General features: G+C 36.5%; 12 protein-coding genes and 1 long non-coding RNA gene across 21 annotated transcripts; 6 read left to right on the top strand and 7 right to left on the bottom strand.

Annotated features, from left to right (window-relative positions):
• Positions 1-5,850: 5,850 nt before the first annotated feature.
• LOC123866901 (zinc finger protein 354A-like) lies at positions 5,851-12,494 on the top strand. Its single transcript, XM_045908672.1, has 9 exons — positions 5,851-6,135; positions 6,688-6,779; positions 7,906-8,182; positions 8,803-9,037; positions 9,455-9,706; positions 10,024-10,171; positions 10,666-10,732; positions 11,302-11,445; positions 11,773-12,494. Exons 1-9 carry the CDS (start codon positions 5,992-5,994, stop codon positions 12,007-12,009), a joined length of 1,596 nt encoding a protein of 531 aa, XP_045764628.1. The 5' UTR covers positions 5,851-5,991; the 3' UTR covers positions 12,010-12,494.
• A 3,412-nt stretch (positions 12,495-15,906) lies between these two features.
• LOC123866911 (prothoracicotropic hormone-like) lies at positions 15,907-40,993 on the bottom strand. 2 transcript variants are annotated; one of them, XM_045908692.1, is made up of 5 exons: positions 40,793-40,993; positions 17,196-17,558; positions 16,730-16,777; positions 16,378-16,488; positions 15,907-16,160 (listed from the first exon to the last, which is right to left on the bottom strand). In XM_045908692.1, exons 2-5 carry the CDS (start codon positions 17,505-17,507, stop codon positions 16,008-16,010), a joined length of 624 nt encoding a protein of 207 aa, XP_045764648.1. In that variant the 5' UTR covers positions 17,508-17,558; positions 40,793-40,993; the 3' UTR covers positions 15,907-16,007. The 2 variants fall into 2 exon arrangements, with proteins under 2 accessions (XP_045764648.1, XP_045764647.1); XM_045908691.1 differs by lacking the exon at positions 40,793-40,993 and adding an exon at positions 19,245-19,458.
• LOC123866740 lies at positions 22,969-30,319 on the top strand. The gene is made up of 4 exons (XM_045908420.1): positions 22,969-23,026; positions 23,159-23,731; positions 29,449-29,532; positions 29,845-30,319. Exons 1-4 carry the CDS (start codon positions 22,969-22,971, stop codon positions 29,850-29,852), a joined length of 723 nt encoding a protein of 240 aa, XP_045764376.1. The 3' UTR covers positions 29,853-30,319.
• LOC123866918 lies at positions 32,479-45,100 on the top strand. Its single transcript, XR_006796278.1, has 3 exons — positions 32,479-32,690; positions 36,639-36,645; positions 45,091-45,100. It is a non-coding gene; the product is annotated as an uncharacterized LOC123866918 (long non-coding RNA).
• Positions 37,046-42,878, top strand: LOC123866904 (putative ATPase N2B). Of its 2 annotated transcripts, XM_045908675.1 has the most exons (7): positions 37,046-37,656; positions 37,734-37,928; positions 38,364-38,605; positions 39,196-39,370; positions 40,091-40,240; positions 40,668-40,784; positions 41,530-42,878. In XM_045908675.1, the coding sequence occupies exons 1-7, from the start codon at positions 37,264-37,266 to the stop codon at positions 41,653-41,655; spliced, it is 1,398 nt and encodes a 465-aa protein (XP_045764631.1). In that variant the 5' UTR covers positions 37,046-37,263; the 3' UTR covers positions 41,656-42,878. The 2 variants fall into 2 exon arrangements, with proteins under 2 accessions (XP_045764631.1, XP_045764632.1); XM_045908676.1 differs by lacking the exon at positions 37,046-37,656 and having other exon boundaries at positions 37,789-37,928; positions 38,371-38,605.
• A 448-nt stretch (positions 45,101-45,548) lies between the features above and the next one.
• Positions 45,549-57,457, bottom strand: LOC123866906 (general transcription factor IIE subunit 1). Of its 2 annotated transcripts, none has more exons than XM_045908680.1 (9): positions 57,320-57,457; positions 51,080-51,209; positions 50,719-50,835; positions 49,518-49,696; positions 48,744-48,970; positions 48,166-48,364; positions 47,335-47,467; positions 46,400-46,507; positions 45,549-45,769 (listed from the first exon to the last, which is right to left on the bottom strand). In XM_045908680.1, exons 2-9 carry the CDS (start codon positions 51,201-51,203, stop codon positions 45,594-45,596), a joined length of 1,263 nt encoding a protein of 420 aa, XP_045764636.1. In that variant the 5' UTR covers positions 51,204-51,209; positions 57,320-57,457; the 3' UTR covers positions 45,549-45,593. The 2 variants fall into 2 exon arrangements, with proteins under 2 accessions (XP_045764636.1, XP_045764637.1); XM_045908681.1 differs by lacking the exon at positions 57,320-57,457 and adding an exon at positions 56,360-56,381.
• Positions 53,187-56,412, bottom strand: LOC123866900 (tyrosine-protein kinase transmembrane receptor Ror2). The gene has a single exon (XM_045908670.1). It carries the CDS (start codon positions 56,205-56,207, stop codon positions 54,291-54,293), a length of 1,917 nt encoding a protein of 638 aa, XP_045764626.1. The 5' UTR covers positions 56,208-56,412; the 3' UTR covers positions 53,187-54,290.
• LOC123866912 (rab-like protein 3) lies at positions 57,243-61,059 on the top strand. Its single transcript, XM_045908693.1, has 6 exons — positions 57,243-57,371; positions 58,158-58,367; positions 58,777-58,922; positions 59,463-59,599; positions 60,038-60,092; positions 60,357-61,059. The coding sequence occupies exons 1-6, from the start codon at positions 57,326-57,328 to the stop codon at positions 60,498-60,500; spliced, it is 738 nt and encodes a 245-aa protein (XP_045764649.1). The 5' UTR covers positions 57,243-57,325; the 3' UTR covers positions 60,501-61,059.
• Positions 61,060-62,644: 1,585 nt separating this feature from the next.
• On the bottom strand, positions 62,645-68,153 carry LOC123866907 (beta-1,3-glucan-binding protein-like). Of its 4 annotated transcripts, none has more exons than XM_045908682.1 (8): positions 67,853-68,153; positions 66,956-67,194; positions 66,708-66,862; positions 65,219-65,382; positions 64,453-64,704; positions 63,504-63,652; positions 63,284-63,385; positions 62,645-62,943 (listed from the first exon to the last, which is right to left on the bottom strand). In XM_045908682.1, exons 1-8 carry the CDS (start codon positions 67,905-67,907, stop codon positions 62,827-62,829), a joined length of 1,233 nt encoding a protein of 410 aa, XP_045764638.1. In that variant the 5' UTR covers positions 67,908-68,153; the 3' UTR covers positions 62,645-62,826. The 4 variants fall into 4 exon arrangements, with proteins under 4 accessions (XP_045764638.1, XP_045764639.1, XP_045764640.1 ...); XM_045908683.1 differs by lacking the exon at positions 67,853-68,153 and adding an exon at positions 67,340-67,444; XM_045908684.1 differs by having other exon boundaries at positions 62,646-62,943; positions 66,956-67,234; positions 67,853-68,152.
• Positions 68,154-69,753: 1,600 nt separating this feature from the next.
• Positions 69,754-74,940, bottom strand: LOC123866908 (beta-1,3-glucan-binding protein-like). Its single transcript, XM_045908686.1, has 8 exons — positions 74,291-74,940; positions 73,422-73,614; positions 72,877-73,031; positions 71,891-72,054; positions 71,266-71,517; positions 70,787-70,935; positions 70,365-70,466; positions 69,754-69,920 (listed from the first exon to the last, which is right to left on the bottom strand). Exons 2-8 carry the CDS (start codon positions 73,608-73,610, stop codon positions 69,804-69,806), a joined length of 1,128 nt encoding a protein of 375 aa, XP_045764642.1. The 5' UTR covers positions 73,611-73,614; positions 74,291-74,940; the 3' UTR covers positions 69,754-69,803.
• Positions 74,941-75,135: 195 nt separating this feature from the next.
• Positions 75,136-77,857, top strand: LOC123866910 (m-AAA protease-interacting protein 1, mitochondrial). Of its 2 annotated transcripts, none has more exons than XM_045908689.1 (4): positions 75,136-75,331; positions 75,834-76,289; positions 76,486-76,684; positions 77,634-77,857. In XM_045908689.1, exons 1-4 carry the CDS (start codon positions 75,329-75,331, stop codon positions 77,816-77,818), a joined length of 843 nt encoding a protein of 280 aa, XP_045764645.1. In that variant the 5' UTR covers positions 75,136-75,328; the 3' UTR covers positions 77,819-77,857. The 2 variants fall into 2 exon arrangements, with proteins under 2 accessions (XP_045764645.1, XP_045764646.1); XM_045908690.1 differs by lacking the exon at positions 75,136-75,331 and adding an exon at positions 75,339-75,456.
• Positions 77,858-77,867: 10 nt separating this feature from the next.
• LOC123866903 (lipoamide acyltransferase component of branched-chain alpha-keto acid dehydrogenase complex, mitochondrial) lies at positions 77,868-83,708 on the bottom strand. The gene is made up of 9 exons (XM_045908674.1): positions 83,403-83,708; positions 81,876-82,039; positions 81,226-81,413; positions 80,609-80,733; positions 80,099-80,338; positions 79,675-79,941; positions 79,187-79,315; positions 79,015-79,086; positions 77,868-78,113 (listed from the first exon to the last, which is right to left on the bottom strand). The coding sequence occupies exons 1-9, from the start codon at positions 83,493-83,495 to the stop codon at positions 77,949-77,951; spliced, it is 1,443 nt and encodes a 480-aa protein (XP_045764630.1). The 5' UTR covers positions 83,496-83,708; the 3' UTR covers positions 77,868-77,948.
• A 4,516-nt stretch (positions 83,709-88,224) lies between these two features.
• Positions 88,225-113,914, bottom strand: LOC123866905 (blood vessel epicardial substance-like). 2 transcript variants are annotated; one of them, XM_045908677.1, is made up of 8 exons: positions 113,740-113,914; positions 98,785-99,154; positions 97,837-98,039; positions 97,155-97,349; positions 94,909-95,017; positions 93,218-93,329; positions 90,526-90,708; positions 88,225-90,300 (listed from the first exon to the last, which is right to left on the bottom strand). In XM_045908677.1, the coding sequence occupies exons 2-8, from the start codon at positions 99,097-99,099 to the stop codon at positions 90,080-90,082; spliced, it is 1,338 nt and encodes a 445-aa protein (XP_045764633.1). In that variant the 5' UTR covers positions 99,100-99,154; positions 113,740-113,914; the 3' UTR covers positions 88,225-90,079. The 2 variants fall into 2 exon arrangements, with proteins under 2 accessions (XP_045764633.1, XP_045764634.1); XM_045908678.1 differs by lacking the exon at positions 97,155-97,349.
• Positions 113,915-115,720: the final 1,806 nt, after the last annotated feature.

Raw genomic sequence — 115,720 nt, forward strand, 5'->3', positions numbered from 1 at the left:
AATTGCACTCATGAATTTCAGAGATATATGCATTTGAAGTTTTCAGTTACTGAAGGTAATGAGTTCTAGTGTGCTGGTAATGATTTTGGTAGAGAAGGCGTTGATGTTTATGCGATGGTAATGAAGCAATATTTCATTTTCAAAAAAGAACGTATTTCTTCATCTCATTAATCAAGTAAACAGAATTAATAACGGAAATATTGCAAACTTTAACAAAAATATTATTCCAGACATATCATCACCTATAAATTTTACTTGAAATGTATAAAATCATCGTGCTGCGAGAGCATATTATCACGAAAACAATTAATGTTTGGTGATAGAACAGTATGAGCGAAAACATGATTATTTTAATTTGCATAGAAATGGCAGACCTGCGAAGAGTGTCGTATATAAACAGTTTAGTTGATGATAAAGTTAAACCAATTTTGGACACTGAAGTCAAAAAGAATTTGTAAAACTATATATACAAAACAATATGTTCGCAGACACATGTCAAGGAATCATTGCAACATCTTGGGAATGTTAAGAAATGCAATGAATACCGCACTATCAGCCTCATGAGTCATGTTCCAAAGATGTTTCTACTTATCAGCTCTTAAGAGATTAGAAATAAATGTGACAACTACTTCAATGAGAGTCAGTTTGGATTTAGATTTGGTGTTGGAACATGAGAAGCATTATTTGCTATAAACGTACTAGTCCAAAAATATAGAGACATGCAAACTGATGTATGAATTTCCTTCATTGATTATGAGAAAGTCTTTGACCGTGTGCAACAAGTGGTACTTATTCGTCGTTTGCAGGATGTTGAACTCGTTTGCACAAAAGGGTTCTTTATATAATCCCATCCTCGTTGCCACTGAAATATACAAGAAGTAAATAACCATGGCCATTTCGATACGCCATTTTATTCGAAGACACGTCAAACCGTCGAAACAAAAGCCTAATATAATTATTGACATACACCATCGACAATTTATATTATACAAAGCTAGCCCTTGACGTCAATTGTTGAGGTTTTGACGAATACATAACATCTTTTATTACTATAGGAGTAGTAAGTTCACAAGGAGCACATTATTTTTCCTGTGGATGATTTTCTTCTAAATTCCTTGTTATCTTAAACAGTATTTCTCAATCAGCTTACTTCTTTTTATTTATTCTATATGTTTTTTTTTTAATTCACATAACTTTTTTCGCTGTACTCTTTGTTGTCTTGGAGTCAAAAATAATCCGTAGAGTTAAGCAAGGATGTCTTCCTCACCACTGTTATTTATCTTGCTTATCGACGAAGTTATGCGTCGTTTCACGAATAGTCCGAGAGGGATATATCATGGAGCAGTAGGCAACTTGAAGACCTTGACTATGTGGATGACCTGGTTCTCATATCAGATCGACTTGAATACATTAAGGGGCATGAGACGGGTCTGCCCGCGAAATTCAAATTTAATTTGGTTTTTCCGCAATTTGTAAACTAATACGACAACGTAGGCTTATGATATTTTAATTGTGACAATAGCAGTAACATCCTCACAAGTTTATATAAAAATCTTTACTTGAAAGGGTCCAGTTTAAGAAATTAATTCTAAATAGTATCGACTATTCTCACAAATTAGTGAGAATAGTCGATACTAGAATTAATTTCTAGTCTGCCGATTACCACAAAGAAAACAGTGGAGATGAGGATAAGTTCTACTGCTTCAGAACCATTTTATTTAGAATACAAACCAATTAACCGAGTGGAGGAGTTCTGTAACCTCAGTAGCATCATTTCTCCTAGCGGCGGTGCCGAGGCTGATGTCGATAACTGGATTATAAAAGCTAAAGCTCTCTCCGTTTGAATAGTTTGTAAATTCAGTCTTCTTATACAGGTGTGAAACGTGAAAATAGCTATATCGCTAATCCACAGAATTCAGGTTTTCCACAATAAGTGTTTCAGTGTTATTCCCCGCATTTTCTGGCCTAACACGATCAGAAATGAGGACTTGTGGTACAAATGCCAGCAACTCAAAGAAATAGCTTTGAATGCGATTGCGATTGGCCGGGCATATTTTGCGAAGAGAAGAAGAAAACGCTGCTCAAGCGGCGTTTATTGAAACCTGTCTGCCTGACAGCCTGGCGGTCAAATAAGACCTGGTCGACCAACCAACTCCTAGGAGTTGGTTGGTCTAGAGGTCTGCTTCAATGGGCCTCCTCTAGAGGAGGCCCATTGAAGCAGACCTTAAAAGAGTGGAATTCTCGTGGAACCATGTCAAAGCAGCAACCAAAGGTAGGGATACATAGAAAATAACTGCTGCAGCCCTAATATCCAAGAAGGAATGAAAGGACTCCATCATTCTTCTTTACGTTTCGCATATTTTTCTGGATCTTTCTTTAGTTCTTCGTTTTTTGTGTTTTTAGCCTGCGCTAAATTTTTTTCGCGCGTTTTTGACTATTTCTTTTCACTATGGTAGTTTCTAAAATCGATATATGATGGTTATTTTTAATATTGAAATACCACGAGGTGCAATAATTTTGAGTAGTTATTTCTAAATTGCTTGGAACAATATGGGCTACTAATTCAACTGATTAGTTAAAGAATTACTGAAGATTAATATTTTGTCACGTGATTTAATGTCAAAGGATATGAAGAAAATTACACAATTTTGGTATAACAATATTTCCTGAAAAAATCATCACCTCCTTCAATTCAACATCATTACCTTCAATCTTAAAACGGAAGGTAAATTACGGTAATGATAGTAACGGTAGGGAGGTTTTGGCAGTTTTAATTTTCTAACGTCGTATCTTAAAATGCAATATATATGAACATCAAACTACATACTTATGTTGTTATTAGTACATGAAAGAAAATAAAATTATCAAGAAAAACTAATTATTTGTCCTAAAATGATGTTGAAGGTAAAGAGTGAAAAGTCGTGCCAAACACCAGTTTTGGCACCAAAAGCGTAAATATTTTTTTTTCTACAAGTGCACGGCCACTTTCCGCAACATGCCAAGATAGACTGATTATGGCTTAGTACGGGGCAGGGGAGAACGGAAGGCAATATGTATACTAGAAGGATATTTTGGAGGTGCCATCTCAGTTGCAGGTAATGACTTTTTTTCTGTGCCAAACATTTGTTATTTTTTTATGACGTAATTAAATGATTCGTACGTGTAAAAATGCATTTTAATTGCTTCTCAGGATGTATATAATAATATGTGAAAAACTCGAGCTCGTTTAAAACCGTCTTCTTTGAAAATCATAGCGATTTTTCCTGAGACTCCTGTTTTACCCGCAGAAGGAGGTGAGTTTTTAATATCAAAAATATTATTTCTGAAGTAACCTTTGTAGTTACAATTTTGAATTTTGGGGCACCCGTAGCTGAATATACAAGAGTTCTTTTGTAATGCAATTCTCATCTGTAACTTCATTCGTTATTTTTTTATTTGATCTGATATGTGATTTGCGCCAAATTTGAGAATCACCCACCCCCTTAGAGCGCTTTCCAGTCAGTTTTAACAAAAAAAAAACACTCCAAAAAGTGCCAAAAAGTCACAACACGCGCGCCAGCAAACGCCACCACAGACGAAGTCTGCGAATCTTTCATAGAGACCTACTTTTGTATGGGAGGATGACTGATATAGAGCACAGTAGCATCCACAGAAGTACAAACTCACAAATCACAGTAAAGGTGAACACACACTTATCCGAGCCGAATAAGTTGAACGAAACGAATTTTAGAATTCGACGAAACGCATTTGCACACTTCCCTGCGTCGAATCGTTCAAATCTTCAACGCGTTGAAGTGTGCGAGGTTTCATGAGATTTCATATACAGAATTCTAAAATTCGTTTCGTCCGACTCGTTCGGCTCGAATAAGCGTGCGTTCATATTAAAATTAGGTTATTCTCTTTGACTCCACGTAGTGATTATATTCTCTTTGTTTGACTCTATCATAACTCTTTGGAAACGTCGGTCATAACTTGAAATTTTCTAAATTATTTTTATAAATTTGGTAAATAAAAGTAGTTTGAGCATTAAATTGTTAATCTATAATGGGAATGTGTAATTAGCGACATAAATCGAGCAAATTAGGCACCAGGAAAAGTATGTTTAAGAGAAAACTTTCTAAAAATAAAAATAGGTAACTAACTAATTAGGTAACTAGGTGAGTAGCAGGTAAGTAGTTAGTTATTTATTTTTTACAAGACGCCTTTTTATTTTCATTTTTAGGGTCCTTAACCTTAATATTGAGAAACAGAACCCTTAAAGGGTCACTTTGTTTTTATACGCGTGTCAGGACCTTTTTACCCGACTACGGCAAAGCCGAAAGGAAGGGTTATGATTTTAGCAGTCTATTTGAAACACCTTGAGGTAGTTATTAGGTATTTAAAATATGAAGTACAATTGGTAAATATTTAAGTCTATACCAACTGATTTCTGCAATAAGTTTGACTTTTTGCCTACCTAGTTTTACACAATCTAAAGATAGGACCATCAAAGCTTCAAAAGAGCCAGTAAAAGTCGTATTCATATAGTTACTGATCATCAAAACTGTATTATTAATAACTCCAGTACTTCCCAGTGAACTACAATCTTGAGAGTTGTACAGGTACCTACCTAGGTTTGGTGGCACAATTTTATTGAAGAAATAAATCTAACTATCACTGATTTTCAGATACCAACTGTATGTAGTTAACTACACACAATTTGTTTAACATGTTATATGAGCATAAAGTAAAATGTGGTAAAATGTTTAACATATTGTAATAGTATAAGACATGCTTGTACCTTGACCACTTTGTTTTGTATACTAACATATTTTATTGTTGAACTGAATATTTATTAATCACTTAATTAGTAATGTTTACAGTATAGTAAATTAAATTATACCATTTTAACTTTACAGTTGTAAACAGTGAATAAGAGTAAAAAGTAACGAGGATGGAAGATTATATATGATGATAAGGAGACTGGAGATTTTTTTCACTGAATCCCGGTGTAACAACATGAATTGTGCTTAAAGCTCAGATATGCCAGTTTGTTGTATTTGGAGCTCTTTAAATTAAATAATTTCATTTGAATTGATGTAGTTTACTTTATGATACTCACATGATACTACATTAATTATTCAAATTATATTTATTTGAAGTTTGTGTTTATACCTTAGGTGATAAATACCTATTGTCTTTAGTTACTGAATGAAGACTTATAATAATTATAAAATTAAACCGTTTTCTGTGTTTCTATTCTTTTTTTTTTCTTTCTCTCGTCTAGCTTTGCACTGATTAGCCAATGTCAAGTTTGTAGTTATTTACAAGTTAGGAAAACTATATGTGTAAGTATGGACTTCGTCTGTGCCGGCGCCCGTCGACATACGCGCCGCGCCCCTTTAGAGCGCTTCCCAGTCAGTTCCACCACCAATAAACACCAGCAGAACACAAAAACCGGCCACTTCTAACAAAAAATACTCCAAAAAGGCATCGCACACGCGCCATCAAACGCCAACACAGACGAAGTTCTCGTTTCTATTCTTTTATTAATTTAAAAAAAAAGGAAGAACTCCAGCAGAGCTGCTTGTTTGTTATGTTGGCAGTACTGTCATTCTGTCAGTGTTAGTGATATAATGTTGGTATTGAAGCATGCAATCCATTCTCATACATTTTCATATTTTTTTAGTTTTTGTACGGAATTTCTGCCTCTTATAACGTTGTGACTACATACTCTTTGACGCATTGCATTTGACGGATTTTATTGACACTTGACTAGTCAGTGTGACCATTATGAAAATAAAGAATCTACCATACAACGCCACCTACTAATCATACTAACATAATATAATAGTTATATCTGTGATATACTCTTTGACTGTAATAGTGGTGTCCATTGTTGAAATCGGTGGTTGATAAGTAATTTCTTTTCTATATTCGACATCAATAATATCCGATGCTCTCCGATCAACTCACGGATTTTATCATCACTAAAGTTTTTAGTTTGTAATAATGTTAGAACCTAGCAGAGGTATCAATAATATTATGTCGACCTGTCGTATATGTTTGTCCAGCAAGAGACCACTGTGCCCGCTTTTTAGATACGAATTATCTGGGAACTATGCAGAAATGCTTACAGCAATTGCAGACGTTAAGGTTAGTAATTTGAATACAAATAAATGGTTTAGGTATACATTTATAGGTATTATAGTTTCCTAATAAGCAAGAGTTAAATTCTAACATTTAGATGTAGTGGTAGTTGCATCAGTTCTGTTGATACTTTTGTACTATAGTCAAGTGTATAGTTAGTATTTAGTTATTAAATAAAAATTAAGCCACCCATACTACTTTAATATTATAAATGCGAAAATGTGTCTGTCTGTTTACTACCTATTCACAGCCCATCCATTTAACCAATTGGACAAAATAGGCAGATATGGAATAGGCTACTTTTGTCCCGGAATACCCACCATCAGAATTGGAAATTAATTAGTGGAATTTAAAAAAAACCCAAATCTATGTGGATTGTGGACAAAATTGTGGGCATCTTCTTGTACAAAATAAATTCATAATAATGTGTAGGTATATAATATTGTTTGTAGGCATACAACAAATGGCAGGGATTACATGAATATATGGTAACTGTACTGTAACTGGTACATGTAACTACGACTGTTCATTTAGTTAAATTTCACATCCTATCCCCAGGTGGCGGCCAATGATGGACTACCAGAAAAGATTTGCAACAAATGTTGTACATCATTAGAGAAAGCATATCTTCTTAAAACCATTGCAGAAAGGTAAGCACTTAATGAACACACACATGAAATAAACATACACTATTTAATTAAAATTCTTAAAAAAAACCAATCAAGTGGGAATCAGGCCTCGCTGTTTCAGGGTTCCATACATAATTTGTTTCAGCAACGTACCTCTCCAACTGATAGTTTCCGAGGTATCCTAGTTCGTTTTCCACATGCAGCTCTCTCTATATTTTTTTCAATCTAGAATTATTGATTTTTGGCAAAAAAGTCTCATACAAAATTGTTCATGAGGACAGATCAGTCCATTAACTCAAGTCGCTTTATTATAATGTAGAAAAAATAGATGCCAGAAGGATGCCACACCTTAGAGGGTTGTATCAAAAATGTTAAGCAAGCACAGATTGGATATCGACCACATAAAAGTGCCAACATTCTTGGTTTCTCATCACAGTTTCGCACTGTTGTGTGGTAGATTGGTGACGTGGTAATATTTCCTAGTGTAAGGAATATATAATATGACCACAGAATACTAATAATTAAGTGTCAGAATAATTACTGTGAAGGGCCTAGTGGTTAAGAAGTTTAGGTCCATGGTTTGATCCATGGTTGGGGAGGGGAAGGAGGTATCGGTTTGTCTATTGATCAGTCAGGATTTAGGGTGGGGTCATGAGCTTATGACATTGGTAAATTGTAAGTTGTGAGATAGAAGATGTTTCAATGAAGCATGATATGATCACATAAAAACCTTTACAGACTGTTTCTTAGATTTTTTATTGAATCATCTAAGGAAATTCCTCTTTTGCCCTGGCTTAAACTCATCAAAACGACAACTAAGGATATTTTTGCATTTTGTACTACAGCTCATATCACAATTAATGAAAACTAGGCAAACATTGTGTGTGTTGATATGAGCGACTGATTTTTATATGGACAAATGCTCATATTATGTGCCGCATGTCGTCCTCACCTTCTTTCTCATTCTAACTTCTAGTAGTTTTAATAGTTCTATGCAATAGATGACAGATTGGGATTAGACTATACATTTTGGTTTATAGCCTCTCACCTAAATCATTTAACTTATTAAATCTTGTTTTATTTTTAAGAAGATTTAAATTGTAAGTAATAATATTAGTAATTCATTAGCTGTGTCCTTTCAATATAGATCAGATCGTGAGCTAAGAAAATTTTGTGCGAGAAACAGTAAAAATGTGGCAACTAAAAAGATTGCCTTTGATTCATTCACTGATATTAAAAGTGAGATTGCTCCATTGGCTATCAAAGATGAACCAAAATGGGAAATGGAAATAGATACGTCGAGGATCAATATGCCACCAGCAAATGTTGATGTTGTAGATCTTAAGGATATAGTTATTGCTGATACTGTTATAAGGAAAGTGGGCTCTGCTGATTCCAAATCAAATATTAGTATTGATGTTGATGTAAGTAAAAGTATATTATGGTTATTTTTAAAGTTAAACTTTGAATTGGCACAGCTGAAGTGGCAATGTACATGGTACATAGTTCGAAAATCTGATAGCCGTTTAGGTCCCAAGGTGACCTATGGTGACTTCCCACCATAAAGCGCAGCTTTGCCAGAGACTTTGGCGCGTGGAAGTCCCTACAGTTCAGTTCAGCAGTGGCCATCTATCGGTTAGCGATTAGCTCATCATCATGATAACCTAGGTCGTGCTGGTGATAATATTGGTACATGTTTAGCCAGTCTTTGATGTTATCCATACTAACAGTAAGATTGATGGAATGTATGGACTTCTATTATACTTTCAAATGCCAATTATTAATAGCGTCATGTAATATAAACTAGCGCCATCTAGTATATAATAATTTAAAAGCTGAACTGGTTAGTAAGGTGGTCATTAGTCACTGATTAAAAAAAATGAATGGAAATATTGAATACATTTTAATAGGTAAAAATGTTATGATTGCTGATGATTAATTCATTATTTATTTTAATACACAAGATGATTTGAAACCAATAAATTTTTTTTATCCTCAATGATATCTCAATAATTAAATGAAAATGTATTTATTTTCATTTCAGAATGACTTTTTCGATGATGACGTGTATCATGACGACGATGACGATGACTATGTACCCCCAACAGAGAAACCGAAGAATAAGTTCAAGAAACCAAAACTGTCAGATATTAAGGTTTTTAAGGGGAAAAAACCGATTGTTAAAAAAGTTAAAGTTATAAAACAATATAAGCAAAATCCATATGGAGAGTCGAGTACTATAGTCATTGATGACAAAAAATCAACAACTATAACTTGTTGTAAGTATTTGCATTGTAATTACAAAAAAAAAACTGACTGACCTCTTAATTAAAAATGTGAAATTTTGTATGCTGAATGTGTTTAGGGTTCCGTACCTCAAAAGGAAAAACAGAATCCTTATTCTTTGTTATCTGTCTGTCTGTCTGTCCATCCGTCGTGTCTGTCGAGGAGACCTATAGAGTACTTCCCGTTGACCTATAATCATGAAATTTGGTAGGTAGGTAGGTCTTATAGCACAAGTACAGGAATAAATCTGAAAACTGCGAATTTTTGGTCACATCATTAAAAAAAATTAAAATGTGTTTCAATTTTTAAAGTAAGATAACTATACCAAGTGGGGTATCATAAGAAAGGGCTTTGCCTGTACTTACTGTAACTTTGTTTATAAATATATATATTTTTATATACTTTTCTAGATCCGATTATGAAGAATGGTGCAAAGGGCCCTGCTATTCTGCTAAGGAGACCAAAAGATGCAACAATATTAAAGATTCATCCAAATTACAAAAATAGAAATGGCTCAAAATCTGAATATAGAGGTATAAAACGCGAAAATATACGAAGAGTGAAAAATGCAAAACCTGTATCAAAGGAAAGAGAGAAGCTTGTGTGTCCTGTCTGTGGTATACTGACTTTTGCTCTTGGAAATCATATGGCTACTCATGAAGGTACTATATTTACAAGTTACAGATATTATTTACTTGTAAGTTTTAATAAAATACTACACAGAGTTTAAGCTACCAAAAAAAAAATCGGCCAAGGGTTCCGTACTCGGTATTTTTTCCGACATTTAGTACGATAAATTAAAAACTATTAGTGTCCTAGAGAACACCAAAACAATTTCTGAATACAGTATTAGTTAGTTGTAAAAAAAGGTATAAATATTCAGTATTGAGAAAAATTGTAATAGATATAACAATCTAACCTCAAACTTGTATACCTACTATCTCTTTTCCGCCATTGTTAACTTGTTGTTATTTTGCAGAAAAGAAGAAATACACCTGTACTGAATGCCCAAGGTCTTTTGTGCAAAAAAGCAATTTGTTAATTCACCTCAAACAACACTCAGGAATAAAGGATCATATTTGTGAAATTTGTGGTGCAGGATTTTATACGCAGAAGTCTTTGGTCAGGTAATTAATGATTTGAATCAAACTTGAATAACTTTATTTATACAATCCCAGATCATTAGATGATGTCAGCGACTTCGTCCGTGTAGATTTAGGTTTTTTTAAAATCCCATAGGAACTGTGGTTTCCACTATTGAAATAGACTATATCCATTTCCGTGATGCAAGTACCAAAAAGATGATGACCACCAATACAACCACTAGGATTTAGGTTTTTAAAAATTCCTTAAGAAGTCTTTGATTTCCTGGGATTCAAGCTATTTTTATACTAAACTACAAAATCAGTTAAACGGAAAAGTTAATAGACACAAACAGGCACTCTTTCGTATTTATAATGTTTAGTATGGATTATAAGAATATATTATGTAGAATCTTATGTGGAATATTAGTATAGAAGTTATAGGATCTGGGTTTTCTTGTTTGATATTGTTAAAAAAGTGTCAAGTAATTTTTTTTTTTTGTAAATTTGTATTATAATACTTTTAAATATTCTTGCAGGCATAACCTCATTCACAAAGGAGAAAGACCATTTCAATGCAATTTATGCTCGAAGAAATTCATCGCAGTAAGTAAATATTCTATTATTTAAAAGTCAATAATGGCAACTGTGGGTATATTGTAATACCCATAGTTGTTTTTAACCCCCAACCCAAAAAGAGGGGTGTTATAAGTTTGACGTGTGTATCTGTGTATCTGTCTGTGGCATCGTAGCTCCTACACTAATGAACCGATTTTAATTTAGTTTTTTTTTGTTTGAAAGGTTGATCGAGAGTGTTTTTAGCTATAATCGAAGAAAATCGGTTCAGCCGTTTGAAAGTTATCAGTTTTTCTCTCGTTACTGTAACCTTCACTTGTCGGGGGTGTTATAAATTTTTGTAGTTTGTTTTCGCCTTTACTGTAACAATCATTATGTGCTGTTGTAAACGCCTGATTTACGGTAAAGTGGAATGTTGCAATAATACTTTGGATTTACCAAGTCTTAGTGGTAAAAGAACAACCTGTTTATAAATACCCCAAATTCCATGTCATCAATTATAATATTTTTATCCATGAATTGATAGCCGTTTATTTTAATACGTTTTATTTAGAAGGAGATTATGTAGAAGGTTAATTAAAATGTACGTTATATTTCAGCGGTGTGATCTGAACCGCCACCTGCGCATCCACGCCGGGTACAAGCCGTACAAGTGCGCCACTTGCGCGATGTCCTTCAACGCCAAGCACCAGCTGCAAAACCACGAGCGAATGCACACCGGTGAACGCCCCTATTCCTGTGAAGTAAGTTAACCTCAGTGTCATATAGCTAACAACTTGCGCGATGTCCTTCAACGCCAAGCACCAGCTGCAGAACCACTAGCGAATACACACCGGTGAACGCCCCTATTTCTGTGAAGTAAGTTAACCTCAGTGTCATATAGCTAACAACTTGCGCGATGTCCTTCAACGCCAAGCACCAGCTGCAGAATCACTAGCGAATACACACCGGTGAACGCCCGCTATACATGTGGAGTGAGTCAACCTCAGTGTCATATAGTTAACCACTTGTGCGATGTCCTTCAACGCCAAGCAAGAGAGTTCCACGACATCGGTTTTTTTTTGTTTCAGGTGTGTAGCGTGGCCTTCAGTTACAAAGTGAACCTTAACAACCACGTATTTAAGGTTCACGGCATAAACTTGAAGTTCAAGTCCATCCACACGGTGACCGAGGATATCCTACGTAAGGAACTGGGCATGCTCTCTGAGGCGAGCGAGGCCATCGCACACATTCTGCCGCAGCTCAGCGAAGCGCCCGCGCCCGCCGCGCACGAGACCGTGCACCACACTTCCGACTACAACGCTTAACACGTGACCAGGCGCCCGGCACCTCCAGCTGCCGCCTACTACCGATTTGTTATTTCAACTTAAAAACAAGGTTCTTTAAGTCCATTTTACTCTGACTATAGTGTAACATTGTATATATAGTGTATCATTTGGTGGTGATTTTTTTATTCACTGTGATTTCACAGTTGATTTTTCACACAAAGTGATATTTCACACTTAAAATTGTTTGCTACATAGTAGTAATGTGGTCAAGATCATTAGCGCTGATATTTCACACTTGTGATTTTCCAATTTTCGCACTTGCATCAAATTAACTCGATGTTTTTCTCTTCCTTATATCCGGCGATGCAAGTGTTCACTCACATACTTTGAGCGTCTTAGCTCGGATCGATGATGGAACGCGCATGGGCGTGTGAAATAAAAAAAGATTTCTTCCTAATTTTTCACATTTTATTAGGGTTCTGTACCTCAAAAGAAAAAAGGAACCCTTATAGGATAACTTTGTTGTCTGTCTATCCGTCTGTTTGTCTGTAATGTCTGTCAAGAAAACCTATAGGGTACTTCCCGTTGACCTAGAATCGTGAAATTTGGCAGGTAGCACAAGTAAAGAAAACCGTGAATTTGTGGTTACAACACAAAAAAAAATTATAATGTGTTCATGTACAAATAATTAGCATTTTCAATTTTCAACGTAAGATTACTATTACCAAGCGGGGTGTCATATGAAAGGGCTTTACCTGTACATTCTAAAACAGATTTTTTTTTTAGTTTTATGCATAATCGTTTTTGATTTATAGTGCAAAATGTTGGAAAAAATACCTGAGTGGGGAACCCTCGGTACGCGAGTCTGACTCGTACTTGGCCGGTTTTTTAAGTAAGGTTGCAAGTTTATAAAAATTAGGGGTGTAGTTGAAAAGGGTTTTTTCACGTGATTTTTTTCACATGCTTCCTGTGAAATTGTCCATCTCTCGTTACAATACCGGAAGTCGATCAACGTTGCTCAGGTGTAAAAATTCCTACAAAAGGTACTAATTTAAACACTATATTCAGTATACCGTTAGGTGTACACTCCAAGAAGTTAATTCATACGAGTACGCTAGCCCGAGCTCTTATCGTGTTCTTGATGCATAAGCACGGTCTCGGCGTGCGTCTCGTATCTTTTTATATCTGGTTCACTTGTTTTCCAACTTCGTGGCTGTAAGTGTGATAGAAGCGTGTTTAAAAATTATATTATGGATATAAGTGAAGTTTGCTAAAAAAAACATGATAGCAAAGTGCACATTGTATTATTTATGGATAGTTTCAATACATACTGTACAGGGTGAATGTTCGTAAGACCATAATATGATATAGGCTGACAGAGGCCCAATTAGTTCGGCGGAAAATATTTATGTTTATTTAGTTCATTATATGTATTATGACCATGTCAAAAAAGCGTTTATGTACCACTGACATCTACATCAAGCTTATGTGCATGTTGTAGGATGATCGTAAAATTAAGTACCCACATCATGAAGCCGCCGGCACATTTCATGAACTGGTGGCATTTCAAGAAGTATTTTACACTGCTTGTTGTTAACAAGTTGGTGTAAAGGTTGAAATTGAAGTTCTTAAAGTATACAATTTTTAGGGTTCTGTACCAAAATTTTAAAAAAGAAGTTGTGCACTTTACAGTGAAACTTTGTCCGTCACAGCTGCTTATTTCAGTAACTACTAATGCTATCGACTTGTTTGGAATAGTTTCAAATGATGCTTGTCCAAACTCATACTAATATTATAAATATTTTATCTATCCATCTGTAACTTTTTTTACGGCCTTACATGTCTCATGCTGCACGTTGTACCATACAGATATTTTGAGCGATTTAAGCTGTTCCTTGTGTAGATACCACTGAGTTGAGCTTGGGTGCTCAGATTTCATTTTGGGCCACATTCGAAACATATCTTATGCATGATTTACAATTTTTGCGGGCACCCTGTATTTTTTAATGGACAATCGTGGGTGGGCAAATCGTTAACGATTTAACGATATGGCCAGTAAAACAGCAACGCGCTTCATTATGTGATGCCGATTTTACGATTTTGCTCCGACATGCGTATTGCATACTGAAGAGTTTTATTTAACAGATAAATGTATTTACATATTTGGTTTTATTTTTTACTTATTGAAAAGTTATATTACAGTTATGGATGTAGGCTATTTTAAATACTTAGTGTGTATTTATTTTAATTTTTTTAGATACAGCGAAATGCATGTTTTAATTTAAATACTTATTGTACATTGAGTACATAGTTTTATCGTTAAAAGTAAATAAATGATTTGCTTAAATAATTCTTTGTGCGTTTCTATTTGTTAAAGTTACTTATTGCAGTCTTGTTTATAGAGCTCTATGCGAATGCTTATTAAAAGTGTTTATATAATCAATTAGAGAATCGTTAAACATGTACATTAAACAGCTCAAGGCATAATGTTGCAGGGAGTCGAGTGAAGGATTCTTTTTTCTAAAATATCAGAAAGTAAGCTAAACTTTATTTCCAAATGGTCGGCCCGTGAACCGCAAGCTAGAGAGTTCAAATTTTCACAGAATGTGTATTTCTTTTTACGCTAGGACAACAAAATAATAGTAAAAATCAAAATAACCGTCATAAAAATTTTAAAAAAAATTAAAGTGTATATCTATATCTTGTAGGATGGTGTAAGTCCGACTCGCACTTGACCGATTTTTCCAGGAATTCTAATCTCATCAAAAAAAATCAATGAAATGATATATTTAAAAATAAAGCGGGATTAATGTAAATCCAAATTATGTGAGATTTTTGTTTTGTGGTTTTTCACACGCTACTATAACGTATATAACGTGTTTAATTCATCCAAGGGTACATATACTACGATTAATTTAATGATTTTGACTTGTCCTAATTCCCACCCGGTTAATGAGTCCAATATCCATGGTCAGGTCCTTGTCATCGTGTTTCTCCTGCATCAATGGTAGATACTAAACTAAGCAATACGACTGTCATACGGTACACCATAGAGAGTTCCAATGTCCATTCGAACTCACGTCCACCTCCGTCAACATAGACGCTGAATAGTAGATACCTTTTAATTCTTTATAGAACCTAACCACATATCTTATTAAATCACAACTCAATCGAACAATAAAATTGGAAGTAGCCAAACCAATATCGATGGAATGACAACATACGAACAAGTCAACCTAATTAAAAGCTTTAAAAAAAATCAAGCTTTGTATTGGTAAGTTTTTATTTTACTTGATTACGTAGGTACATCATACCTACTACTTATTTCCAGTTCGTTCGTAAAAAATCGGACTCGTTTTGCTCGCGCTTGTATTCTATGATAAAACTTAATATTTCTTTAACGGATTCCTCCGCGGGTCAAATAAACAAAAAAAAAACATATTAGAGGACGGAGCCATTACCTAAATGGAACTTTATAAAAAAACCGGCCTTAGTCCGCTGTTGGAGGATCAGGAGCCCCAAGGTCTGCATGATCTAAATGGTTTAATCCGGTCCTTTAGGTAGCAAATAAAAGTTTGTACACCTAAGATTCAAACATTTTTTTAATATTCTTAGTGAGCTAAAAGTCCTTTCCTCTCAGGAGCTGATCGCATGCTGTGAGACATGCAGGTGCCGCACGTAACACAACGTTAGCTTAGGCCAATTTAATCTGCTGATGACGATAACGATTTTAGTAAATAAATTATGCGCTATATGCAGCTCTAGCGCTTTTTGCGGAATTACTTTTTTAGGATGTAAGCAGTAGGTAAGCCGATTTAATCCTTATAATAGGTATTATTTCATCAATCTGATGTTTGTTATAAATTAGAAATAGTATGCCTTAGTAAATACAAGACAAAATAGGTAGGCAGGAAGTTAGGTGTAGCAATAAATGTGTTCTTTAAATCAAAAATTTATTAAACTAGAGAGGTAAGTACTTAGGTATCTGATAAGGTTTAAAATATTTTTCCTGCCGTATAAAGTTATTTCTGTCTTTATTAGCTTCTACCATCATAATTCCTTAGGCATAAACAACCAACTATAACGGGTTTCTTAATCGCCACCCAGTGCTTTGGAAAGTCTTCTGGTAACTCCTCTTCAAATAATTCATCGGTTTGCCTTAACTTCCTATTTCTTTTCAATACAGTTATCTGTAAAGAGTTAGATACTATTATTATGATATCGACACTTTCGAATCTCATTTACATAACTGTGAGCCCAAAATCGTCATTAATTTATGTACATGCCATAAACGTTTTATCATTCATCAACACTGAAACTGCACTGAAACAATAAGGTACTTATAAGTTTTATAGTTAGGTCTTAACTCAAATTCAATTTTGGACTCTGCTTGTTCGACTTACGTACATTATGTAATCGCGGATGGCATTTGTATGGATTAGGACAAAGGCTAGTATCGCACACTCTGGTTTCCACAGAGCTCGGGAAATGGTCAGCGTCCAAATACATAGGGTCTTTCTAAAAATGTAGAGACACTAATTAATAAAATCGATTGAAATCCATGGCACTGTTATTACGTGAAGGTGAACCATAAAAAGTTCTTACAACCGCACACTAGGCCGTAGGCAGGGGGGATTTGGGAGTTCAAACCACACCCGCGCCCTCTCTCCTAAGAAGGGTTTCGAGCAGCGGAATCTTAAAAAAATTTAATCCACGTGGGACTAGGCTTATTTATTAAATAACATTCCAGTCTACTAACCGTTTCTAGTTCACATCTGCACGGTACTTCTTTTATGGGACCAACTTGCTGTAATAAATTAGTAAGCATTATTCGTTTAGGTAACATGGACGATTACTTTTAACTGCAATGGAACAGTATTAGGCCGCGCTCACGCATGCGTTTGCGTACGTGTTTGCACGACCGAATTTCGTTCGAAAAATGTAAAGTGCATGTGAAGTGAGCGCAGCCCTACGGTAGGTGCTAGTATACCGTATAATAAGTATATTTAATTGTCTTAGTTAAGTACTTATTACTCGTTTGAAGAAAGAGGTTCTTTCATCTTTCTCCATTTTCGTAAAAACGGATGGACCGATTTTGATGCAATTTCACGTTACGTAGGTAGAGGTACCAAAAGAAAGTTCTTAGACATTGTACGGTTAAACAAGGGGAACGGCAGTCGTCGGTTCTTTAATTTTTTAATTTTTCACTTGTATTCTAAACTCACATCGTATTTTTCCACTTTGATATTTCCTCTTTTCCTAGTGCGTGTTTCAACAGAATTGTCCAGCAGTATAATATCATTTCTAATCATATTGGCATAGTCCACTATAAGTGCGGGCAGTTCTTCAGGGTTTGTGTTAGGATTGAGCGGGTCGTTTACATACGTCATTCGCATTTTATCCGTGTCCATGTCGTTATTCAGAGCTTCCTGTAGAACGTAGTTTTGTCTCATGCGCGTCCGTTGATCCTCGACCATGAACTCGCCCACATTAGAGGATTTCTTGAAAGCCAAGATTGGAGCCAACAGTAATTGCATGGTAAGCAGTGCCGCTGTACATGTTGGTAGTAGAACAAGAGATAACTTAATCTGTAAAAAACCAGTTTAATATAAGTTATTATATTTTATTAATAGGATGTCTACATAGAACTTCTATACTAGGTTACACAATATGCATACGTTGAAGTCGCCGGCGCACCTACGTAACGTATTTATACCACAACGCCACGTGTCCACCGCTTGTCACTTTTCCTTATACCGTGTCCTAAAGTTTGCGGTCGTAGATATAAAAGAGCGCTTTTGTCGCGAAAAGCGCACGTTTGACTTTCGTCTCTCATGGTAACTGCGAGTAGGCACCGAAACGGACATCAATAACTGGTAGTTATCATTGCTTCAAAGTGCAGCAAATGCTATCCCTCTTTATCCTGCGAGATCATAATTATTTTTAAACGACTCTGTTCCATCATTTGAATTGATTTGCAAATTCGTTCGTCGGACGGCGCGTTCGGTGGCGCGTACAGTGCGCTTCAATTTGAAGATCGCAATATTAGGCGTACCTACCATAGTTATGTCAAGTCTCCTCTCAGAATGAGAAGGGCTTAGGCCATAATCTGCCACGATATTGTAGTCATGTTCGTTTGCTGTTTTTGTGCGCGATTCGTGCATGCGCTGTTGCCGCGCCAATTCCAAAATTTTAAACTTGTCCGAGATAAGGACGCACGCGCAAAACTAACTTTACTAAAAAGCAAACAAACACGACGTATAGCAATTATATAAATTAATTTATATTTATTTATGTAGTCTGTCACCTGTTTCACAAACTTCGAACATTGATTTATAGGTCACAAACAAGTGTAGGCACATAATATTACATAGGTATATAACTAAGTCCTCACTTTTTAAATAAAATACAATATACAATTTTTTAGGTAAAGTACCCGATTCGTAAAAATTAACTTGATGATGCAGTGTAAATTCCTCGAAATATTTCGAATAACCGCAAAATGAAACCGGATGGTGTTTTCTAAGAATATCAGATAATACCTATTATGTTGTTATTACAGGCGCGATATGGCCGTGCACACAAGATGCTGTTTTTAACCGACTTCCAAAAAAGGAGGAGGTTCTCAATGCGTCGGAATCTTTTGTTATTATATATTCACGAATCGATTGATACTTCATTACAATCGGTTCAGTACTTTAGGTGCTACGGTTAAAAACAGAAAAATACAAACATACGTACCTACATATATACATAAACTGCTAAAATCATAACCCTTTCTTTTGGTTTTGCCGTAGTCGGGTAAAAATGTAACAGGCATCGCTACGCCTCCTACTAACCCCATACATATCCCTATCCGGGACTCAACCCAGGTACACTTACGAAACTCTAACTTTTCGGATTATGTGCGTTTTAAGCAAAATATCACTTGCTGTATCGGTGAAGGAAAACATCACGATGCATGCCTGAAAGTTCTCCATAATGTTCTCAAATGTCTGCCAACCCGCACTTGACCAGCGTGGTAGACTTCCACGCCAAACCCATCTCATTCTGAGAGGGAACCCGTGCTCAGTAGTGAGCCAGTGATGAGTTGATCATTAATAAATATTATAAGGTAGAGGTACTACTGTACTTACACGTACTATGTAGATATGGACACACGATAAAGCGGTACAGTAACAAAAAAGAAAAGAAAATCAAAGCAAAGTCAAATACTTAGCTATTAGTAGATAATAATAATTGAAGGATGTCCTCACGGGTCGAAAATCACCTACCATGATGTAATATTTTCTCAGCTTCCAAACTGATAATGACCATGGGTTTCTTTCCCCGCCTTTTATATATGTATTAGGAGTAGGTTTGATTGAAAGGCGCATGAATAGTTCCATTAGCGTAAAAGAAAATTGTGTCCCTAAGATTGTAACCGATCCGGATTATTTTATCAGGTGTTAGATAAGGCTTGAGAAGCCGAGGAAATCAGGAGGAGGTGCTTGAAGAAAAAAATACTTATGAAGAAATCTCTGTATATCTGAGAGTTTTTTAGGTATAATGTTCTTAAACATTGTGAAGTCTGCCAATCTGCATTTGGCTAGCGTGGCAAACTATGGCCTAAAACCCTTCACATTCCGAGTGCAGAATGGAGACCCATGCTCAATACCTAATAGGCTGGCGATGGATTGAGATTGTGATGATGATGCTTGATAAACACTGATGTAATTTAGGCAAAATTTAATAAATGGTTCTCAACCATCGTTGGTGTATCGAAGCGTGAGTGGACTGGCTTGCGCGGGAGAAACGCTCGCACGTCTCGTCAACAGCGAACCCTTATAGTTTCGCCATGTCCGTCCAGCCGTCCGCGGCTAAGCTCAGAATCTCTTAGGACTAGAAAGCTGCAATTTGGTGTGATTTTGGCAATTTCTTTTCTTGTCTAATATCTCAGGTGTGAGGTGTCGTTGGATAAGTTTTCAAAAATATTGCGGGTGTATATTTTCGTTGAAAATTACTTACTTGTGTAGAACTTAGTTGTTGACTAGTTCTGACGGGTAACTACAGAACCCTAGATATACTGAGCGTGGCCCGACAGGTACTTGACCGGTTTTTTTTTTTGTAAATTGTATGTGAACCTTATTAACTTCAATTCGAAATTAATTTGTGAATTTGCTAGGCTAGTTACTTACAACTGGCGCCTGGCATTAGTTTGCCATTCCTAGACAGGTACTCAGGCATCGGAAAAGGACCATCTTGGAAATTTTCAACTTTTATCAAGCACCACCTCATTATTTCCCACAGACTCTCGGGTTATCTAACGTAGACAATGAGTAAAACGTTATTGTTTGTAACCCACGTGTATAATACAACAAGGGATGAATAGATTTAGAAATACGACACCCAGTAGGTACGTAGGTTTAGCCTTCTCACCTTATCTTTTCCAGTCCAGTTTATGACGTTCCATCAGTCATCAAAATATCTTATTATCAAATATTCTGAAACAGTTGAGAAAATCTGTATGTAGATATAAAGAGTATGAAAGTCATAGAATAGACACATTTTTTTAGTAGGTACTTATACTCGTATTATTTTCCGTACCTACATAATACGTTACATTCTCCATACTCGGCCAATCTCCGTAGACTATAGAGATTAGCCTACGCGGGAGATTATAGTGCACAAATGTCTACACAAGCATAGGTTCACTGTAGGTATATTCCCTGAATTTAATAGCCCAATGGGACGGAAATTCTACATGACAGGAGAGAGATCAGACACAGGACCAACGGCTTTACGTGCTCTCCGAGACACGGGGGTGACACAGTGCCAACTTTCTAACTACGGGCTAGTACCGATATATAAATTCAATACCCGAATATATTGACCCGACCCTGGAATCGAATATGTACCTGCATTCCGAACCGGGTGGTAGAGTCGTGCAACTCACAGATGTACCATAAGATACCTACACTATAGTTGTCCTACATGAAGTTTTGATTTGAATTTGAACCCGGAGCTCGCCAATCGTCATGCGCAATCGAACATTCTAACCACTAGACCAACGAGTCACTCAAGGCAGGCAATGGTTTTTAGTTAATGTTCTTATTAGTTTTTTTTAACAATAAAATAGCGAGCGATCTGGAACAACGGTCGGTCCAAGTGCACCAGGCACCCAGGGTGGTGAGGGTAAAATTGCTTGCGGTGGCGTGCGGTGCGGTTGTAGAAAAAGGAGGATGGAATCAGATCAATCAGCTCTTCAGAACAATCAAAGGCGATAAAACACGCAAAGATAGCTTCCTACTCTTCTTCGATGAGGGTTCACGGGGTCAAGTTAGTCAAACGCGCACTAGAGGCGCCTAGCAAGCACTCAGTACTCGTAGCCTCGGCGAGTGTGTGCTTTAACGGTGAAGAAAAACATAGTGAGGAAACCTGTATACCTGAGCGTTCTCCATAATGTTCTCAAAAGTGTGTCAAGTCCGCACTTGTTCAGCGTGGTAGACTAAGACCAAACCCTTCTTATTCTGAGAGGAGACCTGCGTTCAGTAGTGAGCCGGCGATGAGTCGATAATGATGATGATATTATATCTTTAGCGAAGAAGATTCCTACCTAGGTTTGAGAATCTTTGGATTCCCTAATAGGTCTGCATTCGCAGGGTGCTTGCATCGCATCTGCATACCATCTCCAAGATTTGATCGGTCTTCTTTCAAGGACAGAAAGCAAACCACTATAGGTACCTATTGAAGGAATTGACTAGTCTTCTCAAGCTGTTGCTGTCAGGTCAGGAGGCACAACTAAGTACTTGTGCCGGCTTTATAAGGAGAATAACCAAGCCCCGACTATTTTACGCCATCATCCTATTTCTGAGAGCATACAGTAAATCGTGTAATGTACCTACATTATTTTCAGGGTTCCGTATCTCCAGAGAAAAAAGGAACCCTTATAGGATTTATTCGTTGTCTATATTATTCTGACTGTCGTGTTTCTCAAGACCCGCCAAGGGAATCAAAACCTATAGGGTACCTACTTCTCGTTGACTTAGAATCATGTTTGGCACTTGGCAGGTAGCAATGTTTTATAGCACAAGTAAAGAGAAAAATCTGAAAACCGTGTTTTTGTGCATACATCACAAAAAAGTTCAAAAGTGTTGTTTCTTAAGTACGATAGTACCGAACCTAACGTGCGCGAGCTAGATTCGCACTTGGCCGGTTTTATTTATTACAGTTCACCTCCATTTAAATAAGTTTATTTTAACAGCGGCCAGGTGCATTTTGTTCCAGGTACACGAAGAAATAAATATTTGAACGTCTTAATTTAAACGGTAGATACCTACCTCCCTGCCTATCTACAAAATTTTGCAAGCACGCTGTTTCATCTCAGTTAGCTATTAACTCGCTTAGAAGATTGAACGAGCATTGGATGAAATAAAACTTATTATTTCTACAATGCTTTTTCAAAAAGTAAACGAACTTCGCAAGCCTTTTTTGTTTATTAGAAAATTTAGAGGTGCGTGTCCGGGATCGAGGCCCGGATCCCAGCAATAGAAAGTAAAACTAACTAAACCACTACGCTGTTGCTGCTTATTACTTACTTTATAATCACCACACGCCACCTATCCATCTTATAACTACGCGAACCATCTTATACCTACGCGAACCTACTCTAAATTACGACATTTTATATTTGATTAGGTAAAGCCACTGATGGGTAGACTAGAGTTCAATCCGCACTTAGCCAGCGCGGCGATGGGTTGATCGTGATGAAAATTCAATTCAAGCTAAAAATCGATCAGAAGTCAGGACAAGAGTAAGTTTTTCCTATACAATAAATAAGTGTCCCATTTCAAAAACAAAACCTGTTCATGTAAGTATTACAAAGATTATATAATATATTTGCGGTTTACTTTTCAAACTACCTAGAAATCGGATGTGAATTCTATACAAAAACAGTGTTATGTGCTGCGCCAACAAATGATTTTGAATGCAAAATGTCCTGTTCAAGAGCTATGCACTATGCATAGCAACCAAACGGCAACAGATTGGGGCGGGCGGGCGGGCGGCGCCGGCGCGGGTGTAACGACGAGCGACGTTGGGCGCGCATTTTCCTATTTTCCGGAGTGAGTCAGTGAGCAGTGCGCACGCCGTGCAGTGCAGCGCTTTGGGAATTCGCTCACGCGGCGGTGGCAGTGAATCACGCCGGGAGTCGCGGGTGGGCGGCGTGGGGGCTGCGGGCGGCTGCCGCGCTCGGTCCCAGCGTCGGGCGCGGGCTCGGGCCGCGGCCGGCGCGCTCGGCGCAGTGTCGCACGCGCCGCCTGTGGTCGCGCACCGTCCGTCGCTCCGCCGAGCCCCCGCGCCGCCTCCCCGCCCTGCCGCACCACGCGTGCGCTGGGCGCGTCGCGCGGGCCGCGGGCCAGGCCCGCGAGCCTGCTGCTGCTCGCCGCGTGGCTGGCGGCCGTCGCCGCCGACGTCGCCTGTCCGCAGGAGCTGCCGCCGGCGCACGTCGTCTGCACCTCCTGCCGCTCGTACGAGAACGCGCGCGAGCACAGCCTGCGGGTGATCCGGGAGAGCTTGCTGGCCAAGCTCGGCTTCGCGCAGGCGCCCAACACGACCGGCCGGCAGCTGCCGCGGGTGCCGGCAGATCTCATGGAGCGCTTCGAGCGCCGACCGCCGCCGGCGGGCGTGCAGGCCGACGCGCCGGCACTCTCGCGCACCTTCGTCACTCACACCGAGCAGGACGACTTCCTCGCCCGCACAGATAATGTCCTCGTATTTGCCCGTTAGTACACTGATCGATTATTATTGTCAATTCCCGATTTGATTTAATTCGCTACGAATTATAATTACTTAACTAGCCTAAGCAGCCAAGTTCGATGCACCTTCAAATACGCACAGCTACCTAGTTAGAAACTAGTACACATCTATTAATTAGTAAGTGTCTCTGTTTAAGTAGGTTGTAAGATTTGTCAGCATAGCGATAGCTCTATAAGCTCTAAGAGTCTCACTAGTCACAGTGCATTTAAATTAATGATCAGCAAAATTATTATTAAAAGTTTAGAGCAGTAGGTAGATAAGGTACCGGGAGCTGGCCTGTAGCGACGCGATGGTGGCTGAAGCGCTCGCGCCACCCCGCGCCAGGAAGTTGTTGGGCCACATGAGTAGGTTGGGTTACACGTGCGAATAACTATTCGCGTGACAATAATAATAATTTATTATGGCATACAAAGTTCATTGACAGGCACGTGTGCAGCTTATAAGTGAGTAAAGCACTCCATGATCGTCTTACGCACTGCCAATTTTAATTAGCAAGATCGTATTGAATCAGGCATGCCTTTAGGTCATTGTCTCTTCTTTGAGATTTCCATCGCGGTTGCCTAGAGCAGCTTTAGAATATTAATATGGAAGTTTGCTAATGGACACACCGATTCGCGTGACAAATAGCTTCATGCTATTAATGATAAGTAGTAGGTATAAATTAGTATGAAACTTCCTATTTTTTTTTAACACTTTGACATAGAAGCGGTTAAGGTAAACTGCAATCATTGTAATACAATAGGGGGTTATCTAAGAGCATGTAAATATGTGATCTAGTGAAGCAACCGGGGCTACGACCGCTATTGATAACGACGTTTTAACGTCTCCGACATTGCGAATGGTAGTTACTAGTTAGGTACCTACATCCACTAATTAGATAACTTATTATACAAAGTAACAGCAACTCTGTTAACAATAAGTAGTATTATCAATCATAAATAATATTTCAAATTAATTTATCTTATAAAAACATCGTTTATTATACTTACCTAAGTAATTTATTACATACTAGCTGACCCGACAGACTTCGTCCTGTCAAAAAGATTTGTAAGGGCTATTTTTAGGGTTTTTCCAGCAATAATTCTAATTTTTCTCGCCGTAAAAACCATCCTTGAACTTCAACGAACATTTAAAAAAAAGATTTGGCCAAATTGGTCCAGGCGTTGTTGAGTTATGCGCTTACCAACACATTTTGCGATTCATTTTTATATTATAGATATAGTTTATTAAAATGTACCTACCTAACATATCTGCGACTAGGTAGCTGCTAATTACCTACCTATCCTTCTAATTATATTATTATTTATTTTTAGTTTCATGGTAGTATCTAATTAATTAGATAATTGTCGTTTCATCTTCAGTAGTAGGTACCTACCCGCTTTTTGAGCGATGGTAGAGCCTTGTCTCGTCATAAGCGCCATTAATTGGTCTACACGGTCTTAAGATTCCGCTAATTTCGATGACTTTCACCCATCTGATAACCAGATGAAACGTATAAGTAATTTATGTTTAGTAGATAAATCATCATGCATCTCATGGATTGCCTAATGGTATCATTTCAAGGCTACATTTTTAGTAAGATTAATCACCAAATACAATTTGATAACCAAACAGATTATAGTTACACCAATTGAAAACAGGAATCATAAGGAAAACGAACATGTAGAGACGCCTAAGGAAAACTGTTCTAGGATCAGCGTTGTGAAAATTCGAGCATGTTAAAACGCTCTGACGATGAATCCGATACCAATCGAGAAGAAAAAGCATAAGGAACAAGAAAATGTAAAGTTACCTGAGGAAAATCTGTAAAGAGAGACGGTTGCCTCGCTTTAAAGTTTGAGCATGTTATATTAACTTCCATCTGATAACCGAACGAAATCTACACCAATCGAAAGCAGGAAGCATTTGGAAAGTCACACATCATATTTCGCTGATCGAAACCCTTTTCACTGACTGCCGAACTTCAATTTGAAGAGGGCATCCGATGATGATGGACCTAAATAACACGTTAAATACAAAAAGCGGGACATAATAATATATTATTTTTAGAATACTTATCAATGTCGATAATGTAGTTGGTATTCTCGAGTTCTTTTGATAGGTCATCCGTACCGAATGACAGGCCTCAATGCAGATATCGCTCTCCAGTCCGGCTTCATTGTTTATAGTCGCTTACATTAGATAGATTATGGCTTTGTGAGCCAATACATACAACGTACCTACAAAAAGATTTGTGTTTAAGATGTAGTACCTACCATGCTTTAATTTAGCATAATTATAATATTTTTATAAGTACCTGTAAAGTAGTAGGGAATCAAAATCCATAGCTGCTTAAAAGTAATGTTACAGATGTTAGTTGGGTGGATGAACAAATTGTGAATGTGGAAGCATGTTTGTGAAAGGTTTACCTATCCATAATTTTATCGAATGGGCTAAAAGGTGCGTGGCCGCCAACACAAAACCTTTTGCTGCTTCGAATAAAATTATCGGTTTAAAGGACTGCGACAACGTAATAACTAATACATTTTTTTTACTTTTAAACTTCTATGGAATATTTAGTAAGGTATATTATTACATTGTGCCATGTAACGTTCAAGATATTTTTAAGATACTATTATTGTATACCTACTAGTAGTGTAATTTGTGTATAAAGTGTATTTGTCTAACTTAAAATGTAGGTATAGATGAATAGATGTAAATAATAATAACTTAATAAGCAATAAATAGAATAGATATAGAAGTGTGTCTAGTAAAACATCAATTGATTCTTCCATGTAAAATCATTTTGCAAGAAATGCCTATCTAACATTACCTTCGTATATTATAATAAGGGGATTTTCGTTTCAATTCTGTTATCTCAATAAGAAAAAAGACTAAAATTTCAAAAGCAAATCATTGGTAGGTATTTGATATATCTTTACTCATGATATTAATATAGAGAATTATAATATATTAGGAACGCTAGAGTTATGAGATACCTAGTCAGTAAAGTTTATAAAGAATTAACAAAACGTAGCAGTTAGCACCCAATGCAAAATGGTTTGAATTTCGTTGCCGGCACAACGGGTGTGTAGGCGTTGTGTGCCGTCTCTTTGTCTCCCAGTCCCAGTTCGCCAAGAACTACTGCCCTCGACTCATACTCGTAGGTAATCGACGTGCAAACGCACCGCCTCCGTACCGGGTGACACAATTCCTGACACATTACCTAATTATCTACGTACGTTCCCTCGATTTTGGCCATATCCGACTTTTCATGGACACGATTATTCTAGCTAAATTCCATCTAAATTCTTGCCCAAGAGTATCCATTCTGTGGCCAAGAGGAATAGGCCTATTGGGGATACCTCTATAAAAAAAGCGCGCCAGTGATTCTTACCTCATTGGTGGTGTGGAAAAAGAATCGAATGTTCTCATAAAAGATGCATACTTAGATATTTCTTTTTGCAGACTAGGTAGGTACCTACTACCTACTTACACATGGTTATGAATTGTAATTTCTACAGCATAATATTTTGTGGTGAAGCATAAGGATCTGAGATCTCACAATCCTATTAACTATTAGCCACATTAGAAGTGAAATTATACTTATATTATTAAAGGCGAAAGTTTGTACATATTGTGTGTGAAAAAAAAATATCCACGCGGATGAAGTCGCGGGTATAATCTAGTAGAGCCATAAAATCGCATCGACGCTATAAATGACTAAGCCATAAACTACTTCGGTTGAAGACCATCTCTTTATAAAAAACCGGCCAAGTGCGAGTCAGACTCACGCACCGAGTAACCGATAAATCAAAAACTATTATGCTTAAAAATAAATAAAATTCTGTTTTAAAATGTACAAGTAAAGCCCTTTCATATGATACCCCACTTAGTATAGTTATCTTATTTAGAAAAACACATTTTTTTTCTGTGATGTAACCACAAATCCACGGTTTTCAGATTTATTCCTTTACTTGTGCTATAAGAACTACCTACCTGCCAAGTTTCATAATTCTAGGTCAACGGGAAGTACACTATAGGTTTTCTTGACAGACACGACAGACGGACAGACAGACAACAAAGTGATCCTATAAGGGTTCCGTTTTCTTTTGAGATACGGTACCCTAAAAATAACAAAAGTCTTTGATTGCAGATTTCCTCGTATAAATACTTAATCATAATAGTATTATATGGAAGGAATACCAGATTGACTTGTACACGAATTACACATTTTCATAAATAACTTCTCTTATCATCTGAACCAAGGACGTGACATTATGCGGTGTTGTTATTTTTACTCAGCTACGAAATGATAGCACTAAAATTGCTGCCGCTACATCTGGTGATATGATTCATGAATAATTGGTTTATATGAAAAATTAAAATAGACAGAAAATGACAAATTATTATTTACTAGCTGATGCCCGCAGCTTCGCCCGCGTGGATTGGTCAGATCCCCTGCAGCATCAGGATTGAAGAGTTGGACTCCAAATTTTTTATGAAACAATGTCGCAAAGTTCCTCTATCGATTAAAAAAGATATGACGCAAATCGGTTCAAAAATCTCGGAGATTTCGGTGTACATAGGTAGAAAAACACAACTCCCTTTTTGAAAGTCGGTTAAAAAAGTAGCCTATGTTACACCCTGGTCAATTCTCTACTTGTCTGTGAAAATCCCGTCAAAATCGGTTCAGCCGTTCCAAAGATTAGCCTTTTCAAACAGACAGACAGACAAAAATTTTAAAAACGTGTGATTCAGTGTTGGTATCGTTCAAATAACCATATGAGCTTAATATGAGGTAGTTATTTCGAAATTACAGACAGACACTCCAATTTTATTTATTAGTATAGATTATTTTCAGATTCGTTGCGTAAGTATATTATCCTAGGTAACTAAAAATAGGTAAGTAGGTTCTTAAGTATTTATGTTTTATGAAGATCGCAATGAAAATCATTAGTAGGTAGTATGAATTAGGTACCTAGTAGGTACCTAATTCATTGTTTAAATCCGTTTACAATAGAAAATAATTTATTATGAACCTACTAGGTACTTAAAAGTCTAGATTTTAAACTAAACTATTCCTTGCTTGAATCGAGGAAGATAAAAATATACATGAACAGGGTATGTAATGTAGGTATATACCTATACAGAGTAAAATCTTCGTAGTACACAGCATTACATACACATACATGTATAAGTTCACTTGCGTGTGCGCAATGAGTATCGAGACAGCCGCCATTTGGAGCGATCGATTGTTTTGGCTGCTCGAAGTCGCCTTAATTGCTAGGAATCAAGCCGTCTAGGACTTTTATATGGAGAATTTAGTAAGAACATACTGAATTAAAGTAACAACTTTTACTTATTTACAAGAGAAAATCATTTTATCTTGCTTAACTGCCTACAGTAGTACAGTAGTACGACCGACGGACGAATGGACGGACGGACGGACAGACAGACAGACAAATCTACAAGGTTGACCTAAAAGGTTGACTGGTATAATTAAATAGCATTCACTAATCTTAGATCGAGGTAGAATATTTTATTAAATATGTAGGTAATAATAATAATATGTATCTTCCTAAGTACCTACTTAATCTATACATCAGATATCTCAAGTGCACGTTTAAGCGCATCCGCCTATCATAAAGGATGATCTATAAAACAAAATTAATGCCTACGTATTATTATTATCTCTTGCAGCTGAATGCAGAACCCGCATGCTTCGACCACCCTCGATCTTACTCGTAGCAAAAAAATCTGTACACCAGTGCAATAGGTATCTAGGTAGGTAGGTACCTATGCTTTTTAACCGACATCCAAAAAAGAGGTAGTTCTCAATTCGGCCCGCATATTTTTTTATAACAATAATATAGCCAGGTGCGTGCCTAGTCTAGATAAAAATATTTTTAAGAGTTTAAGAGTTCAAAATCTTTATTTTACTTCATCTTAATTTAATAAAATTGTCGTAAGTAGTAATGAAGGATTTATTTTATTTTAGTGCCGAGTGAGTGACCTCTCTTTGTTAAAGAAACCAGAAATGAGTTGGATGAAAAAAGTGTTAAACGCAGGACACGAAAATGAATTTTTTGTTCACAGGTTTTTGAGTCCGTTTAAATGGAGTCCTTTCAATTAAATTGTGAAGACTGCCACAAAAGACTGCAAACAACAACAGGCACCTTGGCAGCGGAGGTTGTTAACCGGGACATTAGATGGGGCGCAATTGAGGCCAGTGTGCGAGCGAGTTCAAGAGCAATTTGGGTTCCGTAGGTCAGTTCAGCGAAGGTAACCTTGACATTGACGACAATAACACCACCTGTTTGCTCTGTTACAATCCACAATTAATAAGAAAATATTCAAAAAGTGGAACTGATCTTCCTATTGCGCGTTCCAGACCGGTCACAGACATTAAATCATTATCTTTGTGGCATCTAGGTAGGTGTAAGGTAAATAGAAAAAGATTTGCCTTTATATCGTACCTACGAGTTCGTTTTTGTAACTAATGAATAATGACTATTTCGATTTACCTAAAGCTCAGGGCAGACAGAGGTCAGTTTTAGCGACACACCTTGAAATCTACACCTATATAAATATACGAGTACTAAGAAATAAAATTGAAGTGTCTGTCTGTTATTTTGAAATAACTACCTCATATTAAGGTGGATGTGACGGGTCTGCCCGCGAAATTCAAATTTAATTTAAAATTTTAATACTAGAGCTAATTTCTTAAACTGGAACTTTTCAAGTAAAGCTTTTTACATAAACCTTTGAGGATGATACTGCCATTGGCGCAATTAAAGTGCCATACGCCTATAAGTTGTATTAGTTTGCAAATCGCGAAAAACCAAATTAAATTTGAATTTCGCGGGCAGACCCGTCGCTTGCCCCTAGAGCTCATATGCTCATATTAAGGTTATTTGAACGGTATCATAACTGAATCAAAGTTTTTTAAAATTTTGTCCGTCTGTCTGTTTGAATGGGCTAATTTTCGGAATGCTGAAGCCATTTTAATGGGACTTTCACAGACAAGTAGAGGATTAACCAAGGAGTAACAGGCTACAGTTTTTAACGGAATTATAAAAAAAGGAAGAGTTTTGTTTTTCTACCTATATAGGTACACCGAAATCTCCGAGATTTCTGAACCGATTCGGGTAATTTTTTTTAATCGATAAAGAAACTTTACGACATTGTCCCATAAAAAATTTGGATTCCAACACCTCAATCCTGATGCTGCAGGGGACCTGAGTCAGGTCACCCGACCACCAAAGCTGATGGGGATATTATAGAAACTATCGGTTATAAATTGATATTGAAGGTATCTATACCAAGTAATAAATAAATTTGAAGTGACTGTCTGTAATTTCGAAATAACTACCAACGGTACCATAACTGAATCACATGTTTCAAAACTTTTGTGTCTGTCGGTTTGAACGGGCTAATCTTCGGGGTGGCTGAAGCTAATTGAAATTATGAATTTTTACTCCATTTTAGCACAGTTTTAGGTCGTTACGCTTGGAAACGAAGTTGGTTTCAATGATCGAAATCTTTGGACTCAGTTGCAGTACAGTTTTAGGGCGTTTTGCTAGAAATGAGTTCAGATTTGTGATCAATAAGCTAGAAACATCCAGACTAAAGAAAAAAGTAACTAAGTAATATTTTATTTCATAAGCGTAAATATTAATAGAAAGCGAAGTTAACTTTTTCAAACGCCTATTTTAAAAGCTTTCTATTACAAGTGTAAATTAAAAATTTATAACACCCCCGACAAGTGAAGGTTACAGTAACTAAGTAGAGCTGATAACTTTCAAACGGCTGAACCGATTTTCTTTGATTATAGCTAAGAACACTCTCGATCAAGTCAAGGTGGCTTGATCGAATGTGTTCTTAGCGACAACAAGACTCTTCAAACGAAAAAAACTAAATTAAAATCGGTTCATTAGTTTAGGAGCTACGATGCCACAGACAGATACACACGTCAAACTTATAGCACCCCTCTTTTTGGGTCGGGGGTTAAAAATACATTAGTATAATATTATAAGTAATTGAGCAATATTGAATGCATGCTGACAGCCAGCCGCACGTAAATTTAACAGGCCTGTTTATGGTTAAAAGCGGATTTAATGGGCAATTATCGTTGAAAATAGCACGTCTGCAAGACTGTCGCGACGAATTTCCAGGAGACAGGACAGGGGGTCAGACAGAAAAAAAGAAACTGTGTTTTATAAAATTAAGTGGACAGAGACGCAAGAGTGACGGCTCTTTCTGTTCATCCTGCTGCCATTTAGGGCAGATTTCAATGCTAAGTATATCAAAGAATTTCACGTGATTGTACGAGAGTAGTTTGAGATGATTGAAAAATCGTCTTTAGCACTAATTTTTTTTTCTATTATACTTTCTTACTACTTACTAAGTATTAAACCTACCTAGTATTAAATATCACATGCTTCAACGGTGAAGGAAAAACATCGTGAGGAAGCCAGCATGCCTGATAATACAATATGGTCTCAAAGGTATGTGATGTCTGCCAATCCGCATTGGGCCAGCTTGGCAGACTATGGCCTAAACCCTTCTCACTCGAAGAAGAGACCCGTGCTCAGTAGTGGGCCGACAATGGGTTGACCATATATTAATAATCAATATTTTCAAAGAACCGAAGCCAAATTAGTAAATTATTAGAATTATTAGTAGATTGTTCAACGCGGGGGCAATGTAATGTCTTACGTTATTGGCGCCGGGATAAATCCGAAGCACGGTAATATTATGTCTAAATATTACCGTGTCCGAAGTGTAACAAAGGATCTTCGAGTAACTCTCGAGCGTAGCCGATATAGAATCCTGAGTGAAGCGCGGGGTTGAGGGGCGGCCAAGACAAAGACAGCATTACCCCGCATTCAATACTCTACTTTTCACACCTCGCGAGACAATAAAATCAAAATTTTCGAGATGTTATTCTAAATAAAATGAAACAAAGCGCAATTTTGGTTTGAATTAAATAATAAATATAATTGAGATAACCAAAAATTTTATTTTAATAAGGATTTTTAATTTTTTAATAAGGATTTTTATTATTAAACTCGAAAGGCAAGCTTTGTTTTAGCTTACATTTGAAAATCATAAAAATTGTCAGTGTGAGTTTACCTTAAAAGATAGATTATATGTATGTATCTATTGATTTTAGAAGAGAGCCACTGAGGATATTTATGCTATCGCGGACTTAAAACTTTTTAAGAGATACAATTCCACCATATATTGTTTTCAGGATTTCAGGTAACTTTAATTTTATTTACCTTCTCAGCGCACCTCACAGAGGCTCTCAGATGAGACGACAATTCCCGACTTAACAGATATAGGTAACGTAGTGATTACATACTTGTTGATAACAGAAACAAAATACAAAAAAAAAAAAACTGACTGGAAAGCGCTCTAAGGGGGTGCCGTGCGTATGTCGGCGAGCGCCGGCACAGACGGTGTCCATACTTGTAATTTGTATGGTTTAACTAACTTGTTACAAATAACTACAAACTTGACATTGGCTAATCTTTGTAAAGCCAAACGAGAGAGAAAAAAAAAGAGAGGCCCTGCCTCTTGATGAAGTGAAAACTGTGTTTCAGGAACTGTACTGAAGTCGGGTTTGATTTTTTTTATGTTATTTAAATACAGTTTAAGGTAGAGGGGGTACCCACCTAAAATATAATATAACAGAATTTCATATTGCTAACTAGTTTAATTTTTGGGATAGACGCCGTCACAGAAATGGTCTAAAACTGAGAAATTTTATGCTGTCCCATTTCTTTATTTTTGAATATAAAAAAAGAATGAAAAATATAATTCTTTGGGCTGAATTTTCAATCGTTAAATAACTTTTATCTGAGGAATAAATTCTAGGTTTTGACAGGCGCAATGCCGGGTTTTAACGCAACGCTTTTGCGAATTAGGGCTTACTCTACTTATTGAGCTCTAGACCTACCTAGCAGGTGCGGTATGTAGATGATACCGCACCTGCTAGGGTAAGAAATAAATAATTTCCGGCTCCTTTTTCACGTATGACCAACCCCCCCCCCCCCCCCCCCCCGGTTTTTTTTGTTGAATATCTAATTAATATTCAATATCCGGTTTTTGACACCTAATACCCAAAATAGACCTGTGAACGCGGACAAACAGACAGACAGGAGAGCGACATTAATAGGGCTCCGTTTTTAACCTTGGGTACGAAATCCTAAAAACGGGTTGAATTGAGAACCACCTCAATTTTGGAAGTCGGTTAGAAAGAGATCTTGTTTTCCCAGTCCGAGTTTCAGTTCGAAGCTACGGGTAGGTAGGTACTATAGCTATACATAGTTTGACTAGTGAGTGACACGTTTTGAGGCTTAGCAAAGCTTATGTAGGTAGTGCACATTTTATGATTTTTTCATCTAAGTATTGTACCTACCATTGTACCCACTCTCAGCATGCCTGAGGATTGCCTAAGCTATTTATGTCATTTTTTGGCTTTGGACTAGATATAATATTTCATAATATTTACATAGTAAATCTACTTAAATTAAAAGATGCAACTTTAGTTTTTGGGTTTTGTTATGCAAGTACGAGTACCTAAGTAGGTACCATCCCTGCCAAAGCAAAATAAAAAAGAGGATGTGTGTGATTGTTGATTGCAATATATTATGCACTTACCACATGAATGCATTCAGGATGTCGATTTCAATTTGACTGCATCCTCTTTTCTCAAGATAGTCTTGTTATTGTCCCAAAGTGGGGTAGGTAGTTTTGTTATAATACCACTTTGCAATATTAAATTTGAATTTATAACCCTCACTTTATGGTAATCGAAATCGGAAATCGCCACTTTCGTTAATCGAGTGACATTTTGTTTTTATTACCTATCCATCGAAATGAAATCCACCATACAGTGACGGATCGCAACTGTTTGAGGTCCGAGGCGCAACTTGGTCAGGACTCTGGAGGCTCTATTTAATTGAATGACAATGCTAAAAACGTGATGGTTTACTCGTTCGGGTAGGATCTTTCATACGAGATGTCTATTTATAGGTAGTGTCTCAAAAGTAACATAAGTAGGTATCCTACCTATACCTACCTACTTAGTGTTGTCTTTTTTGAAATCTTTCCTAAACGGTTTGAGTCCAGATTTCTGAAGAAGACGACCATCACTAACTACCTATACCATTTCTTTATAATATTTTCATTTAACCATACAAAAAAATAACTAGTCAGGTAGTGCATTCGAATATAAGATCGAGAGTTTTGACACTTTAGTTTCCAGCAATAATCAAGATGTATAAAAATAATACAGTTATTCTAGGTATTATTTCGGCTACCTATTATTATTAGCGGTAAAACAAGATACGGGTTTTATTTAATTTGGTATTCATAATGGATATTTCATTGTTGTAGCTGTATCCATTGTGCATTGTTTGATATCATCGGCCCAAACTCCGATAATAATAATTTTTTTGGGTGTTTTGCAAATTATAATTTTTGGTAGGCAGGTAGGTATCTAGCTACGTGCCTACTTATGAGTATATCGCGATGTTATACCTACCTATTAAATACAGTATGACATCCGTTAATGTTGGTTAGATTTTAAAGGAATTACGTACTTGCCTCTCTTTATTGAGTGCATTTGTCCTTTTCTATAAAACTTATTATCCTGAATCACTGAATAGACTCATTTTCAGTGTTGATGATAAGATAACTAAGTAGGTATATCAAGTGGAGTATTATATGAAAGGGCTTTACCTGTACCTTCTAAAACCAATTTTTATTTATTTTTATGCATACTTAATAGTTTTTGATTCATCGTGCAAAATGTCGGAAAAAATACCCGAGTATGGAACCCTCGGTGCGCGAGTGACTCACACTTGGTTGGTTTTTATACGTAACCACACGCACTACACGACAGACCACATCGGTTTTAGCGCCTACATTAAACGAATAGACATTGCAATTTGGGTCTCATTCTTAAATCTCAAATTACTTCTCGAATTTAAAATGACTTCAATATTCTACCTTCCTTCTTCCAATTATCCAATTCTCATAAACTTGAATGACCAATAGGTAGGTAATTTGCGAAATAGGTTGTTTGAACAGATAGATAGGTTGGTAAATAATACCTATACCTACGTACTCTCTTGATCTTAACTACCTAGCTCCTAATTTTCATAAAATGGCAATGTTGTTGTTGTAAAACTATTAAGGCTTATTGCTTGATCTAATTTAAAATTAACAGTCAATAGATAATATTTTATTACTGTTTCATGCAATAATTACCTAAATTTAAAGATTTTTATAATTTGAGAAGCCATAGAATATTAATTCCTAAGTTGCACTTGTACGGCTACCTCTCTAGGTAGTTAATACAAAAAAAATTGTGAAAAAAAAACAAAGGAAAAATAAAACCGACTTCAAAAACCACAAACACTTAAAAGTAAAAAATAATTTTAGTTTAGCTACACGTGTAATGTACCTAATTATGAAGGCGAGCGAGCATATTAAAACAAAATTAGAAATCCAAGAGTGAAGCTCGCCCGACTTCATACCTAGGTAGGTACATTACACGTGTAGCTAAACAAAAATTAATTATTTTTATAAAGCTCTATGGTGACGTCATAGTTATTAAGAAAACAGAGGTTCTAAAACTTTCGGTGCTCTTCATGCTTAGACATTACTGATTCGTCAAAAAGAGACAGCAATGTTTTCCATGTCACTTATTAAGTATGTCAAAGTTAAACAGAACTTGTTGATTCTTGACTACGTGCCGAATGCACCGTAGGCTACCCTGTCTACGTGAGGTCTGCGGAGTTCACTACAGTCTACACTGCAAGCCCAATGCGAGTCCCAGTTTTTGTGCCCTACATGTGCATCTGGAGCGTTGCCAGGCTTTAAGTAACTCCCAATACTTAGGCATTTTTATTAGTTCATATTTTAAAGAGCTAATATTATATTATTGGTTTTTGCTATCAACTTCGTAGTATCGTATGTGGACTGTGAGAAAGTCTTCAATTCAGCGGAAACTTGGGCTGTATTAGGGTCGCTGGATATATGCTGAATCGACTAGATACCTTTTATAAGTATTCAAGTGGTGTAATCCAAATTTTTGGTTTAAAAAAAATGGTTTCTATGATATGAAATAGGAGACAGAAAGTAGACGACGCGATGGTAAGTACTAAGTACAACCCAACCTAAGTAACTAGACGATACAATTTAAAGGATTTATTATTGCTGTGTAGGCAGATCTTGAGTTCGAAATTGGCAGCCCACACCTTGACAGCTGACAATGACGTTTGTCTTGACAGTGACAGTTGTTCTTCACAACTTTATAAAACAGCTGTGTTTAAAATAAAATGTTCTTTTAGTGGTTTTAAACTTTTACTTGCAACATCAAATTATTTATTAGTACGGAAAATGATAATTAGACATAGTTATTTATAAACCAGCGAGTAAAATTTTAGTATTCACTTATGTAATGTTAAAAATATACGTACGTACGTAACTTGAATAAAAATGTTTTCGCGGAATTCTTGTATTCGAGTGTTATTTTTGGCGAAGCGATCTTGGCGGTGCTGTTATCGTTGTGCTAAGTCGTTATCATCCCAGGCGAAGGAAAAACCCCTCGCAAATGAAGGTCCTTGGAGTTTGTACTCGCAGAGAGTGTCTGAAGGTCTACTCAGCAAGGATCCTCACCAACAGATGGTAGTACAACATTTGCAAGATCTATACCAAGAAGTTTCGTTATTCCGACGACCTATTATCCAACCCAGGATTGGTGAATCATTTTTCAGCATATTTAGAAGGAAAGAGCCAGAGAAAATAATAGCACCAAAAGGCTTGTATATCTATGGGAGTGTTGGTGGTGGGAAAACAATGTTAATGGATTTGTTTTATGAAACAGCCCCTGTAAGTTTAATATAAACCGTTAAAGTTAAAATTATATGCCCACTGCCATCTAACCAATGTTATTCTTTGCATTCCAGATTAAAGAAAAACTCAGGGTTCATTTCAACTCCTTCATGTTAAATATTCATGCAAGAATACATGAACTTAAAATTAAATCAGGAAAAGGCGCAAGTTCTTTCAGAGATGAAGGCTCAAAGCCATTTGACCCCATCCCTCCTGTGGCAGCTGACATAACTCAGGAATCATGGCTTATTTGCTTTGATGAATTTCAAGTAAGAAAACAGTATAATATAATGTAGTTATAATTTTTTTTTATTAAACTTGCTTGTTTGAGGATTCATCTCAAAATCCTTAATTTTCCTGCTACATCCCTGTATTTTTGAAATAAACCAAAGTTTAATAAGTTTTTGAATTAAAGTAAAAAATCAACAGTTCCTGTATTCACCCTTATTTTTTAAAGGTTTTGTACCCAAATTCCTCATAGCCTCCAATGTTTGTCCTTTCGCTGTCGGTCTGTCAGAGGACTGTATCTCATGAACCATAACAGGTGGAGAGTTGTAATTTTAAGAGAAGATGTATTTCTATTGTTTCTATAACTACAAATAACAAAATTTCAAAATGGCTGCATTTAAAATTTAAAAATTTTAACTTTATTTATTTGTATTATACTAGAACTATTATTATAAGATATGAAAAATTATTAATAGGTTACAGATATTGGGGATGCAATGATTCTAAAGAGGCTGTTTACACAATTGTTTGATAATGGTTGTGTGGTAGTAGCTACAAGTAATAGGAAGCCAGATGACTTGTACAAAAATGGCTTGCAGCGGTCCAACTTCTTGCCTTTTATACCAATTCTTAAAGCTCATTGCAATATCATCCAACTGGATTCCGGAATTGATTATAGGATACGTGGATCTGGTAGCAAATATGGAAAATATTTTATGTAAGTACCTATATAAAAAGCACAATAATGAACAATGACTCTATGCCATATCGTCAGTCAAGTTCTAACAGTGTCAACTTTACAGGAGAGTAATAAAACTGTATAAAATATTCATTTTCACACCACTTGCTTGACAATGCCTTATTACTGACTTGTTATCTAAAGGTAAAGTACGGGAGTTACTCTTACATCCTTGTTTACGCTTGGGGTATATCCCAGTGCCCGTGACGTAAGACATTACATTACCCCCATGCTGAATAATCTACTATTGCAACCCTTGATGTATAATATTATATCGAAAAAGGATTTAAAACGAAAAGTCTGATAGGTTGAATAAAGGGGGGTGAACTCATTTGAATGGCATTATAATGTTGAAACCCACCAAAAATGACTTACACACTGTTAGAACTTCACTGATAAGTGATAATATAGATGTAATAAATGTGTACACTGCAGAATGTAACCAGAAGAGTGAAAGTAGTTTTAAGTCTCTAATGGGCCTGTGTCCTATCTATACTTATAATAATGCCAAATACTTATTTTATAACTAAGTAGGTAATAATAATATAACTTTATATTTATCATTTTAGAAACAGTGAACTTACACCAGGGAATAATGCTGTAGACAATTGTTTTAAGCACCTTGCTTCAAAGGAGACTGACACAGTGAGAGTTCGAGTAATAAACATTCTTGGAAGGAATGTCAAGTTTGCCAAAACTTGCGGACGTGTTTTAGATTCCACCTTTGAAGAATTATGTGATAGAGTAAGTTTGGTTTATTTTATATTGATTATTAGCTTTTGCCCGTGACTTCGTCCGCGTCATATAATTCATAACACCCAGGGGATGATGAGGCTATCTATCAGTGAAAGAATTTTCACAATCGGATCAATCTACTAGATTTGAAACAGATGAGAAACAGAATCTCTGGGTTTTCAAAAGCGACAAAAATCGAGAGAGAAAATAATAAACTTTGCTAATAGAGTACCTAGTTTATATGTTATTTAAATTATTATAAGATAGGAAAAATATCAACCAAATTCAAACAAGAATCAAACTTTGTATCGAGCAACACTCTGAAGTTAGACTTAAAATTTGAATCATATTCAGATGCTTTAAACACCGTAATTATGACGCACTTTATAATCATGTATGGTGACGTCACACATGGGATGAGCCTGATTGACGTCACTTTTGTGCTACCAACCAATGGAAACAGTGCAATGGCTCGCTTTTTGCAATTTTGAATGCCCCGCGTATAATTTGGACTTTCTGGTTTAAGACATTAATTAATCATTGTTCCATAAAGGAATTTCGACTTAAATGAAACTTACAAGCTATGTTATAAAACTTTGATTTATTAAATCATGTAAACAACTATTTAAATAACAATGAATGCAAGATAATCCTGTTTGGATTATCTTGTTATCGACAGGAAATCTACATTCCTTATTTTAAAATAATTTACTATTTATTTTTTTACAGCCATTAGGAGCCAGCGATTACCTCGTGATATCTAAAACTTTTCACACTGTATTCATAAGAGACTTGCCACAGTTATCTATCGTGAAACATAGGTCTCAAATAAGAAGATTTATTACTCTTATTGATACTTTGTATGACAACAGAGTACGGGTAAGTACCTTTTTCATAAAGTGTTTAGTTTAGTCTTTAATTTTCCTTGTGTCTAATTTAGGTATGCCATGGTGTATTACCTAACTTTACTCTAATACAAAGATAACAAAGCCTTCAAATTATACAAGTGTCATTAGCGCAAATTCGAAAGCGACCTGATAGTTTTAAAATTATAAAAAGATAAGGTTCAAGGCTCTTTTTAGAGAGACAATGCTTAAATCTAAGATAAGTTTGAAAGTGGAAGGGGAAGTGTGGGAAGAGGGAAAGAAGTCAGGCATTTGACTTAAACTAAACTAAATTATAGAGCTGAAACCATGCCACCAAGTCATCATCTTCTGCAAGGAACTACTTTTGTTCCTGTTAGATAGTCTAATTCAGAATCTAATTAATTTTTAAAAAAATTGTTAATTTTTGAAATATGTTGTAGACTGTCATTGCCGCAGATTGCTATCCAAGGGAACTTTTCTATTTAGACGAAGTAAAAGATGAATATGGCGACGCCGACAGAGCTTTAATGGACGACTTAAGCATTACAAAAGACTCGGTACGTACTTAGTTATTTTTGAAGCGACTGTAGCGTCGTCGGAGTACGTTCGGCCGCCCGGAGTAAATATGACAACAGATATCATTTCTGTCCTTATTTAGAGTTCTATGGTTCTTCCATTGGCTTTGCTTGCAAGGTCTCTTTTATACTGTATCTACTGTGTCACGTACTGTACCTACCTATAAATTACGTGTTTCTTATAATTATTATAATGTATCCTCATACGAAACATGCAATTGTGGTCGGAGTAAATAATATGTCATTCATAGTACGTCATTCGTAGATACCATTTCCACAGAACTCCCATAGTGAATATCCAATTAAATATTACGTATCTCAATATGTATTTTTAAATCTGGTCATTAAAATTGGTCACCTGAAATCAGTATTAAGGGGCATGAGACGGGTTGGCAGTTTTAAGAAATTAGCCTATAGTACCCCACTAATATTATAAAAGCGAAAGTTTGTATGTGTGTGTGTGTGTGTGTGTGTGTGTGTGTGTGTGTGTGTGTGTGTGTGTGTGTGTGTGTGTGTGTGTGTGTGTGTGTGTGTGTGTGTGTGTGTGTGTGTGTGTGTGTGTGTGTGTGTGTGTGTGTGTGTGTGTGTGTGTGTGTGTGTGTGTGTGTGTGTGTGTGTGTGTGTGTGTGTGTGTGTGTGTGTGTGTGTGTGTGTGTGCGTGTATGTAGTTTGTAAGAAAATCTATCAGTATGATAAAACATTAATGTATAATTTTGAACGTTTTTAGGAAGACGCAAAAGCAGCTATATTCACAGGCGAAGAGGAGATGTTTGCTTGCGATCGGTGTCTATCCCGCATTATGGAAATGCAGACAGATGAATATTGGGAAAAATGGGGAAAGCACCTTAATTAAACCGATAGAAAAATTGTTGCAATAGTTACGAGTAGGTAGATAGAAGTTTGAACAAATTTTTATTGATAGGCAAAACGATAACCTTTGCAAAATGATACTTAAGTAGGTACAATTTTCCAAAACTTAATCAAGTAGCACATATTTGTGAAACCAAAATGTAGTTAACTCACCTTAAACAAATAATAGTTTCATTAGTCCCAATATTAATTAATTACAGGAAATAAGTTCCTTTACATTTTTTTAATAATTTCACTATGCCAGTCTAAGATACATCGAACTCTGTTTTATTTTATTTAGAACAACATTATTGGTAGGTAGCTTACTTATTTAGAAAAGGTTTGCTTCATAAGTTACACGCATAAAGAATATTAACTAGTTTTGTTAATTTTATGGTGTTCAAATCGTTTGTAAACGCTAAATTGTATGTTTACCACAAACATAAAATTTAGCGTTTACAATACACGGCGTCAGGTAAAAATAACTCCGATCTTAAACTTTCGCAATGGGTTATCGATTTATTTAGGTACGTAGCGAGGCGCGACGACGGAGGTGTCTGTGCCGCCGTACTATTGGTCCGCCAGTCAGTATTTTGTTACCCGCGCTAAAGTATACTACATATTATAGGCAAACATATCCCCCTTACGACAGTCCAGCCCGGCTAGCATGGGCAGTTGATAAAAATTATATCCCCCGATTATATCCACCGATGTTATAGAAATCAGTGGATATAATCGGGGATATAATTTTTATCTACTGCCCATGCTAGGCGGGCTGAGGGTATTTTTTTTTCCCTGTCGGCATAATGGGTGTATGAGGTGTTCGATTGAGTGTAAGATTTTTCGAAAGGACGAAGAGCCATTACACGTATTCTTTACGAGTGTTATGCATAAAAGTATTTTTATTATCATATATGTAGATGTACATATAATAAAAAATATTTAAGTGCACTTTTGTGTAATTTATAGGTACATATTATACCTACTGTAGTTAATTTAATAGATAGAAAATCAATGGTACCTACTGATTCTGATGGCAACTAAATTTTAGAGCATTCACACTTTTCTTACCATTGAAATAAGAAAAGGACATTGACACAACAGACAAACTAAATTATTACATTTTAAAACTGCCAAACCTTGTAACTTTAGGTGTCTTGAGCATAGTGTTTGTAGAGTAGCTCTAAAAAGAGTTAAAATTAGTTTTCTGTTATTTTTAAGCAATATCAATAATAAAAAAAGATGCAGATATGCAGGCTCTAAATTTAGTTAAGAGAAAGCCATTAGAATCTACGCCAATGTTACATAATAATTTGATTCTTCTTTCTTAGGTATGAGTTGGTCTTTTGTTTCAAAACAGAATTGGTAAGTTAGAGTGGTAATGCACGAGCCAGCGCAGAGGTGATTCGCTAACTAGTGTATAACATTGAATTATAACCACCCACGACATTGACATTGGTTTGTTCTAAATTGGTGCTTCATTGAGTGATATTAAAATAATTTTTGGTAAAAAAACGTTCAATAAATTAAAAATAAATGTCATGAACTCGGTGGCTGTCATTTGGTGTTAGACACTGAGTTAGCGAATCAAGAGATAGATCTCATCCATCCATCCATCAGCCTGTATGCGTCCACTGCCTTTCCAAGAGCGCGCCACCAAACACGGTCCTCCGCCTTCCTCATCCACCCGCTCCCCGCCACCTTCAGGTCATCGGTCCAGCGGGCAGGAGGTCTGAGATAGATCTAGAGGCGGTCAAATGTCGCGGCCTCGATGCATGCGCACATAAGCAGCAATTTTTGCGTACAATTTTGTATTTAAAATAAAGGCGGCTATTTGACAGCCGGATATTAATTTATCAGACTGGGCGTTTCGGTCCTAAATAATTCTATTTAGCTTAAAGAGTTTCTTATTCTAAAAGCTGTAGGACTTAGGTTACATTTTTCTTCAGGCTGGTCCTACTCTGCTAAGATTTTATCGACTTTTGAGACTGCAACGGTAATTTTTTTTTAAACTTTTCATGTTTTGTTCATAAAAAGCAAAGTATATAATGCGTAAAAAATGGCTTCTCACGCGCCATTTTAACTTTATGTGTTAAATATCATGTCAAAAATACGATTTTAGTCCTCATTCGAACCGTTCTTTTGACATGCCAGGTGGCCGATAGATTTAAAATGGCGCGTGAGAAGTCATTTTGTACGGATATTTATTTTGCTTTAATAATTTAGGTACGTGTCTAATTAGTACACAAGTGACAGACACCTTAGATAAAAAATATTGTTGCTCAGAATTTTCCATTATCGCCTTCTTTTCGCATTAGCTACGTATTACAAATTATCTTGGATGAAAATAAATTTTATACATTGTTTTTCTTTAAATAACATTGTAATACCCTTGCACTAAACGATAACGACATAATATTATAGTGCAAAATAAATACCTAGTCCAATATGAACATAAAACAGATCTCGGCTGGGCTTTGTATGTAATCCTTAGGCCTCATTCATACGAGAGCTTTTTTAACATCCGTTAAAAAAGCGTTCAAATAGAATAAATGCCTTCCCAAGTATCTGTTCAAACGACAACGCTTTTTTAACGCGTACAACGTTAATACCCGCCAACGCCGGGTTTGAACGCAACGCTTTTATAACGCTCGTGTGAATTAGGGCTAGTCTATGACCTGCGCAGACCGCCATGTTGCAACTTCAGATTGTTCTACTTGTTTTACGATCACTGTACCTACTGTACTTTACTTACCAATATAAGGGTGCATTTCCATTGAAGCGAAGTGTAAATGTTCAATGGACAAATTAGGTTCGAATCTTGTCCCATCATGTCTCATTTGATCGAAAATACGTCTCCACTCCTCTCGCTTTAGTGGAAATCCACCTTAAGATTACTTTCAGTTTATTAAATGTATAATGATAAAATCGTTTTAAATTAGTGTGTTCAAACCAGAATACAAGTGTTACTAATAATTTCCTTAATATTTCTAAAGACTCATATTCATACTGGCCTGATTCATTCTGCGAAGATGTACATTGTACAGGGCCATTTGGCGTAGGTAGCTATTTGTTGTGTTGGCTGCCTTGCACATTTTTTGGCCTAGTTCGGAAACAGTATTTAAACATTGCCTGGCTTTACTGAAAGCACTGGGCTAATGTGTACTGGAGTCTTTAGCACAAATTAGAATTACCTAGTCGATTAATATTTATTATATTTACATTTGAGATACTATTCTTTGTCTATTTTAGATTTAATTGTATTCTAGGGACTAGACTTTTTATTTAAGTACGGTTAATTTATTGGACAATATTTATTTAAAAAAGTACAAATGTATGCACATAGATAGCTCAGTATTAAACGACATTCTCGATACATTAAGAGGCGTTGTTCCTTATTATTTCGCCACGCGTAGCTATAAGTAGTTTCTATTTTTAGTAGGTACCTATTCATATTTATTACGATTAGAGATTTATGTTGTTAAATTATTTAAAAATAAATATTATTTTATTTATTCTTGTTTTTTTTTTGTACCTACCACTTATCACGTATACATAAGCTCAGAATACATAATATTAGTACAGTGATACAGAAGTTTCACTCCGCAAAATCAGTTAAATAAATAGCAACTATTACTCAACACAATAAAGTGCAAATCAGATCGTATAGCGCTTTATTACCTACCGCTATATTTACCTAAAAGTTGCCTCTCTTTCTATCGTATAGCTCTTATCTTGTCTTGCGCGCGGCAACGGTCTGAATCGGCCCGTCCGTATCATGGGCAGTGTGGGCGTAATAATGTTGAAGTAAGCTCCCGCAAAGTACCGTCTGATTCTACCCTACTGTTGTACGAGTGCATAGATAGAAAATTAAGGGTCAACAAAAAAAACACCCAATTGATTACTCAGTACATTTAGTGTTAAATCTTACAACTACAACAGTTAGTCGTACATGTGGCTATAGTACTCCTGATACACTTGTATGTAGGTCTCCTTCTCGGAGGGGGACATGCGCGCGATGACGTCATCGTCCACACTGGTCAGCGACACCGGCTTGCCGTTCACGAGCACCGTTGGGGCGTTGTCTTCCGATTCTGACTCTTCACTTTCCATTTCCGCTGCGAGACAAATTTCGACATTAATTTTATCGTTATATGAAGTGAAAATTTTAGACAGGCTAATGTTGTTAGCTGTTAAAATTTGTTCCTCAACGCAAAAATAAAATAAAATAAATTATTATTACTAATACAATTGATGAAATTAAAGCACATATTTCAGTATAAGTTTTTAATAAACCTTTGATGTGGGATTTTTTCAGTACTATTTCTGTAGCTATAAGTATGACGTGTTCCAAGAGACAGGACTCCAACTAACAAGTGAGTGTATAATATGCATTACTAGCCGATGCCCGCGACTTCACCCGCGTGAATTTAGGTTTTTTGAAATCCCGTGGGAACTCTTTGATTTTCCGGGATAAAAAGTAGCCTATGTGCTAATCCAGGATATTATCTATCTCCATTCTGAATTTCAGCCAAATCCGTCCTGTGGTTTTTGCGTGAAGGAGTAACAAACATACACACACACACACACACACACACACACACACACACACACACACACACACACACACACATACAAACTTTCGCCTTTATAATATTAGTGTGATAGTTTAAAGCTTGGTTTAAAGTTAAACGCTAAAATATAAAGTCTTATCAGAAGTTCTGTGGAAATGTACGGTGTAAACTCACCAACGGCAGCCAACTCGTCCTTGAGCTTGTACGGATCTTTGGATTCATTGTCACTGGAATCTGAACTTTCTGGTTCAGCTCCCTTCAAAGCATTAGCAGCAGCGTTACCTAAAACAAGCAAATAAAAGTTCTATAAGTTTGGGTTGCCTGGAAGAACATTTGTAGCGCCAGAGGAATCATCAATGCGTTGTCCACTTTTCAAACATTTGTTGGTCCGCCCCTTGAATAACCCCATGTTGAAATCTAGTGGGAACACCTAGTGGGAAAAAGATCTGGTGCGACAGGTAGTCGAAATGTACCAGGCACTTTATACAAAACTGTCCAGTTTGAGGTTACAAGTGGTTCCTCAAAAGCAGGCCTATACGTTTTAGAAATAACTCGCACCCTGACTACGTTTTCTTTCGACCAATGAATACGAACTTGGATGGAGCAATTTTTTTTTAATTATTTTATTTGTATCTTAGGTACACTCAAACATAAAACTCCTTTTAACGGACATAACTACTTTTACCTGCAAAAACAGTCAAAAGTGCTTCTGACTATGGAGTTTGTTAAGGTAGTTTTGACTGAAATTCCGCTCAAAACTCTTCGCCGGAAAAATCATCCTTAAGTTCGTACAAAATGCTATAATAGTCGAATCTGTCCCAAAACGAAATCGGAACACGCCGACTCCACGAAGTCTTGTCTATCCACCACTAGTGTGCTTTCGTAAAGCGCGAAGCCATATTAAACTCGCATAGGCCGTCTTGGACGTGAAGCTGAATGAAGAGGCGACGAAGCGAGCCTTGACGTAGCCTATTTAAAACACTAGCGTTAGGACACAAAGACTGACGTCCATTAAGCTCGGAGAGCCGAGGCCAAACGAATCACAAACATTTAGCTAGCTATTATAATTACTATAGAACTTTGACCATCAGCGACGTTTTTGGACTTACCAGTGTTTTGTTTCTCATGAGCCAATAGCACGGACATGATGTCGTCGTTCTTCTCCTTGCCCGCGGCCTTGCTGCTGGCGGCGTTGCTGGCCGCCTTCTCCAGCGCCGCGTCCGTCGACTGCGCGCTGTCGCCCTGCAAACATCATTAAAATTCAAAATATTTTTATTCAATTAAACTTTTGTACTTTTGAATCGTCAAAAGCATCTACTATTGGTTCGGAATACCTTTCCTAGCGAGAAAAACCAGCAAGAAATTCGGCGGTTGCTCTTTTCAAAGATTTGATGTACAATATTATGTATAAAAGTAATTGAAGTCCCGCGCATTGCTGGAAATCCACGCTCTTTTATCACTTACATAACCTTTCAATTGTATATGCTTTTCTTTAGTTTTAATAGTTTTTTTAAACTCGTGTAAGGGCAAGGCATCATCATGATTAACCTATCAGCGGCCCACTACTGAGCACGAGTCGACTCTTAAAATGAGAAAGGTTTGCTTGCCACGCTTGCCCAATTCGATTGACTTCACACAACTTTGAGAACATTATGGAGAACTCTCGGGAGTGCATGTTTTCTCACAATGTTTTCATTCACTGTTAAAACATGTGTAAGCTTGAAACTCCGAAAAAAATGTGAAATACATGGATTGGGATTCGTAATACCTATTTGAAGCAAAACTTACTTATTGGTATCCCCCTTCGATTGCCGAGCGAGAGCAAGAAATCTCACCCCACTGTCAGACTGGCGTACTGACGGACGGATGAACAGCGGAGGATTAGCAATAATAGGTTCCTTTAGTACGTACTCTTTGGGGATGAAAGAGATAAAGCGAACCTGGTCGTTGGTGACGATGGTGCTCTCCACCATCCACACGGGGCGCTCCTTGCGCGTGGCGGCGGCGTCGGCGGCGTGGTCCGCGTCGCCGATGGTCACGTCCACGCGCGTCTCCTCCACGGCCAGGCCCTGGCTGCGCGTGGCTTCGCCCGACCACTGCTCGCCTGATGGCCTGTTCGCCAGTTGCTTGGAGGTCAAGCTGCAAACATTTTACATGTTTTACACGACTACCTAAATAATATTATGTATAAGATGATACTTAGTTTGAATAAACTTCATACCTACTTCATAAAAATGCGAGCTCAGCGAGTGCGATTTTTTTATACTATGTTTATTGGAAATTAATAATTAAAAAATTTGGAACATTCAAGAACAATTTGTTTCAAAAATAATTTCGCTTCTTGGTTTGGATATCGAAGGAGTTAAATAAAACTTTAGTAACTAAAAAAATTTGGTGCAAAATCGTTATTCAATATTTTAAGCTAACTAAAGTTATGTAGGTAAATGGAAATATGATAAGTTAGGTATATTGGATTTGAATTTTATCTGTTGGAAAGGGCTAATATTAAAATACTTACCCTCTGATTGTATTGATGTCCACAGGTTCAGGTTCCAATATTTCCGGCGCCAACTTGATACCCTCCACCTCCCTCAGAAGTATGTAGAGTGTTTCCAGTTGCTCGTTGAACTTGGCCAGCAGCAACCTCGAGTCCTTCTTCGGGAGTGCCGACTGGTCCTCTTCAACAACTTGGCTACAGAATGTGCATCGGAATTCCTGCGTCATCATATCGTATAGTTGATCAGCCTAAAATAAAAATTAAAGTTCATTTAAACTGATTGCAGATTACATTCGCACCGTACTTCGCTGCGCGTCATGGTGCAAAGTCCGTACGCGTTTTTATTGGTAACCAGAACGCTACCAAAAATGAAGACAGTCGATAGTACTGATAAGATACCTACTCGTACCATAAAAAATTACGAAAAAAAAATTAATTAAACCCTGTATTTTTACAAGTTCATAACATATTGCAAATAAAACACCTGACTGACGCTAGAAGTCAACGAACGATCCGTAAATAGGTCACTCGAAGTCAATTCCTCGTCGTATGTGGGGCATTGACCCGAGTTGTGCACGCTATACAACGCGGATTTGAAAAATACTAAATCACTAAAACTAGAAGATAAGGCAAATGGGTTATTGGCAATGTGTTAAGGTAGTATAATAACAACGCTAAGTTTTTGCTAGCGTTCTGGTTACGCCTTTTTACCCGACTACGGCAAAGCCGAAAGGAAGGGTTATGATTTTATATAATATCATATCCTTACTTAGAGCTTAAATACTAAGGGTTTACCTCAAGGTCAGTGAATGTTTTCCCGCAAGCTGGACACTTGAAACTGGCGCGGCTAGTGGCATCGCGCTCCTCGGTCTCCATGCGCTTGCGCATCAGATCCAACTTGTACTTAACCACGTTCACAAACGTCTTGTAGTTTATGAAATAGTAATTCACTTTTTGAGCTTTCCCGTCCGCACCTTGAAAAAATACGAATCATAGAAACACTTTTTATAAGTACCTAGGTATATAAAGCTTTGCGCTGGACTGCAGTTTTATTGAATTAAGTTACGATACAGTTGCAAATACAGACTAGTCATGCAAGTTTAATTTTTTTTAATAAGATTAGATGAAACCCGCGACCTAGGTACCCGCGTAGATAGGTAGCATAGGTTCTTAAAAATTCTTCTTTTTTCCGAGAATAACAGTAGACTCTTTCCATTTCCGGGATGCAAGCTATCGCTGTACCATACGTTAAAATTGGGTAAATGGAAGGGTTGTGAAAAGGTAAGAGACAAATTATAGACACTTTCGAATTTACAACTAATGATACTAGAAGATGTCCGTACGACAGTATAGGTATGCGAAATGCGCATCGTGCGTGGCTCAGTTGTAATATGCGACCATCAGATGCAAGATAATTTAACTTGGAAGGGGAAAGGCAATTTCATAAATGTTTAGGTACCTAATCACGATCATGATCAACACATCGTCAGCGCACTACGAGCACTGGTCTCCTCTCAGAGTGAGAAGGATTTTAGCCATACCCCACACACCTTTGACATGAAATGAAATTTATTTATTTGCTAAATACATATGCGTGGTTAACAAAGGTCTTATAATTTAAAATAGTCCCTGCATATTTACTGAAACTTCAGTATGCAAATATTAATAATATACTCTACAGGTATTTTTTCTTTGAGAACATGATGGAGAATTCTCAGGTATGCAGGTTTCCTCACGATGTTTCCTTCACCGTTAAAGCAAGTGATTTTTAATTCCCTTAAATGCACATATATTTCCGAAAAAATAGAGGTGCGTGCCGGGATCGAACCCCCGACCTCCGATTAGGAGTCGGACGACATAACCGCTAGGCTTTCACCAACCTGCTTTGCCAGTAGGATGGTACCTAAATACCAATTAGCCACGCACGTCCCACGATTGAAGGGTACATAACACTTGTATGGGAGGTACTAACTACTTCAGTTGATCTTTTGCTTACCAGTCTCCATTTTGAGTCGTACTTGAATAAATTTATCATTTTTCAATGTAGCTATTCTTGCTCTCAACATTTTCCGTTCAAATTTTAGAAGTTCGCAAATATCATCTTCTTTCATGCCTAAAACATAAATGAGTAGGTAAACTTTTTTGAATTATTTCAATTTCTTGTTTCGTTAGGTAGCTCTATTTTAACTGATTTCAAAAAAAGGATGAATATCCGTATTTTTTTTAACCTACAGAATACGGAAGATTTGCAAAATCTCAACGAAATAGCGCAGGGTGCGATATACGAGTAGTTTTGGTGATAAAAAATATTTTCTAAAACCGATGTTCAAAGCCAGTAAAAATTTTTGTTGACTTACAAGGATTTCTCACCAACATGTCAACAATCAAAGCATCCTCGATGGTGTAGAAGCCTCTAACGACCAGTCTCGCAAGTTGTTTCAAGCTGCTTGGCACTTCAGTCACCAATCGTTCTTCGGTCATACCTACCTGAAATGAAATTAGTTGTTTATGCCTGTTAGTAATAATATAGTAGGTACAGGTAGTAATAATTATACGGTATAGGGTAAATGGAGCCCTAACTTTGAAGTCTTTGAATCTACAGTTAGGTGATTTATCGATGTCCTACCCACTGGACAATGGATATGTCTGTGCTACGGAGTATCTGCTAAGCAGTCCACCTTTCGCTTCCAACGCTGAAGGAAAATCTAAGTATTTCAGCATTCTGGTGATAATGACTGTTACACAAATCAACATCAGCAAACTTGAAGGTGGGTAGGTAGTAAGTACTTAAGTTAATAGAATCAAGTGTCCCCAGTTTCCTTTTCCTCGCTTGGTTGATGCTACACGTGCGTGTTTGGGTCACAGAAATTCATTTGTGTACACAACTCCAATCGGTCCAGTAGATTCAGACCAATTGGCTGTGACAAACGAACAGACAGGTACACGAGTTATCCTATTAGGGTTCCGTTTTCACATTCCGTCGTCTGGAACCCTAAAATGCGGTTAAATGCAAAAAGTACCTAGTTTTGGGTTATCACCAAAAAACGTGAGAATTTTAGATAAATATAGTATGTCTAGCTGATGCCCACGACTTCGTCTGCGTGGATTAAGTTTTTTAAAATCCAATGCTCTTTGATTTTTCGGATCAAAAAATAGCCTATGTTTTAATCTAGGATATAATCTATCTCCGTTCCAAATTTCAGACAAATCCGTCCTGTGTTTTACCGTGAAAGAGTACCAATCATACACACAAACTTTCGCCTGTATAATATTAAAGCGTGATAATCGGCCAATTGCGAGTCGGACTCGCACACAAAGGGTTCCGTATCATTATACAAGGCAACACTTTTCAATTTATTTTTAAAATGTTGGACATTTTGTATTATATTTTGTTGATAAATAGAAACTTACAGTTCTAGTTTCTACTCACTCACTCTACCTATGCGGTTTATGAGATACAGCCCCCTGACATACAGACTTACGGACGGACGGACAGCGGAGACTTTATAATAGGTTCCGTTACCACTCCTCGGGTACGGGACCTTAAAAACGGATGTTTGTAAAAAGGGGTCCTATATTATGACTAATCAACCGACTTTTAGAAATATAGGGGCCGGCATGCAGTTTTACGTTTACGGAGAAGTGAAGTTCGAAAATTGCAACAACTTCAATAGATAATAGGATTTTCATACCGTACCTATTGATTAATAATTTTATCTATATCTATTAGCCCGGTCACTGAAGCTCAAAAGATAGGGGTAAGGTTACATTAATTCGCATAGAACACCATTATAAATGAAATGTGAAAAGTCCCCATCGATCTATTTGCAAAAAAAATATTCAAGGTCAAAGTGCGCAAATATTGTTTTTTTTTTGCGTTTTTCAGCCAAACTGTAAGTTTCTCATAAAAAAAGGTGAGACAAAATTGTAGATCATTCAATTATCTATAAAAGTTGTCTTTACACTTTTTCTCCTAAGATTATAATCTGAGATAATACGATTCAAATAGTTGAAAGTTGTTTTCTTCTAATTTGCAAAACTACGCCGCAATTAAACATCCCTGGCGCTATAATAAAAGGTAAAAGTATTTTCATATCGATCTGATTATCTAGTACTACATATAAATACTTACAAAAATTTATGAGAAAATAAATAATAATCCCATTAATATTATAAAGGCGAAAGTATATGTAAGGAAAGTATGTGTATTGTGTATGTTTATTACTCTTAGTCGGGAGGTTTTGGCCGTGGCTAGTTACCACCCTACAGGCAAAGCCGTGCCGCTAAGTGATTTAGCGATAAGGTACGATGCCGTGCAGAAACCAAAGAAGTATGGGTTTATTGAAAACTGCCATTACCCTTCCAGGTCAGCCCGCTTCCATCTTAGACTGCATCATCACTTACCACCAGGTGAGATTGCAGTCAAGGGCTAACTTGCATCTGAATTAAAAAAAAATACTATGGTTATTAAAAATCGAATCATTTATTCTTAACGTCAAACACAACTTAATAAATTAAAATATGTATAATTGTTTCATAAAAATACAAATTGTAAGAGAATTATAAAAAACAGATTAAATATACTTACAATATGAAATAAAAGTTTATACAATTTCTATTTGGCAGTGATATTAATTAACCCAATGTTTTATCCTTGGACTATTGGATGGCTTTCTTGCAAAATTATTTTTAAATAATATTCCTTACTGTTAACACACCTACATTTTTGATGTCTATTGTAAGCAAACTTAGTTTTTGGTAAAATGTCTCATAGTTTAAAAACTAGAAAAGGAAAATAAATATTTTCTTCATGTTTACATTAATGTGTGATTTTATGGAAATAGGTAAGTACAAATTAGCAGTTGCTTACTTTCACCTGTAAAACTAAAATCAAAGTTTTAATTTCACTGATAGGTAATCCACCATTTTCACAGTGACTCATTTTTTGGCAATCAAGGATATAACTTTTATCGTAATGCTTTTTTGTAATATACATTTAAGTAAATTAAATTTACAGATTTCTAAAATAAATTTTTTTTTGAGAACTTATACATTTGCATCTTAAAATAATTATCATAAATTAAACAAACATTAGCATAACCTACAAGGAAACAATAGTAACGAAAATCAGTCTTGTTATATTGATACTGCTGATTATTGTTAAAATAGCTACAATTCTAAAAACAATACTGATAAGCTATAATGGCCCTGAGGGGTGCTAGAACATTAAGTCTTATCATATGTTTACTGTGCAAAATATTTATAGAACTAAATTCTAGCAATTTGTGTCATGTTTTAAGCATTCAAAGTCATAACAAAATAATTAATCACCACAGACAAACTTGAGAGATTGAATCACTTGCTGTAAATTAACCAACACAGTCAATACTTAGGATTACATTTACATGTACAGAACATTAAAGGAATGGTTACCTAAGGCTCTTTATTTACATCTAAGGGCAAGACAAGAAACATGATCTTGAATACAATAGAATAATGATACATAAAATATTTCTTTCATATCCAATCTTAGTAATCAAGTTTAGTAATTCAGTAAAAGAAACTGAATCAATTTGAATGACTTCGCTCCAGTATCATTTGTATATTGTCCAGTGTTTGGTATATTATTCTAAAATTTGGACGATCACTGGGGTGATGATTCCAGCATTGTTTCATCAAATCATAAACACATCTCGGAGTATTGTCAGGGCAAGCGAGGACATTGCCATCTTTTAAAAACCTTACTACTTCTTCATGGGTCATACCAAAGTAAGGTTGTAGGGCAAACGAAAATATTTCCCACAGACATACACCATATGCCCATACATCTGACTCTAATGTGTATTTATTGTACAATATGCTCTCTAAAGGCATCCATCGCACAGGAATAGCATCATGTTCATCTCCTTTGTAATAATCTTGTAAATATATTTTATGTGACAATCCAAAATCGGCAATTTTAACGACCATATCATCATTAATAAGACAGTTCCTAGTCGCTAAATCACGGTGTACAAATTTTCTGTCTGAGAGGTATACCATTCCAGAAGCAATCTGCCTAGCGACATGTAGAAGGTCCATATGAGTTAAAGGGGCAACGAGAAGCCTTAAATCCTCTCTATTTTCAACACCAGGTGGAAAGTTAGTTGCTGTGCTGCATGCTCTCAAGTACTCATTCAAGTCACCTTTTCCCATATATTCAAATAACAGACACATAGGGCGTCCTATAGCACACACACCTAGTAATTTGACAATATTGGGATGATCAAAGTCAGCCAATAAACAAGCTTCCCTTTCAAAGTCTAGTTGTAGATCATGCGACGCTTCATCCTTGAGCATTTTAACTGCAACCAAAGTGAATTCTTCTTCAGGAACCAAGCCTGGTGCTTTGGCTTGAAAAACTCTTCCGAATGCACCCTGACCCAAGTCCCTGATGTAAATAATGTTATTTCTGGGAAACTCCAGTTTCTCCAACTTAGGATTAAGTTGCGCACCGGTTGTGTGATAAGCCAGGTTACTCGGTAGCTTGTCCAAGTCTATATCAACATTTTGCAAGTTTCTACGGCTCGACATATTACATTTAGAGTAATGGGTTTTCAAAAAATAGTGGCATAAAAGAGCTATAGATGCTATACCTAGAATACATCCAAGACCGCCAATGGAAAGCAGCAAGACAAAACTAGGAGTAAAATAATTTTCCATAATCATTGGTCCATTCATATTGTCTATTTCTTCACTAAAATTGGCACATGTTGGTATGTCACAAGTCTCCCACCTAACATTCGGGTCCATGGTGTAGCACCAGGGCTTCCGCTCCTCCCCACCAGCATTTCTACAGTAATTAGTTGCGTTTTGAACTTCAGGAAATACTAAAGGTGGTCTTGTATGTTGGTGAGGATGCTGTGATTCCCATGCCTGGCAAGCTAGACCGCTCTCAGTGACGTTTATAGTACCCTGGTAATATCGGCCATTTCCTCTAATGCATGTAGTTGTCACTTGGCTGTAGTCCATATCTATGATGCCTGCATTGTTACAACTTACTTGTGAACCCTTACCAGAAAATTTAGGAAGGTTTTCACATTCTGGAAACCTAAAGTGTCCTCTAGACTCGAAGAATACACCCCGGCGTTTCTGTTCTTCAATGACTATCCAATCATTGTAACAGAATTGCATTTTGACAGCCATACAGTCTTCATAACACAGTGGCAATGCAAAATAACCTTCACCGTCTCTAATGATGCACTTAGGGAAGGCATAAGCACACAACAGTTTTTCTGCTTTACTTCGACAAGGTTCCTTTAAAGTGGATATCATTTCCCTCCATAGCCCGGTTGTGATCTTTTCGTTTTCAAGGCCTCCAGTATGGTTGTACCATACAAACCCAGTTGAATAGTGCTTGCAAATTTGTCCATTGTATGGACCACAATAAAGATGCACAGATTTAATTGAAAGAAGCACTACAATTACTTTACAACACACGTTCATTGTTATAATAGAGATAGTGGTTCGATGTATAAAATATAAAATCGTTGCATTTTCATTTAAACCTTACAGCTATTTACAAAACGCTGAAAATATTATAATCAGTACACAATGGCGGAAGCATTATTTATTATTGATTTTAGCAAAATTTTCACCTAAAGTTATCGTTCACCACAGTATACTATATACCTAACTATAGTCCGTCGTATAGACTATAGACTATAGTCTGTCTGTGACCTCCTACTAGGCATAATGTTGCCACTTACCAATTCCACTTAATTTTTTTTAAGTATACTGTATAATAAACAGAATACTTATATAATTTTTTGTCTTGCATATACTATATTTCTTTAAAATCCTTCCAGGTGTTTTTTGATTATCATGGTGTAGTAAATAATATAATAGTACAATAAAGAACATTTATGTATAGCAAGCAGATATTAGTCGGATGATGGCAAGCGACCTGTTTGATTCCCTAGGAACGGACGCTAATATGGGAACGATGCAACTCGCGTTGACACATTGGCTCCGTGTCATAATATTATAACGTAATTATTGTAACATTTTACAATAGGTATTAAGTTTATAGTTTTGTATAGGTAAATTAGTTTTACTAGTTTTCGGAATATGGCGAAGTGTTTATTTTTCTGGTCAGGCTATAAACGCGTTAAGAAATTTGGTTTCAAAGTGAGGTTTCTAGATCTAGATGTTTAAAAAAAAATTGTTGTTTTATAGTTATCATCATCAGTTCTCAACTCTTCTCATTGTTTCATCAGCTTTTCCCAAATGCTTAGATCTTCTGTGCCGTTTACTCTTTAAAAATAATAACTCAAACATAGCCCAGTGACAAAATACAGTAAAGCCTGACCTGTGAGCCATACATTTAAAACAAATTTTCAAGCACCAAAGATGTAATTGTATTATGAAATATTACTTCCATAAACATATGTAATTCTTAATTATACATTAAATACGAATGTATAATTATAATGATTACTAATGTAGCAACATTATAAATTATTTTAATGTTGGTTTACTGTTTGGGCGCCGAAGAAATGTCATATGTCAAAATATTGGAGAGTTGAGACAAGAAATAATATTATTGGAATAAAAACCTGTAAATGGCTGCTATTGAGAAAGTAAAGGTTGTCGTCCTTGGTGATTCAGGTAAGTTGCACGTCATTAATATTATAATAGTTCACTGTATTCACTTTTGTTTAAAAACGAATTATTCATTGATTTATCTATTATCACCTGTAAACTAACATTGCCAACAAAGTTTTTAAAAGCCATGGCCACTTCTGTCATTAACATGTAGCAGGTAGAGCAACATTTAAGTTTAAATTTTAGCGGGAAAATTAAATAATTATTAATTTACTCACAAAAACTATTACTATCTAAGTGCCCGGTTTATAGGATTATATTCGGTAGTAGTATTATCTGTATTCTATGATATTACTAGATTTGTTTATTGAAATAGTCTATTGATTGATAGATTGGAAACTTATCGTATTGATATTTCATAATAATTAATTAAGTATAATACTAAACCAGTATTTTTGGGCAATTTTTATAATTATATGTTACTTACTAGCTTATTCCCGCAAATTCGTCCCCGTGGACTACACAAATTCAAACCCCTATTTTACCCCCTTAGGGGATGAATTTGGATATAACTACCTACAGTACCTACGTTTTTAAAAATCCCGTGGGAACTCATTGATTTTCCGGGATAAAAAGTAGCCTATGTATTAGATATTAGTCTATTCTCTATTATCTATCTTATAATAATCTATCTCAATTCCAAATTTAAACCAAATCCGTTCAGTAGTTTTTGCGTGAAAGAGTATCAAACATCCATAGTTACATACAAATTTCCGCGTTCATAATGTTAGTAGGATTTACGTGCTTTTAGATATGTGGAAACACCATGAATCTCAATTTATTTTTAAGGCGTCGGCAAAACATCGTTAACTTACCTGATCGCTCATAACAAGCCATTAGTTTCGCCGGGATGGACGGTGGGTTGCTCAGTGGAGGTGAAGTTGCACAGGTACAAGGAAGGAACCCAGGCACAGAACACATTCTTCGTCGAACTTTGGGACGTTGGAGGATCCAACAACCATCGGAATACTAGAAACGTGTTCTATCAACCCACACATGGTAAAATGCACTGACCATTCATTTAATATCTTCAGTTGATTTTATTGATTAGCTACTAAGGCACTTGTCCCATAGCTGACGATTAGAGAGAGAGTTGAGCTAAAAACTAGAAATGAGTTGGCGAGCAACAACAAGCGAGCGTTAATCAGTGACTATGAAGTTTAAATCATGGTGGCTTTAGGAGATAAAAAATCTTACGTCAAAGTATAAAGTCTATTTTTTTCATGTTTTTCAGCTTTTATAAAATAGGTACCTAACGAAGGTCTGGCACGCGCTGGCTCTCTCTCTATTAGGTGATATTATTACTATTAAAATCAAAGTGCATAAAACATCCGTAGGTATAGGTACGAGAAGAACAGACTTGAGTATGGGATATGTATATATTAATTAATAAATTATTCTTTTAAAGGTATAATATTAGTACACGACTTGACCAATAGAAAGAGTCAAGTGAATTTACAAAAATGGTTGTCCGAAATCCTGAATCAAGACAATGCAAACCCAAATTACCAACACGTTGACGTGGATCCTGAACAGTTCCTAGGCTCCACTCAGGTAGGTTGGAACTTATTTGGCCTCAGGTTACATTAGCGTGCTTGGTGTGGGTGTTTGTATGTATGTACGTGCACACTTACTACTACTGCACTACTTACCTTGCTTAACGGTCTGATTGCTCAGCACCAAGAATTAGATGTTTTTAAAGTTAGTAGTAGGTAACCTATCTTTGAATTCAACCAACTACCTACTCGTAAGTATGTGCATATTGTAACCGGTAACTCGGTATGCGACTTGGCGTTGCTGTAAGCATACAGTAAGCATCGGCAAACATCGTGTTTTGCTTGTCTGCCAATCGGATGTAACGGCAAGCGCTCCCAAGCGTTGGCAAGCACACGCAAACACCCGTCCACACGCTTGCTGTTTGCTGTTTGTCGCTAGCACGTGGATCCGCTATTACACTCCCTTCATGATTTCTAATCTTTGCCCTTGTACTCATGCGACATTATGATTAGGTTGTGTCTTCGATGAAAATGTAGGTCCTATGCCCCAGATCCATTTGCATAGAGTATTTATAAGAGGTAATTTTATTCCGTCTAGATTCCGATTCTCGTTATTGGAACCAAATATGATTTAGCAGAGGAGACGCAAAAAAAGAACCAATACAGAAGACTCGCCAGCAGTATAGCGGAACAATGCGGTGCAGATGAGATATTTGTCAACTGTTATCAAGCCAGGTTCGTTTACTATCTCGTAGTAAGCAGTTTCTATTTGAACTTGAGGACAAGGAATGACATATTTTATAACGTAGAATTTGAAACTAACTACCTAAGTATATTTGAAACTTTGCTGTCTTAAGTACGACGAATGTAGGCGATTAATTGCGTGTTCAGAGTTTTAAATTACAGCTAAAATTTTCGTTGCTTAGTAGGTACAAGTACTACCACATTTATAAGTGGCATAATTGTTGGCGCAATCTAACGCCGACTAAAACCGAATGTACACCAATGAAATAAGTACAGACTTCATTGTTTGACGTTATTTTTGTATTGTTACGATTTCAAATACAAGAACAACAGATACTTCATATTTGTGCTATCTCGCTCATTATTTGTGCAAACAAAACATGGCGCGTAAACAACAACCAATAGTGATGATACACTCTTTTATTTCAGATCACTTGCCCCAGGGAACAGTAATACGGTGAAATTGACAAGATTCTTTGATAAGGTAAGGATCAAACACGCCCGCAAACCATCCAAGTAGGTACCTACGTCCGCCGTCAGTCAAGATTTCTTTTGACAAACACGTTAAACAAAGCTGCATAGCTGCATAGACTATATTTATACTTACAATAATTTGACAAACATGTACATTCTATAAGTAATAAATATAAATAAATAAATGTTTTGACAAACTTCGATTGCGGGCGCTTTATATTACTCACTTATTCTGATTTCTGTGATGCGATCATTCGATGATTTGACTTTGCAGGTGATAGAGCGCCGCTACTATTCCCGCGTGAGTCCGTTCTCGGACAAGCGTCGCCTCATCCCGCCCTACGTGCTGGCCTCCACGCCCATCGCCACCAACAAGCCCTCACATTACCTGAGCCCGAGGTTTTACCACATGGACTAGCTCGATAAAGTTTAAAAGGTGCGTCCCCGAGCAAAACACGGCGCTAGACGTATAAAGTACAGCTTTTGGTAACTAAACAGTGCGTGCAAAACCAGTGGTCTAGTAGAACACGAGGCGTATGTCTACGCACTGTACAACAGTACCCTCAGTATAAGATTTTACTTCTCACCAACGTTGATAGTATTCGATAGTCGAAACTATATAACGTCATAACTCATAACGTCAAAGTAAAATGTACCTAAAGAATCTTGATTCAAAACCAAAATTCTGTTCCATTGATTTTAATTTCGCAACGTATCCGCTTGGAGCGCTGGGTGTAAATATATGTACAACCTTGAGCATTAAAACAAGGTCTTTAAGGGCTATTTTACCTTAACTCTAAAGTATTTCGACTGTCAAATATACTATCAACATTGGTGAGCAGTAAAATCTTGTACTGAGGGGACAGGGAAATAGCGGAGCTTGTACAATTAATCTTTAGTCTATGGCTTGCACAATCCGCCTTGTTGCAAATCTAAAGAGATTGGACTATTTATGTTGCGCGCACTAGATACTTTTTTAATTAAAATACCTATTAAATAAAAAACATACATTTTTGCTCTATTTTTTTAATGAAGCAAATATTTATTAAAATCGTTATAAAAGAACCACAAAAATGGGAAACAAATAATAATGATTGATTCCATTGCCTCTTAAAGTATACATTATTTTAATTAGGAACAACATTAACACGAGTTGATTTTATTAATAAAGAGCGTTTTGCTCGTTTAAATTTTTCAAAAAAACATAAATTAATTTTTTAAGAACGTATTCATAAACACTATCGAAACTCATGCGCGGGGCAAGCTCTCGGAGGTTATAAATTGGTCGGGACCGTGCCTTAAGGTGCATGTGACGGGTCTGCCCGCGAAATTCAAATTTAATTTGGTTTTTCGCAATTTGTAAATAAAGACAAATTAGGCTTATGGCTTTCTAATTCCGACAATGGCAGTATGATCTTCACAGGATTACATAAAAATCTTTACTTGAAAGTGTTCAAGAAATTAGTCCATATAATGGGTTTGACATGAGTTATTCACTAAACAATTAGTCGATACTATAATAGCTAATTTCTTAAACTGGACCCTTTCAAGTTAAGATTTTTATATAAACCTGTGTGGATGATACTACCATTGGCGCAATTAAAGTGCCATAAGCGTGCTTTGTCGTATTGGTTTACAAATTGCGAAAATCCAAATTAAAGAATTTCGCGGGCAGACCCGTCGCATCCACCTGAAGACAAACAACGCGCGACGGTATTGTATCTAACGCAGCTGCTATAGAATTTACAATACGGCATAGAAATATAAATTAAAGTCGTGTTTAATTTGCTTCATATGGTTCCTGTATCATGCATGCTCTCAGTTCGACGTCATATCAATTCCCAAGTTGCGGCTGACGCCAATGCCGTCGCGAGTTATTTTGTCTGTTCAATGTTCATGTTGTAAAAATGTTATCGTTGTATATATTTTTCAAAAACATAAAAAAAAACATAAGATGGATTAAGAGAGTAAGGTTGAAATATTATCTAAAATATAAACAAAAATAAACCTTATGGTATGTCTTTTTTTTTAAAGCGAATCTTATGGTTACTGTGTAGGTAGGCCTGACTTCCGATTGAAATATCTGCAAAGTGCCTATTTACCTATTAGTAGTTTCACGCATTTCGCTTCTTTCCTTTTTTCTTGTATAAGTACTTGTGTTGAGCATGAGGAATATCGCGATAAAAAAAACCGGCCAAGTACGAGTCAGACTCGCGCACCGAGGGTTCTCCTACTCGGGTAATTTTTCCGTCATTTTGCACGATAAATCAAAGACTACATAAAAATAACTAAAAATCTGTTTTAGGGTGTACAGATAAAGCCCTTTCATATGATACCCCACTTGGTATAGTTATCTTACTTTGAAAATTGAAACACATTTTAATTTCTTTTAAATAATGTAACCACAAATTCACGATTTTCGAATTTATTCCTTTAATTGTGCTATAAGACCTACCTACCTTGCCTTTCATGATTCTAGGTCAACGGGAAGGTATAGATTTTCTTGACACACACACACGGACGGACGGACGGACGGACAGACAGACAGACAGACAGACAACAAAGTGATCCTACAAGGGTTCCGTTTTTCCTTTTGAGGTACGAAACACTAAAAAAACTTTTTAAAAAATAGGTAGGTATGTTTAATTTCTCTATGTATTTCTTTTTTACTATTCATATTTATTTTTGAATTGTGGTTTACCCTGAATCATGCAAACGTCGACTTCTGCACGTGTCACGACGCTCTATAAAGCCCAAACCCGCACGTAATCCACCTGAAGGGAAGCGTTTCGTCCATCGTTTTGGTCGAGTCCCCATGTGGGCAACCAAGCTTCTCTCGCATCCCAAAAGTCAGTAGCAGCCTGGATGAATAAGAGAAATAGAAATAAGAATGTGAATGAAAAGTGCTTTGATTTTGCAATTAAAAAGAAACTTATCTGTGAAAAAAGAATCAAAATTGGGTGTAAAAAAGAAACTTGTCTGTGCAAACAGAATCAAAATTGGATGTAAAAAAATACCATCATGTTCACCATCCCGTTTTCCAAGTTTTAGTAAGAACTTCAAAAATTTCTTGCTTAATTAATTGTTTCAAACAAAATTATTTTGAAATTTACTGTTTCAAAAAGGATTTGTCTTTCAATTATGTTTGTCATGTACATCTAGGACCTAGGTATAATTAATTATTATTACTATTGAACTTACTTTCGGCGAAGAGTTCAACCATGGTTTGGGAGTGGGGTTTTGAACTCCATCGGGAAAGTATCCACTAGTACCACCGACCGCCAAGTTAATTATTATGTAGAACTGAAAGTAATTTTTTGCCTATTTATATCATTAAATAAAAATAAAAATAACGTACATACAGTTATTTAATATTAAATTATTAAATTATGATAAAAGTGGTTTTTTTAAAGAACTTTACCTTTTGATCAAAAGGTGCCATTTTGCTTCCGTAGCGCCAGGGGTTCTCAATGTTACGATTACTATCGAAATCTCCATATTTCCAGAAGCCACCTTTGCCTGGATCTACTTTTCCGAGTTCTACATTGTCGATACTAAATTTGATATAATCTGTAATGATACGGTCTCAAGTCTCATATTATGGTATTAAGGGGCATGAGACGGGTCTGCCCGCGAAATTCAAATTTAATTTGGTTTTTCGCAATTTGTAGACTAATACGACAACGTAGATTTATGGCATTTTAATTGCGACAGTGACAGTATCATCCTCACAGTTTTAGGTATATAAAAATCTTTACTTAAAAGGGTCAAGTTTAAGAAACTAGCTCTTTCTTTACTTTTTTTTTCTTAAACTGGACCCTTTGAAGCCTACGTTGTCGTATTAGTTAACAAGTTGCGAAAAACCAAATTAAATTTGAATTTCGCGGGCAGGCCCGTCGCATCCACCTTAAAATTATCTAAAGATAAATTGATGAAGATTGTGCTCTACGACAAATCTAGAATAATCTCTGATTTGACACCACGCGGTGCGGTTATAAATTCGCGCGATTATTTTGTGCAGTATGGAGTTGTATGGCGCTCACCGGATTCGCAGTGCGGGCAGGTGAAATTCCGTGCGTGGAAAATAAATCGCGCGAATAAAAATCTCTGTGCAGGCTAAGCCTTAATCGGTCACCTTTGACGATTTAAATCATCAAAGCCGAGCATTTATTTAGCACGATTATGTGAGAAACACAAATAGGAAACAGACTATGAAATAAATTTTAAAGGGTAAATATCAAATTTCACATAAATTATCTTGGGAACACACGCGTCAATATGACGCCTCGCGGTGCTGCAGCCATTGCTTCCCTCGCACTTTGTGTACCCCTTGTGCCCCTGTGTTGACGAGGCTGTAAATTGTCTCTCACCTGGAGTCCATTCTAGTTGATAAAGATGGAATGCGCTATTGTAGCCAGTGTCGTTTTTGCCGACCCAGTGCGCTCGTTCCCAACCATTCAATTGAGAATATGGCCCATAGTGCAACGTAGAGGCGGCCTCTTGAACGCCAATGTTCACGCCGTCCTGTAGCAAGTCGCGGTTGCCACGAGACTCCATGATGTCAATCTCGCCTGAAGACGGCCACGTCCCGTAGGCGTTGAAGGCGGGCATTAGCCAAATGGCTGTAATGGAAGCAAAAACTTGCGGGAATCATATTTTACTGTGCAGACAGAAGTCGGTGGGATTTATTCCTCTCCTGAAAGGAAAAAAACCAACCAAGTGCGAGTTAGACTCGCGCAGGGTTCCGTACTCGGGTATTTTTTCCAACATTTTGCACGATAAATCAAAAACTATTATTCATAAAAATGAATAAAAATCTGTTTAAAAATGTACAAGTAAATCCCTTTCATATGATATTTCACTTGGTATAGTTTTGAAAATTGAAACATATTTTAATTTTTTTTAATGATGTAACCACAAATCCGCGGTTTTCAGATTTTCCTGTATTAGTGCTATAATACCTACCTACCTGCCAAATTTCATGATTCTAGGCCAACAGGAAGTACCCTATAGGTTTCTTGACAGACACGACGGACGGACGGACGGACGAACAGACAGACGGACAACAATGTGATCCTATAAGGGTTCCGTCTTTCCTTTTGACGTACGGAACGCTCGAAATTGCGTAGTACCTACCTGGCCACAGCCAATCCCCAGCTGGCAACTTGGCGCGGGCTTCGACTCTACCATATCGGAAGCTGAAGGAATTGGCGGTGCGGATGCGCGCACTTTTGATAGGGTTCAGTATGTTTGTTGGCGTGCCTGTGCGCTCGCAACCAAACCATTGGGGATCTGTGCACCTGCATAAGGGAGGTTTTTTATTATTATACATCATATCATATAATATCATTGCCTATCTACTAGAGGTGTAAAAGTAACGAAAACGAGCGTACCCGTATGCATTCGTTACTATAACAATTAGTATTCGTTACTTTCGTATCGTTACTCGTTACTTTTGATACCACGTAAGATGAACGAATCGAGTCGTATTGCGTACGACAGTATGATGTCGCGGCGTCCGCGTCGCAACATTCGTAATTTGTAGAAAACATACTTAGGTCTACATTACATACAAAGCTGCGTAAGGTGCATTTTCTCACTTTTCCGTATTTTGAACCAGACGTGTGTTTAAGTTATTCTCAATTTAGTTTGATTTAATAAGTGTGGAACTACAAGTGAACTGTTGACAGAATCTACTAAAATATTTAAAAAAGTTACCTTGAGCTTGAGCTTATCTTAAATATCTATACTAATAAAAAAAATTAGAGTGTCTGTCTACAATTTCGAAATAACTGTCTCATTATTAAGCTCATATGGTTATTTGAACGATACCATAACAGAATCGTACGTTTTTAAAATTTTAACAATAAACTAAACAAACGTCGGTTTTTGTAACGTACGTTTTTAAATTCACCAAATGAGCGCGCCTGCGCGTAAAACATACGGTTAGCAAACATTTCAATACACGTATCTACGGTACTTGCGTGAACCGAAACAGTGTAGGAACGGCCATACGACGAAAGGTGCGAGTAACGAGATGCATTTGTGAGTAACGATTCGGTACTCGGTACTAGATGGCGCACCCGTTACTCAGTAACGAATACATACGGTTCACTACAGCTCTACTATCTACAAACAGTACCGACAAGTAAGTTTCTTCAGTTTGCTTCACATGGCAGTGCAGGATTAACGGTTTCGTGTAACAATTTGTTTATTTTTGCAATGCTGACCGAAGTCAGGATACAACTGGATGGGTGAGCTACTTCGAAGGCCTGAATTTAGCCATTATCTTATTTACGTGCCTCAAAAGAGCAAATAAGTTGTCGGTTTTGGTTATTATTGTTAGATTTTAAATCGAAAAGACGAAATCGTTCTTAGGCCATTGGTCGAATTCGAGTTGTATGCCCAAGAAAACCATTAATTTATTAATCCATTCATTTATTTATTAATCATTATAATATTGCTCCATTCTGTGATTAATTGGAGGAGTCATGAGCCACAGCAATGAAAAATACGTCAGAAAAAAAAGCTAAGATATTTATCAACACAAACAAAATCACAATCACAACAACACAATATGCCACACTAAAAAAAGGCAGTGAAAAAATTAATGTTAGAAACTCACCTATCGGCTGGGGCTCCGCCATCGATGTAAAGACGGCCACTTGATAGGAACGACTCTCCGAACTGATCTGACGTCAGTGAAGGTCTAATGAATAGGATTCCATCATCTGTAAATGAGTTCGTACGGTTGTTGTTGTAGTATTGAAACTCCCAATTCTGTAGAAATAAAATATTATGTTAGTAGATACAAGATACCGGAACTCTGTAACAATTTTATTACGAATTCAGTTAGATGAACGATAAACTTACGCCGCCGCCAGCCAGAGTGTTCTCATGCTGCCATGTCTCAAGGTTGAACTCATCAAATTCATCAGCAAATATCAATGCTCCCGAACAAATAGTGTCTGGAGCGTGAGTTCCACCCACTGTTGTCACGCTAGGTAGACATGGCTCTACCATGTGGAGATATTCTGTGCCTACACTTTGTACACTTTTTGGGACCGCACAAATCAACAGTATCACTCCAATCCAAATTGAGGAACACATGTCTGTAAAATTAGACATCTCGTTACAGTTCACACCCCAGAACTGAAAATAATACCTATACTTAATCTTTGTTCTCTCATTGAGATGAAGTAAATAACTATGGTTTATTATACTACATTAAAATAATAAAAACAATAAGCAGCATACCTATAGAGTATAGGTAAATAGTATAACAAATCATTCATCGGCGGTAGTATCCTGTACATAATTAATTATGAAAGGTGAGTCGAATCGAAGGTCATTTTATCAATATTGTAGATATTATGTGACTAGATGGAAACATTCTACGTAGGTATATCGATGGATGGAACATTACTTATTTACTATACTTACAATAATAATTATACATAATAACTACTTACGAGTAGTTATAATAATATATGATATCTATTTGAAAACAAATAAAATGTTACCCATTTAGTTCCATTCTACATTAAAGAGTTAACTGAATCTGTTACCTATTAAGTTAAAATAAGGATAGCAAAACGAATCGCAGCATATTTTGCCGACCAATCTACAGCATTAGGTACCGACGCGCGACGTAAGTAAATTTTAAATCTTTAAAATTATTAAAATTGTGGTTTAAATTCGAAGTGCCTACATTTTTTAATTTTTTATTAAGTAAGTAAATAATGATCTATTTTGTGATGACATACTTACTCAGAGGCTCTCCGATCAATGGCAACAAAGAATGAAGGATCACTTTTGTAACCATACCGCTAACCAAGCGATGCGGTTAAGAAACGACTAGGGCATCTGACTAGTTATGATCAAGGCACATTGCGAGAAAGTCGAATGCTGGACGTCAAGTTTCTAAATTGTTGTACCTAAAGTAAACTGAATTATATGTCCACTACGTATAGTAGGTAAGAATTATTTCAAGTTAAAAGGCCAGCCTATTCTCGTATTCACTTGTAAGGGAATACCTACTACTGAACGTCATTCCGTGCGCAACATAGTATTAACACTCATAATATGGAACAAAACAATGTCATTACACATGATTTAAGGCTCCGGCTACACGGACCATCTTGCCGGCGCAGTTTTAACTGCACAGGTAAGACGCAAAAGACTGAACCGTGCAGGCCAAACAGTGCGGCAAAATATTATTTCTATCATTTTGTATGGAGCATATCGCACTAGAGCGGCGCTGCCGCGCGTCGCGGCTGGAGAGAATATTGTGCAGCGCGCTGCCGCGACGCGCAGTTCGGCTGCAGTTCAGTTCGAGTGCGTGGGCACCTTAACAGATACACTTTTACGTTTATAGCATTACGAGCTGATGCCCGCGACTTCGTCAGCGTGGGTTTACGTTTTTTGGAATCCCGAGGAAACTCTTTGATTTGCCGTGTTAAAAAGTAGCCTATGTGTTAATCCAGGGTATAATCTATCTCCATTCCAAATTTCATCCAAATCTGTTCAGCCGTTTTTGCGTGATTGAGTAACAAACATCCAAACATCCACACTTTCTCATTTATAATATTACTAGAGGATGCCCGCGGCTTCGCCCGCGTGGATTTTGTTTTTTTTTTAATCCTGTAGAAACTCTTTGATTTTCCGGGATAAAAATAGCCTATGTCCTTCCCCGGGATGTACCCCAAGTCTGTACCTTTCATTAAAATCGGTTCAGCGGTTGGGCCGTGAAAACGTAGCATACACAGACACACTTTCGCATTTATAATATTAGTATGGATTATTAGGATAAGGATTAGGATTAGGATATCAGGATTAGGATTAGGATATCAGGATTAGGATTAAAATACAAATAAGTATGGAGTATGAATGTACTCTGTGCAACGAAGTATTAGGACACAAACGCACTTAACTGCGCAAACTGGCTTGTTCAGACCGTAAACTATCAGATAAGACGAAGAGTGTAGATATTCATATTAGGTACAGTTGTAGCGGTGAAAGCCTAGTAGTCCGCCTTCTTAAGACTCAGCAGAACTGAGGTTTCTGGTTTGTTCTGTATCCTGAGTTAGTAGGTATATTTGTTGGATTTAGATGACGAGACTACTTGACTGCGGTTTGGATTGCCTGTTTAGTCAGCAAGTCGACTGACAATGTGATTCCCCAATTCATAATCATATCTGCCAGAACTAGTGCAAAATTCTGTCTGACGTTTTGTAGTTTTGCAATTTTTCTCTTTCTACTAACACAATAACTCATTATAGTAGTCAGTTTCTTCTTTTCTAGGTAAGTAAATGGAAGCCCGCGACTTCGTTCGCATGAATTTAGTTTTCAAAAATCCCGTGGTAACTTTTCGATTTGCCAGGATAAAAAGCCCGTTTCCAGGATGCAAGCTAGGTACTATCTCTGTATCAAATAGAGCATGCTTGCAACTTTGCCCACATGATTTAGCTATTTAAGGATCCCATGGGATCTCTTTGGTTTTCCGGGACAAATCATAGTCTATGCCTTTCCCTGGGATACAACCTGTCTCCGTACCTTTCATCAAAAATAGATGGACCGTTAAAAGCAGACATACTAGCTAGTTTCGCATTTATAATATTGGTAGGTAGGTGTTTTCTATTCTGAGTTAAATTAAATTCAAAGACTTTCGTTATAATTTTACTGCCACGAAATCTTTAAAAAATAAATCACGAAAGAACATTTACAAAGCCCAAATGCGCACGTAGTCGACTTGGAGTGAGGCATCTCTTCCGTTGTTTTGGTTCAGCTGCCAGGTTGGCAGCCAGCTGTTTTGAGCGTTCCAGAAATCAGCGGCGGCCTGAAAACCATCCAAGCATTATTATAATATATATATATATATCATAAAGCTATTTTACAATTACATATTTTTTTTACAAAATCATACATAATATGTATCTACGTACGTATATAATATGTAGTAAAATTTTAACCTCTTTATACGGTAAATATACTTTTCGACCTCTCAGTTCCTCTCTGTCATGTTAACCTGCCTATTTGGGAAACTGTGTAAATGAAAAACCGTTATAAGTAATAAATAATTCTAGGCCCCCTAAAACCCCAGTTAAACAGGTTTCACTATGATTAGCTTATGCTCAACAGTTGGTAGGTATACGTTGCAATGCGACTCGCGCACTAGGTAAGTACCTGCTGTATATGACTGTACAGTCTACCTTGTTGTTACTGTCAGAAATCTTCACACAAGTGTCATAAAAATTAGGTATAATGATAGACTCGTACATACCGTTGGCGAAGTATTGCGCCAAGGTTTTGGTTGTGGATTTTGAACTCCATCAGGGAAAAAGCCGTTAGTGCCACCAACGGCCACATTCATAATTAAGAAGAACTGAAAAATATAAAAAAAATGTATGGATTAATAAAATAATGGATGCCACCACTTAAATACAGTCAACTACCTAATAGGCAACTTAGTAATTTAATAAATTAAATCATGTTTCATAAATTATCCCTTTCTTTAAACTTTTACAAAATTAGTTTTTCTACATATTTTATTACAAACGGTGGATTTGAATGAAAATTGAAACACAAATAGACCATGTGCGTCATTTTTATCCCAGAAAAACAAACGACTTTAAACAAGGTAAACCACACAGGAAAATGCTATAGATATTTAGCTAACTAAATATTAACTATGTACTTATCTACCTTTTGATCGAATGGAGCCATTTTGCTGCCGGAGCGCCAAGGGTTAAGAATATTGCGGTTTCTGGCAAAATCACCTAACTGCCAGAAGCCACCACTTGGAGGAGCTATCCTTCCTAATTCAATGTTATCGATGCTGAATCTTAAGAAGTCTGCAAAAAAAATTGTATGTAAAGCATATTATGGGCATAATGATGAGCTTGAAGTCACGCGGAGAGCAATATCTAACTTTGGTCGGACTTACTAGACTAAAAGTAATCAAATCAGAAATTAGCAGTGACAATGCGCGAGGCCCATAGCTCGAAGATCCAACCAATCGATGTTGGGGGTCCATAAGAGCTGGCGTGAGTTCTATACTAAACACCGGACACAACCGGATACAATCGGTTTAAAACCGTGTTCCGTGAACGTCCTTGAAAAATCCAGTAGTGGACATTTATCGGTTGAAGAGAAAGCGACGTTAGGCTTAAAAAATATCTAACCTGGAGTCCATTCGAGTTGGTAATTGTGGAAGTTACGGTCCCAGCCAGTAGGGTTTCTTCGGATCCAATGTGCTCTATCCCAGGCGTTCAGATCAGGGTAGGGACCAAAATGCAGAGTTGAGCCGGCTTCCTGAGTGCCAATGTGGACACCGTTACTCAACATATTGCGATTTCCGCGGGATTCTGTGAGATCGATCTCGCCTGAAGATGGCCATGATCCGTAAGCGTTGGCGGTTGGCATGAACCAGAGCGCTGGAAAACATAAATTGTTATAAAACATGCAAAATATGTACCTAGTTTTAATAAAATAATTTGAAGTTAAGTATACATTTTTTTATCAATTCTCCGTACAGATCCTTCGTTCTATCGGTTTATTTGGACATTACCCCTGCAGCTTTAGGATTGATGAGTTGGAACCCGGAGATCCGATAGCAAAAGTAGGTACATCATACTCATGATGTCATGGGAATGAAAGTGTGTAAAGAGTAGAAGTTAATGAAAGTACCATCACAAGACTACAAGATATACTTAAAACAAAAACGGCAGTGAAGCTGAAGAAAATGTTTAGAAATAAAATGCTCAACAGGTGGGATAGTCTGAATATAAGTTAAGAAGGACAAAATACCTGGCCATAACCAATCTCCTGCAGGCATTTTAGCGCGTATCTCAACGCGTCCATACCGGAAGTTGAAGGACTGGACGGTACGGATGCGTGCGCTTTTAATTGGGTTGATTATGTTACTGGGAGTACCCTGACGTTCACACCCGTACCACTGGGGGTTGGTACATCTGCAATTTGTTGTTTAGGTGTGTTACATATTATATTGTCACTAAAGACCAGATATCTGATATTCGGCGATTGCGGATTACCTATGTATTAGGGACGCGTTAAAGATGTATAAGAATTTACCAAGATTGTCCTTTATTTAGGTATTTACCTATGTGGAATGTCTAAAATGCCCTACTAATTAGTAGTGACTCTTGAAGTAACAGTTTTGGGTAGATCTCTATTTTTATTGCAGCAGTAAATATAGGAGTTTGTACATATAATAAAGTGCCACTTTCATATAATTTTAATCATTCTGTCGGTTCCCGTTGCGTTTGTTTCCGAGCAAATTCCTGAAAATCCTTTCTTGGTTTACTCTGCATTACAGATAAAACCAATGTACATATTATGTGAAATCTCACATTTTGCTGAGTCTATCTGAGCGGTTAAAACTGTACGTTGATATTATGTCAGTCAGTCAGTTTATCTGTTTGTACTTATCTAAAATTATATACCTGTAAAAATCAAATTAGCTGTTTTATACAAAGTTAGGTATCAATATGATTAGATATTGTGATTGCAGTATTGGGTATCGACTTAGGTATAATATTTATCCGTTAATTATTATAATTCATCAGTATAAATTACATAAAATTTTAGACTAATACGTGGATTACTTCTACGCGTTGAATCTGTGTTCTTTGCGTAGGTTTTGGGAGGACATTCCAATAATTCGTTTAAATTAATTTCTTAAATAATTAATTTTAACGAAATTTAATTAGTTTTACTCCGTGTGTGATGTTGTACTCCGAAGTCCGAATGTGTAGGTATTCAACATAGCATACCTGTCAGCAGGCTGGCCACCCTCGATGTTGAGGCGACCACTCCTGAGGAACACAGGGCTGAACTGATCAGCAGTCAGAGAGGGGCGAATGAATAAAACTCCGTCTTCCGTGAAAGAGTTCGTACGATTGTTGTCGTAGTATTGGAATTCCCAATTCTGTAAGAAAAATATTATTGGTATCGTATAAATAGTAGCAGGTAATAAAATACAAGTTTAAATTAAAAATTTATAACACCTCCAACAAGTGAAGGTTACAGTAACTAAGTAGAAAAGAGATGATAACTTTCAAATGGCTGAACCGATTTTCTTGGATTATAGCTAAGAACACTCTCGATGAAGCCACCTTTCAAACAAAAAAAAAAAACTAAATCAAAATCGGTTCATTAATTTAGGAGCTACGACGCCACAGACAGATACACAGATACACACGTCAAACTTATAACACCCCTCTTTTTGGTGGGGTTTAAAATAGGTAGATATGTATCTACATAAATACGGTAGGCATTAAGTAAGACATTAGGATAACATTATTTTAATACAACTTACACCGCCACCAGCTAAGGTGAGCTCATGTTGCCACTTCTCCAGGTCGAATTCATTGAATTCATCCGAAAATATCAGGTCCCCACCACAGACGCGAGCCGGCGCATGAGTGCCACTAACTGTGGTCACAGTTACCCTGCAAGCTGAAGCCACGGAGGCAAGCGCCACCACACCCACGATTGTCGACCACATTATGCTGTAATAAAATTTACGAATTTTCAGAAGTGGAAAGCTTGGGAATGAGTTGCTAGTAGCTTTGATAATTCTAATTAGTTTGTGATTTTGTGATTTGGTTCGTTGTTGGCTCTTCTCAGACCTGGGTGCGTTTGAACCCTCGTAGCTTTCACCTAATAATATCACCATTACATCATTACAAATTCAACAATTGACCTTCGACAAAAAGTGTACAATGGTCATTGGTACCCAATTTGAATAAATGATTTGACACATTATTTAATTGATCTAACGTGATGTGAATTTTCATTAGAATTTAGAAGTAAATAGGAAACCCAAGAATTTGTCATATGTTCGAAGCAGTGATGTTCCGTAAAAAGGCATATTATGACGACTATACAAGGGGGACTAGTCCTTTAACGGGTAGAAAGGTATCGAGACCATCGGCATCGACGCTATTCTCTCGTCCATGGGGATGACGCCTTAGTGCTAAGCGTCTGTAATCACTAATCACAAGCCTTTACCTACAAAGAGTACATAACTACATGTATTATGTAGTTATGTACTCTTTGTAGGTAAAGACTTGTGCGCCTCCAGTAATATTATGACCTGTTGACGTTTCTCGGGGAACACCCGTGACCATGATTTATGACCTAGGTCCTAAATAAATGGATTTAGGTATATAAATTAAAACTTACCGGTCTATAATGCCACAATGTGAAAATCGCTGAAGTGCCCCCTTATTTATACTTTATACATTGTAGATAAACTGAAAAGTACTTAATTTTTAGGGATCCGTGCCAAAATGGTAAAAAAGGAACCCTCATGGTGTGCCCATGGTGCGACTGCGTTGAAATTTTATAATAATATTGATTAAGTCGAAGATCGAGTGAGGTAAAGAGAGTTACATATTTAATCCTTTGGTACCGTATATACCTACTTAGTTTTTGAGTGATCACGAAAAATGTTAAAAAATTCTACTCCGGAGTTTAGAAAGCTAAAGATTTGTTAGAGTTTTGATGTCATGTCTCTACAGTGCAATTTTTTTGAAATCGGCTTTAAAAATAATCCTAAACTTATACCTTCTCATATTGTGCTGCCCGAAATAATATCGATCCTTTTTTTGAAGCGGTCGAATAATAACTAAGCCAATTAAGTATGTGCAATGTACATAGTTCAAAGTTTCTTGCCAAGGTACGGAACTACGGAACCCTTGGTGCGTTCGTCTGACTCGCACTTGACTGGAATTTTACATTGCTCGATAATGCTGGCAATAGTGCTGTATCTGCAGCGATCGACGATTGGTATCGCTTTAGGTAGATAGTAATTATTAAGACATCAGATATAATTAGTAGGTAGGTTACGCATAAAACAATAATAAATACCTAGTTAGGTTAGATTTAATTAAACATCATAATTGGTTTATTTATTTTATATTATTTAAACATTTTGGTTTTAAAAATTATTGTATCGTAGATCGTAAAGCCTTCTAGGACCTTTACAATTTTTTTTTTCTGAATGTAAATTATCTGACGCTTCATGCCTTCATAGATGCTTCATGGCATTTGAATTTGACAAAATGTTTGATTGAATAATTTGTTTTTAGGACTGTTTTAGGATGGTTTAGTAACTAATTATAAAAATGAGAAATTATGCAAGTTGGGGGATGTGTACTTAATACCTATGTAGGGAAAAAATCTTTATCGTTTAATATCTAAACACATTGCAATGGCGATATGGTAAACAAATTTGATAAATAAATATCATCCATGTCCTTTAAAATTATATCCAAATGGGTAGTTAGGTAGCTATAACCATGCTATGCCTATGAGCCTGCCTATCACCGCATACTTCGCGTATAAAGGTAGGTATTCCGTGCATTATTTTCCTAGCTTTCCGCGATGTTAATTTTATTTGGCAAACCCTCGGGTTGAGGAAATATTAAAGAAGAAATAACGAGACAGTCTACGGGCTTAAGCTAACAGTCGAGTAAAGTATATATTTATTTTCCTGTAATAAAACTAGAATGATACTTTTGAATATTTAGCAAAACCGTAAATGATAATTTTACAGCTTAGGCAATTAAGTACTACATAGGTTTACATTTTCTGTAGCCCCTAACTGGCAGAATTAATGAGAGTCCAGAATGAAAACTAACAGGCTACGGGCATAGCTACTTACGGCTCGTAAAACTGTGGCTACGGCAGCGGCAATTTACAATAAATAATTTCTGAATTTCAGATGATCGGCACTACAAAATATTTTGCCAAAGTGTGCTGGCCATTTGCAACGCGATGTGCGTCTTTCATGGAATCAGCTAATTGTCAGAATAGTTACTGTCAACCAAGTACTCCAAACATTTTAACATGCCAAATTATTTGTAAACGAAGTATATCATCGATCCAACGAGAGTTTTTTTCAAATTTTCGAGCACTCGAATCAAAGAGTAGCTTCAAAGATGACGCCAATATACACGGTTCTAAACAACACTTCGATTTCCTTAGCACAATTTCAAGAACTTTTATGTTCCGTCGTCGAGACAGTGATTTGCCGCAGAAACGAAAGAGACGAATTCCAAAGCTTATATTAGTACAAAATCCTTTAACTTGGTTGAAGACCAAGATAGATTTCACTGTACTAAGATATGTATGGGATCCTACCTTTGAAGAAAAAGAATTTAAATTTGGAGCTAAGCAGGTAAAACCCTAGAAGTCTGCTTTAAAAGTTCGATAATTTAGCTATCGTTTTTTAGCCATTTATTTAGCCATTTCGAATCCCTTAAAATTGTAGCGGAAAAGCTAAATATGTATACGTAATAAGTACGTATGTGTACATACAAAATTTTATTGAACTCGGGACGTCCATTGTAAATTGTAACATTCAAATCTTGCAGGCAATAGCTCGAGTGACTGAAGTTATTAGTGGCGGTCAATTCCATGAGTTAAACGGTCTACTTACAAAAGCAGCTCGAGCAAGTCTACTCCGAGAAATAGATCGAAACTGGAGTGATAAACAAAGAGTGTTACTGGCCCTCAAACGAGATGACATACAAATATCATCGCCACGAAAAGTCTATTTTATAAAAATAGCTGGTATGTTTTGTGTTTATACGAGTAGATTTTATTATTAAACATTGAAGTTGTCGAGAAATCAATTATTTCAATTTTTTGAAAAACTTTTTTAGATAAGACTTTTTAAAAGTTACAACACAATCCATACTATCCATACCTACTAATATTATAAATGCGAAAGTGTGTCTGTCTGTCTGTCTGCTACGTTTTCACGGCTCAACCGCTGAACCGATTTTAATGAAATTTAGTACAGGGTTAGCTTACATCCCGGGGACGGACATAGGCTACTTTTTATCCCGGAAAATCAAAGAGTTCCAATGGGACTCTTAAGAATCTATCCGTTAAACCGATTTATATGAAATTTAGTACAGAGGTAGCTTACGTCCCGGAAATTAACTTCGGCAACTTTTTATCCCGGAGAAGCAAGAGTTCCCACGGGATTTTCAAATAAACCTTAATCCACGCGGACGGAGTCGCGGGCATCATCTAGTATAAAATAAAAAGACTTGTAAAGTGTTTATCTTTAAGGGCCATCGGACGGCGACTTTTTGTAGCGATACAGCTGCGGTAACTTGAACGCGTTTCTGATATACAGAATCGTAGGCAAAGGTGGCAAGGGCCTAGGCGGTACTATAGGCATCGCTAGTACCGCGACCTTTGCAGCTGCATCGCTACTGTATCGCTGCAAAAAGTCGAGGTGGGCGATCTCCTTAAAATACAAAGATAGCAAATATTATTTGTTTGATTAAATTGATTGATAAAATATACCGCTCTATTGACTTAATAAGCTTGCTTATTATGATAACTATGCAATGATGCTACATAATAATGTTGAGTGACGTCATATTATATCAGCATACTTAGTTCTTATTTTAGAACATTATTTTATAGATATTTGACTTATATTATTGCATTACAGATATTATTTTTAGTATTACGAACTTAAGTGATTTTACTTTGCATATTGCAGATAAAAAGTTCTGTGACGTTGATATGGCTTTTCTAGCTTTGAAATGGACGCCAATAAACAATATTGATGCCCTGCTATTCACCGAGATATTTGCGCGCTTCCATCGCGAATACACCCCACACTGCATACCGGAGTGGACGATAGCCTATTTCAAAGTCACTCGTTTTGAAGTTTTGCGACGATAGCAATTTTATGAAACAATTTTATACGCCTGCATGATAAATTATAAAAAAATCACAAAATAATATTTTATTTTTTTCAACAAAAACATTGCAAAAATAGCTTCTTATAATATAAATACATGATCCCTAAGGTTTACAGATCTAAAATTAGCTTCTGAGGATTTTCTAGATAATCTTTTAACTGATTTGAGAAGCGGGCCATGGTAACACCGTCGATGACCCTATGGTCAGCTGACCAGCTTACTGATAGGATATGAGCTTTGACCACATTACCCTCTGAATCGAACCTCGGCAAAACCTGTAAATGAAAATTTTAAGTTGCAGTAAGATTATAACTGGCTTAACCACACAAGCTTTAAGTGTGGTTTAAAGAAATGCTTAACCCATTTAGCCCATTCAAACACACGTGTTGATAGGTGAGTTTAATAGCAGATTATTCAAGATGGGGGTAAATTAGTAATGTCTTACGTCACGAGCGCCGGGATAAATCCCAAGCGTAACGAGGGACTTTAGAGTAGCTCCCGACCGTAGCGAGGGTGTTGTATCTAGAATACTGAGTGAAGCACGGGGTTTAGGAGCACCACAGACAACGACAGCATTACCCCCATATTAATACTCTACTTTTCTCATCTCGCGGTGCAATAACACCACAAGAAACGTTTCGCAGATAAGTTCTGGAGGAATTTTCCATTATCTTTACTCTTTACTCTATGGCTCGTGTTTCTAGCGAGTGAAAGGGACGCGGGATGTTCTGAATTCAAATTACATTACATCCCTCATATATTCAGTAGAACATTACAACCCGACTAAGTCATAGGAATGCTATGACGCACATTATTACTGGTCTGTAATAAGGCATTGTCGAGCGAGTGGCGTGAAAACCTTGTTTAAGTTTTAAATGGCGAGAGTTGAGCCCATTAAAGTCTGCTTAGTATATCAGCTTATAGGTAAATCATGTCAAATTGCCTGTAACATGTTAAGTGACTAAACAAAAATACATAGAAATATTTAAAAAAGGCTTTATGGCAGCGTAATATAATCAAAGTAAACAATATGAAGTACGCACTATTACCTATTAGTACGCACTATTATCTTATTCATCCTTACACTTTCTTTCATAAATAAGTTCATATTATCTCTTGAAAAAATAGAGGAGCGCAAAGAAAGCTTATTAGAAAAATATTACTCTTTTTACCAACCCGTATTTTTCCTAAAGCTCCGATCGAAACTTGAGGAGGCAATATCACTGGTTTCGTGTAAGTGCCTCCTACCTGAAATATTAATAATGATTGGTATCATATATACATATTTTGCCATTAAACAATGTAAAAAGTAGAATAAAAGTAAAAGCAAAAATACAACAATACGTACAATGCCAATATTAGAAATTGTAAAAGTTCCACCAGTTAATTCGTTAAGCCCCAGTTGGCTTTTTAATCCTTTTTCTTGTAAAGAATTCAGTTCAATTGCTATTTCAAAAATACTCTTATGCTGCACGTTCTGTAATAAGCAAAATATGTATTTCATTACAATAGATAACTTTAGCGGAAGTTAAAAAATTAAGGAAGGAAGAATCTTAATTCAATGCGTAGGTTTACAACTCGTGTCTTGTACTCGGTACTCCGTATTTTAATTAAAACGGATCCATCAAAACTGATCCAATACATAAGTACTGTAAGTATTATTTTTTATAGAATAGGTCAAGATGGTTACAGTTGGAAGATCTTGGAAATACTACAAATTGTGAAGATAGAGTAGTAAATAAACCCACGGCAGTGCATCGTTGAAAATGAAAGATATAAAAATTAAAACAAAGAGCTGGCGAAATAGTATCACATATTATGCTATACATAACTCACCTTGATCACGGGTACTACTAAGCCATTAGGCGTGTCCATCGCAACGCCAATATTGTGGCTTGCTTTATAAATCAGATTTTCATTACAACTATCGAGGCTGCTGTTTAGCACTGGGTAAGATAGGAGACTCTGAGAAGCAGCTTTAATGATAATAGGCATGTAAGTCAATTTAACCCCCCTTTTTTGGGCCAGTTCGTTAAGTTCCTGCCTTGATTTTACCAGTTTTGTCACGTCATATTCATCACTAAATACAAAGTGTGGTATTTTCTAGAACAATAATATAATTTCACTAAAAATATTACAGTCAACAATAGTATTTTAAGATTAGGATATACCTACCAGCTATATTCCTAAACTTAAAAATGGAAATAACTCACGTTTGAACATTAAAATGCTATTTTAATATATAAATATCTAATCATACCATTGATTCTGTCATAGATTTGACCATAGCTTTCATAAATCCTGTAACAGGAACAACTTTGTCTTCCAAAATAACTTCTCTTGCGATAGCTGCAGTCATAGGAAAAGGAATTGCTTCTACAGCTAAAGTGTTATCTGGTACATCATTAGATTTATCTGCAGTCATGTTGAGGTGAGATAGTACGTCTTCCTTAAGTACTCTGCCATTCCTACCTGTCGCATTGATATTACTGAGGTCCACCTTAAAATAATGACAAGGTCAAAAATTCATTTAGGCTTTCAATAAGGAACCTGGGTTCAACACATTCAAAATAATATTTTTTTATCATATAATGGTGGGCATACAATTATTTTCGTCATCTTAGAACTTAAGCTAGGACGGCTCCCAAAAGAGGAATGCAATACAATCTACACACTTAGTCACTCTTCTTTTGAAAATCCCAATATTGTAAGCTGGCAGGGAAAACGGAATATAGTTTTAGGCAAAGTCTGTAAAGTTTTTAGATCTTACCTGAAATTGAGCAGCAATTCTTCTTACAGCTGGCGTTGTTAATACTTTTGTGCGTTGAATGCTTTCAGTTTTTGTTTTTGGCACATCTTTCGCAGCGTCAGTTGCAGAATCCGATGCCGGTGTATCTGTAGATGCAAAATAATTATCTTAGAAATTATATTAGTTGTTCCCATGTTTTAATTAATAATCCAAATGCATACTAATATTATGAATGCGAATGTGTGTCTATCTGTCTATCTGTTAGCTTTTCACGGGCCAATAGTTGAACCAATTTTAATGAAATTTGATACACATTTAGCTTACATCCCGGGAAAGGACATAGGCCACGAGATTCTTAGAGGCCCGTCCGTTTAACAGATTTATATGAGTATACAGGTAGCTTGCATTCCGGAAATTTACAAAGGCAACTTTTTATCCCGGAAAAATCAAAGAGATCCCACGGGATTTAAAAAAAACCTAAATCCACGAGGACAAAATCACGGGCATCATCTTGTACAATATAAAGTTTATACTCTTCCAACTCAACACAACAACAATATCAAACCCTCATTACAGAATTTATTATAATTACTATCCAAGATTATTAGTATTAACAAGTTATTCAGGACAATCGATACCTTCGTCCCCTGACGAATCAACTTCTATATCAACCAGAGGTTGTCCAACTAACGCAGTCTGGTCAACTTCGTGATAAAGCTTTGTAACGACTCCATCATACCGGCTTGTGATGGTCACGGCTGCTTTATCACTTTGCACTTCACAAATGTTTTCAAACTGTTGAACTTTATCACCTACTTTAACGAACCTGGAACAGTTATTACTAGTTATACACAGGACATACTAGAGACGGTTTTTATTACCCGACTGCGGCAAAGCCAAAAGGAAGGGTTATGATTTTAGCAGTCTATGTATGTTCTATGTATCTATGTATGTGTGTATGTATGTCTGTATCCAGATTCTGTGTGTTCCACCGTAGTGCCTAAACTACTGGGCCGATTTTGATGAATGAGGTGTCAATCAATTCGTCGTAAAAGTCCGGGTGACATAGGCTACATATGAAAAAATTGACCTAGGTAACGGATGTTACATCAAAAAAGGTGGAGGTCTCCAAAAATTTTTTTTTGCTATTGTATCGAGTGGGGTGTCAAATGAAAGACGAGTTCATAAATATAAATGTACTACAACATTAAATTAGCTTTAGCCCTCATTTACAAATCTTTATTCATGCTTTTTCGCAAATGAAAATATAACTTGTAATATTGCTTACCATTCTTTTATAACAACTTCTCGTATACCCTCTCCGATATCAGATAATTTAAATGCAACCGTTTTGTTAACCGTGCTAGTAGTGTGAAGCCATCGTGGCTTGAACTGGTTGTTTATTCTAGGAACGTAATTCGGATGATTCCATGAGTTACATGCATATCTCGTCTGGAAAAAGATTTTAATAAGTTATGGTAAGTTTTCTAAATGTTATGGAAAGTTCACTATTTAGTTAAAATTATACTATGTAGTGTTGTGATTTTTCAAACAAATTTATTTAAAATGCAAACCAAATCATAATACCTAAATAAGTACCTACCTACTAAGAGAAAGTAGGAAAAAACTGTACCTATTGCATTGCATTGATGGATTTATGAAGTTGATAACACATTGTTCTGAATGTGATTTAAAGATAATAATGAGATAAGATATTATTTATTATCAAATACGATGAAAAGTACCATTTTAATATTTTATAATTACATAATCAAAATTGACATCAATATAATCGGTTTTGGATTATTCGGCAGATAGGCTCATTTGCCTGTATTTGGATAGAACTTTCGTTACACAGAACAAATGAATATTAAATAAAAATAAAACTAAATGAGCTAAACTGATTGATACCAAACCCGATCTATTCACCTCAAGATATTTTTTTTCTTGTCGTATTTTTGTTTGTTATACCTATACACCTGATTGCTTCATCATCATCATTATCCACCGATAGACGTCCACCGCTGGGCATAGGTCTTCTAAGGACTACCAATGCCATGATTTTGCACCGCCTGAATTTTCAATGCTGCGATTTCGCTTGGGACCCTAACGTTTATCGGTTTTTCGAACTATTTGTATGCCCTGCCCATTGCCACTTCAGCTTTGCAACCCGTTGAGCTCTGAGTTGAGCTAAGTCTGTTACCCTGGCTCTCCTCCGGCTTTCCATATTTAATATGAACGGGCCTGTATATTGTGTGTACTTAATAAGTAATTTGTGCTTGATAAGATTAGGTCCCCAGTTGGGCCTTATCTATCGTACGTACAAGCTAAACAATTGTCTCTGTTTTACATTTTAATCACACTATTTATTTAAATGATAAAAACGTATCCATCTTTTTTCATGCAAAATTAGGATAGCTTCAATATACGAAATAATTAGGTATATAGTGGAATCTTTATGATTTGATATATTATTACGTGTCGATATATTCTAGCTTAAGACATAATTAAACAGTAAGTACATAAAATTAAATAAAGAAAATCCACGGTGAATTGCAGTGCTCTCTGGTGGCATAAAAATTAGCCCAGTAATCTTTAAGGAAAATGGTAATGGCAGAAAAACGCATCAACACACGCATTTAATATGTAGGTAGACCTACCGCCTCCGTTCTGTCGAGGGTAAAAAGTTTTTTCTGCCACGAACAATTAATGCAGACAAACTACTAACAATTTACAGAATATCACAAACGTGTCGCAAAATTAGCCGGCTACTAAAGAATAATAAGTTAGGTACTTACGCTCTTGGGTTACTTACGTAACAAAACTTGCTATATTTATTTATATTCCTTAAATTCACTAACCACTTTCTCGCTGCAAATGCCATTGTGTTAACCACACCACATAACATTCATTAGGTAACAACTAAAACACAAAACATTTTGACTATAAATCAGTAACAGTTCTTGTAGTGTGAACACAACTGAACGCTGTGAGGCCACATTATCAGTGAACCGAAGCATTGATTAGCATTTTAAAATAAAATTTAACATTAAATGGTGATACGTTTAAAGGCAAATGTTTCGTGAGCTCATATTACGTCAGCTATTCACCATTCGAAGAGGTCAGGGATCATAATGTGATAAAGTGTAAGTCTCTTTGATAAGAAGTCTTACGTTTCATAATAATTAATAATACCTAAGTACCTACTATACTTAATAATATATTATCGATCTACTTACTAAATCTTTATTGAATAGGTATGTATATTCACATAGTAAATATTGTTTGTGAGTTTGAAATCAAAGACATAAATTAAATTATATCTACTGGTTTGAAAGTGATTTTAAAATTACCTAGGTACCTACCTTTACCTACTTACGTAATTTATAGGTACAATACAATGATTCCAAATCATGTAATCGTGGGCGTTATTGATTATAAAACTAATTTGTTGTACAGGACTTCCTTTAATTAAAACCTATCTTAGAATTCTAGCGCCATTTAGTGATAGTGCTGTGAGTTGCTAATAGGTATTTCGCATATATCATTTTAAATACCTACCTACATAATGTTAGTTAATCAATGCTTATCTTTTTGGCATTCAACTTTGTTTACCTTGTCATTTTATTATTTTATGAATATCCTTTGCATAAAAAAAAACCATTCAATAAACGAACACTAAAAAAACTTTTTTTAGGTTTATCACTTCACGTCACTTCGACTTTGTGGCAATGTATTTTGAGCCTTTGGTTAACAGCTTATTGATTTGAATACAGAACCGAGTGGCTAGATTTTTAATGGTTGAGAAGGTGTGATTAGGATTATGAAATAATGTAACGTAATAAGCATTTGTTTTTATTAAAGACATAATAAACATGTTAATAAAGTGAATAAATACAATAATATATAATAATTAATAACGTTAATGTCATGCACGACGAGACGCGGGGGCAACCTATAATAATATATTATCAGAACAACATCAGTTTTGCGATTATACACATTATTTAAACCGACGACTTCTATTCTAAATAGCTAACGTGTATCACAGAGGCGCTCTGCCAATATTTTTTACTTACATTTCCCATTGTTCATCTGTAGGTATTAAGTATATGGAAGAACATAATGCAGAATGTTTGGGAACAGATTCATGTTGGCTTGCTTTCAAACGATGAAATAGTAAAAGCACGGACACTATTTTGGCAGGTAAGTATAAATGTCGTTCTAGCACTCTATTAAATAAAATAAATAATATAATCTAAAAATAAAAAAATCAGTAATACTCGTAAAACAATAACGCACCTAAAACGCACCCTAAACACTTGCTTTAACTTCGCTACGCAGAAGTCTATGAATACACGGATATTTATCACATCGCAACAGCTGCCTATAACACATATCTAATTATAATTAAGAATTTACAAAATTTACATTATTAGTGTTTACGGTAGAGTTAAAGCATAGACGACGTGTATTTTGTCAAATGTCACATATAACTTTATCTCAACTACAAAATATAAGTCCAAATGTGACATAAAATTTAAAACTGGCGCGGATGAGTATTGTTAATTTGGAGCGATTACTTTGGTTTCGTTAACTTTATTCCTCACAAATATAATGTGCATTTTGTAGTGCAGATTACGTACGGTTAATTAAAAAAAAAAAAAAAAAACGCATCGGTTGCCTTAACTCTCCCGCAATGTGCCTTTAGCTTTATGAAATGAAAATGGAGTTAGAATAAACATTCAATATAATCTAAACTAACTTCAGTAATAGCTGAACAATCAACAATTGTCTGTTTTGAATACTTAGAACTTTTTGTACTAAACGATTTCTGTAATAATCTGGTACAGATTTATAAAATAATGTTAACAATATAACTTTTTTAAATTAATTGTGACGATGATTTTTCCTACCATGCAATGTCGTTAAGAGGGGTCTCTCCGTCACTCGTATACAAACGTAGTTCCAATTTCATTTGAATATTAAGCAACCAAAGTCCATGAAATTTTGCAGACATATCTAGAAACTAATATCTATGCCTGTGGTTTTCCAGATTTCCGTTAAAATATTCGGTTTCAAAGTTACGCGGTCTTAAAAATTCACATACAAATCTTTGAGCCGCTATAATTTTAAAATTACATATTTTTAGAAAAATCTAAAATACCACAGGCACAGATATTAGTTTCTAGAATATGTCTGCAAAATTTCATGGACTTTGGTTGCTTAATATTCGAATGAAATTAGAACTACGATTGTATGGAGTAAGTGACGGAGAGAGCCCTGTTAAAAATTGACACGAGCTGCTTTTTCTATTATATGTAAGCATATCTTATTCGTTGCTTACTTTACTTTATAAAATGTGTCTATTTTCTTTAACTTAGAATAATGTCTAACTTTTTATAAAATTTAATTGAACACTAAATATAAATAAGTTATCTGGGTGGAAGTACAGTCGAATAACTGAATAATCACAACACATTTCGAATAAGTATTTATAAGGAGAGACCACAATAAACAATCGATTTTACGTGGAAGACGTTGTCATATAGATAGGTAGTTACATATTGAATTAGTTTTGAAAATATTAGTTATATTTTGCGAATTCGAAAATATATTAAGAAATTATGAATGCTGTTAAAATCTGTACATCACATATAGATTTATTGCTATTGTTTAGATTTGTTTAAATGTTGCATTCGGTCATTTTTATACTGCATTCTCGTGCGAATCATTTTAACCTTTAAATAATTGTAAGAATTCATAATATTATGATTACATGTTATGTCAATCCATAGTCGAAGTCGCCATAACCATACGCGCACTGTGCAGGAAATAATAGTAAGATACAACACATAAGATATAATTATATTATGTACTATTACGACCACATTTTAAAAGCAATGATTACATTAAACTTATATCAATATATTTTCATACATATACAAAGGTATAGAACATATAGTAAACACGTCACATATTTACCTTATCAATTTTAATTTCAAATCTAGGTGTTTTAATTATCAAAATTTCACTAGCCTTTTCCAATGTCATTTTTATATAATAAAAGCAAGGCCCACAATTAATGTAGTTATACAAAAAGTCATAACATCGAGAATAGTGCGACTCCAGCCTTAGATATATAATTTAGAAGCCAATAACATCGTTTACAAACAGTTTATAAATGTGTAATTAACATTTAGGAGTATCACAAACTGTACTTCTCTCTAGTTGTCCCATGACGTCAATAGAATTGATAACATAAAATGTTAACTATTGAGGTGTGGGTGCATCACATGGATTGGTGTACCGGATTACATCGTAAAGTATTTTGCTACATCCCTAAAAATTTTAACGATATAAGTGAAGACATAGATCGATATGTTATTGCTAAATACACCGTGGAATAAGGACTTAGACTCAAAGCTCAAAGCACACTGCGGCTGAGAAGCGACACGACGAGTCTTTTAAAACGTTTCAAAGAGATCTGAACTCTACGGAACATATTCTGCGACTATGGTACGCGCGCACATTTCATCGAGCGATTGGCCCATTGATGAATAGACGGCTCAAGGCCGATGCACTACGGTCCACCACATGAGTGAATACGCGTCACTTTCACTGCAGACGCCGTGGACTGCGGTGAGGCGAAGTTGGCACATCCGCTGCGGTGTGGTTGCACCAAAATTAAATTAAATTCTATCATCCACCTAGAGTTCCTAAAAAAATATTTTCTTGTTTGAGTCAGGACTAAATGTGCCTGTATATGGTTTTTTTTTCGTTTCAATTTCAATTCCAACTACTTAAATTAATTTACCAACGCCAAAATAATGATTAAGAAAGGGCCGGCGCACATATGGTTTTCACAGTCAAAATATTATCGACATTGTCCTCATTGAAATAATATCTAAAATCAATTGTGCATTCGTGCGGATACTCGCGCATCCGCGCGCAGTCCCGCGCATGCTCACGCATTCTCTGGTAGAAAACTTCGCGGGCATGCTTCTGCGCTGCGCTCCGCCATATGTGCACCGGCGCTTAGTTAGATACTACTTTGAATTCATACGCATTACATTACCGTGAGTTGCGTTATGTCCTTATAACACGTTGCTTGTTTTACGTTTTGATGTTAATGTTTCACGTTTTGATGTCGAAGACATGTCCGGCAACAACTAAATAATATATGAACACTATACTTATTGTTCTAGTCTCGACACCCTTCATTCGCGAAGAAACAACATCAACTCAACACTGATGATGACGTGATAATAATTGTGATATTATATCATTATGATGGTGTGTAACGACTAAAACATCTATTGAGAAGAAAAACAACGTGAACGTGAACAATGTTACGTTAATATTGGAGTCAGACAGTTTACTCTGAGTGATGATAATTTTCCCATTAGTTTCCCATTCTCAGCAAGAGTCGAAGGGGCGTGATAAACGTTGTCCTATAAAAAGAAATTATGAAAGGAAACTATTCGCTCCATGTTAACATAATATCACACTTAATTATCGAAGTGGAGATCGATTGATTTTCGAAATATCTATTCCCAAGCTATATTTAATGTTTAATAATATTATGTTTCATTCAAAATGAATATTACTTTTATTTAACCAAAATAGGTTAATACGCATTTAGAATAGAATATATTTTGATTCCAATAAACTTTCAAAAGTGTATTTGAACCGTCAAAATAATTAACCATTGGTTCGAAATGATGCCCTTAAAAGTAAACTGCCTGATTCTCGTTTATGATAATGTGTAGGGTGAACATTAAAAGCAGATAGTTGTAATATGAATGTGAAATATTTCTTAAAATGTGCATTTCTGATAATAGGTTAAAATTTGTAAACAGTAATGCTTCTCTCGTTATATCTTTGAAACCCGTATCATTTTGGGTAACTTAACTATATTTTATGTTTCTTAAATTTCAGGATACTTAACTAGTATGCACTTTTAAATTGTTTCATAAAGATCGATTCTGTCGATTATGGATAGTAATTAATATCTTAAATATGATGATCTTTATGAAAAAGGGCTATCTAATATAACATCCAGAAAAATATTATTAGGTACATGCCCATTATCAACATTTATGTACTTACTATTTAATGACTGTTTTTTATTTCTTAGATACTTACAAAACAGTTCAGTCTGATTTTATTATTATTTTCCTACCATTAGGTATATAGAATTGAAAAGTTTTTAATATTAGACGTTTTTCGTTGTAAGCAGTACGTCGAGATTTTACACAGAAAAAGCATTGCAGGTTTCAACATCTACGGATATATTTTTTGCAATATCAAATAAAGATTTATAATTTTTAAAGATTTGTCTTGGCTTGTGTGAGCATATTTGTGCTCCTGAACCAACCTTGATGTACTCGTAATAATGTAATGTGGGTTTGATTACATTTATTGAAAATGCAGTAAAAAATCTGATATCAGACGAACTTAAGCATAACTATACGTTTTGCTCTAGATAAGTTAAGATCAGAATTACTGATATTTCAATTCATCGAAAGAAAAAGACCATTGTCAATAAACTGTGGTAATCAGAAACAAAATAAAACCTCTTCCATTCCCCTCTCTGTTGCCTATAGATTCTCTTCTATTTCTTTGCAAACTAAATTGGTCTACTTTGCGAATCGTCATCAGTCACTTTCTACAGCGAATAAGTATCCATATACATTATACAGTGTAACAAAATAAAAGCGTTGAGCGATATTGTTGCAAAATAAAATACTATATTAAAAATACATTTAAGTAGTTCTAACTAGATAAGTCTACTTCTCACACAGTAATTAATTTAACACTGTCATTTAACAGTCCACTTGTAGGTAACTATCACTATTTTTCACTTGTCATTTTTGTCACATCTCAGCTGTGAGCACTTTAGTGTTTAACACATTTTCTTTCGAGCGAACGAAACTATTCACTGAACGCATACACTTAATATGGGAAGCTCGTTTTTTTCTATAAAATATAGATAGCACTTTTAACTTAATACTTGCGAAATTAATTTCGGTAGTAAAATAATTAGGTATTTGATTGATTCCGGATAGCTAGTTTGGGATCCGCATAAAACAACAGTGTCTATACCATAATTATTTTCTACGTAGGTATGTAATTAAGAACTTATTCTATTCCTATTAAACATGTCTGTAAAAAAAGCTCTTAACGATTTTAAGAGAAAAATCCATGAATGTTTACAACTCAAAAACATCGAGTAAAAGAATGCATCGTTATCGTGACGAAACTGATGACACTTGATCGAGGCTCAAGTATCGATACTTTTTGCAGATCGTACTATATGCACCTTGTTTCATAAGAAATCAAAACGGTTAAACTATGCGTACACTAAAAGTCAGTTGTGTGGGGCGTCATCGTTCGCTCAGTGTCCGGTCAGGGGATGTGCGGCGCGGCGGCGGGGACGCAGAAGGGCGCGACCAGCGGCACCAGCTCGGGCTGGGGCCGCGGCCCGCGTCACACGGCCGGCTCCGCCGCGGTGGCCACCTCCGCGAACTTCACCTCGCGGCTGCGGCGGCACGACGTCGCGCGGCGCGGCGGGCTGCGGCGCGGCGCCGGCGGCTGCAGGCTCGCCGACGACGTCTGCGTCAGCAGCCGCGGCGGCGGCACCACGCCGCGCCCGAACGGCGACTGTCTGAGGAACTGCCGTGCCACCATTGGTTGCCAGTACGAACTACCTGTAACCAATATATCTTTTTTAAAAGCTACGACATGACAGTCAAATTATTATTATTGGACTTAGAATACCTCCAGCCCACTGGCCCGATGGGCTTTAAAAGTGGCGGGAAATGGATGGACCCTGTTTGGTTGCGCGCTCTCGAAAGGTCTATGTGCAGCTATTGATTCATACAGGCAGATGGATTTAATTATTTTGACAACTACTTGTAGTAGCAAGTAATTACCTCGGCCAGAAGTAGAAGACTTAGCACGCCACGCTGCGCTGCGCAGACGGCCGCGCGCGCCTTCGTGCACTGCGTCGACGCTCGCAGAGCGCGTGAGGTGCGCCGGCGGACCTTCGTTCTCGCCGCTGACGCCCGCGCCCAGTCCTTCACTAACTGCATACAGCTTATGCGTTATATCTTTACCTGGAATATTGAAGTTCAAGTATGCTCACAGTGGCAGAAATAACATGAACCCAGGCCCTCGATCACGGTAAAAAGACAGCTAGGCACAGTGTAACGATTACAATTACCTCCGGTTGGCCGACATATTTTGCTCGCTAATGGAGCATACTGCATATGCATGCATATATACTGCATTGTTGCAACAAAAATACCATAAATTCTGTCAATCACAATAATTGCGTTTTACGGAATCGACCAGCAGTTAATTATAAAAATAATATAAAATAATAATAAAAAATAAATTGCGAAACTTATGGACAGTATGTAATTAGATAAATCGATCAAAATTGTTCGTATATCTTGTGCTCTGTCAGACTAATCGAGAAAATTGTAACTATATTATTTTATCCAGAAAAACGGATTATCCACCGCATTATTATCTCAAGAAAATTTCAACCATTATGTGTAGGTATGTTAGGGATTACAATCACAACCTTCAGCAACGCTACGGGCTAAGACGGAACTTTTGATTTTCCAGGACAAAAATAGCCTATCCGTAATAGCCCGTCCCCGGGATGCAACGTGTTTAGCTGTACCATGCAAAAATATTTAAACGGATGATCCTTTAAAAATCCCGAGGGATCACCAGGATTTAAGAATGCAATTCTTTACAGCATCAGGATTGAGGAGTTGGGTCCTCGAGGTTAAGGTAAAGTCTTTACTTCGTATACCTTCAAAATCAATCAATTTATAACCGACAGTTTCTAAATCCCATCAGTTTTGATCGTCAGGTCCCCTGCAGCATCAGGATTGAGGAGTTAGAATCCAAATTTTTTATGAAACAATGTCGCAAAGTTCCTTTAGCGATTAAAAAAAATAATTATGCAAATCGGTTCAGAAATCTCGGACATTCAGGTGTACATTGGTAGAAAAACACAACTCCCTTTTTGAAAGTCGGTTAAAAAGTAGCCTATGTTACTCCCTGGTCAATCCTTTACTCGTCTGTGAAAGTCTCGTCAAAATCGGTTAAGCCGTTCCGAAGATTAGCCCGTTCAAACAGACAGACACACAGACAAAAATTTTAAAAACGTGTGATTCAGTTATGGTACCGTGCAAATAACCATATTATGAGCTTAATATGACAGACACTTCAATTTTATTTATTAGTAAGTATAGATTCGAGTACTTACATACCTACTCAATACTTTCAGCCTTTTGTTGCCGATGCAGTTTACTATTTGTACCGAGATTTTGCAAGAGAGTAATCGCCAGTTCAAAGGGTTGTGTGAGTTCTTTATAGGCACAAGTTACGCAATAGCAAAACTTTTGTGTAGACTTGGGCTGGTTCCAAAAAGAGACCATATATTGAGAGTATGGTTGAAAGGTAAAGTGACTAATGTGCAAAGGGTAATATCACTACAGTAAGCCCACACTCAATATTGCTATGTATGGAAAAATCAATATAGAAATTTGAGTACGCCCGAAGTTTGGTGGAATATTTTCATTTTTCTACGTCGTATTGGTTATTTTGAAATGTGTAGAAGCATATAATAGAATTCATATCATAATCAAAATAAAAAATCCGCCCTTTTTAGCCCGTTTGAGTTGAGCCTATCTATCCCCTATCCATACTAATATTATAAATGCGAAAGTGTGTCTGTCTGTCTGTCTGTCTGTCTGTCTGTCTGTCTGTCTGTCTGTCTGCTACGCTTTCACGGCCCAACCACTGGACCGATTTTAATGAAATTTGGTACAGACTTGGGATACATCCTGGGAAAGGACATAGGCTACTTTTCATCCCGGAAAATTGAAGAGTTCCTACGGGATTTAAAAAAAACCAAACTCCACGCGGGCGAAGCCGCGGGCATCCTCTAGTGATCAATAAAAAAAAAAATTTATATTGGGTGGTTACTGAGTATAAAAAATAGGGTTGTAGATAGGTAGTACCTTCAGGATGGTGTAAAACCACATGAAAGTCAATTTCACCCCAAATAACCGTAAAACCATGTCATCATAAAAACGTTTATTATTATTAGTCCTTCCGCTTTAAAATAAGCCGAACTCCCAAAAGTGGAAACTGATTAGTAGCACAGTATGGGTCCAATGGGTGTCGACCTTTGGATTTCGGTTCGCTATTTGACCGTTGAGGCTATAAATATACTGACGCATCTTTAGCGGTCAAATACAGCAGCAAAATGAAACACTTTACCTATACAGACGCAGGTAAGTGTCTAATTTTTGATATTTTGTCCATAAAAAAATGTCAAAAAAAGAGTCTTTGTTTTTGACATTCGTTTAGGAGTTGGACGCAAATTTAACATTAAGGTAAGTTTCAGTACTAAGCAGTATGGCTTCCGAGACTGTCAAGCGGCTTGACGTCAAGCACGTAGTTTAGTTTTGCTTGATCAAGCAGCTCGCGCTCAAGTAAGTAGACGACGCGCTCGTCGAGCAGCTTGACCCAGCAAAGGGCATTTTTCAGTGGTTATAAGTATGTCTCCGACCTTAGCTTCAAAAAGCTGAGGGGACTGACCTATGAGACAGTCGAGCACGACCTTGAGCGCAGGGCGGTGTCGCAGCACGCGCTCGAGGCGCATGCGCGGCCAGCAGACGCACGTGCACACCTCCTCCGCGATCACTGTCACCTGAAACCAAATAATTTCTTGTGTTTACGATCGCCAATGGAGTCTTCGTTACTATTATTGTATAAAATTTGAAAAATATGTAAACTAATTATATTAAGTTTTACGCAATAAAAAACGGAACGCTCTTAACCTCGGGTCTGTCTGTCTGTCTATCCATCCCAGACACACACACACACACAGACACAGCATCAGCAATTTTATTTAAAAAAAATGGTACGTTTTTAATAGATTACTTTACACAAGCAATTATCATGATTTACTTATTATTATTTATTTATTATTATTATTTAATTAGAACGGACAACACCCAATTATTCTAAAGACCTTAAATCGAGATCATACGGAAAATTTTGATATTGATGAAAAGAAAACAACAATAGCTGTACAATGTAATAAAGAAGTCGATAATATTATGTCTTCAATATAACATCTGTTGTGTGGGGTTCTTCAATTCAGTTTATAATTTGAGATCTTTACCTAATTGTATAATGTTGTCTCAATTATTTCCTTTGATAAATCGTCCGTCACCGAGAAAATGCATTATTCATATCGCGGTCCGGAATTATTTAAGTTAATCGCGTACAGAATCTCAATGAGGTTTGTCATTACCCGGCTGTAACGCATATTGCTTTTTTATCGACTTTTACTTATATAAAATACTGAAAGGTCACAGATGATTCACCCAAGCTATCAAACTATCGGTAACTATCGGTGCAAAGTGTCGGTAAATATACTCGAGTACGGAACCCTCAGTGCGCGAGTCTGACTCGCACTTGGCCGGTTTTTTTATTTGTTATGACGTGTTATGTGAGGTACTGTCTTACACTTTTCAATGACTTTGATATTTAATTCTGGAAGCTCACCGTTCAGTTTACCCGGGAGTAAAAGTAGATATCGGTCTATCTATCTTTGTAGGTACTGTCCTTCCCCGAAATACGGGCTAATTTTTCTACCAAATTCGTCAAAATCTTTCGCAATAATAATTTTAGTATAGTATGGATTTGAAGATTGTGTGACATGTAGCAAGCAGCCTTTATGGTTACTATCGTAGTAATTCTTCAAATAAAACATTCGTGCGCGCATCGCTTATTCATCGTTTATCCAATTGAGTTGAAACTTCGTACAGTTATTGTCAGGAATTACATGTCCAGTTTTTGATGTGGAACCATCCATGTACAAGGTCGCGTGTAAGTTGCATTGCAACGTAATGCATCAGCTAGTACTTTGAATAAAAATTAACTGGTGTTGGCAATATTGTTTCTTTGTTATTTCTGACATGTGAATCTAGGTAAGTACGAGTAAGTTAATTTTTTAGTTTGTAAGTTATCATTAGTTCCATATCGTTCCGTTTAAAGTTTAGAAAGTACAGTGGCGAATTAATATGAGATACGAGTTAAGAACCTGTTAAGATATGAAACATGGTAGGTAGGTACATAAACCAACATGCCTCCCGTAAAGTATGGAGTGAAAATCGTTGTATAGCGAGATCTTAGATCAATATGCCTATTTAAAGTATTAGAACAACGTGCTTAGTCTAGTTTGATAATAATACATATAATATAAAAGGATAAATTTTTACCTGGAAGACGTCGTCTGACTGTTCGCGGTTCGCTTCCCACTCCGGCGAGTCAACGAACTGGTAAGGCTGTATATAATGAAGAAGCGTTTCATCACAACTCACTCGCATCCTACCGAAAGAGAAAATATTTATTTGATAAACCATATTGTTATACATATTAAAAAGCTTTAAAGGCATTTAAAACAGAGTAGCCGGTAAAGTCACCAACTCATTGAAGGGTTGAGGTCAAAATGGCAAATTGGTACGTACTATTTTGATACGTACTACCAATAGTATGATAGATATGGTTTGGCTTATTTTCAATAGTTGGTAAGTGCATCTTTAAGAACCCTGTACATGTCCTCCCTAAATAACTCAGTTGAGAAAACGAATCCCCTTTACTTCGAACCTATGAACGAAATATGGGGATGTCCAGCATAAAACAAAATCACTGTACGACATGGATTAAGTAATACAGTAGATAAATGAATTAGCAGATAATGTTGGCTATATTATTATTATTATATGTACATATTTTTTGAATTTGATGACTTACAGAAACAAATCCGCGTTTTTAGGGTTCCGTACCTCAAAAGGAAAAAATGGAACCTTTATAGGATCACGTCGTTGTCTATCTGTCTATTTGTCTGTCCGTCTGTCCGTATGTCGTGTCTGTAAAGAAAACATATAGGGTACTTCCCATTGACCTAGAATGATGAAATTTGGCAGGTAGGTACCTAAGTCTTCTTATAGCACAAGTAAAGGAGAAATCCGAGAAGCGTGAAATTATGGTTACATCACAAAAAAAATATTTAAATGTGTTCAATTTTCAAAGTAAGATATGAAAGGGCTTTACCTGTATATTCTAAAACAGATTTTTATTTATTTTTGTACATAATAATATACATAGTTTTTGATTTATCTCGGTGTGCGAGTCTGACTCGCACGTGGCCGGTTTTATTATAGGTACTTATTTTCTTTAGCATGCATGTACATTGTAGGTACATGCATGCACTTACACACAATATTGGATGGAACTTGTGAAACAATAATGGTTGGCGCGCAAGCTCAAGCCATCAGAATTCCAGACAGCGTCGAACGAACTTTAAATAGCAAAATGGATTTTGACCGCGAGTCGACTTGCGTGGGCAGAGAAAATTGCTTGCTTTGCCTATTATACAAGTAACGTGCAGCAAAATGCTGCTACTCGCTACATCTTCGCGAACGTTGCATAATTTTTATTTATGGTTTCGAAATGTTTTGGACGAGAATTCGACTGAACACAATAGTAGTTTAAATATTATGTGTACATATTATTTATTTTAAAAATGAGTACAGAAAAGGTGTAGGGGAATCAGAAATGCAATTTCGTCATACCAGGACACAGTGCCAGGGGCACGAAATGCCAGCGACGCGCATAAGACAATGCTATAATATTACCTATATACATACCTATTATTATCTATGTAACTATACAAGTATTATATACTTACCGTGTCGGGCATCGATAAAAGCTAACTCCTCGTGCTTCATATTATTTGCAACACAAGAAATGATAAATAATAAATATAATGAACCTAAGTGTGCATCCATAATACCTATCTAAGTGTAATAAATTCGAAACGATGACCACGTACACTTAGTAGGTGTACCTACTTATAACAGTAGGTATTCCCTAACGGCGAGGTGGAAAATTGATGTCTATGGACCCACCTAGGTAAGTATATTAAAGGTATTGACCGAACCCACAGGCCTTATCTAAAAGGATACTTGTGTTCGATCGAACCATTCAAGTTGAGTAATTTGTGCAAATCTAACAACTAGAATATTAGTAGGTATGGCACCGATCTAAAATCTAAACTATTTATTCTAAAAAAAACTGCAAAAATATAAATACCTACAGAATAAGGTAAATAGGTATCTATATCGTTCTAGTAAAAGATCTAAGAAGTACGTACATTTTTGATTGGATAAAATATTGTTTTATGGAAATGGAAAATAAAATCAATACCAATACCAAAATTCAAAGTTTATTGCCAATTTTTAAAAAAAACTTTCTGAAGCGAAATTTCTCAGCGGACGCTTGTGACGGGGACCTAACTCTCAAAATGTGAAACTAACGAACGCGGCAATGAAATACAACCTCATGGGCTAAGCAGCGAGTATTGTTGCTGTTTTATGGGTGCCCAATGGGTGAATACAACTCAGGTTTTTTTAATGTAACCTTTAACATAAACAGTTTTGACTAAACGAAGGTTAATACATACTTTCCCTTTAATATTATGGATAATCTTTCGTCCGCTGGCGTCACTTCTTCGACCGCATACGCCTCGCCCGGCTCAAGTCGGATGACCCTCGCTTCTCGTGTTAACTCCTGAAAGTGCTTCTTATTCACTTTCAGAGGCTTGAATAGTTTCAGGTACAAATCTGTCAGCTCTAATGACAACGCCGGTGGAAGAAACCTGAGGAAATGTAGCTTAAAACAGATCACGAAACTAAAGAAGCTTACAAACTAGAAACTACATCCTAAAATCTATTCATCCTTACTCCTAGTTGCATGATTAGGTAAGTAAAACGTGTACGATTATCTAGAGAAATTTTAATGACAAAAAAAAACAAAATGGGACCTAAATCTAGTATCTATTTAACTATACGAAAACTCTAATTTCAACTAGAGGATGATACTTTTGCCCTGATTGATACTTTTCAAATTAACGTTAACTGTGCGTAAATCTATCAAATTATAGCAAAGTCAAATCTTGATATTATTTCCGCCGCATTTCTGTAAATAACAATTTTCTTTTCTTTCTTCTTTCTTCATTGAAAAATCGGTCCTCACACAGTTAATGTTATCTAAAAAGTTTCACTAGAGCTCCTGGATGAACTAAAATAAAACTAACGGTACAATTATGTATATCTATTTAGAAAAAATGGATACAGGTATTTTACCTTATAATTAAGAAAACAGTGTGTATAGAGTTGACTAGAACAAGTGCGAGGCTCCACGCTAGGACGTCGGGCGCGCAGACCTCGGCGCCCGCCCACATGCCCATGAGTACGGCGCCCGCCGCGATTAGCGCTCGCAGCACCAAAATGCTCTGCTTGAAACTCTTGGGTGCCAGAAATGCTATTGCGAAGCAAAGATTTGCAGCCTAAGGAACCAATAAAAAAATACAAAAATATACTTAATGCTTATAGTAAAGGACATCTTTCAGAGCTTAGAGCTATTTTTTTATCGCCGGCCAACAAATTCTAATCTGTTATTATCACCTGATTTGTAAAACACATTCAAACATCTTATTAAATATTATAAACTCTGTCTGTCTGCCTGTCCGCTAGCTTTTCACGGCCCATCCGTTGAACAAATTTTGATGGGTACAGAATCCGGGGATGGACATAGGCTACTTTTTGTCCCGGAAAGTTAAAGAGTTTCCACAGGATTTAAAAAACCTAAATCCACGCCATTGAATCACAGGATATCGTCTAGTAAAAAATATTTAAAACCCAAATTGTACTATGAGTAATCTCACATAAGTAATTTGAGAGAACTGAACTTAGAACTTTGATATGTATATACCTACCTACGTATTTTAAAAGTTCAACAATACCTACATTATAATGTGCTACGCAGACACGTTATAACAATAAAACTTATTCTGATTTTGTTATTGTGAAAAAATAGCTCACACGTAAATTTCTTATAAAGAAAAACAAGAAACCTAGAAACTAAGTGAACTCTTGTTAACATTGTTTGAGTTTGTCGAGAAAGAAAATATATGAAAACATTCATAAAAGTTTATTATATTTTTTAAGGTTTTTAGTTTTAGGTTCATTATTTTACTAATTTAGATTTTATTAGGTACTATAAAAGGACGTTGGGGTGGGTGCAAGAGGTACCTGAAAGAGATCCTGCTGCGCGCTAGTCCACTTGGCGCAGAACCAGTGGTTGTCGTGCTCGTCGCTGGAGCTGGCGTTGAGCAGCTCGTAGTCGGTGTCGAAGGTGGAGTTGATGCGGGAGAGGTTGAAGGCTAGCGTGGCGTTGAGCCAGGGCGCGGCGGTCGCCGGCGCGGCGCGGGCGGGCGCCATGCCGCGCTCGCGCCCCGCCGCCCGCGCGCCACCGCCGCCGCCCGCGCGCCCCGAGCGCTCTTTGCTCCGCCGCTCCAACACGAGACGATTCAGTTGGGCTCGCGCTTTCAGTATTACCAACTCCATTACCACTCCCTGCTCCTGCCGCCTCCGTCACGTGCCACCTGCGACTCCACCCTAGCTGCAACAATTGATGATACCTTGCTTACTCGTGCGTCCGTACAATAAAGAAAAAAGTTCGGTCAAGTGCGGGTTACACTCACATACCATCTTATCAGAAATAACACTTTTTCTTATTCAAATTTTCATTACGGCCGTTTTAATTTTTTTATAATTTGCTGCTATAAAGCGGCAATAGAAAACACATTCTATGGAAATTTTGACTCTACCTATTACGGTTCATGAGAAATCCGCTGACAGACAGACAGACGGACGGCCGGTCGGCCAGGTAGCGGAGGCTTAGCAGGATCCCGTTGACACCCTTTGGGCACCAATCCCGTCAAATCACACCGTCAAACCGAATTTTCCTCCTTCTTTGCTATTAAAGTTAGTTTGGGTAATGAATAAGATAAGTTAGTTTATTTGGCACAATAACAACATAACATTGACTTAAATTAATTATACCTAATAACAAACATTACTGTGTACTTGTATCCCGAGTTTGGGTAACGATCAATGTACAATGCGTGGAAGGGTTGTAGAATCCAATAGAACGTTAAAAGTTCTAGAGGTATCTAAGTACTTTTGCAAAATCATCTATTTAAGGAAACCCTTTCCAATAAATTCACAAATATTGCCTTATTTTAAAACTAACCTAATGATACAATTTCCTAGTAAAAATTTACCTACTGTCGAAATCGGTACAGATTTGACGATGTTATGGAGTAGGTAACATTAAAAAATATCAAATTCTTTTTGTTGGAAAGGTTGTACAATCAGGTAAGCTTTGTTCAAGGATGAAAATCTGATGAATATCACACTAATATTATAAAGGCGAAAGTTTGTGTGTGTGTGTGTGTGTGTGTGTGTGTGTGTGTGTATGTTTGTTACTCCTTCACGCAAAAACTGCTGAACGGATTTGGCTGAAATTCGGAATGGAGATAGATACTATCCTGGATTAGCACATAGGCTACTTTTTATCCCGGAAAATCAAAGAGTTCCCACGGGATTTCGAAAAACCTAAATCCACGCGGGCGAAGTCGCGGGCATCGGCTAGTTAATAATAATTTTAACGTAAATAATTTTATTATAAGCCCAACCAACCCCTATGTTATGTACCTAACAGTAGGTCCTAAGAATATTGTATTCATTTTTATTTAATACCGCCGAGTCGAAGTGGCTACCTTCATAACAAACGCTAAGAAAGTCTGTGCAATAAAATAATTTCACGAGCTCTAGACTGGAAAATATTAACTTAAAATTACTTAAAAACTTCAAATATGTAGGTACTTACCTACGTACTTATAATAAATTAAGGCGAAATGAATATATGCACATGATGAAATAACTAAATCCTGGTTACAAATTAAGCATAAAAGTTTATAGCTCTAACGTTTACTGAAATATACCTACTTAATATTAAAACTAAGTCATAAAAGTTTCAAGATATCAAAATTACTCGGATGTTAAATTGATTGTAGATAACCATATAATGCCTTGAATTTAAACTGTCGCTATCCAAGCGAACGTATATCAAAGTGGACGGTATAACAGTCACTCACATTATATGACGATTAAAAGTCACGAATACCGCACAATTTTCATACTATGCATTTTCGTTTTAAATAATAAAGGTTTGTGACACCATACGAGATGACATTCAGCTTTAAATCCAATACCAGGCCAAAAAGTTTTTTATTGTTGGAAAAAGTTAATACCTAAATGTCATTTTTATAATGTGATGAAGACTGGGTTCAAAGAACTCTATACTACTCATCTAATCTTGACGATGTGACGATGTACTTGACGATCTAATATGTATGTATCACCGACCTGTAGAACTATTATTATAATAACAAGTAACTAGACAACGCTACCTTACCTAGATCGGCTCCATCCTCCCCTTACACCGATCCCAAATCAACCGTTATATAACTATCACAACCTTCTAATCAACATTTCTAAACAACAATATCCATACATATGTAAAAACACATTTATCTATACAAGCTGGAACGATACAAGAAAACTCACCAAATAACCGGTCACGAGGGATCGCCAGTTGAGAATGCAATTCCTTACAGCATCGGGGTTGAGGAGTTGGTCCTCGAGGTCAACGACAAAGTCTTTACTTGGTATAGATAGATAGATACCTTTAATATCAAAATTTATAACCGACAGTTTCCAAATCCTTGAGCGTTGGTGGTCAGGTCCCCTGCCGCATTAGGTTTGAGGAGTTGGAATCCTTTTTTATGAAACATTGTCGCAAAGTTCCTCTACTGATTATTTAAAAAAAAAATACGCAAATCGGTTCAGAAATCTCGGAGATATCGATGTACACTGGTAGAAAACCACAACTCCTCCATTTTTGAAAGTCGGTTAAAAAAGCAGCCTATATGTTAGTTACTCCTTGGCTAATCCTCTACTTGTCTGTGAAAATCCCGTCAAGTTAGGTCCAGCCGTTACGAAGATCAGCCCGTTCAAACAGACAGACAGACAAACAGACAAAAATTTTAAAAACGTGTGATTCAGATATGGTATCTTTGAAATAACCAAATGAGCTTAATATGAGGTAGTTATTTCGAAATTACAGACAGGCTCTCCAATTCTATTTATTAGTAGTAAGTAGTATAGTATAGAAAAGAATAGATATAGTTTTAGATTAACTGACCAAGAGTGCCAGAAGACTCGACATTCGTTTCTTTAAATGTTATACAACATTAATATCAGATTTGTGGACTGCAGTCATATCTTATTCATCTTTAAATTCTTACTTTGCCCCGTATGATGGCAGACAGCAACAGTATCGCTATTTCTGTTTCCGTTTCAAGTTGACATTCGGGAAGCAAGTAAATCGCATTTCCTTGGCACACCTGCAAGCCATTAACTATAGAAAACGATGAATATAAACGTTCAAGAATTTTATTCTAGCATCTGAATTAATTTATCTACCTTCTTATATCAACTTGAACTACGAAAGGTGCAAGATACGCGTTTCAGCCAACTGGTAGAACTAATCGGCCACATCGGGCGACAGGTCAGGTCATGCGTTAAGTCGCCGATGCAGCCGACTCAAGTTTCATATAATTTTAAGTGCTAAAAATTGCGCATCGAGTTACGTGGCATGCAACATCTTGGTCCTATAATTGTACTGAAAGTCTAAAAATTAGTCTAGTCATTCAAAGGAACGCTGCCAGGGACTTCCTTTAATAAAATTTGTTTTTGGTTAATACCTATTATATTTTTTAAGGTTTTTAGTTTTAGGTTCATTATTTTTATAATTTAGGTTTTAGATGTTCTGAAATAATTTCTGTATAATATTGTTTATGAAATAAAAACTTTTATTGTACTGAAATGTTCATGTGGTTTTCTAAGTTTCCTTCTCTTTCGCACAATTGCACCTACCTATATTTTTGTTTTGCTTTGTATTCCTATGATTTTATAGTGTATACAATAAAAGTATCATTCATTTTAACATTTTCAATGAGCTATTTCTTCACGCCACAATGAATGAACCGTTTTGGCTGAAATTTGGAATGGATATTAATATCATATAGGTATATAGGTACGTATGTATCTTATACCTTTTTACTAATAGCTATTTTTTACCTATGGAAATCAAAAAGTTCCCGCAGGATTGTCAAAGCGCGGGCAAAGTCGCGGGTATAATCTAAATAGGTTTGATATATTTTTTAAATTAAAAATTTAAAAAAACTAATTTCAATTTTTTTAAATAATAATAATAATAATTTTTATTCATCCATTTTATCATATTTTTATTCAATGTTTTTTTTTTTCCGTTACTTTAGTTTTTTGTTGTTTATGTTATTTTATTTCTCTTTTGTTTCTGTTATTTATTGATTTTGTTGTTGATGTTATTTTATTTTTTGTTGTTTCTGTTATTTTTTCTGTGTTTCTGTTATTTTTTCTATGTTTCTGTTATTTTTTCTGTGTTTCTGTTATTTTTTCTGTTGTTTCTGTTATTTTTTCTGTTTCTGTTATTTTTTCTGTTGTTTCTGTTATTTTTTCTGTGTTTCTGTTATTTTTTCTGTTGTTTTTGTTATTTTATTATTTGTTGTTTAAAAATAGGATAAAATGGGAAAAATAAATAAATGAGAGATGAAATTTTTATTTCAGGCAATATAAGTCACAAGACAACCCATAACAAACAAAAAGAAAAAGAAAAAACACAAAATAATATACAGCTTAATGTAGATATACATAGTATAAACTAATCTAAATAAAGCTGTTGTTGTCGCACCGATGCAGGTTTGACCAATTTTTAGAAAAAGGATTAAAGATGATGTAACCACAAATTCGCGGTTTTCAGAATTATTCCTGTACTTGTGCTATAATACCTACCTACCTGCCAAATTTCATGATTCTAGGTCAACGGGTAGTACCTACCCTATAGGTTTCTTGATAGACACGACGGATGGACGGACGGACGGACAGACAGGCAGACAGACAACAAAGTGATCCTATAAGGGTTCCGTTTTTCCTTTTGTGTTACGGAACCCTTAAAAGCATCTAAGTAAGGTGTCTTTTTATTTCGTTCCAAATATTATATACATACATACATAGATTGCTAAAATCATAACCAGAACCATAGTTCTCAAATGTAGTAGATTATTTCTCAGTGGTAGATTATTTTGACGATTCGAAAGCACTTGTAAAAGTTTACTTGAATAAAAATGATTTGAATTTGAATTTGTAGGTATGTAAAGTCTGCCAACCCACACTTGGCCAACGTGGTATAGACTATGGCCAGACTCTTCTCATTCGGAGAGGCGACCTAGTGTTCAGTAGTGAGCCGGCGATGGGTTGATCATGATAAGTTTAAATGTATTTAAATAAATAGTGAGGGATACCAATAAATAAAGCTTTTTTATTATTGTTATAGGTATGGAGCGACAGAATTGCGACATGTTATTTATGTCGATAATAATAATATGGGCGCGATAAGCCTCGCGTTGCCTTCACGTGTTATATAATTGCATGGAGTGTTTCTTGCCAGTTTGAAGAAAATTCAATACATTTTCCATTACACAACCGTACGTATAGGCCATGTTAGGCATATCATCATGTCAAGAGTACATATATGGTTGGTTCCTAGGAAATTTTCTTGCTGGGTTTGGCGGCTATGCATATGGCACTTCAGACTCGTCACGTTGACCGTTGCCGATCTATTGTGATCGCCACTGCTTTACAGTTCTCTTCCAATACTAATTGCTGCCAGGAATAGCAGCTTCCTGGCCGAGATGTTTTTCGCCTCCTTCGGGTGCAGTTACTATATGTTTCCCTAGGTGAAGACTAGGTGAATGCATTAGTGCCCGACATCGGTGGATGATGTGTAGGGGCAGAGCGTACATATAACCGTGTCTTGGAGCTTGAGGTTGAACATAATAATAATATATCTGTTCAGTCCACAATGCCCCGTTAATGTCCTAGGAGAGCTGGTAAAGCCGTTGGCCAAACGTGCCGTCCCTTTACCTATAGGATTAGAGAGAGGGAGTAGCGAGAGAGTTCACCTGTGTTTTTGTTTGCGCACACAACTTTTACAAGCTACTAAATTATGTACATACGCTTACTATACGACTGCCCAAAAAGGTGTGTAATACTTTCCGGGGTCCTGAATGTATGTATATTATATACGTATGTACTCATATTATGTATGTATGTATGTATGTATCTATGATGTACGTACGTTTCTCGGTTCCACCATAACTTTCAAATGCCTGAACAGATTTAGATGACTGTATGGGGTATCGTTAGCATCCTTACTGGTTATTTTTAGCCGTCTTCAAAAAAGGAGGAGGTTCTAAATTCGTCGGAATCTTTTTTATTTATTTTCAAAAAAAAAAAATATGGTAGAGCAGTCGTTCTACTTACTAAAATTGTTTTAAAAATTACTAAGTAAAATTGAAGTAAGGCTGAAAAGCAGTTATATGTAGTTAAAGTCACTTGTTCCGTACTACAAAAGGAAAAAGGAACCCTTATACTCGTAGGTTCACTTTTCTGTCAGATTTGTCTGTCTGTCTGTCGTGTCTGTCAAGAAAATCTAGATCCCGTTAACCTAGCATCATGAAATTTGGCAGTTATGTAGGTATTATAGCACAAGTAAAGGAAAAAATCCGAGAATCATGAATTTGTGGTTGCACAATAGTCATATCAATCAGTCATAAACTTGCAGTGTTCTACATAAAAGTGTTATATCTTGTAAGGTGGTACGGAACCCTTCGTAAATACATATATGGCATTATCGCGATTCAAATGTTACTAACATAGGTGTATTAATGTGCCCCACTTCCCCCTTAATTATTGAAAACCTCCGGAGAACTTTAATGCCCTACTTAAGCACATTAGGACGTTCAACTAGCATCGCTGAATGAGGAGAATGTCTGAATTTAAACGACCGCCACTTTTTCCTTCATTCAGAAATACGTGTCTAAGGTATTTCTGAATGAAGAAAAAAGCCTTTCGTCTTAATCGCAGGAATGTTTTCATATGAGCATACAGTTAACAATACTTGAAAGCTGCAAGGGGATCTGATATTATTGTTTTGTTTCGTAGAATCTGGTAGTTTTCATAATCATTAGCAATTAGCATATTGCATAACATTAACATAAAAACTGGTGAAGTGCGTGTTAGAGCCCCAGAACACGCATAAGGTAGAGTTCCGTAGTCGTAGCTGCTAAAAACTTTGACAGTCATTATTACGTAAGTAAATGTTTTTTTTTTCAGAAATCTGTTGCTGTACTTTTTTACTTTTAAATATGCCTGTACGTAGGGGAACGGTAACTGTAAGGTTGTGCTAAATTTCAGTGACGGACAGACAGACAAAAAGAATGACGCAATAGACGAAAGTATAAGGGTTTGGCTTCCTTGTTTTACTTCAGAACAGAAAAAGAAACACCTACTAGCATAAAAAATTAATTCCATTTCCATTTTATACAACCAGCACAGCAATACACTGCTGTCTCCACTGTAATGGCGTAATGAGGGTTGACGGCATTTCGTTTTTTTCGTAGCCTCCCTTTGTGTGTAGAGCCGTAACCTATTTTGTCTCAGTCACTGAGGCTTGCCAAATCTATAAATAAAGTGCACAAGGAAATTAATACAGCAAGAAGATAGCGAGTTTTGGATGTATCAGTGTAAAGAGAAGAATGTTTTGTTAGGTAACATATCCATGCTAATCGAATGTGAGTCTATCTGACTGCCTGTCACCTTTTCACAGCCCATCCATCAAACTGATTTTGACGAAATTTGAGACCAAGAGAACTTAGCTTGCATCTCGGAGACAGACAAAGATTATTATGTAGCGAAAAATTCGTAAGTCTATGATTATGAATTGATATTTTGAAACGAGCTCGGTTCGCTTAAAAGGCCAAAACGAGAGATACTATATCTTGCATTTTTTCTCAATATATTTTCGAGGAATCAGGAAGTTCCGTGTTGGAAAGATGTCACTTTCGACCTGCCCTATATGGAGTTAGCTTTAACTAAGGCCTATTCCTGTAGCCGATATTGCTACATGAATGAAATATAATAAATATTATGTACTGCAACATTCAGCCAAAATCGGCTAAGATCGCTTGAGCTAAACAATAGCCGTCCAAATAATAGTTCAAGTTAAACTTCATTATGTTCAGTAATTCAGAATTTATAAGGCTCTGACAGACGGACGGACGGACAAGTGCAATTTCACTCAAGTAGACTTAAAGACCACACTGCGCTCGGTCAAATATTTGAGTTTAACTTGCAACGAGAGGTGTTATATCAAACCGTAACGAGACGTTTTATCAAAGTAATGGCTACTTTGAAAATACTCTCGTTTTTGCAAACATCACCATGATCAATCAACCACCGTTCCACTACCGAGAACGGGTCTCGTATCAGAATGAGTAGGGGTTAGGTCACAGTCTGCCACGCTGGGCTAGAGTGAATTATTGGCAGACTTCACACACCTTTGGGAATAGTATTACGGAGAACTTACAGGCATGCAGGTTTTCTCAAGATACTTTCCTTTACTTAGCAAGTGATACTTAATTTTCTTAAAACGCTCATAACTTCGAAAAGTATTTATTTGCATAACGGATATAGGTACGAGTAACATCGAAAAGCTAAAACTAGAAGTTCGTGCTCAGGAGCGAACCATGAATGAGGGTGACTTCTTAACCAGTTTAGGTTATAAATCGCTTTTTTATTTCAACAATAGAGAGGACAACAGTAGCTGATAAATATAAATAAATAATTCTAAATGGAAACAATAAAACATGGAGGGAACGTTAAAAACTGCTGCCAGCTACGCGCTCACAGATGAAAATACTTACCTATTGAAACAAATTTTTATTTCATTGCCTTTTTCAGTTAAATTTACTTTCCAATATGTAGGTACCTACGTTTGTTCTAGAACGTACTATTTTTATACATTCTTATGGTTCTTACGAACTCAGTTCAGTGTGGTACGCTTTTCAATACCCAACTGCATACACATTGTTCGACTATTGGTTTTATTTACTGTTAAATAAACGAATGTATAGATCACAGAAACTTAAATAAGGGAAATAATATCTATTGTCTACAATATGGGAATCCTGTGTCGTTGATATTAACGACAATGAATACCATTGAAGAGTTTAATGATATGAATGATATTAACGATGATGACATTGGAGAGTCGAATGAAAGAAGAAGAAGAGTTTAACAGGGCTCTCTCCGTCACTCGTTTCCACTCGTTTCATACAATCGTAGTTCCAATTTCATTTGAATATCAAGCAACCAAAGTCCATGAAATTTTGCAGACATATTCTAGAAACTAATATCTGTGTCTGTGGTGTTTTACATTTTTCTAAAAATGTGTAGTTTTAAAATTACAGGGGCTCAAAAATTTGTATGTAAATTTTAAGGACCGCGTAACTTTGAAACCGAATATTTTATCAGAAATCTGGAAAACCACAGACATAGATATTAGTTTCTAGAAAATGTCTGCAAAATTTCATGGACTTTGGTTGCTTAATATTCAAATGAAATTGGAACTACGATTGTATGAAACGAGTGACGGAGAGAGCCCTCTATGCAAATTGAAATCTATAATTTCTATATAATTTATTTGCTACATCAATCTGTTGTATCAAAATCTTTAAAATAATTTTGCAATCCGCACAAAGATTTTTTGATGGATCGCAATACGATTTTCCTTATTATTTTGAACAATTTACCTATGAAGAAGTTTGATGTATCTATACATCCACATTAAGTTTATAGGTGAGTAAACCTATCCGTGCAAAGACGAAGGGAGTCAGTTAGTCACTCATAAATCAATCGTTTTCCAAAACAAAACAACTGTCGCAACGAGATAGAATTGTGCATTCTCTCCTCATAAGTTCAAATAGTAATAGGTTATGTGAAATAGCATGGCTGGTTTCAACATTCATTCCAGCTTAGTCATATTATAGGGGTGAGTTAGCTGGCACTGCCGCGAGGCGACAGATTGTCGCGACCGCGCCTCTGTGACCCACCAATATCCCCTTACATATCAAAATAATGCGCTCAATCACCTTCCAAAGCTGTATAACAGTATATATATATAATATACATATGTTCAAGAGAAAGAGCTATATTATAATCGCAAGGGTGTCATCTTCAAATTGGAAGGAAAACCACCCTAAGCGTGAAGCTAGCCCGACTTCATACATTGAATACATGTGTAGAAAAAAAAAATATTTTTTACTTTTTAGTGTTTGTGGTTATTGAAGTTGTTTTTTTTTGAATTTTTTTTATTTCACAATTTTTAGTGGCCCCACTTATTAAAATATGCTATGCCTAGTTAAAAAGCTACTGTTTACTTAGCTATTACACTGATCGCGAGCAATTAATCCATTGAGGAGTTCTGTTCTCCATCTTCGAAGATATTCATCAGATCTTCACTAAATTTATATCAGACCACCTGCAAAATATACCCTTTTAAACTAAAAAAAATCCAAATCGGTTCAGGCGTCATTGAGTAATCGGGGAACATACATAAAAAATAAAAGGATTCCGACGAGAACCTCCTCCTTTTTTGAAGTCGGTTCAATAAATTTCTCAAATAGGTGCAATCATTCTGGATATTTTTTATTCTTTCTTTAACATATATTTATCATTTAGCATAGATTCTAGGAGCTGCATTAGAAACGTTTGAGTTGCCTCCAAGAATTTCGGAGTATCAGATATTTGAAAGGATAGAGCATGACTGCTAGGTAAGTCGCAGATTATGTAGATTTAAGACGTAGAGTCCAGTCCCTCCAGAATGGGAACATACTATAACATTGAGCATAATAGAAAGATTAAGAAGACGTTAAATTGGTATCGATATAATTTATTAGAAAATATATATTATTTATAGGTACCTACCTACAATATAAGATATATTTATATTTAGTTAACTAACATTTGCCAGCTATTTAATCGAAAATTTGCAAAACAATTTTTTTCACAAAGAAGTTTTTTCGAGTGAATATACCTAACCTGTGTACCCATTTTTAAACTGTACCTACAAAATATTTCCTTTTCGTACCGGCCAGAATGTTATTTAGTAAGCAAAGCATTATGCAAACGACGCAAACGGTCGTTGTTCGTATTTCCGTTTAGGAATGCTTAAAAAATGTTTGCCAAGGACTAACTTGCATATACAAAACCAACTTGCATGTAACGACATATTTTGTATGGAAAGATTTAAGTACCTACCTACTGTACGTATCTACATTGGTAGTTTTGCACACGAAAACCTCTTTAATATACCTATAGTATTTATCCTACTAATATTATAAATGTGAAAGTGTGGATGTTTGGATGTTTGTTACTCAATCACGCAAAAACCACTGGACGGAAACGAATTATTCCCTGGATTAACACATAGGCTGCTTTTATCCCGGAAAGCTTTACCAAGCTTTACTGTGTACAGTACCTAAAATGTGTAAAATTTTAGCGCTAATAGGTGTTCGATTCAATTTTTTACAACGCTATATATAAGGGCTGCCATGAAAGAACAGAACATGCCTATTAAGAAAGAGCAGAATATTTAAATGACCAGGAAATCTACTTTTTTCTGAATAATAAGATGTAGACATTATTCCTATTTGGAAAGATACTTCTCTGTGTATAAATTGTTGCTGTGTTGTTATAAAATACAAAATTTGTTGATGGCAACTCCGGGTGAGTTAGCCGCCAAGTCTTTTATCAAATCCAGTGAAACCCGAGATAGGCAACGTGATCGAGAGCGCTGTTTGCGAACTGTATAGCTGAGGGAAGTGAAAAGGGTTGGGGGATTCATTCAATACCTACTAGACCGAGGGTCCACGGGCATAGAGTGAAATAAAGGTCATAGCTCATTAGAGCCACCCGGCACCCAACCAGCACTTCGTCGTTCAGCGTCTACTCGCTATCGACAATTGATCCACGGATGAGCACTGCGTTTTCACTAGTGAACTTCGCGTGGTCAACGAGTAATTGTTGCATGGTCAACTAGTGGGCCTTGCGTGCTTTTCGATTGTGCTTTAAGTTATATGCTATAAGTTTTTCTTTATTTATTTATTTATTTTAAGTTTTTCTTTATTTATTTATTTATTTTAAGTTTTTCTTTATTCATTTTAAAAACAAAGTGATACGACCGACACGTAAGAAAAAAAGGCTAGGCATGAAGGGAAGCGGTGCGTCACCGATGCATCGTCCTCGCGCGTGAACCACTCAGCCGCTGGTCAGCCCGTGGGCGAGGCGCTCTGCAGTTGATGTAGTGAGAATATACCTATTGTACTCCATTTAAAGAATACTAACCAGTAACCACTCGAGGCGAGGTGGTGCTGGTCGGGTGCCGGGTGGGTCTGATGAGCTATTACCTTTATGTTGCTTGGATTTAGCTGTTAGATTATTATTCGTTTTTAGTTTTTACACTACAGTTTTAGACATGATACACTTTTCTTTTCATTTTCATAATATATTCGCACGTAAAAAGAATCAACCATAGAAGAAACCATAGTTTAGCCATTTCTACCCAGTATTCGCTCCTCCAAAAATGTGTGAAAGAATTGCTGTGTTTATATGAATGCGCTTAAAATACTATAAATAATTAATGTATTCTTCTCAAGTATCCCAAATAATTATTAATATATCTTGAAAGTTACATATTTTAGTAAAAGACAAGAACTCCTACCACCCTAATAACATTTTTATGTTCAAAACAAACCATAAATCAGATTTTTCCACTACTAGATGGGGCCCGCGACTTGGGGTTGGATCCGCGTGGATTTGGGGTTGTTAAATACCCCATGGGAACTTTCATTTATGGGATAAAAAGTAGCCTATTTGTCCTGCATATAGGCTATAAGCTAACTTCGTTTAAGTCGGTTCGACGGATTGTCCGTGAATAGCTAGCAGAGAAGATAGTCAAATATATTTTCGCATTTATAATATTAGTATGGATTGGATGACAATATGGATAGAGGTTCGCATGAGATTAATGACGACAGCATATACTTATCGACTGGAAGATAAGATTGTATTGCGTGACGAACCAACCAGTAAAAACGCACCGAGTCACGATGTATTTCGTAGCTACGATTTACGAATTAAGGCTGAAACAAACAGACCGCGCAACGAAAACTTGTTCATCACGGGCCAAGGCTACTAGAAGTCAAGACAGACTAATGTAACAAACTTATAAAGAAAGAGTACGTTTTGGTGAGTCACTTTGTGTATGTATATGGTGATCTCCGAAACCACTGCACCTACCTATTTGAAAAAATTCTTTCACCATTTGAAAGGTTCTTTATTCGAAATAGACATTTAACGTTGTTTAACCCGGGCAAAATTGGGGCGGACTGTTAGTCTATACTAATATTATAAAGGGGAAAATGTGTTTGTTTGTATAATCGATAAACTTTGAAACTACTGGACTAGTTGTAGGAATTTCTTCACCATTAGCAAGCTACTTGTTTGTATATTATTTAGAAGTATCATAGGCTATAATATATTATGTATATACAAGGTTGTCGGAGATGTGACGTCTAAAAGATAAATTTAAATACCTTACAAGTTACATCAGGGGGTATCCAAATCACCCCTATGTATGTTCAACGATTTTTATAATATATCCAACTCCCGGGCGAGATCGGGCGTAATTAGTTAGTGTATTCATAATCAATTATGAATACACTAGCTAATACGCCTTCCTTATCAATAAGGGACCTGTATAAACGCGTTTACACTGCGAAGGGCACGTGTTAATCGCGCTTCACTGGATGCCGTTGGCTTCAGTGCTGTAGTTTGGCGTACTTCATACAACTTCTATAAATAAGGCGTTAGATATTGTTGTTGGTGTTAGCACCGTCGCTGTTGTTATTGACATAACGTATTCTAGGTATCTTTGCAGACTGATATGCAAGAACTTATGTATAAAAACATCTGCATAATTTGATGTTTTCGTCATTCATGTTAAAAAAGGAATTCATTGATGCAGATCTTTTAATGGATGCCTTACAAACGACGGACACGAATTCATGAGCGTTCAGTTTACAATCGCCGCCACGCCGCGCTACCATCTCGCGTTGTTTTTGTTTCAAGTTTTAACCACGTTTGCTTAGCTTTGATATAAAAACAACATTATACGTAGCGTGTTTAGGACCGAGACCACTGTTGAAAATCATACTGCTATGCATAGACATTTATGAAGTAACATTCTTGTTTTGTTTGTGCGATTTTTGGATGTAATAAACGAAAACACTAGTATCTATCAAACAAGCTGGGGTTTGTGTAATTAAAACTTTAAAATTTTTAGAGCATTTTCAATACAGTTTTCAACTTTTACTTATATTTACCACAGTTCACAAGGAACGTTTATATTATAGCAGTATAACCGTTTGCTGTACCTACTTGACAGTTTATTTGTAATTAAATTAAAGGTGAAAACTAGAAAAAATATTGTTATCTATTATTTCAAGAGTCACTTGAGCTGAGCTGGTGTGAAATCTTTTTAGAATATTCTTACTCATTAACGTGGGATTAGATAAAAGTTCGCCTCGAAATCTAATGAAGATTCATTTGAATACAGTTATAATTAAGTAAAATTTATTTTTAGTATCGAAGTAGGTAGCTACAAGCATCCCACTCACTGCCTAGTGCCTACGCTACGTGTACACAAAATGTACGACCTCAAATATTTTTTCCTCAATCATGTATGTCAATAAATTGATAACAATATACAAAATATGGAAAAATCTAAGTTTATGTAGTAAAACTACTTTATCTAGTAAAAACATCACGCTGTTAATGTTGGAGCACTTAAGAAGTGGCATATGGTATTTACTTTAAAATGTCATACTCACAGTATGATATAATTTGTTTAAAAATTAGCCACTGATAAGGCGCTATTACATCATGTAAGGCAACAACAGAATGTACCTCTACACGCATATGATGAAAAGATCGTAGCGCCTCTACGAAGTCTACGCGACTCACGTAGCACATACCAAATCGGCGGTAAAAGGTCATGTCCATTTGTAAGGTATTTTTTATCGACCCCGAGATGGCTGCGTCTTTAGCCAGCGACGTGAGATAAGAGAGACCGCTCACCTGAGCAGCCGAGAAAGCGTCCCGTCTCTCCGCCCACTTGTGGCGGTGGTGATAGTAGCAGGGCGTCGCTCACGGAACGTCCGCATATCTTGCACTTTCATGCCGTACCATCATAAAGCACCACAACACGAGCAAGCGCAACACGCGAGTGTCATAGTGGACCTCGAAGCGGCACGGAGCGCTCGGCTTGGGGGCGCAGCGCCGCGCGGCACTAGACTGCCTTTGCGACTCGGCGCTCCGCCGACGGGCGCGGCCGACACGCACGCGCGCTTCTCCGCCCGCGCCCTCTCGCCCTCGCGCCCTTACTCACATCTCGCTACTACCTACTTTAGATATTATCAATAAAATTATTGTACAACATCAACCCGTCCACTCGCCGCAACACGTCAAATCTGCCGAGCCATCTCCATGTAAACATTTTGCACTGTCCCTGAAAGCAGTTGCTTAGTCACGCTTACTTAACCTTTTCACGCATCGATAAGTCGCCTTTCAACGAAATCGAATTATCTTGGAGAAACGGGATTCAATAAACGTATAGGGACGATAACAATACGAAATTCAATCTAAAAAGCGATGTAAATTGAACCATTTTCAGCATAGATATATCAGTGACTGACCAGTATTGACACATTTATAGAACTCGGCACATGTCCAGAAATTCTCAGGTTTCAAATTGGATACGTATATATATATACTTCAAAAATGTTCTACATTGAGGCATTTTATATAATTTCATTTTTTAATTTCACTCAACCGATTAACTGAGAATCGAGCCTGAGATATCTTGCTTGCTAACATGCCACACTGTGGAGTAAAGCCTTTTATTTCATTGCAGAGATTGACCTATAAAGGGTCAATATTTACTGTTTCCGTGGTCCAGTTCCATACGAGCTGAAGTTACGTAGTCCGCATGAGTTTTTCCGTTTAAGTATACTCATGGTATCCTACTCATAATAAACGAGTAGGTAGGTATAAAAGTTTAACTTATCTATTAACTCTTCAGCTCTAGCAAAAAGAACATGTAAAATAACTGGATGGAATTCTTTCGTTTATCATATGCTATAGGTAGCTCTATACTTGTAAATCTAGCCTACCGAACATTCGGTATTTGGCAAGACTTCGCAAGTTCTTATGGCTAGTAGAAAAGTACGTCAACAGCACTTTTTTATTGCATTCTGTCCAGGTTAGCTAGTAATTTATGAGACACGGTCCGACGATTGTTAGTACAGAATTTAAGGCTTTGCCGTGAATTATTTTATTTATGAGCGCCTGAAGCGCTGGCCTCCGCGATTGAATGTATAACTGCGTGACGATTAGCGGTTGGCAGAGGTCCAGTTGTTAACGGAACCTTGCAATGATGCAGCCTTACCGTCTCCACGCCGACTAGCAAATAATGTATACAATCAAATTCATAACAGAAGAGTTTTCATTAAAAATGTATTTAGGAAATTCTCAATTGAGTCGTAATACTTACAACTTCGAAATAACCGAGCATCTTAAACCGTGGCGGAAATAACAAACTAAAACCATTAACTTAACGTACTTTTTGGATTGTTTTGAATGGAATATTGTTGGTAAATTATTCATAAGATGATCTCTATCATAAAATACTTAGTACCCACGAGTTTACCGGCGTGGATTTAGGGGTTTAATCGTTTAGGACTCCATACTAATATTATTAATGTGCAAGTGAGTCTGTTTGTCTGCTAGCTTTTCACGGACCAATAGTTTAACCGATTTTGATGAAATTTGGCACCGAGTTAGGTAGCTTACATCCCGTGAACGGACATAGGTTAGTTTTTATCCCAGAAAATCAAAGAGATCCCACGGGATTTAAAGAAAACCTAAATCCACACAGGTGAAGGAGCGGGTCTTTATGTTTCCGGGATTATATCAATAAAAATCGGTCAAGAGCAGATTGAGACTCGCGCAGCGAAGGGTTTCATACCTTGAAAGGATTCGTATATTCGCAATTATTTAT

This window comes from Maniola jurtina, chromosome 7 (genome assembly GCF_905333055.1).
Source record: "Maniola jurtina chromosome 7, ilManJurt1.1, whole genome shotgun sequence".
In the NCBI taxonomy this organism is placed as follows: Eukaryota; Metazoa; Arthropoda; class Insecta; order Lepidoptera; family Nymphalidae; genus Maniola; species Maniola jurtina.

What these genes read in the sequence shown, in the direction of transcription:
- LOC123866901 (XM_045908672.1), top strand. Translation starts at nt 5,992, where the DNA reads ATGTTAGAACCTAGCAGAGGTATCAATAATATTATGTCGACCTGTCGT. An exon ending in CTTAAAACCATTGCAGAAAG is followed by an intron (nt 6,780 to 7,905) that starts GTAAGCACTTAA and finishes CTTTCAATATAG; the next exon opens with ATCAGATCGTGAGCTAAGAA. An exon ending in ATATTAGTATTGATGTTGAT is followed by an intron (nt 8,183 to 8,802) that starts GTAAGTAAAAGT and finishes TTTTCATTTCAG; the next exon opens with AATGACTTTTTCGATGATGA.
- LOC123866911 (XM_045908691.1), bottom strand. Translation starts at nt 19,358, where the DNA reads ATGGAACTATTCATGCGCCTTTCAATCAAACCTACTCCTAATACATAT. An exon ending in TGAGAAAATATTACATCATG is followed by an intron (nt 17,559 to 19,244) that starts GTAGGTGATTTT and finishes GGTTTTTTACAG; the next exon opens with ATTAAGTTATCTCTTGTTCT. An exon ending in GCAGATGTGAACTAGAAACG is followed by an intron (nt 16,489 to 16,729) that starts GTTAGTAGACTG and finishes CTACATTTTTAG; the next exon opens with AAAGACCCTATGTATTTGGA.
- LOC123866740 (XM_045908420.1), top strand. Translation starts at nt 22,969, where the DNA reads ATGCATAGCAACCAAACGGCAACAGATTGGGGCGGGCGGGCGGGCGGC. An exon ending in GGCGGGCGGCGCCGGCGCGG is followed by an intron (nt 23,027 to 23,158) that starts GTGTAACGACGA and finishes TCACGCCGGGAG; the next exon opens with TCGCGGGTGGGCGGCGTGGG. An exon ending in TAATGTCCTCGTATTTGCCC is followed by an intron (nt 23,732 to 29,448) that starts GTTAGTACACTG and finishes TATCTCTTGCAG; the next exon opens with CTGAATGCAGAACCCGCATG.
- LOC123866904 (XM_045908675.1), top strand. Translation starts at nt 37,264, where the DNA reads ATGTTTTCGCGGAATTCTTGTATTCGAGTGTTATTTTTGGCGAAGCGA. An exon ending in TTTGCTTTGATGAATTTCAA is followed by an intron (nt 37,929 to 38,363) that starts GTAAGAAAACAG and finishes AATTATTAATAG; the next exon opens with GTTACAGATATTGGGGATGC. An exon ending in TAAGCATTACAAAAGACTCG is followed by an intron (nt 40,785 to 41,529) that starts GTACGTACTTAG and finishes GAACGTTTTTAG; the next exon opens with GAAGACGCAAAAGCAGCTAT.
- LOC123866906 (XM_045908680.1), bottom strand. Translation starts at nt 51,203, where the DNA reads ATGACCGAAGAACGATTGGTGACTGAAGTGCCAAGCAGCTTGAAACAA. An exon ending in ACGACTCAAAATGGAGACTG is followed by an intron (nt 49,697 to 50,718) that starts GTAAGCAAAAGA and finishes TATTTTTTCAAG; the next exon opens with GTGCGGACGGGAAAGCTCAA. An exon ending in GACATCAATACAATCAGAGG is followed by an intron (nt 48,365 to 48,743) that starts GTAAGTATTTTA and finishes AAATGTTTGCAG; the next exon opens with CTTGACCTCCAAGCAACTGG.
- LOC123866900 (XM_045908670.1), bottom strand. Translation starts at nt 56,207, where the DNA reads ATGAACGTGTGTTGTAAAGTAATTGTAGTGCTTCTTTCAATTAAATCT.
- LOC123866912 (XM_045908693.1), top strand. Translation starts at nt 57,326, where the DNA reads ATGGCTGCTATTGAGAAAGTAAAGGTTGTCGTCCTTGGTGATTCAG. An exon ending in TGTCGTCCTTGGTGATTCAG is followed by an intron (nt 57,372 to 58,157) that starts GTAAGTTGCACG and finishes TTTATTTTTAAG; the next exon opens with GCGTCGGCAAAACATCGTTA. An exon ending in TGACAAGATTCTTTGATAAG is followed by an intron (nt 60,093 to 60,356) that starts GTAAGGATCAAA and finishes TTGACTTTGCAG; the next exon opens with GTGATAGAGCGCCGCTACTA.
- LOC123866907 (XM_045908682.1), bottom strand. Translation starts at nt 67,907, where the DNA reads ATGGTTACAAAAGTGATCCTTCATTCTTTGTTGCCATTGATCGGAGAG. An exon ending in TGGGGATTGGCTGTGGCCAG is followed by an intron (nt 64,705 to 65,218) that starts GTAGGTACTACG and finishes CTTCCATTACAG; the next exon opens with CCATTTGGCTAATGCCCGCC. An exon ending in GGTTGAACTCTTCGCCGAAA is followed by an intron (nt 62,944 to 63,283) that starts GTAAGTTCAATA and finishes TTATTCATCCAG; the next exon opens with GCTGCTACTGACTTTTGGGA.
- LOC123866908 (XM_045908686.1), bottom strand. Translation starts at nt 73,610, where the DNA reads ATGTGGTCGACAATCGTGGGTGTGGTGGCGCTTGCCTCCGTGGCTTCA. An exon ending in GGTGGCCAGCCTGCTGACAG is followed by an intron (nt 72,055 to 72,876) that starts GTATGCTATGTT and finishes AACAAATTGCAG; the next exon opens with ATGTACCAACCCCCAGTGGT. An exon ending in GGCGCAATACTTCGCCAACG is followed by an intron (nt 69,921 to 70,364) that starts GTATGTACGAGT and finishes GATGGTTTTCAG; the next exon opens with GCCGCCGCTGATTTCTGGAA.
- LOC123866910 (XM_045908689.1), top strand. An exon ending in TTAAATTTGGAGCTAAGCAG is followed by an intron (nt 76,290 to 76,485) that starts GTAAAACCCTAG and finishes CAAATCTTGCAG; the next exon opens with GCAATAGCTCGAGTGACTGA. An exon ending in CTATTTTATAAAAATAGCTG is followed by an intron (nt 76,685 to 77,633) that starts GTATGTTTTGTG and finishes TGCATATTGCAG; the next exon opens with ATAAAAAGTTCTGTGACGTT.
- LOC123866903 (XM_045908674.1), bottom strand. Translation starts at nt 83,495, where the DNA reads ATGTTATGTGGTGTGGTTAACACAATGGCATTTGCAGCGAGAAAGTGG. An exon ending in GAAGTTGTTATAAAAGAATG is followed by an intron (nt 81,414 to 81,875) that starts GTAAGCAATATT and finishes TAACTGTTCCAG; the next exon opens with GTTCGTTAAAGTAGGTGATA. An exon ending in CAATTTCTAATATTGGCATT is followed by an intron (nt 79,087 to 79,186) that starts GTACGTATTGTT and finishes TTAATATTTCAG; the next exon opens with GTAGGAGGCACTTACACGAA.
- LOC123866905 (XM_045908677.1), bottom strand. Translation starts at nt 99,099, where the DNA reads ATGGAGTTGGTAATACTGAAAGCGCGAGCCCAACTGAATCGTCTCGTG. An exon ending in CGCAGCAGGATCTCTTTCAG is followed by an intron (nt 98,040 to 98,784) that starts GTACCTCTTGCA and finishes TTGGTTCCTTAG; the next exon opens with GCTGCAAATCTTTGCTTCGC. An exon ending in ACTGTTTTCTTAATTATAAG is followed by an intron (nt 97,350 to 97,836) that starts GTAAAATACCTG and finishes ACATTTCCTCAG; the next exon opens with GTTTCTTCCACCGGCGTTGT.